At 43.8% G+C, this 144,179-nt stretch overlaps 3 protein-coding genes across 3 annotated transcripts in view; all 3 read left to right on the top strand.

The window, feature by feature from the left end:
- The first annotated feature begins 1,649 nt into the window (after positions 1–1,649).
- Positions 1,650–73,798, top strand: LOC120061351 (FYVE, RhoGEF and PH domain-containing protein 5-like). Its single transcript, XM_039011105.1, has 21 exons — positions 1,650–1,833; positions 14,201–16,925; positions 28,746–28,899; positions 28,985–29,043; positions 29,223–29,253; positions 37,241–37,392; positions 38,630–38,786; positions 50,295–50,385; positions 51,270–51,320; positions 55,253–55,311; positions 55,586–55,657; positions 56,226–56,294; positions 63,410–63,493; positions 63,775–63,854; positions 64,256–64,352; positions 64,592–64,729; positions 64,904–65,006; positions 65,274–65,413; positions 65,778–65,903; positions 72,575–72,729; positions 72,858–73,798. The coding sequence occupies exons 1-21, from the start codon at positions 1,824–1,826 to the stop codon at positions 72,892–72,894; spliced, it is 4,590 nt and encodes a 1,529-aa protein (XP_038867033.1). The 5' UTR covers positions 1,650–1,823; the 3' UTR covers positions 72,895–73,798.
- A 20,387-nt stretch (positions 73,799–94,185) lies between these two features.
- On the top strand, positions 94,186–122,136 carry prkcda (protein kinase C, delta a). Its single transcript, XM_038969808.1, has 18 exons — positions 94,186–94,298; positions 103,619–103,754; positions 103,988–104,187; positions 104,266–104,335; positions 104,735–104,894; positions 106,994–107,025; positions 107,224–107,309; positions 109,935–110,064; positions 110,160–110,260; positions 113,757–113,850; positions 114,128–114,258; positions 114,481–114,654; positions 114,951–115,042; positions 119,759–119,821; positions 120,090–120,228; positions 120,409–120,597; positions 120,712–120,840; positions 121,103–122,136. Exons 2-18 carry the CDS (start codon positions 103,640–103,642, stop codon positions 121,259–121,261), a joined length of 2,064 nt encoding a protein of 687 aa, XP_038825736.1. The 5' UTR covers positions 94,186–94,298; positions 103,619–103,639; the 3' UTR covers positions 121,262–122,136.
- Positions 122,137–136,112: 13,976 nt separating this feature from the next.
- The window catches only part of LOC120061355 (scm-like with four MBT domains protein 1), a 19,010-nt gene continuing 10,943 nt past the window's right edge, over positions 136,113–144,179 (top strand). Inside the window, exons 1-9 of the mRNA XM_039011119.1 lie at positions 136,113–136,191; positions 139,621–139,716; positions 139,789–139,880; positions 140,027–140,270; positions 142,052–142,140; positions 142,294–142,546; positions 142,739–142,833; positions 142,902–143,003; positions 143,733–143,892. Coding sequence (XP_038867047.1) covers positions 139,692–139,716; positions 139,789–139,880; positions 140,027–140,270; positions 142,052–142,140; positions 142,294–142,546; positions 142,739–142,833; positions 142,902–143,003; positions 143,733–143,892 — 1,060 coding nt within the window. The 5' untranslated portion in view covers positions 136,113–136,191; positions 139,621–139,691. The remainder of the gene's footprint in view (positions 136,192–139,620; positions 139,717–139,788; positions 139,881–140,026; positions 140,271–142,051; positions 142,141–142,293; positions 142,547–142,738; positions 142,834–142,901; positions 143,004–143,732; positions 143,893–144,179) is intronic.

The raw sequence follows: 144,179 nt of genomic DNA on the forward strand, positions 1-144,179 counted from the left end.
TTCATTGTTGTAATGGAAAATAAAGTATTTTTGGTGTATCCTATCATCAGGTGACTACTTTAGGAGACAAAATATGTTACCTCATCATGTTTTTAAGTTTCAACTCTCCAATGGGTTAAAATGTGCCAGTTTTGTCCATCAGTTGCTAAGGAAGTGGAGCCTCGTTGTGCAGGAAACAGGGAGTGCAATTTCCTGTTATGCAGAAATGTTTTAAGGGACTTCTGTCCTCCAATCAGACTTCAGTTGTATGGGCAGGAAATCATGTCCAAATAGCAGCAGTCTCTGGGATCCCACACATTCTGTTTTTAGCTGGATGTCTCTGAGCTGCCAGGATTCAAGAAATACTTTATAATTGTTAGCTTACAGTCACACTAGTCTGGCTAACACATAACTCAAAGTCCTCCTGACTTCAGAGTCTGGAAAGAATATCTATATGTTGTCTGCATGATGAGTCGATAATGAAGGGATGTGCTTTTTTACTGATTGGTTCGGCTCTGTGTCTTTCTCACTCAATCACCCACATAGACAACCACACACAGCCCTCGATTGCCACCCACTTCCAATACAACTGTTGCATTTCAAAATCCAAATAATGTGAGGCCTTAACCCCCCAGAAAACAAAAAAACTTTGAGATAACCAATCAAAGCTCAGCACATTCACACATGGACAGTGTGGTGAAGAAGGCACGACAGCGACTATTCAACCTCAGGATGCTGAAGAAATTCAGCCTGTCACCGAGGGCCCTCACAGTGTTCTACAGGAGCACCATCGAGAGCATACTGTCGGGCTGCATCACAACCTGGTACAGCAACTCCACTGCTGCAGACCGCAAGGTGCTACAGAGGGTGGTACGCTCAGCCAAATGCACCATTGGATGCACACTGCCTGCCCTCCAGGACAAATACAATACCAGGTGTTGCAGGAAAGCCAAGAAGATCATCAGAGACCCCAGCCATCCAAGCCATGGCCTGTTTTCCTTGTTTCCATCAATCAGATGCGGGCAGTATAGGAGCATCATGGCAAAAAAAACGTAAGACTGGCCAATAGATTATAGATTAGATTCTACTCCCAGACCACCAGGCTGCTGAATACACCACTAGTCAGCTACCTGCTGACTATCTCCCCAAGACTGGTGGAGAACTCTCAACAATAAGTTTTATGATATCACATTGGTAATATCATAGCTAAGCAGGGCTTGGTTAAAACCCTGGATGGGAGACCAAAGTGGAGCTGTAGATGGATAAATTCTCCAGTCGGAGGTGCTGCCCAACTTATTGTTTATTTTTCTGATTGTGGATATAATGTTGAAGATTTGATGTTGTTTTAAAGGTACAAATTCAACAATTTATACAAGGTTAGTCTATGTTAAAATGTGGTTACCATGATGAAATTTCACCCTCAAAACAACAGTTGCCATTAAAATCCAATGCATTTTCCACGTAGATTCCATGTCACAATACGTTGACAAATTACGTTGAAACAACGTTGATTCAACCGGTTTGTGACCAGTGGGTTCCTCCTCAGGAAACGCCAGGGAACACCTCCTGCGCTCAGCTCCCAGTCTCCTGCATCTGTTCAGTCGCGACTCTCACCACATATGCACGCGCCACCAGTCAAGGACCGCTACAGCTGGAAAGTAACTTGACACAATAAAAATGACATAAAACTGAGGTTATTGTTTTACCTTTCTGGTCTTTGAATAGCTTTCCTTTCTGTTTCTCGGAATACGTTTGGTTTGGAATATAGCCTACGGGATGTTGCTTTCTCACAAGGATTAATGAACGATAAATGGTTCGGATGCTAGCGCGGATGGTTCCTGAAAATGGATACAGGTATGAGAGCACTTTGATTTGAACACATGTAGCCTACTAATCAAATAGGCCCTAGGTCTTGACAACATTTGTTCATTTCATAATAAAACGCTGCATTGTCTGAGTTGTTTTATCCCGACAAAAAGGGACTGTAAGAATGTGTCTTACCCATAACAAAACGGGAAAGGGACTCTGTGTGAAGGGAGGGGGACAGACTTGTGCTACCTACAGTTTGTGGAAGTTGACAAGACCTGGGATCATAATGCCACAGACTGGGATAGCCTATAGGCGTGGTTGGCTAGCCAAATAGAGGTCAAATTGTTGTTTAGATATAGAATTGGTAATGCAATTCCAATCTTATTATTTCAATCATTGAAATTCCAAGTGTGAAAAGAGTCACTAGGTCTTTAGTCTATATCTGAAACTGTGAACAACTACAGTGGAGTAGTTAGGCATTCTATGATGTAGTGTTAAGGGAAAGGACTGTTGGTGGTGTAAAAATATATTTAATATATAGGATAACCGATTTATCTAATATCGAAACACATGAGTGATTATGAATTTATAGACACCAGATATTATTTTGATAATGCACATGATAGATTTTTGACAAGTTTGTCAGTGGCATTGTTCTGTTGTAACTATGGGGACATTATACAAGGAGTAAGCCTGTATGATGCTGGTTCTCCAAGGTACAGCCAGGGGTGCTGTTTTCCTCAGGTTATGTTGAGGAGATCTTATCACAGGAGGCTGGTGACACCTGAATTGGGGAGGACGGGCTCATGGTAATGGCTGGTGCGGAGTTGGTGGAATGGTTTCAAATACATCAAACACATGGTTTCCATGTGTTTGATGCCATTCCATTTACTTCTTTTCAGCCATTATGAGCCGTCCTTCCCTCAGCAGCCTCCACTGGATCATATGTAATGTCCTTATGTAATGTCCTTCTGTGTCCTGTTTGACCAGTTATGCTGTCATGTTTTATTTTGTCTTTAGTTTTTTTGTCCCTTGAAACTCACAACTTCAAAGGAGCAAAAACAGTCTATGAGAGGGGCTTCTCTCCAGTGAATTGCAGAAAGTGACTTGGGGAAATCCTTTAGTGTTAACTTGAGTCCCGCTAAGCAAAGTGTCCACTGTCAATATGCCTCCCAGGTGCCCTAGTCCAGCGGATAGTGGAAATAATCGTGCATTTTATGATAAAATTATCAAACTTGGTACACTAAATCTAGATACCTTAAAGGGACAATCCGCAGTTGAAATGATAACGCAGGGTCCTCTCTGCCCCTGTTTCGGTGAAATGCTGAGGGATGGGGCTGGAGAAATGTAACCACTCTCAAATTCATAGACTGAGCTATGGATGAAAGGGCTGACCATACATGAGATGAAAATGATAGTTTTAACTAGGTTTGAGCCCATACAGTGTTTGTTTACATTTACTTTGTGTTACAAACATTGGAGTAAAACAAGTGTATATTTTGGGTTCTGATGGGGTACGACTGTTGAACTTAGCTCATGGGGCATTTATTAATTCATTTAGAAAACCAAAAATGGATGTAGCAACTGCAGATTGCACCTTTAAGTAAGGAACATTTTAATGATTGGAAGCAGTCTGGGAAGCGAAATTTACATTCGTAGGAGTGTCAAGTGTCAGTTGTGCAGAGGTGAGGAATCAGGCGCAGGACACAGAACTGAGTAAATAACGTACTTTACTCTGAAAAATAATCAGCCAATAAATCCACGCAGGGATAACAAACCCTAACACAAAAGACTAACACAAAACCAGGAACTATCACGCACAAAACATAATGAGCACCAGAGGGTTAAATAGGGAAATAATAATAACGTAATGGGAACCAGGTGTGTACAATCAAGACATAACAAATGGAAAAAGAAAACGTGGATCGGTGGCAGCTAGAAAGCCGGTGACGACGAGCGCCGAACGATGCCCGAACAAGGAGAGGCACCAACTTCGGCGGAAGTCGTGACAGTACCCCCCCTCCCCATGACGCGCGGCTCCAGCAGCGCGCCGACAACGGCCTCGGGGATGACCCGGAGGATGAGGCGCAGGGCGATCTGGGTGGAGACAGTGAAATTCCTGCAGTAAGGAAGGGTCCAGTATGTCCTCCACCGCCACCCAGCATCTCTCCTCCGGACCAGACCCCTCCCACTCCACGAGGTACTGAAGGCCCCTCGCCCGACGTCTTGAGTCCATGATGGCTCGCACAGTATACGCCGGGGCCCCCTCGATGTCCAGAGGGGACGGAGGAACCTCCCGCACCTCAGACTGCTGGAGCGGACAAGCCACCAACGGCCTGAGGAGAGACACATGGAACGAGGGGTTAATACGATAATCAGGGGGAAGCTGTAACCTATAACATACCTCGTTCAGTCTCCTCAGGACTTTAAATGGCCCCACAAACCGCGGACCCAGCTTCCGGCAGGGCAGGCGAAGGGGCAGGTTTCGGGTTGAGAGCCAGATCCGGTCTCCCGGTGCATACACCAGGGCCTCACTACGGTGGCGGTCGGCTCTTGCCTTCTGTCGCCTGATGGCCCGTTGCAGGCGTACATGGGCAGCGTCCCCGGTTTCCACCGAGCGCCGAAACCATTAATCCACCGCAGGTGGCTCGATCTGGCTCTGATGCCACGGTGCCAGAACCGGCTGATAACCTAGTACACACTGAAACGGAGACAGGTTAGTGGAGGAGTGGCGTAGGGAGTTTTGGGCCATCTCTGCCCAGGGTATGAAAGCCGACCACTCCCCCGGCCGGTCCTGGCAATGAGACCGCAGAAACCTACCCACATCCTGGTTAACTCTCTCCACCTGCCCATTACTTTCGTGGTGAAACCCTGAGGTCAGGCTGACCGAGACCCCCAGACGTTCCATGAACACCCTCCAGACCCTTGATGTGAACTGGGGACCCAGATCAGACACTATATCCTCAGGCACCCCGTAGTGCCGGAAGACGTGTGTAAACAGGGCCTCCGTAGTCTGTAGGGCCGTAGGGAGACCGGGCAAAGGAATGAGATGGCAGGACTTAGAAAACCGATCCACAACAACCAGAATCATTGTGTTTCCTTGTGATGGAGGGAGATCCGTCACGAAATCCACCGATAGGTGTGACCACGGTCGTTGTGGAACGGGTAGGGGTTGTAATTTCACTCTGGGTAGGTGTCTAGGTGCCTTGCACTGGGCGCACACCGAGCAGGAGGAAACATACACCCTCACGTCCTTAGCTAAAGTGGGCCACCAGTACTTCCCACTAAGATAGCGCACTGTCCGCCCGATGCCAGGATGACCAGAGGAAGGTGACGTATGAGCCCAACAGATCAATCGATCACGAACATCAGACGGAACGTTCTTACGTTCAACTGGACACTGGGTGGGAGTGGGCTCCCCACGTAACGCCCGCTCGATGTCCGTGTCAACCTCCCATACCACCGGTGCCACCAGGCAAGAAGCCGGAAGTATGGGAGTGGGATCCGTGGACCGCTCCTCTGTGTCATACATCCGAGACAGTGCGTCTGCCTTAGCGTTCTGGGAACCTGGTCTGTAGGATAGAGTGAACACAAAACGGGTGAAAAACATGGCCCACCTTGCCTGGCGAGGATTCATTCTCCTCGCCGCCCGGATGTACTCCAGATTGCGGTGGTCAGTCAATGCCTCCACGCTTTCAGAGCCCCGACAACAGCCAACAGCTACCGGTCCCCCACATCATAGTTTCGCTCCGCCGGGCTGATCTTCTTCGAAAAGAACGCACAGGGGCGGGGTTTTTGTGGCGTACCCGAGCGCTGAGACAGCACAGCTCCTATCCCAGCCTCGGACGCGTCCACCTCTACTAGGAACGCTAAGGATGGATCAGGATGAGCCAACACAGGAGCCGAGGTAAACAAAGCCTTCAGGTAACCAAAAGCCCTGTCCGCCCCAGCTGACCACTGCAGTCGCACCTGTCCCCCGCAAAGAGGTAATGGGAGCCGCTACCTGACCAAAGCCCCACATAAACCTCCGGTAGTAGTTGGCAAACCCTAAGAACCGCTGCACCTCCTTTACCGTGGTTGGAGTCGGCCAATTACGCACGGCTGAAATGCGGCCATTCTCCATCTCCACCCCTGACTCGGACAGGCAGTACCCTAGGAAGGAGACGGACTGTTGGAAGAACAGACATTTCTCAGCCTTAACGTACAGGTCATGCTCAAACAGTAAACCAAGCACCTTGCGCACCAGAGACACATACTCAGCGCGTGTAGCGGAGTATATTAGAATGTCATCTATATACACCACTACACCCTGTCCGTGCAGGTCCCTGAAAATCTCGTCTACAAAGGATTGGAAGACCAATGGAGCATTCATTAACCCGTACGGCATTACGAGGTACTCATAGTGCCCAGAGGTGGTACTAAATTCCGTCTTCCACTCATCCCCTTCCCGGATACGCACCAGATTGTAAGCACTCCTGAGATCCAATTTGGTGAATAAGCGCGCCCCATGCAATGACTTGGTCACACTGGCTATGAGAGGCAGAGGGTAACTATACTTCACCGTGATCTGATTTAAACCTCTATAGTCAATGCACGGGCGTAAACCTCCATCCTTCTTCTTCACAAAAAAGAAACTTGAGGAGGCAGGTGAAGTGGAAGGCCGAATGCATCCCTGTCCCAGAGATTCGGTGACATATGTTTCCATAGCCGCCGTCTCCTCCTGTGACAGAGGATACACGTGACTCCTGGGAAGTGCTGCGTCTACCAGGAGATTTATCGCACAATCCCCCGGTCGATGGGGTGGTAGTTGAGTCGCCTTCTTTTTACAGAAGGCGAGAGCCAAATCGGCATATTCAGGGGGGATGTGCATGGTGGAGACCTGGTTTGGACTCTCCCCCGTAGTTGCCCCTATGGAAACACCTATACACCTCCCTGAAAACTGACGTGACCATCCCTTGAGAGCCCTCTGTTGCCACGAAATAGTGGGGTCATGATAAACCAACCAGGGAAGCCCCAACACCACAGGAAACGCAGGAGAATCGATCAGGAAGAGACTAATTCTCTCCTCATGACCCTCCTACGTTATCATACATAATGGAGCTGTGACCTCCCTAATCAGGCCCGACCCTAAAGGACGACTATCTAAGGAATGTACAGTGAAGGGAACATCAACAGGGACAATAGGGATCCCTAAACTAAGAGCAAACGAACGGTCAATAAAATTCCCAGCTGCGCCAGAATCTAGTAGCACCTTATGCTGGGAATGCGGGGAAAACTCTATAGATATACACATGTGCGCAACAGGAAGCTCTGGGTGAGTTGGGTGCATATTCACCTGGGATGATCCACCAGTGCCCTGCCTGCTGCCTCGACTTCCTGGGGGACCTCTCCAGCACCGACCAGCAGTGTGTCCTCTGCGGCCACAGGTAGTGCAAGAAACAGCCCCCCCTCCGGTCACCCTTAGAGCAGCACCTCCGAGCTCCATAGGTGTAGGATCGGAGGTGCTGGGAGATGGAATGGACGGACCCCGATCTGGACGTCCACGGGTGGCCAACAGGTTATCCAGCCGGATGGATAAATCCACCAGCTGGTCGAGGGTAAGGGTGGTGTCCCTGCAGGCCAGCTCCCGACGAACGTCCTCACGTAGACTACAACGGTAATGGTCGATCAGGGCCCTCTCATTCCATCCCGCGTTGGCAGCCAGGGTCCTGAAGTCCAGTGCGAATTCCTGTGCGCTCCTCATCCCCTGTCTGAGATGGAACAAGCGTTCCCCCGCCGCTCTCCCCTCAGGTGGACGATCGAAGACCGCTCGAAAGCGACGGGTGAAATCCTCATAGCGGACCGACGCTGCGTCTATACCTCCCCATTCAGCGTTGGCCCACTCAAGCGCTTTCCCCGACAGACAGGAGATGAGGGCGGACACACTCTCGTATCCCGAGGGAGTCGGGTGGATGGTCACCAGGTAGAGCTCCAACTGGAGCAGGAACCCCTGGCACCCGGCAGCCGTCCCATCATATGCGCTCGGGAGCAAGAGACGAATCCCACTGGGTCCAGGTGAAGGAGGGGTGGACCGCGGTGTGGGTTGTGGTGTTGGTTGGAGTGAAGTTGATGGGGTCATGGGAAAACCCCCTTTTTCCCATCGCTCCATGGTGAGCAGCATGCAATCCATGGCTGTGCCAAGATGTTGGAGCATCGTCGCGTGCTGCTGGACACATTCCTCTACTGGTACCGCAGGACTGGGTGCACCTGCTGACTCCATTAAAATGGTGCGTGATTCTGTCAGGTGTTAGTTGTGCAGAGGTGAGAACGGAATCAGGCGCAGGACACAGAACTGAGTAAAATAACGAACTTTACTCGGGAAAATAATCAGGAAAATAAATCCACGCAGGGATCACAAATCCTAACACAAAATCCTAACACAAACCATGAACAATCACACACAAAACATAATGGGAACCAGAGGGTTAAATAGGGAAATAATAATAACTTAATGGGAACCAGGTGTGTACACTCAAGACATAACAAATGGAAAACAGAAACATGGATCGGTGGCAGCTAGAAAGCCGGTGACGACGAGCGCCGAACGCCGCCCGAACAAGGAGAGGCACCAACTTCGGTGGAAGTCGTGACAGAGCTCCCAAGTCTAGACGCAGTCTAGCTAAGGTTAGCTAGCCAGCGTCAATAGCTGAACTGTTTCATAAGAAAACGGCTGAGGTAACTCAAACCCTGTAGCTAGCTAGCAAGCCCTCCATTGCGACAATGTTATTGGCATGCGGGAATATTAGATATGTATTTTCATTTTAAGATAACTGCCCTTAAAGCTGTTGGTTACTACTGGTTTTAGATTCGAGGCGAGATAAATTGTCCGCAATGTCTTTTGTGTTTTGGTAAGGGCTCGGAGTGATGTCACACACCCAAGAAGGCTCAGCCAATCACCTGGCAGATAATGACTTTGCCTCTGGCTATCCTACAAAAGTAGATTTGCGTCTGGGAAGCCAGTGTGGGGTGGTTAAGATTTTTGTTTTGTCGAACATGCTCTATTTTGGTGGTCTCTGGTACATTATAATGCTAGATTGTATTTTCAACCAGCAACTATCAGGAAATAACACTGATCACATTTTTTCATACTTTTACAGTGTTAGTTTCATCAGCTATTGTACAATTAAGCAATAAGGCCAGAGGTGTGGTATATGGCCAATATACCATGGCTAAAGGCTGTTCTTACGCGCAACGCGGAGTGCCTGGATTTAGCCCTTAGCCGTGGTATAATGGCCATATACCACCAAGCCCTGAGGTGCCTTATTGCTTTTATAAACGGTCCTGCAACAGTCTTCTCCTGGATATTCAGTTTTCCTCACCCTGGCTTGTCCTTTGTTGGTGCCATCTTGGTTTTTTGTTAAGAGAAAAAAAGTCCTTTAACCTCTACTCAGTGCCCTCTACTGGCCATCCCACCTCTGCCGCCATATGAAGGGGATGAACAAGGAGGCAACGAAAGACAACTATGTAGAGGTGAAAATATTAGGGGTTTTATTTTCCCAAACTTGAAGTTGTTTACAAAGTAAGAGAATTCAAAAACCATAATGCATAAAAAGAGTACTTTAAGGTATGTAAAATATAAATGTAAAACTGTTCTAACACCTCAAACATAGCTAAATGTATAACTGCGGTCTACATCGCTGAACAGGCGCAACTCTCAGGGTTAACTGAAGCCATAAGGTTAGCACATAGAATATAAAGTGAATGGCCAGTTCCAAATTTCTCAGGCAGGTAGGCTACAATGATACACGTAAATGATTAAGGATCTATTCCTTACATTTTTAGTATAACATGATTTTAAGCATGAACATGATTAGTTGTAAATACAGTATATAAATTTTAAATAGAAAATTCTAGCATATTTAAACTGGGGAAATCCGTTTTCCCTATGCTGGATGCAGGTGGAATCTCCCCGACACACCCTTCCATGTCAGGATAATTGAATGTGCCAATTAGCAGCACGCCCTCTAACAAGCACACCTGGCCACCAAGCTGTAGACAAGGCACCAGAAAAGAGCTGAAATTGTAAACATTTTAAAACAGATGGTTAATAAAGTTGCAAATATAAATCTATGAGCATGCACTCAACTTAGAATTAATATAACAGTAAGTAAAAATGCAACAATTCAAGGTGTATCTTTGATATTTGAAATTAAAACCATGTGTTGGGTCATTATTTGATTTAACACTAAATATTTGGTGCAAATTAATGTTACCATGCAAAGGATTGGGATATTTAGTTCCGCGGCTACATGTAGGCAACAGTTTCCATGTGTTTGATGCCATTCCATTTGCTCCGTTCCAGACATTTCTATGAGCCATCCTCCCCTCAGCAGCCTTCTGTGCCAATGCAGATTTAACCTATTATACTCTAAAGGACCAATTTTCCAAAATGACCGCCAACCAGCTGCATTGGTTCTAATTGGACAGTATTCACATTGCCATATTGCCATAAATAACTGGTACATACAGCCCAATGATATCTTTAAATGTTTTAAGTGGTGAGGAGAGCACACTAAAATAACCCAACTATGCCATATACTGTATATCTGTCCTTAAATCTTTTGCAAAAATGTGGTAGAAATGTGCCCTCAAATTACTGTTCTGTAATTTGAATTGGCCATAACTTCATTAGTAAATGATATATTAAGCCTAATGATGGCTTAAAATGTTCCAGGTAGTGTGGAAAACACAATCAAATGGATCATGTATGTTTTTTAATGTTTAAAAATGCTGTCCAAATCACAGATTGTTGTTGATATTTTGATCCCTCTGTTGAGAGGATAACATTTCAGCATGCTCCTAATTCTTTCAAAATATTGTATGATATCTGTGGATTAGAATGATAGCAAGTATTAAAACAGTGCTTGCATAATAAGTAATCGTAGCCTAAGTATTATGTCCTATACATCCTATTCAAAATGGTAGAGTTCTATTGGAATGGATTCATGTCCATGGTTCCATTTTCAACATTCTAAGTACATGGAATTAAGTAAGGTTTCTTGTCACATTGCTTGAAATTGACAAAATACAGAATGTCATATTAAGTATCATTGTAATCAGTAGACTTTAGGGAACCCCCATTTGAAGCCCCTCTGGAAACTTCTTTCTCAAAGTTACGGATCCGGATTATGTTCTGCGCATATGTTATTTCATGCACAAACTTTTTATACCTACAGTTGATCTTTATGGGGCATTGTGTGTATTGTGCGCTTTGAAATATACAGTTGAAGTCGGAAGTTTACATACACTTAGGTTGGAGTCATTAAAACTTGTTTTCCACCACTCCACACATTTCTTGTTAACAACCTATAGTTTTGGCAAGTCGGTTAGGACATCTACTTGATGCATGACACAAGTAATTTTTCCAACAATTGTTTACAGACAGATTATTTCACTTATAATTCACTGTATCACAATTCCAGTGTGTCAGAAGTTTACATAGACTAAGTTGACTGTGCCTTTAAACAGCTTGGAAAATTCCAGAAAATGATGTCATGGCTTTGGAAGCTTCTGATAGGCTAATTGACATAATTTAAGTCAATTGGAGGTGTACCTGTGGATGTATTTCAAGGGCTACCTTCAAACTCAGTGCTTCTTTGCTTGACATCATGGGAATATCAAAAGAAATCAGCCAAGACCTCAGAAAAAAATGTGTTGACCTCCACAAGTCTGGTTCATCCTTGGGAGCAATTTCCAAACGCCTGAAGGTACCACGTTCATATGTATAAACAATAATACGCAAGTATAAACACCGTGGGAACACGCAGCCGTCATACCGCTCCGGAAGGAGACGCGTTCTGTCTCCTAGAGATGAACGTACTTTGGTGGAAAAGTGCAAATCAATCCCAGAGTAACAGCAAAGGACCTTGTGAAGATGCTGGAGGAAACCTGTACAAAAGTATCTATATCCACAGTAAAACGAGTCCTATATCGACATAACCTGAAAGGCCGCTCAGCAAGGAAGAAGCCACTGCTCCAAAACCGCCATAAAAAAGCCAGACTACGGTTTGCAACTGCACATGGGGACAAAGATCGTACTTTGGAGAAATGTTCTCTGGTCTGATGAAACAAAAATAGAACTGTTTGACCATAATGACCATCGTTATGTTTGGAGGAAAACGGGGAGGCTTGCAAGCCGAAGAACACCATCCCAACCAAATACATTTAAACTCAGTTTTTCACAATTCCAGACCTTTAATCCTTGTAAAAATGCCCTGTCTTCGGTCAGTTAGGATCACCACTTTATTTTAAGAATGTGAAATGTCAGAATAATAGTAGAGAATTATTTATTTCAGCTTTTATTTCTTTCATTACATTCCCAGCGGGTCAGAAGTTTACATACATTCAATTAGTATTTGGTAGCATTGCCTTTAAATTGTTTAACTTGGGTCTAACGTTTCAGGCAGCCTTCCACAAGCTCCCCACGATAAGTTGGGTGAATTTTGGCCCATTCCTCCTGACAGAGCTGGTGCAACTGAGTCAGGTTTGTAGGCCTCCTTGCTCGCACAGGCTTTTTTAGTTCAGTTCTGCCCACAAATTTTCTATGGGATTGAGGTCAGGGCTTTGGGGTGGCCACTCCAATACCTTGACTGTGTTGTCCTTAAGCCATTTTGCCACAACTTTGGAAGTTTGCTGGGGTCATTGTCCATTTGGAAGACCCATTTGCGACCAAGCTTTAACTTCCTGACTGATGTCCTGAGATGTTGCTTCAATATATCCACATAATTTTCCTACCTCATGATGCCATCTATTTTGTGAAGTGCACCAGTCCTTCCTGCTGCAAAGCACCCCCACAACATGATTCTGCCACCCCCCTGCTTCACGGTTGGGATGGTGTTCTTCGGCTTGCAAGCCTCCCCCCTTTTCCTCCAAACATAACGATGGTCATTTTGGCCGAACAGTTCTATTTTTGTTTCATCAGACCAGAGGACATTTCTCCAAAAAGTACGATCTTTGTCCCCATGAGCAGTTGCAAACCGTAGTCTGGCTTTTTTTTGTTGTGGTTTTGGAGCAGTGACTTCTTCCTTGCTGAGCGGCCTTTCAGGTTATGTCGATATAGGACTAGTTTTACTGTGGATATAGATACTTTTGTACCTGTTTCCTCCAGCATCTTCACAAGGTCCTTTGATGTTGTTCTGGGATTGACTTGCACTATTCGCACCAAAGTACGTTCATCTCTAGGAGACAGAACACGTCTCCTTCCGGAGCGGTATGACGGCTGCGTGGTCCCATGGTGTTTATACTTGCGTACTATTGTTTGTACATATGAACGCGGTACCTTCAGGCATTTGGAAATTGCTCCCAAGGATGAATCGGACTTGTGGAGGTCTACAATTTTTTTCTGAGGTCTTGGCTGATTTCTTTAGATTTTCCCATAATGTCAAGCAAAGAGGCACTGAGTTGGAAGGTAGGCCTTGAAATACATCCACAGGTACACCTCCGATTGACTCAAAATATGTCAATTAGCCCATCAAAAGCCTTTAAAGCCAGGAAATCTTTTTCTGGAATTTGCCAAGCTGTTTAAAGGCACAGTCAACTTAGTGTATGTAAACGTCTGACACCACTGGAATTGTGATGCAGTGAATTATAAGTGAAATAATCTGTCTGTAAACAATTGTTGGAAAATGACTAGTGTCCTGCACAAATAGATATACTAACCGACTTGCCAAAACTATAGGTTGTTAACAAGAAATGTGTGGAGTGGTTGAAAAACGAGTTTTAATGACTCCAACCTAAGTGTATGTAAACTTCCGACTTCAACTGAATATAGCATTCTGTTGGTGGCAAGATTTTTATATAATAATTTAAATTGAAAAACTGTAATTGTTGAATCAAGGGTAGTTTTTTGTACCGGTTCAAAACCATGTGCCATGGAATTGGTACATCAAAAATCTTCCATTTATTTTGCAACCTGTATGGCGCAGCTGTCAACATTTTTGTCCTCAGATGAAACTGGTATGTTTTTCTATTTATGCCAGTTCCTTTCAGCCAATTTGTATCTGTAATATATGGCAGGCAGACAAGTTCCCTACCTTCTCCCTTATCCACTTGCCTCCTCCATTTTTGTGGTAATGCTGCAATCAATTGGTTGTAAATTTGGATTGAGGAGATATTCCCATATATTTTCGCTAACTGCATATGTGACATATCCCCTCCATTTCTATTCATAATATCATTAATACATATAATATAATTTAAAACAAAATTTCCATAAAGAATGTTTTTTAATTCATCAATATATTTGAGTTTAACATTTGTTTTTTGTGCTGACCGCTAACCTCACGATTTTCCCCCTCTGTACGTTTTGAATAATCCATTATCTCGTTTGGCTATATCTAGTAGTAGCTCATGATGTCTTTTGTTTTGTTTTCAGATTTTAAGAAGCCTCCTCTTGCTCCTAAACCAAAACTTGTGAGTCACCTCACCTTCAAGCTTCCTTCCCCCCTCATGTCCCGGCCCTGCTCCAGGGGCCCCAAACCTCCCATCGCCCCCAAACCCACAGTACCACATGACCCTGAGGAGCGCGACTACTCCCTACTCTGCAACAATGCCCAGGAGGGGTGCACCATCGGGGACCTGCTGTCCTCAGACGAGGACCTGGACCAGGAGAACGAGCCAGAGGACTGTCTGAGTGGAGGGAAGGGGCTAGAGGAGGAGGAGCCAGTGGAACCTCAGTATGACTCATACTTTCTCAGTTCAGGGGTCAACGATCCTGAGAATGGTTATGAAGGGCAGATGGAACAGGAGGAGGAGATGGTACAGAAAGAGGAGGACTGGAGGTTAACTGACAGTGTTCAAGCAGAGGAGGTGGATTCTCTGGACACACTGGGGGTCAGTGATGCTGGATTCACAATTTACTCAGTGGAGATAATCGACACGGACATCACTGATGAGATTGACGCAGAGGGGTGCTACGCGGGCGAGGCGCTGGCCGACACAGATGGCGTCTCTATCACCAGCATTGAGGAGGAGGAGGCAGCATGCTACTTCTGTGAAACCTGGCCTGGGAAAGAAAAAAAGGAGAATGAGGAGGAAGAGCACCAAATAGAGGAAGAAGAAACAGAAGAAGAAGCAGCTGATACCACAGCAGATACAGTAACAGAATCTCTCTCTGAGGAACCCATAGATCTCCTCGTCAAAGACAACATAGAGGAGGATTCATCCTTCAAGGAGGAGGATGAAGGGGAAGTAGAGGAATCCTCAACTTACCCTGGTAGTCCTACCAATGTCCTACAGGAGGACTTTGGATATGATGTCATTGGTCCCTCAGAGGAGAGAGCACAAAGGTATCAACCATATTCTATAATTGATGAAGAGCCCATGACTATTCAGTACAGTATGGAAGAGGGTGAGAGCCAACACAGCAAACATAAAGCAAAGCAACTTTTCAACACAGAGGAGGAAGCAGTTGACCCTAGCCTGGAACCCTACTACATCTCAACTGAGGACATTGTGGATCCAGAGCAGAGCCCTGCAGAGGGCAAAGGTGACAGATCAGCAGAGAGTGAGAACACACCGGAAGAATCTTCACTGGTCACAACAGAGACCACGGAGCCCAGTGAGTATGCAGCCATAGGTGACGATGACTCGCTGTGTGAGGACATGGGGCATATTGAGTGTGTCTCTTCTGAGGACTACGTCGAGATAGGAGATGACGATGATGACGACAGGGAGAACATGACAGGTTCATGTCAGAGAAGGATGCCTGTAGTCCAGAGGGTGGAGGCTTTCTTGAACCAGAGTAACAACCAGCCCCGCTTCAGGCTGGTGTCCATCTCAGTGCCAGCGGACACGGACACCTCCCAGGCCTCATCGTTCTCTGACAGCAAGCTACTCTCCCCAGATGACTCTGATGTGTTCAGGGATGAGGAGGACCTTGAGGGCCTCATCATTCCCTACCTGGATGAGACAACCGACATAGAAGGTAACCTTAGTGATGAGCATGTCTACGAAGAGGCAGGCCTGGACTCAGAGGGGGAGAATTTCCTGCCTTTTGACAGAAAATCCATTGTGACCAGGTCCCGGTCGTTGTCAGGGAAAGTGTCTGGTTACGTGCCTGATACGGTTCCTGAGGAGGCGGGCTCTGAGTTCCACCTTCAGAACTACTGCGAGGTGGAATTGGACCGGAGCGGACCCGCGCTGAGCAGCAGTCCTATGTTAAACTCAACCCGGGCCAAGAGCTCATCCAAACAACATCGCTTTCTCCTGTACCCCCGCTCCTTCTCCATGGAGGGACGGGACCTGCCCCTGTGTGTGTACAGGGAGGACCAGGGTTCCCCGGGGGAGAGGAGGGAGGACAGCCTATCCCTGCCCTGTGTCATGGGCTCTTCTGGAAGCTTCTCCCAACAAAGTCCCCTGCCCTCCAGCGGCCTGTCCACCCCTACTTCAATGGTGGACATCCCTCCTCCCTTTGAGCTAGCATACATCACCAAGAAGCCCATCACCAAGAGCTCTCCATCCCTGTTCATCGAGGGGGACTCCCCAGACAGGCAGAAGAAGAAGTCCTCCTTCAAGCGCTTCCTGATGCTGAAGTTCAGGAGGAAGACGGAGAGCAAGCTGCTGGTGGACGTCAGTGTGTCCTCCTCCAGGTCCTCCCCTGAGTCCAGCCACCACGGCCCCGCCAGGGTCCTTGATTTAGACAGGCGCAGCACAGGCAGCTCCCCGCAACTCAAGTCCCGGATGGTCAGTAAGCCTCAGCGCTCTCCGGACTCCCCCTCCACCTTCCTGTTCTATAAGGATGGGAAGAGAAAAGGGGGTTCCGTGGCCTTCCTCAACCGCAGTGTGGCCCGGGTGGAGTCCTTTGAGGACCGCTCCCGCGCCCCCTACACCCCCCTCCCCCTGACCAAGCCCCGCTCCATTTCCTTTCCCAACACTGACATGTCAGACTACGAGAATATCCCTGCCCAGACCCTCAGCTCCGACTATGAGAACATCCAGATCCCTTCCCGGAGGCCTGTACGACCTGGGACCTTTGCAGAGTTCTTTGACCATACGAGTCGGGTGCTGTCCTCTGCCAATGACACTGACGGTTACGTGGATATGAGTAGCTTCCCTGGGTTTGAGAGAAAAGCTCAGTCGCCTGAGCAAGAGCCTGAAAGGTATGGGTAAATTTGAGTTAACTTTTACATCTAACTTAGATCTCAAGGTGTATAGTTTACACTGGTAACACACTTGTAACATTCATGTGTGTGTGCGTGCGTGTACTTTTTTTAATGTGTGGTGTGTTATGTGTGTACTGTATGAGAGTGAACCACTGAAGTAGATAGATGCTCCCGGTTGTAATATTAGTGATCCCTGCCACCTCTTATACAGAGCACTAGTCTTTTTGATTACTGTGTCCCCGTTGTGTGTTTACTGCTGCCTAGGGATAAGGGATTTATAACTGTTTCTAAGGGAGGGTCCCTTGCTGCCAGTGGTCAGTCACACACACACACACACACACACACACACACACACACACACACACACACACACACACACACACACACACACACACACACACACACACACACACACACACACACACACACTATCCCTATAATCATCATTAAGCATTATAGTCATCATATTGCACATGACATAAAGGAGACCGTGGGGCCGCAGGACTGGTGGAGACTGCTTGGAAGTTGTGCTTACATGTTCAGTCACATACAGTAGGAGTTAGTTCATTATTGAGGAATGCACATATCAATTAATTTTGGCAGGTCATAGTTTGCTTTGGATGGCTACCTAAGGTATTATACAGACCTCCCCGGATGATTAATTTTCAGAACATTTTGGACTCATCACTCCACCTTCCAGCCAGGTAATCAGAGAGAAGATTGGGAGATGCAATCTCAGTGTTCCGTTAGCTCTATGATGTGTTGCCCTCAGCAATGCAGTATAGTAGCCATGTTTACTATTCTGGAGGTGTATGGGAGTTAAACACAAGGGTGTTTTGATACACAGGACTCTGGGAATCCTCTGAATTGGTGATGCTGTTGCATGTTGTTGCATCACAAGCATCCAAAAGATGTTCAGTTCACATTAACGCAGGGGTGTCAAACATACGATCCGGCCCTCAAGGGGGTCCAACCCGGCCTGCAGGTGGTTTGAGTAAAAACCTAAATATACTTTAAAATTACTAAAACCAAATGGAAACTGTGTAGAAATGATAATGGACCTATATTCATACAGTTTCTTGACTGTGTCCAGCTCGCTAATAATTACCCAAATGAAAGCTAGACAGTCAGGGTGCATAGAAAATTAAAAAAATGACGGATAGAGGACTATTTTTGCAAATTTGTACGGCAAGGAAATATTCAAAAAATCAGTGTGGCCCTCTGGACCTCGTTGAAGACCGAATGCGGCCCCTGGTGCAACATTTGTTTGACACCCCAGCATTAAGGTGACATATTGGTGCACTGCAAATTTTAGATTACATTTTTAACACCCACATTGTTCAATTGAACACTTTCTTAGTGTGTATAATATGACCCACCGAAATAGTGTTAAACTAACACTTTCAGTGTTGATAAACTAACACCCCAAGAGTGTTGAGTCCCTAACACCATGGGTGTTGCAAATTCTGACTTAAATTAACACTTTCTTAGAGCTGATGCTGTTCATAGTGTTAGGGAATTAACACCTGTGGTCTTACAGTAACTCGTTTTGGGGTGTTGTTTTAACACTGTAGGACAGGGATCATCAAATAGATTCAGCCACAGGCCGATTTTTTTCTTGAGTGGATGGTCGGGGGGCCGGACCATAATGACAAATAATTTGTAGACTGCAAATTGACCGCAAGAAGCCGAATATAATGTTTGACTAAAACATAATCATTTCAAACCTTACATTTGTATACGATCACCTCGTGCCCCTTTATTATGCGTGGGAATACTTTGGAACAGATTTCTTATATTAAAATCACTTGGAGTTGATTTCCTCTTTTAAAAAAACGGTTTTTTAATGTCCTTCGGAAAGTACTTTTTCCACATTTTGTTACATGACAGCCTTATTCTAAAATGGATGAAGTTTGTTTTTTTCCCTTCAGCAATCTACACACAATTCCCCATAATAACAAGGCGAAAACAGTAACTTTTTTATTTTAGCAAATGTATTAAATATAAAAAACAGAAATAACTTATTTACATATGTATTCAGACCCTTTGCTATGAGACTCAAAATTGAGCTCAGGTGCACCCTGTTTCCATTGATCATCATTGAGATGTTTCTACAACTTGATTGGAGTAAATTCAATTGATTGGACATGATTTGGAAAGGCACACACCTGTCTATATAAGGTCCCACAGTTGACAGGCCATGTCAGAGCAAAAACAAAGCCATGAGGTCGAAGGAATTGTCCGTAGAACTCAGAGACAGGATTGTGTCGAGGCACAGCTCTGTGGAAGGGCACCAAAACATTTCTGCAGCATTGAAGGTCCCCAACAACACAGTGGCCTCCATCATTCTTAAATGAAAGAAGTTTGGAACCACCAAGACTCTTCCTACAGCTGGTCGCCCAGCCAAACTGAGCAATCGGGGGAGAAGGACCTTGGTCAGGGAGGTGACCAAGAACCCGATGGTCACTGACAGAGCTCCTCTGTGGAGATGGGAGAAACTTCCAGAAGGACAACCATCTCTGCAGCACTCCACCAATCAGTTCTTTATGGTTGACTGGCCAGACGGAAGCCACTCCTCAGTAAAAGGCAAATGACAGCCAGCTTGGAGTTTGCCAAAAGGCACCTTAAGACTCTCAGACCATGAAAAACAATATTCTCTGGTCTGATGAATCCAAGATTGAACTCTTTGGCCTGAATGCCAAGCATCACGTCTGGAGGAAACCTGGCACAATCTCTACGGTGAAACATGGTGGTGGCAGCATCATGCTGTGGGGATTTTTTTCAGCGGCAGTGACTGGGAGACTAGTCAGGATCGAGGCAAAGAAGAACAGAGCAAAGTACAGAGAGATCCTTGATGAAAACCTGCTCCATTGCGCTCAGGACCTCAGACCTGGGCGAAGGTTCACCTTCCAACAAGAGAGCGATCCTAAGCACACAGCCAAGACAATGCAGGAGTGGCTTTGGGGCAAGTCTCTGAATGTCCTTGAGTGGCCCAGCAAGAGCCCGGACTTGAACCCGATCGAACAGCTCTGTAGAAACCTGAAAATAGCTGTGCAGCAACGCTCCCCATCCAACATGACAGAGCTTGAGAGGATCTGCAGAGAGGAATGGGAGAAACTCCCCAAATACAGGTGTGCCAAGCTTGTAGCATCATACCCAAGAAGACGCGATGCTGTAATCTCTGCCAAATGTATTTACTCAGTACTTTGTTGAAGCACGTGTGAATACGTAAATGTTTAAATTAGGTAAATGTGATATTTCCATTTTTTATTTGTAATACATTTCTATAAAATGTATAATTTATAAAATCCTGTTTTTGCTTTGTCATTATGGGGTATTGGGTGTAGATTGATGAGGGAAAAACAATTTCATAAATCTTAGAATAAGGCTCTAACGTAACAAAATGTGGAAAAAGTCAAGGGGTCTGAGTACTTTCCAAAGGCACTGTGTGTATATATATATATACACAGTATATATAAATATATATATAATTTTAAAAAAATCCCAGAAAACTTGGGGGGGGGGAAATAAAATCACCCATGGGTTCACCAGTTGGGGAATCCTGCTGTAGTGTCACGCCCTGGCCTTAGTTATCTTTGTTTTCTTTATTATTTTAGTTAGGTCAGGGTGTGACATGGGGAATGTATGTGTTTTTGGGTTGTCTAGGGGTTTTGTATGTTTAATGGGTCAGTGTCTTGTCTAGGTGTTTGTATGTCTATGGCTGCCTAGATTGGTTCTCAATTAGAGGCAGCTGTGGTTCATTGTCTCTGATTGAGAGCCATATTTAAGGCAGCCATAGGCATTGGGGTTTTGTGGGTAATTGTCTATGTCTATGTTGCATGTTTGCACTTAGTCGTTAATAGCTTCACGTTCGTCTATTTGTTGTTTTGTTTCGTTGGTTCTTCTTCTAAATAAAGAGAAGATGTATTTTTCACACGCTGCGCCTTGGTCCTCTCTCTCACCGCAAGACGATCGTGACAGAATTACCCACCATAACGGGACCAAGCAGCGTGTCAAGCAGCAACAGGAGCAATACACAAAGGATTCATGGACATGGGAGGAGATACTGGATGGAAAGGGTCCTTGGGCACAACCGGGAGAATATCGCCTCCCTCGTGAAGAGCTGGAGGCAGCTAAAGCCGAGAGGAGGCGATATGAGGAGGCAGCACAGAGGCAAGGCTGGAAGCCCGCGAGTAAAACCCAAAAATGTCTTTGGGGGGGGGGGGCTTAAAGGGAGTGTGGCGAAGTCAGGTAGGAGACCTGCGCCTACTCCCTGTACTTACCGTGGAGAGCGAGAGTACGGGCAGACACCGTGTTACGCAGTAGAGCGCATGGTGTCTCCTGTACGTGTGCATAGCTCGGTGCGGTACATACCAGTTCCTCGTATCGGCCGGGCTAGATTGAGTATTGAGCCGGATGTCATGAAGCCGGCCCAACGCATCTGGCCACCAGTGCGTCTCCTCGGGCCGGCTTACATGGCACCAGCCTTACGCATGGTGTCCCCGGTTCGCCTACATAGCCCGGTGCGGGTTATTCCACCTCCCCGCACTGGTCGGGCGAAGGGGAGCATACAACCAGGTAAGGTTGGGCAGGCTCAGTGCTCAAGGGAGCCAGTACGCCTGCACGGTCCGGTATTTCCGGCGCCACCTCCCCGCCCCAGCCCAGTTCCACCAGTGCCTACACCACGCACCAGGCTTCCAGTGTGTCTCCAGAGCCCTGTTCCTCCTCCACGCACTCGCCCTATGGTGCGTGTCTCCAGCCCGGTACCACCAGTTCCGGCACCACGCACCAAGCCTCCTGTGCGTCTCCAGAGTCCTGTGCGTCCTGTTGCTGCTCCCCGCACTAGCCCTGAGATGCGTGTCCCCAGCCCGGTACCACCAGTTCCGGCACCACGCACTAGGCCTAATGTGCGTCTCCAGGGTCCAGTATGCCCTGTTCCTTCTCCCCGCACTAGCCTTCAGGTGCGTGTCCCCAGCCCGGTACCACCAGTTCCGGCACCACGCACCAGGCCTACAGTGCGCCTCAGCCGGCCAGAGTCTGCCGTCTGCCCAGCGGCGCCTGAACTGCCCGTCTGCCCAGCCCCATCTGAGCCATCCATCTGCCCAGCGCCATCTGAGCCATCCGTCTGCCCAGCGCCATCTGAGCCATCCGTCTGCCCAGCGCCATCTGAGCCATCCGTCTGCCCAGCGCCATCTGAGCCATCCGTCTGCCCAGCGCCATCTGAGCCATCCGTCTGCCCAGCGCCATCTGAGCCATCCGTCTGCCCAGCGCCATCTGAGCCATCCGTCTGCCCAGCGCTATCTGAGCCATCCGTCTGTCCCGAGCCATTAGAGCCGCCCGTCTGTTCCGAGCCGTCAGAGCCGCTCGTCAGTCAGGAGCCGCTAGAGCCGCCAGTCAGCCAGGATCTGCCAGAGCCGCCAACCAGCCAGGATCTGCCAGAGCCGCCAACCAGCCAGGATCTGCCAGAGCCGCCAACCAGCCAGGATCTGCCAGAGCCGCCAACCAGCCAGGATCTGCCAGAGCCGCCAGTCAGCCAGGATCTGCCAGAGCCGCCAGTCAGCCAGGATCTGCCAGAGCCGCCAGTCAGCCAGGATCTGCCAGAGCCGCCAGTCAGCCAGGATCTGCCAGAGCCGCCAGTCAGCCAGGATCTGCCAGAGCCGCCAGTCAGCCAGGATCTGCCAGAGCCGCCAGTCAGCCAGGATCTGCCAGAGTCGCCAGCCAGCCATGAGCAGCCAGAGTCGCCAGCCAGCGATGAGCAGCCAGAGTCGCCAGCCAGCGATGAGCAGCCAGAGTCGCCAGCCAGCCATGAGCAGCCAGAGTCGCCCGCCAGCCATGAGCAGCCAGAGTCGCCCGCCAGCCATGAGCAGCCAGAGTCGCCCGCCAGCCATGAGCAGCCAGAGTCGCCCGCCAGCCATGAGCAGCCAGAGTCGCCCGCCAGCCATGAGCAGCCAGAGTCGCCCGCCAGCCATGAGCAGCCAGAGTCGCCCGCCAGCCAGGATCTACCAGAGACACCAAAGCGGGTATTGACAATGGTGGAGTGGGGACCACGTCCCGCACCCGAGCCGCCGCCATGAGAAGGCCCACCCCGGACCCTCCCTTTCTGTGTCAGGTTTTGCGGCCGGAGTCCGCACCTTTGGGGGGGGGGGGGGTACTGTCACGCCCTGGCCTTAGTTATCTTTGTTTTCTTTATTTTAGTTAGGTCAGGGTGTGACATGGGGAATGTATGTGTTTTTGGGTTGTCTAGGGGTTTTGTATGTTTAATGGGTCAGTGTCTTGTCTAGGTGTTTGTATGTCTATGGCTGCCTAGATTGGTTCTCAATTAGAGGCAGCTGTGGTTCATTGTCTCTGATTGAGAGACATATTTAAGGCAGCCATAGGCATTGGGGTTTTGTGGGTAATTGTCTATGTCTATGTTGCATGTTTGCACTTAGTCGTTAATAGCGTCACGTTCGTCTATTTGTTGTTTTGTTTCGTTGGTTCTTCTTCTAAATAAAGAGAAGATGTATTTTTCACACGCTGCGCCTTGGTCCTCTCTCTCACCGCAAGACGATCGTGACATGTAGGGATTAAAGCATTATTTTCATATTTATTTCCAAGGGTGCCTTTTGAATGAATTTTAGAAGTAACAGTACCACCCATGACTGTGTTTGCTAGTGACAGAGACATGATTGTTAAAATACTTTGACAGCCTTATTTTACCTTAACACAGTGGTCTGAAACTCCTGGTTTGCAAGCCATATTATGATGGCTTGCAAATTGTATAATTCCTATTGGAATCCAGCCAGTATTAGAATATCCAACAATTGAAACTTTTTATCACTGCAGTTAGAATGACTGCCAAGGTAGGGAAGAATGATAAATGAGACTACTTAAACCGTCTAAACTGGTACAACCATCTCAATAACGGGAAAATGTTATTTATCTTTGTGTAGTATAAGATCAATTACTCAATCAATGTGCATGCAGAACCATAGATATTAAAACAAGCTATTTCTAAAAAGCAACCTGCAACAAATCATGCTGAGAAATCTGATACTATGGCCCCTCCCATGTCTTTTTCACTCTGAGAGAGCTAGCGGAAATTAACTCAACGCAGTCGAGTAACAACTGGTTAACACTTCATTTATTCACCTCAGGTGGCGTCAATTTCAATCCCACTGGTGTTAACCCCACTAGAATCAACACTCAGATATAACACTCACAACACTTGTTACCTCAACACAGAGATTTTAATACCTACACATTTGTTGTGTGCTTTTAAGGAATTTCTAATGAAATTGTTTGCAAATAAAGGGTCAGAGATCCACTGCCTGTACCAAACACATAGGGTCTTACTGTTTTCTACTCTCACATATGAACTGATATGGTTTTAGACTGCACATATTGACTGTCTTTACTTTCCATAGCAGTCTTTTGGCTATTAATCAGTTTGTCATGGTCAGGAGAATTACACTGTATGTTGTAGCTGAAGGCTGGTGAGCAGCGGTCAGGGGATCTGCCTGTAGGTGTTGGCTAAAGACAATACAGACTCAAACTTGAATTGATGTTCGACAACTCAGACTCGCGACGCATTTGGCAAGGACTACAGACTATCTGGACACCACCCTGGGTCTGGGCACCCTCGATCCCGGACTTCTTGACGGGCAGTCCACAGGTTGTGAAGATTGGCATCAACACCTCCTTCACACTGATTCTTAACACAGTGGCACCCAGGGATGTGTCCTCAGCCCTCTGCTGTACTCCATGTTCACCCACGACTGCGTGACTTTGCACGACACCAACTCCATCATCAGGTTTGCTGACAACACCACGGTTGTAGGCCTGATAATCAACAACAATGAGTCAGCTTGTAGGGAGGAGGTAAGTGAACTGGCATTGTGGTGCCAGGACAACAATCTCTCCCTCAACGTCAGGAAAACAAAGGAGTTGATGGTTGATTTCAGAAAGCAGAGGAGGGAACATGCCCCAATCCACATCAACAGGACTGCAGTAGAGCAGTTTTAAGTTTCTCGGCGTCCAGCCCTATCGTTTCGTTCTGAACAGAACCATAATTTTTTTCATTGCATTCCACTGTTCCGACCAGCAAAATAATGTTCTACACAGGTTTGAATAAACATATATATTTTTTTTGTGGGACTACAAAAAAATGCCTGGAACGTGAAAGTACGTTAATAATCGGTTCCCATGCTTTAAAAAAAATAATCGGTTCCCGAAACAGTACATAATATTTCAATTTTTGGTTCGGGTTCTGTTCCTCAAATAATTTGTTATTTTACAGTTTTCTGTTCTGTTCCCCGAGGACTTGACATGGACCAACAACACCACCACTCTTGTCAAGAGGGTGCAACAGCATCTCTACTTCCTAAGGTGGCTGAAGAATTCCTCCTCAAATACTACTGCTGCACCATTGAGAGCGTCCTCCTGACCAGTTGCATCACGGCCTGGTCAGGAATTGCTCCGTCCACGACAGCAAGGGCCTCTAGCGAGTGGTGAAGACAGCCCAGTACATGGACCGTGCTCCCACCCATCCAGGACATCTACTCCAAACAGTGCCTGAGGAAGGCCCACAGCATCGTCAAGTACACCACACACCCCAGCCAGGAGCTGTTCACTCCCTTACCATCGGGCTGATGATATCAGAGCATGAGGTCTGATACCAACAGGCTCTGAGACACTTTCTATCTACAAGCCATCAGACTGCTGAACACTTGAACTGGGCTGACCACACATGTACTCACTCACTCACTCACTCACTCACTCACTCACTCACTCACTCACTCACTCACTCACTCACTCACTCACTCACTCACTCACTCACTCACACACACACACACACACACACACACACACACACACACACACACACACACACACACATTCATGCTACATACACATCACAACTGCTGCTACCAGAATCTTATTATGATTGCTAAATACTGCACAATTGAAACATTTGCTCCCCCAATTTCTCCTTACCCAAAACATGTGTAAATGTTCCTATATTATACGTATGCTAAAATGTTTATTATATTCTACTGAGCCATTTACTGTATTTTCGTATTCTTATCTTTTAGTATTTCTTATTGTTGCATTTATCGAGAAGGAACCAGCAAGTAAGCATTTCTTTGGACGGTGTATACCATGTGTATCCCGTACATACCACTAATATAACTTGAATTTGAAACTTGAGGTTGGTCAACAGTGGTCAGGGGCTCTGCCTGTAGGTGTTGGCTAGAGGTTGGTCAGCAGTGGTCAGGAGCCCTGCCCATAGGCTAGGTGTTGGCTACAGGAAGGCCTGGGTGTGGGGCCTGTGAGGTCATTGTCAGGTCATCCCTGGGGAGGAAGTGTCCTGCCTTTGAGCGTCCACTTCTCTGTTTACGGGAAATGCCGGAGAAGGGGTGGAGGACTTTAAAGGGCTTACAGTACATACAGGTCTTGACTTGTTTGTGGTGTTGAACGCAGAAACAGTCAAGCACCGGGTTACACTAATGATAGCATTAGCAGCACAGCACTGAACATACTGAGGCACAGTTATTTGTTACCCCAGTCTTCTTTACAGGTATCTTTACTAATTTCACCACTAGAATAATTACTATCCGAGAAACCAAGTCCTTCAGTATATTATATATATCACCCTTCCACTATCAGCAGGACAAACAAATAAGCTCACAAAGAGCCTGGGGAAGCGGGGAAGTATAATTTGTTATCCCCTTTTGTAATTCACCACTGTAGATTTGTTCTTTGGCTGTAATAAAACATTATAGCACAGAGGCTGCAGAGACCAGATGCTATTGCCATGGTTAAGGGACAAAGTTGTAACATGCAGAGATTATGATGTGTTTTTGGTTGGAAATTATTTGGAAGCTGAAAACTGGGAACTGACTCAATCGGTTCCTTTGTTCCGATTTAGTCGAGTGCACCACTATTAACTGCATCCCATCCCATTGATGCTGGTCCATGGCCTGGGTATGGCTGTGTCGCTGGAGGCACTCCAGGTTTATCTTTCCCCACACTAAAAAGACCTCTCATCTCTTCTCATAATTTCACGTTGTCGCTCTCCATATGTCTGATGTTCCTCCATATAACCTGCTATTATTACAGCAGTATTGAGGCATATAAAGTCAACTCAGTTGAGTGTTATTCTTCTGCATCATATATCTCACAGATAAAGGTTTATGGAGAGAGGAGAGGGGGACTGCTCTCACTAAGAGCCAAATTATGCAGAGAAAACTGAAATATTGATACAACTTTATAGACTTTGTATACACTGAGAGTACAGAACATTAAGAACACCTTCCTGATATTGAGTTGCACCCCCTTTTGCCCTCAGAACAGCCTCAATTCGTCAAAACATGGATGCTAAAAGGTGTCGAAAGCATTCCACAGGGATGCTGGCCCATGTTGACACCAATGCTTCCCACAGTTGTGTCACGTTGGCTAGATGTCCTTTGAGCGGTGGACCATTCTTGATACACACGGGAAACTGTTGAGCGTGAAAAACCCAGCAGCGTTATAATTCTTGACACACTCAACCCGGTGTGCCTGGCACCTACTACCATACCCGTTTCAAAGGCACTTAAATATTTTGTCTTGCCCATTCACCCTCTGAATGGCACACATACACAATCCATGTCTCAATTGTGTCAAGGCTTAAAAATCCTTCTTTAACCTGTCTGATCCCTTCATCTACACTGATTGAAGTGGATTTAACAAGTGACATCAATAAGGGATCATAGCTTTCACCTGGATTCACCTGGTCAGTCTATGTAATGGAAATAGCAGGGAGTCCTTATGTTTTGTACACTCAGTGTAAATGTACTGTAAATGCTGTATAAAGATAATACTTCATGGTGTGGTCTGTAGATAAAGACATTCATGATGGAAATGCCATACTGTACATTGGAATGGGCAGATAGAATCTTGAAAAATGTCTCTAACAATGTCATTGTTCTCTTCCTGAACAAATGGTTTTTAATTTGTTTCCCTGAGAGACTTTCTAGTTTTATTAGCCATTCATCATGGGAGATTGCCTGACACCGTGACCTATGAGAGATCACTCTGGGGTTGATTAATCCTCCTTTCCATTGATCCAACATGTTCCTCTTCATTTCCTATAAAGAAGAGTTACCAGCCCTCTCTGTGTTGGTTTGGAAATGGACCCTAGCTGGAGACAAGCTGTCTCACTCTGTCTCCCCCTTCATATTAATCTCAAGGATGGTTTTATGTTTAATTTTTTTTTTTATCTTGCTAATGATCAGAGTTTGGGATTTTATGAATTTGATCCACTGCACATCAGTTGAGTTACAGCTTCATAATGCCTCTCTGTAAATGTCCTTTGGTTTAGTAATATCTTTGATGGGTTTATTGTCTCTCCTCTCTCTCCTCTCCTTCCTTCCTTCACTGGCTCACCCTCATCATCTGCCAGATTTCAGAAAACTGCACTGACTAAACTGTCACGGTATGGTGTGTGTGGTTGTTAACATACATATGTTGATGTTTGAATGTGTATTTGTCGACATGTATGTGTGAACTACACTACAGTAGGATCTTAATTTGAGCCAGATTGCTACAGCAGGAAAATGATCCTGCAGCAACAGGAAATGTGGATTATTATAACTGATGATACATTTTTTGTAAGAGAAAATCAAGTCTGAAATTTCTAAGTGGAAATTACAATCTTCAGAAGCATTTTTTAACCTCAAATACACTAGATGTTTTACATTTCCTGCACAGCAGGAAAGTTCACCTGCAACAGGGTGATCAAATTAAGATCCTACACCTCTATACTGATGCTCTTATCTGGGCCTGTCCTCTCAGTGCCTATACAGAAGCCTACACCGTGTGCGCCATAGCTGTTGGTTCACCTGGCGGGTCAGGGGTTGAGGCGGGGGACGGAACAGCGGAGGAGGAGGACCAAGAACAAACCTCTGAGGAGGAGGAGGGAGGAGCAGATAACACATATGACAGACGGGTAAGTTTTCAAAACCAAGATATTGTTATTGTATTATGTTTGCTATTCCATAGAGATTTGTTACTGATAATGTTGTTCTTTACAGACCGACGGTCGATCCAGAGCCTTCTACATTGCCAAAGAGCTGGTGGACACTGAGAGATTGTGAGTGACCTGAGTATCACATATAACACTACTTGTCAGCATCATTGTAACTCTTTAACTCTGTAACATTGTTCTGTCCTTTTCACCCTGTTGTTTCACCCTAATAACCTGTAAATTAATGCATTTTTACATTCATCTGCACATGTAAACCTGACAGTGCCTCAATTCTCTCTCTGCAGACATGTGAAAGCCCTCAAGCTTCTCCAGGAGGTAGGTATGAAGAAGTCTCTGAACCAGACATGTATTTTTAGATGGATTGGATTTCCTCTCACCTTCATGTAGCAAACTCTGCTCTAGGAAAGCTCTCTGTCATTGGGCGTTTAGTGCCCCCATGAGTTGGTAGTAGAAAGATACAGAAGATGGATCGGAGAGGCAGACAACAAGGTTTATACAAATCCCCTCTGTTGCAATCCCAATGCTAGGCTATAAGCAAGGGGAAATAATGTCTAGATGCTTTTTACAGTGGAGATCAAGTTTATGAATTGCTGGCTGGGCTGATGGGACAGTGGATGTGCAGTGATTTCTCAGATAGAACAGTAAACAGGCATTTCACCGTCATAGACTTGGGATGTTGTGTATAGATAACAGTCGGAAACTTGGCTTGGGAGAGAGGGAAGGAAGGATGTATCTATAATACAATGTAATTGTATTTATTTTTGTGACTTGCAAACCTGCTGTAAAATGAATAAGAGTTCTGGACAAATTAGGAGAGGATGTCGCGTCATTATTATTCCTTGTTTGCCATTATATCCAATGGTGGTTATTGGTGAGAGAGTGGAGATGGGCTCAATCTGAGGGCCAAGGTGGCTGGGAGGGCATCAGACAATTCCCTGAAGTATGTGTGGTGCCTCCACTCATCTCACTTTTGTCTCTCTGTGAACCACTTTCCCCAAGTAGAGCCTCACCAACCACTGTACTTTAATTCAATTTTGAAGGTATTACAAACTAATGTTGTGACTTTACTTTCATTAATCTGATTACTTTTATTTATCGAATCAACTAACTATGTTTAATTGTTACCCGATTAAACTAATAATGTAACAATTAACTCATTAGGAATTTGGGGCACCATGAGAGCAGTTGTTTAAAGAGTTACCATCTCCCAAATTAAACTCTAAAGGTCTTTACCTATCACATCCATAAAACAGTCAACGTATTAATGATAACCTCTTATCATATCGTCATTCTGAACAGTCATAACCGTCTTCGATCTGCAAAAACCCCAGCCTTACTTATGATTCAATACTACACAAATTGGTGTCATTATTTATTTTATAGCTAACTAAATAATAACACAGAATAAACTTACACACTCAATACAGGTCCCTACCGGACTGACACAATATGGTGGCTTTTTACAAAACGACATGGAGAGGGAGAGAGAGACAAAAAGAAAGCGAGACACATCGTTTATACATTTTAGAAACTATTCTCACAGTAATCATGTACTTTGCACAAGAACCGCCACCCCTTTAGAATTAGAAATCATGAATGTATTTACGTGTGTATGCCTTCACTCGCCGTTTATCACTGTCAGAACCAGCCCTCCTTAGCAAAGTTGTTGGCCTTTCAGCGGCACGCTTGTATAGCTCTGATTGTCCGAAAGTGGTCTCCCCTTTCCCGTCTTCTACTGTTGTTCACTCTGGAAGATGCTCCATGGAAGATAGGGTAGCCAGCCGTGTCGACAGTTCCCATTGGTGATGAGAGTAGTAGGATACGGTGATTTGAGAAGAGTAGTAGGATGGTCCCACTTAAATTCGCTTTTCTAGATATTTGACTTAGAACAGCTGATCAGCCGTACCAGTGAGGTGAGCTTCTCGCCGCTTCCGGGTGTTGATATTCAAACCACCCTGGATGTGAGCTGCAGCTCTACACACCTCTCTGGTCTGGGAGGTGAGTTTATTTTCTTCACCTCGTGTTGAGGTTCAAAGTTCCAACCATTTCGAAAGTGTAACTACCACTTCACATGTTCTGGTCTACTGTTAATTTCTCCACCAATCCTTTTATGCACTCTGGCCGAAGGGGATGGCTCCGTCTGGCTGACACGCTCTCTGACCTCACTCGGGGTGTGGCTACATACTATTCAAAGATTTTAGGAGACAAATGATCTTATGGCTCCTAAAATCACATTCCTATCTTAACAAAAGTATTTCAATAATTTTTCATATTTCCTATACAACGTTAAGTATGGAGACTTCATACATGTAGTGTTTATACTTTTCAAGTTACAGTATTTCCTTTATAACCTTTTTAATAACATCACAAAATAAATAACAATTTGACAATAGTTTTCTATAGATCATCTCTGACCATTCCCTATGTTCTTTTGTTAGAAATATTGTTTAGTGGGAAAAAGTCTGTTAACAAAGTACATTCCTTGGTGGATTTTGGAGAGGGAGATCTCTCTGGATGACAGGGTGTGAGCTGTCAAACTGGCTCAGTTCCCTCCTCCCGTCTTCTGTGGGTGAGAGAAGGACTAGTTAGTGTCATCCATTGCCAAGCTGATCTGACCCATTTGAATCCTCACTGGACAGTCATGACACTGAACACAGTGTTTAAGTGGCAGTCTTTCTCCAATGTATTTACAATGACATAACCCACAGACTTTTGGTACATTAGGAGAGGAGTTGGAGCTTAAAAGCCCTAAAAAGGCATAACGCCTCAAAGTACAAAGTACTTGCTTTATGTTTTTTGTGTGTTCATCTATTAAATGTTTTCTCAGCCTACATGTTCACACATTCTATATATGTAATGTATACAATAACTATGTATTCATACTATGACTCTCCCATATCCATGAGATGTCCACCACCCTCATATGACATGTTTGCTAAAATGTTTTATCTGGTTCTTCAATGATAGTCAGAACATACAAGCTTAATGTTGATTAAGGCCAAAAATAATCCAATTTATTACATGGAATGTGCACGGTCTCCATTATGGCAAAACGCATAAGGCTCTTAAACATTTAAAGAGATTGTCAGCAGATGAGGCTTTCCTGCAAGAGATCAAAAAAGTATAAATTGAATATTTAAAGAGGAGCTGGGTTGGAGAGGCATATGCTGCCACCTACTGTAGTAACAGCAGAGGTGTAGGCATCCTGATAAATAAGAATACACCCTTTTCCCTTATATCCCAGCACACGGACCAAGAATGCCATTTTCTCATTAAGAAATATACCTTACATGGTGAAATATACACATTGATTTCATCGTATGTGATTTGATTTGATATCCCCCCAGGGGCAATTCTCGTGTTTTTGATAGAATTCAAGCTATATTAGATCAAACCCAGCAAGGAAATATTAATTTCGCAGGCGACTTAAATCACACATTCGGCAAGTTAGACAGACATAAAAATATAAAAGGCAAATTCAATGAGCCTCTTAACCTGTTTGGGCTGCAGGGGCAGTATTGAGTAACCAGATAAAAGGTGCCCATTTCAAACGGCCTCGTACTCAATTCTTGCTCGTACAATATGCATATTATTATTACTATTGGATAGAAAACACTCTCTAGTTTCTAAAACCGTTTGAATTATATCTGTGAGTCAAACAGAACTCATTTGGCACAAACTTCCTGACCAGGAAGTGGAAAGTCTGAAATCGAGGCTCTGTTCTTCTTCCTGCCTATAAATGGGCATGATACGTATGAGTATACATGCACGTCATACACCTTCCCCTGGATGTCAAGAGGCGGTGAGAGAAGAAATTTAGTGTTTATCTTGGTCTGAAGTGGAATACAAGCTCTTTGTATGACGTGTCCCCCATTTCCAGTACTCTGGAGAGCGCGAGGTGGTACCTGGATTTGCCTTCTGTTTAGCTGCCGTTATAGGCGACTACTATCTCTGGCTTTGATTTTATTTGATACATGTGACCATATCATCGTAAAGTATGTTTTTTCAATATAGTTTAATCAGATTATTGAAAATTTTTCGGGAGTTTTGCCGTGTTCCGTTCTCTGACTTTGTTGACGATGGAGAGATCCGTGCCACTTGGCTAGTGTGCTTGCTAATTCAAGAGGGAAAGTGGCCGTTCTAAATCCAAACAACGATTGTTCTGGACAAAGGACACCTTGTCCAACATTCTGATGGAAGATCAGCAAAAGTAAGAAACATTTTATGATGCTATTTCATATATCTGTCGTAGATGTGAACTAGTCGTTGGCGCCCAAGTTTTGGGTACTCTAGCTATACCGAAGCTGGATGTCGTAATGAAGTTATTTTTTAGAATTCTAACACTGCGATTTCATTAAGAACTAATGGATCTATCATTTGCTATACAACATGTATTTTTTAGTTATGTTTATGAATAGCTATTTGGTCAGAATATGTGTGTCAGAAAAAGTGTCAGGAAAATATCCGAACGTTGTGGGAAATAGTAGCTACGTTAGCAGAATGTATAACCACTGATTTCAGCTCTAAATATGCACATTTTCGAACAAAACATAAGTGTATGTATAACCTGATGTTATAGGACTGTCATCTGATGAAGAATATCAAGGTTAGTCAAAAATTATATATCTTTTGCTTGTTTGTTACGATCGCTAACCTTTTGCTACTGGGAAATGGCATGTGTTTCTGGCTATTGTGGTAAGCTAATATAACGCTATATTGTGTTTTCGCTGTAAAACACTTAATAAATCGGAAATATTGGCTGGAATCACAAGATGCCTGTCTTTCATTTGCTGTACACTATGTATTTTTCAGAAATGTTTTATGATGAGTAATTAGGTATTTGACGTTGGTGTCTGTAATTATTATGGCTGCTTTCGGTGCAATTTCTGATTGTAGCTGCAATGTAAACTATGATTTATACCTGAAATATGCAAATTTTTCGAACAAAACATAGATTTATTGTATAACATGTTATAAGACTGTCATCTGATGAAGTTGTTTGTTGGTTAGTTTGGTTGGTTCTTGGTTAGTTAGGTTGGCTTTGTGCATGCTACCTGTGCTGTGAAAAATGTCTGTCCTTTTTTGTATTTGGTGGTGAGCTAACATAAATATACGTGCTGTTTTCGCTGTAAAACATTTTAAAAATCGGACATGTTGGCTGGATTCACAAGATGTGTACCTTTCATTTGCTGTATTGGACTTGTTAATGTGTGAAAGTTAAATATTTAAAAAATATATATTTTGAATTTCGCGCCCTGCACTTGAAGTGGCTGTTGTCATAAGTGTACCGACGCCGGGCTGCAGCCATAAGAAGCTGAGAAATGTAATATCTACAAATAATTTACAGTACACCTAGATATTACTATTCCCAACTTCAAAAGACTACTCCTTTTTTCTCACAGTAAGAAAAGTTATTCAAGAATTTACTATATTTTTATTTTCCAAAAATGAACTGAGCACATCTTCAAGACCCAAAATGTATTAAATACAAAAATAAAGACCTTTACCATTACACATGTTGACATATAAGATAGAGAAAAGCCCACCCCCAACATCATTTGGGATGCTTTTAAGGTGATACATATCAATCAAACAGGATTTATTAAAAAGACACTTACAAACAAATAAAATAATATGTTTCAGTATAGTACAATATAGTAAAATACAAGATGTAGATTTGTCAATAATGGCTATTGATGCCGAAAAGGCTATCGACTGTCTTTGGAAGCTTTCAACTTTCCAGCTGAAATAATACATTTCATATAAAATATTATATAAATATCCTAAAGCAAAAATATTCACAAATAATACATTATCTGATGAAATTGCTTTAGAAAGGGGCTAGAGACAGGGAGGTCCTCTCTCCCCCCTCTTGTTTGCACTGGCAATTGAACCGCTTGCAGAAAGAATTTGACAGGATCCAAACCATTAATGGTAAACATGAATATAAGATAAACTTATTTGCAGACGATCTTCTGATATACCTGACTAATATTGAAAACTCAATGCCCCCCTTCTTAAAAATATTTTCAGAATACTCTCAAATCTCAGGATATAAAATGAATGTGGAAAAACTGAAATATTGGCAATAGGAAAAAAAATAAAAAAATAACTCATGATCTACAGCAATCCTTTAAGTGGACCATAAAAAATATGAAATATTTAGGATGCTTAATAAGTGACAATAAACAACAAATATATAAAGATAACTTCATGGAATAATCTTCCCATAAATCTTACAGGTAGAATAAACCTAGTTGAAATGGCATGGTTCCCAAAGTTTTTATATTTATTTTTGGTAATACCAAAGCCAAAGAAGACATTCTTTAAAAACTATACTTGGCCATAACAGACGTTATATGGACAAATATAACTCATAGAATAAATAGGAAAGTTTTACAAATCCCTAAGTCTGAGGATGGTTTTAAGCTTCCAGACTTGGAATTCTATCAACTCGCCACCCAACGCTTTTATTTGCAACGTATTGTTAAATGCACTAAAGAGGAACAATGGGTGCATATTGAAGATGCGCATGCTCATCCCCAGAATATTTTCCCATGTCTGTTTTCATGAACAACTTCATAGGTAGCTATTTCCTGCTATTTCCTAAACTATTGGAACCGATACTTAAAAATAACTGATATTGGCACTAGATGGAGGGAGTGTTGGAAAATAACTAACAAAATTACAGTTCATGAAAATGTATGCTTAATCCAGTATAAACTAATGTATTATACAAAATAACAAAATTCACAAATTCTACAGCACAACAGCAGAGTCATGTCTTAAGTGTAAAACTAACAGTGACTCAATGATTTATGCCTTTTGGGAGTGCTATAAAGTCCAAAAGTTATGAGCGGAGGTAGAACGTTGGCTGTTTTACAATATAAATGTACTTTTAATCCGTATATCTGCATATTTTAAGACATGGCATATGATGGTGGGGTGAGATACCCATTGGGTTGGACCATACTTTTCATGTCAATCATTTTGAAAAAATAATTGCTTTAAAACTGGAAATCAAATGACCCTCCATCATTAAGACAGTGGATAAATAAAATGCATTATAATTAAATATTGAAAACAAATGGGCTAGAGACAAACAAAATAGTTCAATTTGAAGCCATAAAATATTACAAGCACTGGAGATATTTAAAGAATGAGTAAGGAGAGAAAATGAACGCGTAGGTCTGAGCGGGTGTGATGTTATTAATGTTTGTAGAAATCAATGTACATAAATGTTAAGTTTTCTATTGTCTTTGTCCATGTATAGTTTAAGTATTGTAAGAAAAATAAAATAGTAAAAAAAATAACACTGTTTTAACCAATCAGCATCCAGGATTAGACCCACCCATTGTATAAAGTGATATGGTTGGTACAGTAATAGGTACACAGGCAAAAGCATGTTCAGATCTTGGCAGACATAATTTTTTTTGTCTGTGGTGAAGTCAAATCGTGTGAATCACTCAGACAAGATAGAATCATTGGGATGGCTTTGAATTATGTAATGGAGGGTTACCTACAGACTGGAGAACCGCACTGTCTGCATTAGCTGTGTGGAAGTGTTTTCAGCAGCAGAGAAGCCTATCCTATTTTGGGGGAGAGTAAGTGGTTCATTGCACATTTCAGAGAGAAGGCAAGGGATTTGGAATGCAACCCTTCTGTGGTCAAAGTTAATCTCGGTTCACTTCTCGCTGCATTACATCACAAGGCCTTGTCTGTCACCTCTTTCCTGAGAAACCAGGCTTGGATTGGTATGGCGCTTTAAAAAGTGGGTCAGCTCTTCCCTTGGGACTGATTCAACATTCCAACGTGGTTAATGGAATGACACAGCAATTTTACACTGTATTATTTCTAAAATACTGGTTGAGAACAATTGTTGTGATCAATGAGACGTAATCGTAAGATGTAATGAGAATTCCATCACAGAATGTGGTAATGCCCCTCTCCCAGTCATTGACAGGGTGCTGTACTATACTGTACATAGGGAAGCTGGTAAACATACCGTAGAAATCCTACGTAGTTCTCATGGCGTATGGAGATAATCTAATGTTCTGTGCTCTGTACATTATATGTTAACTGCCTACTTCATGCAGTCATTTACAGTCAGTCTAAAAATAGACATCATAACACAGATAGACAGACAGAATGCTCACTGAATTGGAAGTTATAATGTTAGTTATGTGAATGGAGGAGTCGTCCAGCCGTAGGACTGGAAGCACTTTTCGAATTCATACGATGATGTATCATGTACAGTTTATTAATAACCCATATGATGAAATCATCTTTGTCTCTGTGTCAGGACTTCAGGGAGGCGGTGGGGGCAGCAGTAGGGGATGAGGGGGATCCTGTGCTGGAGGAGGAGAGGCTGAGAGAGATCCTCAACGAGCTGCCCGATGTTTACACTCTGCACCGCAGAATCCTCACCGAGTTAGAGAATCGCATCCGACAGTGGTGAGACATTGACTGCACACCATACACACAAATCAAATCAAATTGTATTGGTCACATACACGTGTTCAGCAGATGTTATTGCGGATGTAGCAAAATGCTTTGGCTTTTAGTTCCGACAGTGCAGCAATATCTAACAAGTAATATCTAACAATTTTGCAACAAATACCTAATACACACAAATCTAAGTAAAGTAATGGAATTAAGAGTATATAAATATATGGATGAGCAATGTCAGAGCGGCATAGATGAAGATACAGTAGATAATATAGAATACAGTATATATATATATATATATGAGATGAGTAATGCAAGATATGTAAATATTATTAAAGTGACTGTCACGCCCTGACCATAGAGAGCTTTTTATTCTCTATGTTGGTTGGGTCGGGGTGTGACTAGGGTGGGTCATCTAGGTGTTTGTGTGTCAATGTTGGCCTGTTATGGTTCCCAATCAGAGGCAGCTGTTTATCGTTGTCTCTAATTGGGGATCATATTTAGGCAGCCATTTCCCCTTTGTGCGATCTTGTCTATGGATAGCTGCATGTCAGCACTATTATTAGCTTCACGTTTAGTTTGGTAGTTTGTTGATTTTGTTCGGTGTTCATTTATTAAAGGAAAATGTACGCCTATCACGCTGCACCTTGGTCCATTCATAATGACGATCGTGACAGTGACATTATTAAAGTGACTAGTGTTATATTTATTTAAGTAGTATGCTGGCTACTTTAGTCCACCTCCACTAGAGGAGCCTCAGCTGACATATACACAACTCAGGGGCTGACAAATCAAATGTTATATGTCACATGCGTAAACTAACAGTGAAATGCTTACTTATGGGCCTTCGCAACAATGCAGAGACAAAAATATAGAAAAATATTAGCACAAGGAATAAATACACAGTGAGTAACGATAACTTGGCTATATACACAGGATACCAGTACAGAGTCGATTTGCGTGGGTACAAGGTAATTGAGGTAGATATGTAAACTGTACATGTAGGTAGGGGTAAAGTGACTAGGCAACAGGATAGATAATAAACAGTAGCAGCAGCATATGTGATGAGTCAAAAGAGTTATGGCAAAGAGGGTCAATGCAGATCGTCCAGGTAGCTATTTGGTTAACAATGTATTAACAATTTAGTAATGTGTCTGCTGCATACTGAGCACAGTGTCTAGTGTGCACTCCATCATTTCACTCCCTGTTTTTTGTCTTCATCCCATTCTTTCTCTTCCTTCAGGGAGGAGAGTCAGAGGATTGCGGATGTCATCCTATCCAGGAAGTCAGAGTTTGTGGTCTTTACGACTTACATCGGTCACTACGACCGCAGCATGAGCCTGCTGGACGAAAGCTGCCGGACCTCGCCCGCCTTCTCAGCAATCGTCCGCCAGTATGAGGTCAGATGTCAAAGTCAAGTCAAAACTGTTTATAGAAGATAGATTGTGTTGAATAAGATCATAGGTGACAAGAGTGCGTTTCTCCAAGTCTGGCTGTATGTATAGTGGGGTTTGAAATTATTGACACCCTTGATAAAGATGAGCAATAATTACTGTATAAAATAAATAATTGAAATTCAAGATCATATCCCCAAGACATGCTAACCTCTCAACATCACCAATAACAAGGAAGGTAGCATGTTTTGACCCTCTGTAACTTTCTCACTCGTCATTATTCACTATTCAACCAGGATTATCCATAATCATGGTAGCATCCACATTAATATAGAAGTGTTTAGAAACATATTCTATTTTTATTTACAATAAAAGTGACTCCAAAATGACATAATACATTATTTATCATTCATTTTTGAGAAAAAAGGTATTACTTGTTAAACAAAATCTCTTTCTCTGAGCAATTGTATTAGTATAAAATAATATAATTTCCTAATTTTTTGAGCATACAATATACACTACCATTCAAAAGTTTGGGGTCACTTAGAAATGTCCTTGTTTTTGAAAGAAAAGCAAACTTTTTGTCCATTAAAATAACATCAAATTGATCAGAAATACAGTGTAGACATTGTTAATGTTGTAAATGACTATTGTAGCTGGAAACGGCAGATTTTTGTTGGAATATCTACATAGGCGTACAGAGGCCCATTATCAGCAACCATCACTCCTGTGTTCCAATGGCACGTTGTGTTAGCTGATCCAAGTTTATAATTTTAAAAGGCTAATTGATCATTAGAAAACCCTTTTGCAATTATGTTAGCACAGCTGAAAAAATGTTGTTCTGATTAAAGAAGCAATAAAACTGGCCTTCTTTAGACTAGTTGAGTATCATGCACCAGAGAGAGAGAGAGAGAGATAGAGAGAGATATACTTTTTGTCTTTCTTTAATGAAACATTCTCATTTCATTAAAAATAAAACACCAACATATATCCTGTACTGCATACATGTACCATACTCACCTTTCCCTCTACCACACGATACAAAACAACACCAAACATCACAATAACCAAAAAACCTTACCACTTCTACAACCGTATATCCAAAACATCTCCCCCAGCTATACAAACAGCCTCCCCAAACACACCATATCTCCTGAAACATCTCCACACTTTTATCATTCTATAGAACTCAAATTCTACCCTAAGGCGCACAGAGACCATCCCATTAAATAATAGTAAAGGGTCTGTTATTCCCCACCTTTGACCCTGTTCCTCCTTGATAGCCAAATAGCCAACTTCGCCTGAGCAAACAGAAAATTCAACAAAACACATTTGGCCTTCTCCTTATTCGAATACCTGTACCCCATTATAAACATCCCAACAGTAAAAACCACCCCAACCTCTCACACAGACATTCCAACAGAGACATTAATGGCATCAACCTGGCACACACAGAAAACACATGAATCACAGTTTCTTTCATAATACAGAAAGGACACCCCTGCCCGATTCCCGGTTCAACCCGTACCAACCAGCTGTTAGTGGCCAGGGCTCCATGAAGAACCCTCCACTGGAGGTCCCCTAACCTCTTTGGTACTGGGGGTTTGTAAATCCCCCTTCATCTAAAACCCACCATAGTCTCCGCCCCACATACCCCCTGCCACTGATGTGCCTTCACTCCTGTTAGGCTTCTAATGCTCCTTACCTTGACGCAGAGGTTGTAGAGGGCTTTACCTCCCACACCTTCAAACTCCCCCAGGCTTGGAGTGTTAAAATCGAACAAGTCCTCCAGACCCCCTTGCCAGTCTCCAGTCTCTGCCGTCACCTGCAGTGGCGGAAACATTGGTGGCCCCTCCCTCTTTGGCCGCTCAAACACCCCACTTACCGGCTCAGACAGTGCCTCCTGGACCTCCTCCTCCGGCCTAAGAGACGTTATTCCTGTTTGTTGTGCCAGGACTTCCGGGGTTTTCCACCCTTCCTCTCCCAGCAGTCGCAGGTCACCCAGCCTTTGTAAACCCGCTGCCATCAGTTGCCTCTGCAGGGTGGCCGACTGAACCGATCTTAAAGGGATGGCTGGGTTGTGGAAGATAGGCTCCTCCCACACCCACAGCCCAGGCCAGGCTCCACACATCCTTCTCGTGTGGGCCTTAGCAGCTGCCAGGCCCTCAGCACTGCAGAGTAAAAATCTGAGAGACCTGCTGTACTCAGCCTCTCCAGCTTCATGAGGAACAGCTGCCGGTCCAACCCTAATACGCCAGCTCTCCTCAGCAGTGCGCATGCTGGTTCCCTCCTGCCGACATCAGTATGGTACAGCAGTCTCTGTGCCGCCTTTAGTCGGAAAGCAGCCACCCTGCTCTCCAGTTCCACCAGGCCCTGTCCTCCTCATGAACTGTCATGTACAACACTGCCGCCCTCAGCCAGTGATGGCCCAACCAGAAGAAGTCCACCAGCTTGCGTTGCAGGTCTGCGAGCAGACCAGCGCGGGGGGGGGGGGGGGGGGGGGGGGTTGAGGACAGCCAGTTAATGCCACAGGGAAGATGCCACCAGGTTGTTGATTATCAGCACCCTCCCTCTATATGACACTTGAGACAGGAGCCACCTCCACCTGGCCAGTCTTGACACCACTGCCTGTGACAGCCCCTCCCAGTTCTTCCTGACCCACCTCTCCGAGCCCAGGTACACCCCCAACACTTTAAGCTCTTCACAACCCCACTGCAAACCCCCTGGAAGCAGAGGAAGGGCCCTATCCCCCCATGCCCCACATAACAGAGCTTTGCTCTTGCCCCAGTTTACCTTAGCTGACGAAGCTCCCTCGTACCTCTTCATACTGGTCTCTAGTGCCTGCATATCCTGACCATCACAGAAACATCATCTGCATATGCTGACACTGCTATGCCTGTCACCACACCCATGCCTGTCCAGCACACTCCCTGCAGTCTCCTGCGTAGCAGGCCGAAAAAAGGCTCAATGGCTAGTGTATATAACTGCCCCGATAGAGGGCATCCTAGTATAATTCCCCGTCTGCCCAGACTGGCCTACTGAGCACCCCTCCCACCTTGACCATACATGACGCCCCAGCATACAACAGCTTCACACAGGTCAAAAAACTCTTCCCAAACCCAAACACAGACATCACATTAACAGATACTCATGGTCCACTCTATCAAAAGCCTTTTGTTGATCTAAACAGACCAGTCCAAAGTTCCCATTAGAACCTCTCGACAAGTCCAACATGTCCCTGATTAAGAACAAGTTGTCTGTGATTGAGTGTCCCGTTACACAACATGTTTGGTCCTTATGTACTATCGAGTCCAGATGGGATTTCAGTCTGTTAGAGAGGACCTTGGCAAATATCTTGTAGTCCGCACAGAGTAATGCAACAGGCCTCCAGTTCTTAAGTTCACACAAGTCCCCTTTTTTGGGCAGGATAGTCAGAGCCGCTCGACGGCAGCTCATTGGCAGCTCTCCTACCCCAACGCATCCACGCAACACACAAAATAAGTCCTGTCCAATTATTCCCCAGAATTTTTTATAAAACTCCACTGGGAGTCCATCGACTCCCTGTGCACGACCAGGGGACATCTGGGTTAAGGCCTCTGCCATTTCATGGGACAACAGAGGAATGTCCATTTCATCCCTCTGTGCCAGAGATAGCTTAGGGAGTCTTGCGAACAAGACCTGAGCACACATAGGATCACACAATTCTGCCCTATACAACTCAGTATAAAACTTCACAGTCCGCTCCCGCATCTCCCTCACCACAGAGGTCACCCGCCCATCAGACAGCCGTAGACAATGCATACCCTTGGCTTCAACGCTCTGTCTTTCCAAACCAAAGAAGGAGGAGCTGGGAGCATCCATCTCCTTGAACATGGAGAACCTAGCTCTTACAAGTGTTCCATTTGCTTTAACCTGGAAAAAACTACCCAGGTCCCTACGTAATTCAGCTAAATTAGCCTGGAGGCCTACATTGCCTTGCCCCACCATCTCTACCTCCATCTCACTTATACAACGCTCTAGTTCCCCCAATACTCTCCTAGCGTCTGAGGATGAGAGAGCTGTATACTGTTGACAGAAAAGCCGAATTTGGACTTTCCCCACATCCCACCATTGAATCAGAGACTCATACTCCTCTCTTCGCTGCCCCCACCTTTCCCAAAAGGTCTGGGAACCTGAGCAAAACGTGGCATCTTGTAAGAGCTTTACATTAAACTTCCAATAGGATGCCTGCCGGGGCCTTGGTGAAATAGACAGCCGAGCGATGGTTATGTGGTGATCCGAAAACCCCACCGGGAGAATGGTAGCGCCCAACAGCCTATTGCTCCGATTCCTGGACATGTAAAACCGATCAAGTCGAGCTGCACTCACCCTAGCCCCAAAAACCTTCACCCATGTATACTGTATTGTGTTGGGATGTTTAGTTCTCCAAACATCCACTAGGTCGAACTGATTAATGATGTCCCTTAACACTCCCACTGACACTGAATGAGGCTCTTCCCCATTTCTGTCTTTCGTAAAATCCATTGTACAGTTCCAGTCCCCTCCGACCACCAGCGTCTCCTCAGGCACTACCTGTGAGAGTTCCTGTCTAAGACCCAAATAGAACCCCCCTCTCTCTCCCTGTGTTAGGCGCATACACATTTATAAAGACAAAACCCATGTTGTTAATTTCTGCGTTTTCAACAAGCAGCCTACCCCTACACACCTCCGAGGAGCAAATTTTTACAGACAGACGCAGTACAAAAAGGACTGCCACCCCTGCACTAAGATTTGTCCCATGGCTCAACACACTTGCCCCTTTCCACCAGAGCCCCCAGTCGACTTCATTCACCACATCACTATGCGTCTCCTGCAGAAACAACACCTGTACTTTTTTTTGTTTTACATATTCACCCAACACACTCCTCTTTCCCGCATCTCTGGCGCCATTTATATTGAGCGAGCCTACCCGAAGAGTCTCCATAAGAAGTGGGGGAAAAGCCAGCAAAGAAAGAAACCAATAGCAAAGCTCAAAAAGCCCCAGTCCCCGAAAGAAACTATACATCTAAACAGTGTCTGAAGGTAGACCCCTACGCACTGTTGTGACCCACTTCCTCAAACTAAATCGTTTCCTGGGTGAGAGGACACCATGCTACTCATTTTTCATAGCATGTTGTGCTGATCTTACAAACTTTCTCGGATCAGAAAAAAAAGCCTCAAGATTAACTTTTTTCCCCTTGGTCTCATTCAGGAACCTTGTCAGTTCCCTCAACGTGAACTTTGACCCTTCTGCTTGACTGGCTGTCAGCTCCGGACCTATTGAAGAGGAGTCTGAAAAAAATAACTCCTCATCGTCCTCTTCCTCAGATTCACTTTCCTCCTCATCTCCATCTCCCATCCTGACCACCTGCCCTTCCTCTCTGGTCAGCCCCCCCCGAGGGGCAGTTCTGGACAAATAGCCGCTCTGGGCTGAGGGACAGCTCATGACTGGCTGACGGCTCTGGACGCTCATGGCTGGCTGACGGCTCTGGACGCTCATGGCTGGCTGACGGCTCTGGACGCTCATGGCTGGCTGACGGCTCTGGACGCTCATGGCTGGCTGACGGCTCTGGACGCTCATGGCTCACTGGCGGCTCTGGACGCTCATGGCTCACTGGCGGCTCTGGCAGATCCTGTCTGGTTGGCGGCTCTGGCAGATCCTGTCTGGTTGGCGGCTCTGGCAGATCCTGTCTGGTTGGCGGCCCTGACAGATCCTGACTGACGAATGGCTCTAGCGGCTCCTGACTGACTAACGGCTCTGACGGCTCGGGACAGACGGGCGGCTCTAATGGCTCGGGACAGACGAATGGCTCAGACGGCGCTGGGGAGACGGATGGCTCAGATGGCGCTGGGGAGACGGATGGCTCAGATTGCGCTGCGGAGACGGATGGCTCAGATGGCGCTGCGGAGACGGATGGCTCAGATGGCGCTGCGGAGACGGATGGCTCAGACTGATCCTGTCTGGCGGAAGGCTTTGGCTGCTCCTGTCTGGCGGAAGGCTCTGTAGGCTCATGGCAGACGGGCAGTTCATGCGGCGCTTGGCAGACGGACAGTTCAGGCGCCGTTGGGCAGACGGCAGACTCTGGCCGGCTGAGACGCACTGTAGGCCTGGTGCGTGGTGCCGGAACTGGAGGCACCGGACTGGAGACACGCACTTCAAGCCTAGTGCGGGAAGCAGGGACAGGGCACACTGGACTCTCAAAACGTACTATATGCCTGGTGCGTGGTACCGGCACTGGTGGCACCGGGCTGAGTGCACGCACCTCAGGACGAGTACGGGGAGAAGGAACAGTGTGTACAGGGCTCTGGAGACGCACAGGTGGCTTAGTGCGTGGTGCCGGAACTGGAGGCACCGGGCTGGAGACACGCACCATAGAGAGAGTGCGTGGAGGAGGAACAGGGCTCTGGAAACGCACTGGAAGCCTGGTGCGTGGTGTAGGCACTAGTGGTACTGGGCTGGGGCGGGGAGGTAGCGCCGGAAATCGGACCGTGCAGGCGTATTGGCTCCCTTGAGCACTGAGCCTGCCCAACCTTACCTGGCTGAGTGCTCCCCGTCGCCCGACCAGTGCGGGGAGGTGGAATAACCCGCACCGGGCTATGTAGGCGAACCGGGGACACCATGCGTAAGGCTGGTGCCATGTAAGCCGGCCCAAGGAGACGTACTGGTGGCCAGATATGTAGAGCCGGCTTCATGGCGCTTGGCTCAATGCTCCATCTAGCCCTACCAGTGCGGGGAGGTGGAATAACCCGCACTGGGCTATGCACACGTACAGGAGACACCGTGCGCTCTACTGCGTAACACGGTGTCTGCCCGTACTCCCGCTCTCCACGGTTAGCCTGGGAAGTGGGCGCAGGTCTCCTACCTGCCCTTGGCCCACTACCTCTTAGCCCCCCCCCCAAGAAATTTTTGGGTAGTACTCACGGGCTTTTCGGGCTTCAGTGCAAGACGCGTCCCCTCATAACGCCGGTTCCCTTCTCCGATTGCCTCTGCTCTCCTCAGTGCCTCCAGCTGTTCCCATGGGAGGCGATCCCTTCCAGCCAGGATCTCCTCCCATGTGTAGCAACCTTTACCGTCTAATACATCCTCCCAAGTCCATTCCTCCTTCTTGCGCTGTCCCTTCCTCTGATTACACCGCTGCTTGATTCTGGATTGGTGGGTGGTTCTGTAACGGTAGTCCTCCTCCTCTTCAACCGAAAAGGAGGAGTAGTGAGGGAACCAAGGCGCAGCGGGTTGTGAACACATAATTTATTTAAAGACAAGACGAAAAAACACGAACTGCAATATAACTAACAAAACAACAAACGGAGTAGACAGACCTGGACGACGAACTTACATTAAACACGAAGAACGCACGAACAGGGAAAATAGACTACACAAAATGACGATGTACAAAAACCAACCGAACAGTCCCGTATGGTGCGACAAACACTGACACAGGAGACAACCACCCACAACGAACACTGTGAAACAACCTACCTAAATATGACTCTCAATTAGAGGAACGCCAAACACCTGCCTCTAATTAAGAGCCATACCAGGCAACCCTTAAACCAACATAGAAACAGAAAACATAGAATGCCCACCCAAACTCACGTCCTGACCAACTAACACATACAACAAACTAACAGAAATAGGTCAGGAACGTGACACTTCCACCCTAACTTTGAAAAAAACTGTGGATACCGCTAAAACAAATAATGCATTAGCCCTCCACCATAGAAAATAAAATGCACAGAAAGAAAGAAAGAGAGAGAGAGAGAGAGAGAGAGAGAGAGAGAGAGAGAGAGAGAGAGAGAGAGAGAGAGAGAGAGAGAGAGAGAGAGAGAGAGAGAGAGGATAAGGTCTATGTTATTGTACAGTAGGCTATGACTGTGTGTGTGTTTGTCTTTGGTTGCATTGCTGTTGTCTAGCTGCTGGTGAAGAAGATAAGAAAAGCTAATTAGCAGATGGTCAGTCTTTACAACTCCCCTATCAAATCAACATATTGCTCTGCCAGGACTTTGGCATTGATTTGTGACCTATGCTGTATGTGTAGGGAAGTGTGATCGTGGATGTGTGTATGTGTGTGTGTGTACATGTGCACTTGTGTGTTTGCGCTTGCATGCATGTGAGTGTGTGCGTGTGTGTTTGTGTACATGCTTGTTTGTGTGTGTAAAAGTGAAAGTGTATAGGGATGTTTCTGGAGGGCACTGTAGGGACTATAAGTGCTGACCAGCACTATGTTGAGATATTGGCCCTGGCTCGTCACATAAGTGACTTGTAATTCTTCTGAAACTCTTAGAGTTAGTAGTGACTGGAGGAAACCTGGAGATCCTCAAGGAATCCCTAGAGTTCCTCAATGAACTATTGCTAGTAGCTTCAATGAAGGTATCAGAGGCGTATGAGTTCTTAAAGAGCCTCATCAAATCCCAAAGTTGGAATAGTTAACACTTTATTACTGTATGTAGGCAGCAATGTCAATATTATATTAGAATGTTTAATATGCATAAATATTCAAGGAACGTTTTAATTTGCAGTGTACCAACTCAACATGATAAACAGGAATGACCAAAAATAACTCTGCCACACCTCCAATCTGATAGGCTGCCACCTCTACAATATATTATTAAATGTCCCGAACAGTCATTCCGATTCCCATGCACAGTTGAAGTCGGAAGTTTACATACACTTAGGTTGGAGTCATTAAAACTTGTTTTTCAACCACTCCACAAATTTCTTGTAAACAAACTATAGTTTTGGCAAGTTGGTTAGGACATCTACTTTGTGCATGACACAAGTAATTTTTCCAACAATTGTTTACAGACAGATTATTTCACTTATAATTCACTGTATCACAATTCCAGTGGGTCAGAAGATTACATACACTAAGTTGACTGTGCCTTTAAACAGCTTGGAAAATTCCAGAAAATTATGTCATGGCTTTAGAAGCTTCTGATAGGCTAATTGACATAATTGTAGTCAATTGGAGCTGTACCTGTGGATGTATTTCAAGGCATACCTTCAAACTCAGTGCCTCTTTGCTTGACATCATGGGAAAATCTAAAGAAATCAGCCAAGACCTCAGAAAAAAATTGTAGACCTCCACAAGTCTGGTTCATCCTTGGGAGCAATTTCCAAATGCCTGAAGGTACCATGTTCATCTGTACAAGCTATAGTACGCAAGTATAAACACCATGGGACCACGCAACCGTCATACCGCTCAGGAAGGAGACACGTTCTGTGTCCTAGAGATGAACGTACTTTGGTGCGAAAAGTGCAAATCAATCCCAGAACAACAGCAAAGTACCATGTGAAGATGCTGGAGGAAACAGGTACAAAAGTATCTATATCCACAGTAATACGAGTCCTATATCGACATAACCTTAAAGACCACTCAGCAAGGAAGAAGCCACTGCTCCAAAACCGCCATAAAAAAGCCAGACTACGGTTTGCAACTGCACATGGGGACAAAGATTGTACTTTTTGGAGAAATGTTCTCTGGTCTGATGAAACAAAAATGGAACTGTTTGGCCATAATGACCATCGTTATGTTTGGAGGAAAAGGGGGACGCTTGCAAGCTGAAGAACACCATCCCAACCGTGAAGCACGGGGGTGGCAGCATCATGTTGTGGGGGTGCTTTGCTGCAGGAGGGACTGGTGCACTTTACAAAGTAGATGGCATCATGAGGCAGGAAAATTATGTGGATATATTGAAGCAACATCTCAAGACATCATCAGGAAGTTAAAGCTTGGTCGCAAATGGGTCTTCCAAATGGACAATGACCCCAAGCATACTTCCAAAGTTGTGGTAAAATGGCTTAAGGACCACAAAGTCAAGGTATTGGAGTGGCCATCACAAAGCCCTGACCTCATCCTATAAAAAAATTTGTGGGCAGAACTGAAAAAGCGTGTGCGAGCAAGGAGGCCTACAAACCTGACTCAGTTACACCAGCTCTGTCAGGAGGAATGGGCCAAACTTCACCCAACATATTGTCGGAAGCTTGTGGAAGGCTACCCAAAATGTTTGACCCATGTTAAACAATTTAAAGGCAATGCTACCAAATACTAATTGAGTTTATGTAAACTTCTGACCCACTGGGAATGGGATTAAAGATATAAAAGCTGAAATCATTCTCTCTACTATTATTTTGACATTTCACATTCTTAAAATAAAGTGGTGATCCTAAGTGACCTAAGACAGGGGATTTTTACTAGGATTAAATGTCAGGAATTGTGAAAAACTGAGTTTAAATATATTTGGCTAAGGTGTATGTAAACTTCCGACTTCAACTGTAAATAGCCTTTTGACTGACTAAAATATCACCCATTATGTTTTTGTGAAAAAGTATTTTTTCTCTCATTGCTAAGTACCAGGAAGTTTGAAAAGACAGCGTTAGTGGGCGGGGAGCTTTTATTCATGAGCTCACCTTGACTCACAGCTCTTTGAGATGCCTGTATCAAGAAACTTGGATGCAGTGAGCAGTGTTGCAGTAAAATAATCTCAAGCAAGTTTGGCAATACACAAAGCAATTTTTTTAATATATATATATCTCCTGTTTGGTATGTGTTTTTGGATGTGGTTCACATCACTGACGGATGTGTTGACATGACAACCCCGTCAGAGTTTTGAATGACCCTCCTCCCCTTTTGTTCCATGCTGGCTGGAGACCTAGCTAGCCAGTAACTAGCTAACACCAAACACAGATGAAAGGGGAAACATATGTATCTTTGCCGTATATGAATAGGGTAAACTTTTAATTATATTTTCTGACACCCTACAGACATTTTTTTGGCACCAGTAGAGTAGCGATCTAGCTATATAAGCCCCACCCCTCTGCAAACACGCCTTCTCTGATGTTGGTTACAAGGTGGTACTTATTTGAATTGGGTAAGAGAATATCATGTTACCATTGGTGTTTTCACATTTTTGAGTTAGGGTTACATCACCCTATCCCCTTAACAATCCCGCCTCCTGAATCCATGTGTTTGACATGTGGAAGGGGACCAGAAACATTATGTAGAAGCAACAGTCAGTCATTTTTCATACTTTGGTCATCATACTTTGATCTGGTTTCATCCAAATATCATTACATTTCATGATTTTGACTGTTCATGGCCTGTAAAAAGGTTCAACATTGAACACCTCCCATCACAGAAAGGTTCGAACCTTTACACAGGGGTTCCTCGAGGATCCTTTTCAGAGGGGTTGTACAAGGAACCTTTGTAAAATGGAAAGGTTCCGCCGGTATGGCAACCCAAAAGGTTCTTCAAGGCACCTTTACTTTTAAGAGTGTGGAGTGCAATTTACACAGCTCTGTCCTCCTCCCACCTGCTAATTTTCTCCCTTGCTTTTTATTTTCTCTGTCTGTCTACTCATCTGTCGGTGCAAAAGCTTATAATTTGGTCAACCTTTCTCTTACTGTAACAGTGAAGACTTTTTGGAAAGATATGGATTTAGGAAATAGCTTTGTGTTAAGTGTAGGCTATCAGTAACATGTCTGTCTGTTTTTCCCAGCAGCAGAGTCCGGCAGGAGACAATGTCTCTCTCAAACACCAGCTTCTGCAGGTCATCGTACGGGTGGCTCAATACTGCATGCTCCTCAACGGTAAGCGTGTGCGTGTAAATCATTTTTGATTATGTACAGTACCAGTCAAAAGTTTGTACACACCTACTCATTCCAGGGTTTTTCTTTATTTTGACTATTTTCTACATTGTAGAATAATAGTGAAGACATCAAAACTATAAAATAACACATATGGAATTATGTAGTAACCAAAAAACTGTTAAACAAATCAAAGTAAATGTTATAATTGAGATTAAATATGCAAAGAGAAATGACAGTCCATCATTACTTTAAGACGTGAAGGTCAGTCAATCCGGAAAATTTCAAGAACTTTTCAAGTTTCTTCAAGTGCATTCGCAAAAACCATCAAGCGCTATGATGAAACTGGCTCTCAGGAGGACCACCAAAGGAAAAGAAGACCCAGAGTTACCTCTGCTGCAGAGGATAAGGTCATTAGAGTTAACTGCACCTCAGATTGCAGCCCAAATAAATGCTTCACAGAGTTCAAGTAACAGACACATCTCAACATCAACTGTTCAGAGGAGACTGTGTGAATCAGGCCTTCATGGTCTAATTGCTGCATAGAAACCACTACTAAAGGACACCAATAATATTATTGTGCCAAGAAACACGAGCAATGGACATTAGACTGGTGGAAATCTGGTGGAGTCCAAATTTGAGATTTTTGGTTCCAAACGCCATGTCTTTGTGAGACGCAGAGTAGGTTAAATATATTTTAAAAAAAAAGAAAAACCCTTGAATGAGTAGGTGTGTCCAAACCTTTGACTGGTACTGTATATCAAAACATTTATACATAAAAATTGTATATGATGAAAATGATCTCATTCTGTCTCATCTTCCTGTGGTTCAATCAATGGCCATGTATCTTTTCTCAATTGCTGCTGTTTGTTTTCCTCATCCTCCAGATTACCTGAACAACCTCTCCCCAGACTCCAAAGAATACGAAGATACACAAGGTACAGTGGAGCTCTGCTATAAGCACTAGCCATGGTATAGTTAAGCAATACGTCCCGAGGAGGTGTGGTATATGGCCAATATACCATGGCTAAGGGCTGTTCTTATACATGACGCAACGCAGAGTACATGGATACAGCCCTTAGCCGTGGTAAAGTGGCCATAAACCACAAACCCTGAGGTGCCTTATTGCTATTATAAACTGGTTACAAAAGTAATTAGAGTAGTAAAAATACATGTTTTTTCATACCCGTGGTATACGGTCTGATATACCACTGCTGTCAGCCAATCACCATCCAGGGCTTGAACCACCCAGTTTATAATACCTCCTTAGTCTGTATTGCATTATTCACAGAGGGCCATGTCGGTTCTGTTTGTATGTGTTTATAAGGGATTTATTTGGGCTCCTTTGGCATTTTGAGTAACTCACAGGGGAGCCATTTTACCCTATGTTTTTCTTTGTGTGTGGGTAAATCACTAGGGAGACATTTTGGCTGTCTTGTCTCTGTGTACTGTATATGTAATTCACGAGTGGGTAGCTACTGTGCTATCTTTGGCCCCTCTGGTCTGTGTGTGTCTGTGCACAGCAAATTCTCCAGTGTTAAATCAGGTCCACACTTTTAAGTGTTAAATAACACTGTGCTTAGTGCTGATGCTGTTACACTTTATCAGTGTTAGGGAATTAACACTTTCAGTGTTGTGCAATAACGTCTCATATAGTATTTTTTATTATTACACCCCAAGGTTTGTATTTCAGTGTTGGAATAAGGACAACACAACAATATTTAGTTTGCTTTTATGAAAGCATTTACAAAGTCATCATAATTAGCAGCAGACATAGTCAATCTTTAGTTAACACAACCATAGACCACATAAACTGCTACAACACTTCCACTCACGGGTAGCCAAAAATAACTAGTTGAAAGCCACGCCCCCAGTAAGCCACGCCTCCAATCTAATTGCCTTTTAGAGTGAATTGTAAAGTTACCACCCATGACTGTATTTGTTAGTGACAGAGACATGGTTGTTGAATTCATTACTTTTCAATTCTGTGGACTTCACCAAGTGTGTTACTACCGTTGGTGAATGTTATCAGTAAAATGTTTATAGAGTTTTATGTTCCTTGTTGTCCACATCACCAACAAATTATCATGGTCCAAACACACCAAGCCAGTTGTGAAGAGGGCACAACAACACCTTTTTCCCCTGAGGAGACTGAAAAGATTTGCCATGGGTCCCCAGATCCTCAAAAAGTTCTACAGCTGCACCATCGAGATCATCCTGACCGGTTGTATTACTGCCTGGTATGGCAACTGCTCAGCATCTGACCGGAAGGCGCTACAGAGGGTAGTGCATATGGCCCAGTACATCACTAGGGCCAAGCTTCCTGACATCCAGGACCTATATAAGTTGGTGTCAGAGGAAGGCCCAAAAAATTGTCAGAGACTCCAGTCACCTAAGTCATAGACTGTTCTCTCTGCTACTGCATGGCAAGCAGTACTGGAGCGCCAAGTCTAGGACCAAAAGGCTCCTTAACAGCTTCTACCCCCAAGCCATAAGACTGCTGAATAACTAAACTAATCAAATGGCCACCTGGACTATTTACATTGAACCCCCCTCCTTTTGTTTTTACACTGCTCCTACTCACTTTTTATTATCTATGCATAGTCACTTTACAAATTACCTCGATTAACCTGTACCCCCGCACATTGACTCGGTACCGGTACCCCCTGTATATAGCCTTGTTATTGTTATGTACATTTCTTTTGTTACCTTGTGATTTTTATTTTTTACTATAGTTTATTTAGTAAATATTGTATTAACTCTATTGCTTGAACTGCATTGTTAAGGGCTTGTAAGTAAGCATTTCACATGTGAAGGTCTACACCTGTTATATTCGGCGCATGTGACAAATTACATTTGATTTGATTTGAAATTTGTTTATGACAATACAGATATCAGGTGTTTAGGTTGTTTTTTTATTTATTTTTTATTTTACTGGTATATCGTTATCATTCTGGTGTCATTCTGGTCATGCGCACCACGACCGACGTAGCTAGTTTGTTAACTAAACTAGCCACTTGTAGCTAGCCAGTAACTCCTGCAGTATGTGTTGACGTCATTTCACATGATTTGTTTTTGTACAGAAGCTGTAGAGATTGGTAAGAAATTGTACTTCTGTAGTCAAATATCTTATTCATAATTTCTTTTAAACATTAAATGACCTGATATGATGGTGCATTGATCAGTTATACAGTTGAAAGTTATTTTTGCGTTTTTGGCCAAAATTTATCTTTAAAGTATGTGTCCAATGCCTCCCGAGTGGCGCAGCCACATAAATATCAAGCATTTGAGGCATTTGAGGCGTCACTAGACAACCGGGTTCGATCCCTGGCTCTGTCGCTGCTGTCCGCGACCAGGAGACCCATGAGGCGGCGCACAATTGGCCCAGCATCGTCCGGGTTAGGGGAGGGTTTGGCCGGCCGGGATGTCCTTATCCCATCGTGCTCTAGCAACTCCTGTGGCGGGCCGGACGCCTGCATGCTGACATGGTCGCCAGTTGTACGGTGTTTCCTCCGACACATTGGTGCGGCTGGCTTCCAGGTTAAGCGAGCAGGGTGTCAAGAAGCAGTGCAGCGTGGCAGGGTCGTGTTTCGGAGGACACATGTCTCTCAACCTTCACCTCTCCCGAGTCCATACGGGAGTTGCAGCGAGGGGACAAGACTGTAACTACCAATTGGATATCATGAAAAAGGGGTAAAAAATATATAAAAAATGTATTAAGTGTCCAGTGTTTCTAGATTTCTATTAAATATGCCCGATAATTAATTACAACATCAGAATGGTGTGGGCATATACAGGTCATAAAAAATATGAATGCGAGTAGAACACTGATTGGCCAGCTCATCCTCCTCAGGAGGACGACATCATCCTCTATGAGGAAATATCAAGCATTTTTTAAATGGTCTGTTTGTGATACAAGTTTGAGGTGATTTTTTTTTCTTTTTTTTTCTCCAATTTATGCTTTGGCCACAAATACCAGTATAGGATGAGTCAACAACATTATTTGGATGAGTTAACAGAATATGAACTTTTAAAAGTGAGCTTTTCACTGGACAGTTACTTTAAAACAAAATGTTCTCTCAGCCTCATGGAAAAATGTGTAGAGTAACAGGAAATTAGCTTTGAAACTGCAAAATGTTCTCTCATCCTCATGGCAAAATATGAAGAATAGCATGACATGAATTGCATATTTTTCTCTCTGCCCCATGGCAAAATGTGTAGAATTGCAGAAAATAAATTCTGACTCATTTTTTTTATATAGCAAATGTTGTGAAATCAAGGAAGTTAGCTGCCCCCCCCCAAAAAAGAATATGTTTTCCCTAATAATAATAATACAAATTTTTTTTTTTCAAAATACCCCTCCATATACCCCTGAAAACACCCCTCGTCCCCCCAAATCTCTACATCACAATTTCCCCCTTGATGTACTGACACTGTTGAATAGTACACTGCCTGCAAATACACTGTATCAGCCAGAACAACTTTGTCTTCACCCAGCTCTCCTACAAAATATGGTCTTGTGTGTCAGTGGATTCGTCCGTTATTATGGAGATTCTTTCAGTTTTTTTTACCAGGCTACACCTCCGTTCTATAGGCTACATTTGTGTTAATGAACGAGTGCATTTTGTCAACGTTTTCGAAAGGGATGTTGGCGCTTGAAAAATAAATGTACGTTTTTATGTATTTCTATAGCGAATGAAAATGGCTACTTTGTTCCGAAATAGGCTACATTTTCTTAGATAAAAGGGTGGAACATGTACACGTCATGAAAGATGAGAATGGTCTCTGTCCCTCTCTGGTTCTCTGTACGTTTTGATTTTTGTTTTAACACCCCTTTACTTCTCTGTTTTCACTGTCTCTTCTCTCTCAGCCGCACTGGTGATAGTATCAGATGTTGCGGATCAAGCCAATGACAGTTTGAAACATGGGGTGAGTTTCAAGTACGAAGACGAGTGTTTGTGACAGTTCCTCCAACATGGTGTGTGCACAGTATGTGTGCGTGAGTGCTTGCATACATTCCTGCCTGTCTATCTGCCTATTTGCCTGCCTGTCTGCCTGTGTGTGTGTTAGCGTGTACAGTCAGTGTTGTGGGATGCACGTTTTATCTTTTAGTTATTGTTATTGTTTAACATGGAATGTTGGCATAATCTCTCATAAAAGCTCTCTCTCCCTTCCTCCCCCCCTCTCTCCCTCTCTCTCTCAGGAGAACCTGCTGCGTCTGGTCAACATAGAGTACAGTGTTCGAGGCCAGAGGGATCTGCTCCAGCCTGGCAGGGTGAGCTCCGTCCTGCCTGATAACACCATTGTTTCTACCCAGGGCTCCAGGCACCCTCCACCTCTCCATCCCACCCGTGTCGCCCTTTATATAACCAGTCAGCTGGGAATCCCCTGGCCCTCTCTTTGTGTCTAGGTGGGGTGGAGTAGAGCAGGCACACACTCTTAAAGGACTCTTTAAAAGCCCTCTCTCCAACTTTCTTGATTCAATGTTAAAACTGCCGAATACTTCCCATACGTGGAACACTGACTGCCCCAATTGCTATTTAATCTACTTTGTCGAATTAGGGTTATAAAATTCTCAAAAAATAAATAAATAAATGTTTAATAAATTCCCTGGTTTTCCAGAAATCCTGGTTGGAGGATTCTGGATTTCCTGCTTTTTTTCTATGAATTCCGGGATTCCTTCGACCAGGAATTTTGCAACCCTATGTCTGACCCTGTGTGTGTGTGTGTGTGTGTGTGTGTGTGTGTGTGTGTGTGTGTGTGTGTGTGTGTGTGTGTGTGTGTGTGTGTGTGTGTGTGTGTGTGTGTGTGTGTGTGTGTGTGTGTGTGTGTGTTGTTCTCAGGTGTTTGTGAAGGAGGGCACTCTGATGAAGGTCAGCAGGAAGTTCAGACAGCCACGCCACCTGTTTCTGGTAAATGTCACTTCCTGTTTGTTGGGAGGGTAGGACACTCACCAGCACAAACCTATAAATATACAACTGACAGAACAAGCAATGGGGTTTTTAGGCAAAAAATACCATTGTTTAACAGAATTTTCAATCACAATTTGCTCTAATTTGAACATGATCACCGCACTTGTCATTATGACTACACAACTATGCACCATCTTCTGCCATGTAAATGTGAAAAGGAGAAGCAGCAGTTCTGTTCTGTTTGCGCTATATCGATGGCCTGGTCCTCCCAGACCCTGCTATTGAGAGAGCAGTTTCCTGGCAGGATGTTTCTGAATGGGCGCTTCCTGAGCTGCTCTTTACTGACGGGACAGGGAACCTCAGGAACACTCCTCATACACCCACACACACACATACCCCCTAGACCAGATACTCGTTCTTTTGAACAATGCTGATACAGCCATACACACTAAACCTGGTAGTTTTTCTGTTCAACACTGCTGATACAGCCACACACACTAGACCTGGAGAAAACTTTATTTGAACTTCTTATGTTAGTTCGTCCAATCATAACTGTCTTTAAGAAATAGAGCAAGATAGAAATGTGTAATACTTAGTATGTAGATCAGTAGATGTTCACATGGATGTCCTACTATTGTTTTACCACACCATGTTAATCAAAAATTGTATCATTACTCATTACCGCCCCCAACTAGATACTGTCATCTTTCTAAAAAAGAACACGCACGTCCTAAGCAACCCTACATCTGCACTCATGATATGGTAGTATGGGTCACCTATCTGGGGTAGGAGAGGAGGATGAGGAGGGAGAGGAGGAGGAGGATAGGGAGGGTGTAATTTATAAAGACATAACTCTAAATAGAGTAACGACTTCAGACAGGCCATTCTTTAGCAGCCTGGCAGCACAAGCCCCCTCTGTAACCATGCCAACAGAACACAGACTGTGCCATCTCAAAGTGAGAGAGAGGGATGTGAGCAGAAGAGAAAGAGCATAAAACAAGGAATGGTTTTACTATGACATATAATTACAGGATAAAAGGGGATTTCGATCTTTTTTCAAATGTCCAGCCCTCTCAGTGGCGGTAAACAAAGATAGAAAGAAGAGTTACAGAGTTAAAGGGTCAATCTGCAGTTGCTACATCCATTTTGGACATATAAATTAATGTTATATACCTATTGATTCTTGAAGAATATATCACTTATATATAAATGCCTCGTGAGCTTAGTTCAACTGTCAATGCCACCAGAACCCAAAATATACGCTGGTTTTACTCCAATGTTTGTAAACAAAGTAAATGTAAACAAACACTATATCCTCAAATAATTTTGATATCATGGATGGTCAGTCCTTGCATCCATAGCTCTGTCTATGAATTTGAGAGTGGGTACATTTCCCCAGACCGATTGCCTTTTACCAACAGAGACGTGGTGTTGTCTTTGTTATTGTTTAAACTGCGGATTCTAGTTTTAAAGAAAGACAAATATAATCTGAAAATGAAAAGCTAATGCCAAATTATGCCTATCCTCGAATGACCAATGACCTTTATTTACATCTACTTATAACCCAGTATTAGTCAACTTTTATGTTTTAGAAGTCACTGTTGTCAAACTAGAGGGATTCAAGACGATTTACTCAATCATATTTGGAAATATTATCCAACAGGATAAAACTTAATTTCAAATCTTATAGGAAAAGCTGTAGGATCTGCTTGTGGGAAATCCCTTAAACATGTAAGAATAAACACTGAAGCTATAGGCTGTCAATCCACTCATGATGACACACACAACTATAATCGTCCATTTAGTGTTTTTCTACAACATAGTACTCTCGCTTTGTCAAGGAAGTGGAGTTGTGGTGTGCTCGGGGTCTTGGTGGAATGATGAGTAGAGCACATGTCATGCGATCAGAAAACGTACAGTTATGAATATAACTACAGTTCTCTGAAGGAGGCAATGAGGTATAACATACTATGGGGAGTCAACTGCCAATCATATTCACCTGAAGTGTCCAGGTCGGTGCCATAGGCTTAGACACTGTTCTGAGCTGACTCACGCCTTTCAGGAGCCGCACCAACAGAGGATGACACCTCTGGGTAGAGCCATCAATCCCTACATGACACCTACCCCCCCACCCCACCCCGCTTTGCCCTCAGAGCAGCCTCAATTCATCGGGGCATGGACTCCACAAGGTGTCGAAAGCATTCTACAGGGATGCTGGCCCATGTTGACTCCAATGCTTCACATAGTTGTGTCAGGTTGGCTGGATGTCCTTTGGGTGGAGGACCATTCTTGATACAAACAGGAAACTGTTGAGTGTGAAAAACCCAGCAGTGTTGCAGTTCTTGATACAAACTGGAGCAACTGGCACTTACTACCATACCCCATTCGGAGGCTCTTACATTTCTGGTCCTGCCCATTCACCCTCTGGATGTCACATATACACAATCCATGTCTCAATTTCCTCAAGGCTTGAAAATACTTATTTAACCTGTCTCCTCCCCTTCATCTACACTGATTGAAGTGGATTTCACAAGTGACATCAATAAGGGATCATAGCTTTCACCTGGATTCACCTTGTCAATCTATATTATGGAAAGAGAAGGTGTTCTTATGTTTTGTATAGCCTCTTGTAGAGGGTGCACGTGACGACTGTATAGTTGTATTCACGTTCGAAGGTAAACCCCTAGCCGTCAAATTCAACCTTCAGGGGCCTAAAACCACAAATCCCATATCTGCGTTCGTGGGGACCAAACTTTCCCGTGCACCTGGGACAACAGATTCCGATGACACGGAACCCTCCATGGGTTCTCGCCCAACAGACGTATGATCTCTGGGAACCAGGGTTGTCTGGGCCAACGAAGTGCCACCAGAATCAACAACAGACCTTCCTAACGGACCCTCTCCCTGCAATAGCAGTCGATGGTCCGTCCAAGGAGTCAACGAGGAGGATACCTTGAGCAACCAATGGCAGTGGCGAGATGCGTCCAGATGTGTAGCAATCACCCAGAGCTGAAACAGACTCATCAACAGAAGTCCAAGAGGCACCACAGGAGGCACCACAGAGGCATCATAGGGGCCATCAGACCCAATAAACACAGGCACAAGCGAAACGGCACTGAGTGCCCCAATTGAAACTGTGGCAGACGGAGCCGGATGCATGATTCAGAACCGAGTCCACAACAAGACTCAGAAACTGAATGCACTGAGCCGGAGTCAAACTCATTTTCTTTTGGCTCACTATGAACCCCAGAATATGAGAAACCAGCGTGGCAGTGTGGAGCTCCACCTGTTCCCTCGACTCCGCTACGACCAGCCAATCATCCAGAAAGGTCAATACTCTGATCTGGCACTGCATCGGTGCCAAAGTCACCTCCACCACCATACAAAATGTGCGGGGCAATAGGGAGAGCCTGAAAAGCAGGAGCAGAAACGCATAGGCCACACCCTCGAAATGAAACCTCCGAAACCTTCTGTGGGGAGGATGTATAGCCACATGACAATACGCATCCTTCAGATCTATGGATGTGAACCAATCACTGGGATGCACCGACTGCAATAGCCGGTGAAGTGTGAACATTTTGAACTTGCAAACTTTGAGGTGCTTGTTTAAAACAAAAACAAAACAATGTGATTTCGTGGTACCGCTGTTCTGATACCCAACCCACACCAGGTTTGGGGACTTCCGCAACCAGTAACTTTTCCCGAAACCCAGGACAGTACAGCGGGACAGACGCAGCACAAAATCAACCATAGCATGGATTTTCTCGAGAAGCAATGAAACCGGCTTCGCCACCTCCACAGTCCTATTCAGCTTCAGCAGCAAATCGATATGATACATCTGCATCATTGTGACCACATTCAACAACCGGGCTGCCACACCCTCAGCCTGGTACACTTGTCCAGCTGATCGGCCGGCACACCATGCTAGGATTGGCCCCCTTGTTAGCCTCTGGAGCTAAGTAACTCGCCAGCTTTCCATCCATCGGTGGTGTGCAAACAAGCCCTGCCTCCTTCATACCTTCTACGTTCATGAACTTGCCATAACCTGGTAGCACCAGCCTGGCTGAATGAGGGGAATCCCAGGTTACCTTTAGCTCATCAGCAAAATCTTTAAACAGGGGTAAGCAACGCTTCACCGTTGCACTGCCAGAGAAACTGGAATGAGCCTCACTCGGCTGGGATGACATCCCTATCAACACTGACCACCGCTGTTGCTCTCTCCCAGCCTCAGACAACCCCTTCCCGAGGTCGCTTCACTGGAAGAGCCTTCGCCAGCAGCCCCAATCTTTCTCACAAAGTCAGCTTGACCCCCAATGGAAGTTGAACCCAGCCAGAGACAATAGTCACACAAACTGCTCTGAGCCTTCCACCCGAGGCAAACAGGACATCACTCGTGAGTATGTTTCATTTTCATTGTGAAACCACATGCCCTTGGGCACGGTTGGAGGTTCAAACTCAGCTGGTTAACCTTTTTGAACTTACTCTTACCACTGACCATCCTACCCAAGCAAGGAAGCATTAGCTACACAAGCAGAGCAGAAAGTAGTTGGCTTTTAGCAAACTCAAAAACTGATACCAAGACCCAAAACTCGCAACATCTAGGGCTCTCAAACTCGACTCTGGACCTGAAAGCCATTTCTACTGCATTTTCCCATTGTTCCCCTCTAATCAGGAAATGATTTAAACTTGGGACACCCAGGCATGTGCAATTCATTATCAGGTAGAACAGAAAACCAGAAGGCCCCGGACCTAGTTGAATATCCCTGATCTAGAGGGACGAGTACTCTCTCCCCACTAACAGACACCTAAGTCAGAGCCGAATCTTGTAGTCTTTGCGTGCTTGAAAAGTTTGTAAACTTCGTGACACGTTCTTCCTCCAGGCGAGCTGAAGAATTGAGGAAATGAATGCGAGCCCCGGTATTATAGCCAGGAAGGCGGGGCTTCCGACGGCAGGCTCGACATCCATTGGCCTGTTGGGCGTGATTTCATTTTTCTTAAGGTGAATGTGATTGGTCGCTTACTCCCCAGAGTATGTTATACCAAGTGACTGACTGAAAGGGAACAGGGAAACATCTTGAGTTGTGACATTGGGCGCGTTTGAGTGGTAAGCCCAAAGTAGCCGACTGTAGACGGAAGTCGACATGTAATGTTGGGGGAGGTACATATGCACAGACAACAAGTCGGACAACTTCTGCTGTTTCTATGAAATGGCAGACATGGCATTCGCTTTTGTTATTGCCTATGAAGTGGATGCTATTGATATTCCACTTCTCCTACGCGAAGCTCAACATGATCAATATGGTTCAATAAATGAATATCCTGATAAGGAAATTAGATATCAGCCCAAGCTCTTTCTAACATTCACAAGACTTGTTTTGTATTTTTGTGATGGTTTTCTCAAAATATAACCAGCTAGTGAGTGCATAGGCTACTAGAATGAGAACATATAGGTGTTTTTGCAGCATATGGAATATGCTCTGTTGTTTGCCATTACTTCATTCCCTTGTACCTTCCTCATTATTGTTTGTGATTGTGCAACATGGAATTGTAACAGATGTGATTAAATGGAGTCCACCAAGATTCTTACTGTATGGTAAATGTTTGCATGTCAGCATCACATTATCCATATGCTGCAACAGCCTTTTGGCAGGTAGCCTAGTGGTTAGAGCATTGGGCCTGTAACCAAAAGGTTGCTGGATCGAATCCCTGAGCTGATAATGTACAAATCTGTCATTCTGCCCCTGAGCAAGGCAGTTAACCCTATGTTCCCCAGGCACAGAAGACGTGGATGTTGATTAAGGCAGCCCCCCACACCTCTCTGATTCAGAGGGGTTGGGTTAAATGTGGAAGACACATTTCAGTTGAAGGCATGCATGTTGCAACCTGTATGTTGCTTTTGTCATTAAGCATGTAAAGAACAGAATTGGATTAAATCACATGAAGGACAAAACACTCACTGTACAGAAAAAGATAACACAATACATATATACCAGTTCATATAAATTACTGGGTAAACAATATGAAAAGGATTAGACTACATGTACATCAGTTCACATAAGTTACTGGGTAAACACTATGAAAAGGATTAGACTACATGTACATCAGTTCACATACTGGGTAAACACTATGAAAAGGATTAGACTACATGTACATCAGTTCACATAAATTACTGGGTAAACCATATGAAAAGGATTAGACTACATGTACATCAGTTCACATAAATTACTGGGTAAACAATTTGAAAAGGATTAGACTACATGTACATCAGTTCGCATAAATGACTGGTTAAACAATATGCCAAGCGATCAAATGCACTTGGTATTAACGTCACGACTGGTGTCTGGGCTACTTGCTCATTAATATTTCATTTATTTATGTTAGAAATGTGGATCACATGTAGGCCTATGTATATAGATTGTAAGAAGATGTATTTAAGCTCTAAATAGTCATCCAACCAAAACCGTAAACATGCATTGCTAATAACCAATGACAGGTGGCGACATCAACCATTTATGAGCATGTAGTGCCTTTTGAGTCCAAAAAAACAGAAGAAGGTTGTGTCCCACAATGCTTCAGTTCCTACTTGAAGTTGCAGTTGGTGAGGAGAAACTACAGAAATTTCCAGTTGACTGCAGTTGAAAGTTTATGACCTTTGATCACATGGTTGTTGTGAAAGTCATGCAGTCGACATGTAGTCGCAAGTGGAAAAATGTGTATACCCATAATGCAACACATTTTGAAAGGCAGTAACCAACATTGGTCAACGTCTTGACAAAAGTGATCCGCTCGAACTCGCTCAAATCTGATGAAATGATGATCACTTAAGCAGCCCAATTCCTCCTTAAGGAACTGATAGTTTCCTCTTAGTTTAGACCGCCATCATGTGGTCAGTTAGCATGCAGGCATAATGTCAAAAGGATTTTAGTACTGAGAATAAGTCCATGTACGCATTTCACATTGTTTAATTTCTCCATGCACTTGTTCTATCCAACAGCTGAATCAGTGGAATGTTTGTAACAGTATTATCTTGTTCATTGGCTTTGAGGATAAAGAATGAAAGTATGTTTGATTCTGAGTCTTGTCAGTGAATAATGAGTGTGTTTGTGTGTTAACAGATGAATGATGTGCTGCTGTACACCTACCCTCAGCAGGACGGGAAATACAGACTGAAGAACACCCTCCTACTGCCTGGGATGAAGGTCAGAGTCCTCCTCCCCATCACTCATTCCCCTCTAACACATTTTTTCCCCTCTCGCCCCCTCTCTCGAACTTTGTCTCTGTCTTTTTCACTCCCTCTCACTTATTTTTGGTCCCTCCCTAACATCTCACTTTGCCACTCACCCTCCCCTCTCTCCCTCTCTCTCTCTCTCTCTCTCTCTCCATCCTCTCATTCTCTCTTCCCTTTTTAAACCTAGCTGTCCTCTCTCTCACTGATTCCTCATCAGTCTATGTCATGTGCTTTTGATGATTGATGTTCCAGGTCAGTAAACCCATCATAGAGGATGTGCAGAACGCTCTGAGGATCGAGGGAGCAGACATCTCCATCACCTTGGCAGCCAGGTGCGTCACACTAATACATACACCTTGGTCGGTATAATGATTGGGGTTCATAGTTCTCGTGGTCACCAATTTTACTGTCTCAACAGTGAATGAAGTATAGTGACACCTCTTGTGCCAGGCTTCTAGGCTCTTTTACAAGTAGTGTCAGTGTTATTTTCCTGACCACGTATCTAGACCACTCCGGGCCATTTATACCTCTAAAAGTAACATAGTCAAACACCCCACTGGACACACACTGGTTGAATCAAAGTTTCCACGTCATTTCAATGACATTACGTTGAACCAACGTACTGTAGAATAGATGTTGAATTGACATCTGTGCCCAGTGGGACATTACTGATAAATGAGACTATGTACAGTAAGAGGGCTTAATGACCTGTGCTCTGTGTGTCCCTGTGCAGCTCCTGTAGTGAGAGAGAGGACTGGTTCCACACTCTGAGTCGGACAGTGTCTGACCACGCCAGAGGACCTGGAACTTTCAGCAGCTGCTCTGGAGAGGTGAGGAGGACTTTGACTGGGAGACGGTGCCTACATAAAAGTCATGTTAGCAATTTTAGCAATAACATAGTTATGCTCCCCACTCAATGACCATAGCAAACCAATACTCATACATTTACTAAAGTTACATAGCATTGCAGGTGTCTGTTGCCTACATTGCAGCCTGTCTCCTCAGTGTGACTGTGAAGTCTAGTGTGGTAGCCGCATGTTGAAACTATATTGTCCTTTCTCTTTCCCAGGCCAGAGAGCGTCTGTGGCTGTCCCTGGGGGAGAAGGCTCCTACTCTGGTGCCTGTATCCCATGTGGTGATGTGTATGAACTGCACCTCAGACTTCAGCCTCACACTGCGCAGACACCACTGCCATGCCTGCGGGAGGGTGAGTCTCTCTCACACACACACATGGAATGAAAATGTTTTAAAGGAATGGCTATGTTACCTAGAAGCATAGTTTTGTGCAGTAGGATGTGGCTGGAGTGTATGGTAGTCTATGGTCTGACCTGTGTGTGTTTAGTGTTCTGACGTGTCCTGGTCTTGGTCTTGCTCTACTCAGATTGTGTGTCGGAGCTGCTCCAGGAACAGATACCCTCTGAAGTACCTGAAGGACCACATGGCCAAAGTGTGTGACCACTGTTACAGCGAGCTCAAGAAGAGAGGTACACTACGCCTCCTGCTTTTTACTGTTTTGTATTGTACTAAACTGTACTGTACTATACTGTACTGTACTATACTATAATGTGTTGTACTATACTGTACTATACCATACTGTATTGTACTATACCATACTGTACAATACTGTACCATACCATACTGTAATGTACTGTACTGCACTGTACTGTACTATACTGTACATGCCCCCCTTGACTACTGGAGCACATTGAATGTGTGTGAGTCCAGTATTAAGGTGTTCTCTGTCGCCATAGGAGGAGATGTGTCTGGGGCGAGTGGTACTGACAGTCCTCGTTCTAACCGCCGCTCCAGCCGCCCACTCTCTGCCGTCTTCCAGAACATTCACCCTCCCAGCCTGTGGAGACACCGCAAGGGCACCGCATCTCTGAGCCAGGTATCCACACACACACACACACACACCACTCCTATTCTACCAAATGAACAGGGAATTGGTTGAGGTTGACATTGACATTGCGAAAGCCATTGTCCACATCCTGCTGTAGCTACATTACTCAGTCCTGTACTGTTATCCATTTGAAAAGTACTCCGTTATTATTGGACCCAAATTATGATGTTAGAATTATAAGATAATTGTAAGAATCTATCATTGTAGAAAATTATTATAGAAAATTCAACAAAAATATCAATAATTTTGGTCTTCAATTCATGCACCTTGGTTGTACTGAATAAGTGGCAGTATACTTTTCGCTGTGCACTGTTATGTATCTAACTAATGGCTGTTCCTGTGTTGTCTCCAGGTAAGTGTGTCAGAGGAGGGCTCTATGAGTGGGACTCTACAGCGCAGTAAGAGGAGCAAGAGGAACTGGAAGAGGCTGTGGTTCCAACTCAAAGACAAGGTGCTTTACACCTACCAGGCCCGAGAGGTGAGGGGGAACACACGCTCCCCTTAAACCTGAACCCTCACACACACCTCACCCCTACAACACTTCTCCCTGTAAATCTGTAACTTACACATACCAAACTCAGATGGAGAAAGAGCATTGAGTTTCTCTAGTATAGCTCTACTTTCTTAGTTTGTGAATGCCCACAAAACTAGGGGACTATGGTACATGTATTCACAAAACTAGGGGTGTAACTGTACTTGTATTCACAAAACTAGGGGTGTAACTGTACTTGTATTCACAAAACTAGGGGTGTAACTGTACTTGTATTCACACAACTAGGGGTGTAACTGTACTTGTATTCACAAAACTAGGGGTGTAACTGTACTTGTATTGACACAACTAGGGGTGTAACTGTACTTGTATTCACACAACTAGGGGTGTAACTCTACTTGTATTCACACAACTAGGGGTGTAACTGTACTTGTATTCACAAAACTAGGGGTGTAACTCTACTTGTATTCACACAACTAGGGGTGTAACTACTTGTATTCACAAAACTAGGGGTGTAACTGTACTTGTATTCACAAAACTAGGGGTGTAACTCTACTTGTATTCACACAACTAGGGGTGTAACTGTACTTGTATTCACAAAACTAGGGGTGTAACTCTACTTGTATTCACACAACTAGGGGTGTAACTGTACTTGTATTCACAAAACTAGGGGTGTAACTGTACTTGTATTCACAAAACTAGGGGTGTAACTCTACTTGTATTCACACAACTAGGGGTGTAACTGTACTTGTATTCACAAAACTAGGGGTGTAACTGTACTTGTATTCACAAAACTAGGGGTGTAACTCTACTTGTATTCACACAACTAGGGGTGTAACTGTAACGGCTATCGTCATATTCTTCCTCCTCCTCGGACGAGGAGAGGCGAGACGGATCGGACCAATACGCAGAGTGGTTAGTGTTCATGATGATTTATTATAACGAAACTTGAACACTGAATTACAAAAACAAATAAACGAAGTGCAGAAACCTATACAGTACCGTGTGGTGAAAACACAAACACGGAAACAAACACCCACAAAACACACGTGAAACCCAGGCTGCCTAAGTATGATTCTCAATCAGGGACAACGATTGACAGCTGCCTCTGATTGAGAATCATACCAGGCCGAACACAAAAATCCCAACATAGAAAATCAACCATAGACAAACCCACCCAACTCACGCCCTGACCAACTAAAATAAATACAAGACAAAGGAAAACAGGTCAGGAACGTGACAGAACCCCCCCCCTTAAGGTGCGAACTCCGGGCGCACCACCATAAACTCTAGGGGAGGGTCTGGGTGGGCGTCTGTCCACGGTGGCGGCTCTGGCGCTGAGGGGCAGCACCGGACTGAGGGGCGGATCCTGGCTGGCTGGCTCTGGCGGATCCTGGCTGGCTGGCTCTGGCGGATCCTGGCTGGCTGGCTCTGGCGGATCCTGGCTGGCTGACGGCTCTGGCGGATCCTGGCTGGCTGACGGCTCTGTCTGCTTATGGCTGGCGGAAGGCTCTGTCTGCTCCTGTCTGGCGGAAGGCTCTGGCTGCTCCTGTCTGGCGGAAGGCTCTGGCTGCTCCTGTCTGGCGGAAGGCTCTGGCTGCTCCTGTCTGGCGGACGGCTCTGACGGCTCGGGACAGACGGGCAGCTCTGACGGCTCGGGACAGACGGGCAGCTCTGACGGCTCGGGACAGACGGGCAGCTCTGACGGCTCGGGACAGACGGGCAGCTCTGACGGCTCGGGACAGACGGACAGCTCTGACGGTGCTGTGCAGGCAGGCAGCTCAGACAGTGCTGGGCAGATGAGAGACTCTGGCTGCGCTGGAGAAGAGGAATGCTCTGACAGCGCTGGACAGGTGGGAGCAACTGGGGAGAGAACCCGGAGAGACAGCCTGGTGCGGGGGGCTGCCACCGGAGGACTGGTACGTGGAGGTGGCACCGGGTATACCGGACCGTGAAGGAGGACACGCGCTCTTGAGCACCGAGCCTGCCCAACCTTACCAGGTTGAATGATCCCCGTAGCCCTGCCAGTGCGGTGAGGTGGAATAGCCCGCACTGAGCTATGCTGGCAAACCGGGGACACCATTTGTAAGGCTGGTGCCATGTACGCCGGCCCGAGGAGACGCACTGGAGGCCAGATGCGTTGGGCTGGCTTCATGACACCCGGCTCGATGCCCAACCTAGCCCTACCAGTGCGGCGAGGTGGAATAGCCCGCACTGGACTAAGCACGCGTACTGGGGACACCGTGCGCTTTACCGCATAACACGGTGTCTGACCAGTACGACGCCCTCTCACTCCACGGTAAGCACGGGGAGTTGGCTCAGGTATCCTACCCGGCTTTGCCACACTCCGCGTGTGCCCCCCCCCCCCCCAAGAATTTTTTGGGTCTGACTCTCGGGCTCCCAACCGCGTCGCCGCGCTGCCTCCTCATACCAGCGCCTCTCTGCCTTCGCTGCCTCCAACTCCACCTTGGGACGGCGATATTCCCCTGGCTGAACCCAGGGTCCTTTGCCGTCCAGGATCTCTTCCCAAGTCCACGAGTCCTGTGTCTTCTGTTGCTGCTGTCGCTGCCCTTTTCCACTCCGCTTGGTCCTTTGTTGGTTGGTGTTTCTGTAACGGCTATCGTCATATTCTTCCTCCTCCTCGGACGAGGAGAGGCGAGACGGATCGGACCAATAGGCAGAGTGGTTAGTGTTCATGATGATTTATTATAACGAAACTTGAACACTGAATTACAAAAACAAATAAACGAAGTGCAGAAACCTATACAGTACCGTGTGGTGAAAACACAAACACGGAAACAAACACCCACAAAACACACGTGAAACCCAGGCTGCCTAAGTATGATTCTCAATCAGGGACAACGATTGACAGCTGCCTCTGATTGAGAATCATACCAGGCCGAACACAAAAATCCCAACATAGAAAATCAACCATAGACAAACCCACCCAACTCACGCCCTGACCAACTAAAATAAATACAAGACAAAGGAAAACAGGTCAGGAACGTGACAGTAACTGTACTTGTATTCACAAAACTAGGGGTGTAACTCTACTTGTAATCGTAACGAACTGTTCGGTATGGGGACGTCAGTTCGGTCAGTTCCGCACTGTGAACCCGAATGAATACATAAAACAAACATTTTAAAAATAAAACCCTAGGACTATAGGCTATGGCTAAACTGCTGTAAATCTGATCTGAAAAAAATAATTAGAGCCTAAGCGCACTTTGTAATCAAAATTCTAATATTAATTGACGGATTTCAAATGATCCTTTTGCGAGGTGGAGCCGGGAACTAGTTGTGTACGATGGAGAGTGGTGTGGTTAATAAACCAGGAGCATCCTCCATCATCGTTTAAATCTCCAGTTTGGGAACATTTTGGCCTCCCAGTAAATTACAACAGCGATGAACAGAGAGATTATGTCGCCACTGCTCAACGAGAATAGCCTATGCAGCTACCAACACCTGAAAGATGTTGACACATTTATGCTGACATCCCCCCCAGTATTCCTACCACCGGATCCAGACGGAAACGCAAAAAAACCATCAACATAACATTTTCTCTCCACTCTGCATTCAAGCAGCCCTTCTCAACTGATTCTGACCAGGCCAAAGAAATTACAAGGGAGATAGGTATGTTTATAGCCGCAGATATGCGCCCATTCTCTTTGGTTAAGAATCGGGGGTTTCAGCACTACTGGCACACTGGACGCAAGGGAGGGGCGGGGGCTGCCCCCCACCCCTGAGGGGCCCATGCGCCTATCATTGGTCATAATGCTTCTTAGGTAGTTCTTTATTAGTTTAAGTTCTGCAATATCTTTAACTGAGCCTCTCATTCTCCTTAATTGCCGGCCTCAACATGTTACGGAAAGAGATGAACTGTATAAGAAGCTCTGGGGACATGTCGTCTGGCTACTGGACTGCCAATACATTGGCAGATGCAAACAGATGATCATCTTTAGCTGGAAACAGTTCTTGAGGGCTCAAAAAAATTAATAATTGTTCATACTGGTGAACCAGCGTTTGAGTTGTGTGGTTGCAATATCAGCAGTCCCTTATCTCTGGTATAGTTTAAATTGTGTGAAGCACAATGGACATTTAATACACAATGTCTCAGGTGTTAAGTGTCAATGTGCAGCAGGGAGGACATAGTCAGGCGCAGGACACAGAACTGAATAACAAACAAACTTTACTCGTAGAGAATAAACTAATTCCACGCAGGGAAAAATACATTGACCGCCGAACGCCGCCCGAACAAGGAGAGGCACCAACTTCGGCGGAAGTCGTGACATCAGGAAAGACTGTCTGGGTTGTCAATACTTAGTATAGAAAACAGTCGGGCCGCAACCTACGCCTACAGGCCGTGGTTTGCACACAAAAGTTCAAGACAATGCAGTAGCATACTGTAGCTACTATAGCCCTCTACATAGAAAAAAAACAGAGAGACACAAGCACAGAAACTGATCAACTTTTTCTTTCTTCAAGAAAGAAAGAGAAAAAGAGACACAGAGAGAGGCAGCTAGGAATACTTCAGGAGAATTGTTAGGCTATTTGTATTTTTTTATAAAAAGTGTATAAATAGCAGCTAAATACTGTATAGCTATAGGATACACTGCATAATGAAACAATCCCTAGTAAGCTAGTGTTTTGAGGGTGGACTGACTGTACTATTTGGCATTAATAGACTGGTTTTATTCACAACAACTTTCTATCCAAGCTGGGAGAGAGGACGAGGTGGACTCATGTCATGCAGGTTTAGGTAGCCTATATAGGACAGTTGTGTATATATAATTTTTAAAAATCGATTGGTAGCTGATTAGTATGCTGTTGCATCGAAAATACATTTTGCAATCTGCATTGTTTGAATTTCCTACTTTAATTACTAAACAAGTAATTACATTGTTACCGCCAGCCAGCAGACTAAATGTCAGCATTGCGACACCGTGTATAGCTTCGTGAAATGTTAGGCTTAACATGAGAAAATGTGGCTATAAATATTTATCTATTAGCAAAAGCAAAGCTATAGGCTATATGCCCTGGCACAACAGAAAGCCTATCGTCGATTCGATAGGCAGCTACATAGACATGTCGCAATTTCAGCACCATGGACAGCGATCGGTAGTCTATACTTTGTGAGTAGCTGTCTGGCTGACACATTCGATTTTGTATTTTAGGAAAGGGGTAGTAGGGTCCAGAGAAATTGCGTTACGCCAGTGTTCAGCGCCTCATGAAAGTGCTCGAGCCACGTTCCGAATTAGCTCTCTCGCACCAATTTCAGCAAACAGGTAGTCCCCGCTCTATATAAGCAAGCTAAAGCTGAAGTTGGCAATGAATTGGCCAATGCACCATGTGTTGCGCTTGCTACAGATGGATGAACCTCCAGGGCTATAGAGAGCTACTTAATTAAAACCTCTTAAGGATCGGCCCCTTTTTTTTCAATTTTCGCCTAAAATGACATACCCAAATCTAACTGGCTGTAGCTCAGGCCCCGAAGCAAGGAATGCATATTCTTGGTACCATTTGAAAGGAAACACTTTGAATTTTGTGGAAATGTGAAAGGAATGTAGGAGAATATAACACATTAGATCTGGTAAAAGATAATACAAAGAGAAAAACAACCGTAAAAAAAAAAATGGTACCATCATCTTTGAAATGCAAGAGAAAGGCCATTATGTATTATTCCAGCCCAGGTGCAATTTATGTTTTGGCCACTAGATGGCAGCAGGGTATGTGCAACGTTTCAGACTGATCCAATGAACCATTGCATTTCTGTTCAAAATGTTGTATCAAGACTGCCCAAATGTGCCTAATTTGTGTATTATTAACTTTTCATGTTCAACACTGTGCACTCTCCTCAAACAATAGCATGGTATTATGTCACTGTAATAGCTACTGTAAATTGGACAGTGCAGTTAGATTAACAATAATTTAAGCTTTCTGCCAATATCAGATATGTCTATGTCCTGGGAAATGTTCTTGTTACTTACAACCTCATGCTAATCGCATTAACCTACGTTAGCTCAACCGTCCTGCAGGGGACCCACCAAGTTTTAACAGTGACAGCCCATCACATTACCCTGGAGTGGTAAATGAGAATTACCGCGCTAGAGACACGCCCCCTTTATGAGAGTCACACAAGTGGCAGTCTTTTTCTCATTGTAAGAAAACGTTATAGCATAGGCCTATACAATGTCTGAGCCATGTTTACATATTAATTTCACATGCATATTGTTTTTTATTTTTGTGTTGTTGAGTAATCTTGTGTTTTCATTTAAGAAAATACAAAGTGTTGATGTTCCTGATTGTGCTCTCATCAGGCATTATATGACTCATGATCATATATGGAATCAGGAATACCAACACTTTGTATTTGATTAAATAAACAACAATTAACTACACTAACTGTTGGCATTTCATTTTGTACCGAAACCGTGACCCCAAAACCGCAATAGGTACCGAACCATGGATTTGGCGAACTGTTACACCCCTACACAAAACCCCCACAAACTACACCCTGAAGACTATGCGGGTCTCTTTCTCTCTCTCTCTCTCTCTCTCTCTCTCTCTCTCTCTCTCTCTCTCTCTCTCTCTCTCTCTCTCTCTCTCTCTCTCTCTCTCTCTCTCGCGCTCTCGCTCTCGCTCTCGCTCTCTCTCTCTAGGAGAAGGTGGCGTCTGAGAGTTTGCCTCTGTTGGGCTTCACAGTGAAGCTGCCTGACAGGCCAGGTGGAGAGGAGACAACCAACGTCTTTGAGCTGTACCACAAGAAGACCCTGTACTACACCTTTAAGGCCGAGAACAACCACACTGCTGAGAGGTGAGCTCTGCACTGCACCTTTTATGACCACATGATCTGACCAGGAGAAACTATGGGCAGCAGCATCAACACAACAATCATATTGTTATTACAATGTTATTACAGTCAGCACTTTCTTCTCTGTCCAGATGGGTGAATGCCATGGAGGAAGCCACAGTTTTATAGCAGTGGCCATCTTGGGTGGTTTGTTGAGACTGTGGTTGCGTTCCCCTGCTCAGACGTTGCATGTATCAACCAATGATTGCGTGCCACGTCATCGACTGTGTCATCGACTGACAGATTACTATAACATATGATGTGGTTAGCTGATACGTAAAATACCTATCCAGGCGTTATAAGATCTGGCAGGCATCAGCAACGCCTGGACAGAGGAACGCGCCCTATATCTCACCTTTCAGACTTACCCTGGAGTCCTCGCTGCCACTCTCCTACTACACATAGCCGTCCCTCAGAATGCCTGAATGTAAAACAAAAAGGGAAGAGGAGGAAGAAGGATGAATATGTTCATTTTGCCTTTAGTCAGCTGTGACGGTTGTGTCTTACTGTGTGGATTGGGAGAGGAGAGAACAAGACATGGTGTTCTTAAAGGAGAGGACACGCTCACCTACTTTGTCATCTTCCAACGTCCCCATCCCGCTGCTACAGCAGGTGTGATGCCTAGAGCCAAGAGAGAAGCTGTCCCAGATACGTACCCTTCTGGAAAATTCCACCAAGGCTACCTATGACTCTCCCTCCAGTTTTTCATGGCATTAACCACTCTGGATTACTTATACAAATGGAATGAAAATGACATTCACATTTTTGGGGGATATTTTATTTTATTTTAAGAACACTGTAAAAACAATGTAGTTGTTTCAACTAGTTATTATTAAATAACAGTTTCCACAGACATTTCGGGCAGAGTGTTACCTGAACCCACATTTTTTGGGGGTGCAAACTTGATTACATTTTGCATGTTCATTTATACAGGAATTCATATCAAATAAAATTCAATTTTATTGGTCACATACACATGGTTAGCAGATGTTAATGCGAGTGTAGTGAAATGCTTGTGCTTCTAGTTCCAACAGTGCAGTAATATCTAACAAGTAATCTAACAATTCCCAACAACTACCTAATACACACAAATCTAACAAGTAATCTAACAATTCCCCAACTACCTAATACACACAAATCTAAAGGGGTGAATGAGAATATGTACATATAAGTATATGGATGAGCGATGGCCGAGCGGCATAGGCAAGTTGCAGTAGATGGTATAAAATACAGTATATACATGTGATATGAGTCATGTAAGATATGTAAACATTATTAAAGTGGCATTGTTTAAAGTGACTAGTGATACATTTATTAAAGTGTCCAGTGATTGGGTCTCAATGTGGGCAGCAGCCTCTCTGAGTTAGTGATTGCTGTTTAACAGTCTGATGGCCTTGAGATAGAAGCTGTTTCTCAGTCTCTCGGTCCCAGCTTTGATGCAGCTGTACTGACCTCGCCTTCTGGATGGTAGCGATGGGAACAGGCAGTGTCTCGGGTGGTTGATGTCCTTGATGATCTTGTTGGCCTTGTTGTGACATCGGGTGCTGTAGGTGTCATGGAGGACAGGTACTTTGCCCCCGGTGATGCGTTGTGCAGACCGCACCACCCTCTGGAGAGCCCTTGTGGTATTGAAAATGTCCTCACCTGCGATTTGAAGTCACAACCTCTTAGTGCAAGCTAAGCCACCATGTCTGTGTCAATGACTGATTTCACCTGCATTGCTACACTTTGCACCTCAAAGTATATCTCAGCTCTATTAAAAGAACACTCAATAAAAAATATTTTATTTATCATAGTGATTAAGTCAGGGTTTCCCAAACTCACTCCTCGGGACCCCAAGGGGTGAACATTTTGGCTTTCACCCTAGCACTACACAGCTGATTCAAGTAATCAACTAATCATCAAGCTTTGATCATTTGAATCAGCTGTGTAGTGTTAGGAAAACAAAAACAAAAAAACATTAACATTATAACAGAGTAATATACCCCACCAACATTAAACAACCAGACAAAAAACCCTCAAATGGTTGAAACAAGTAAGTCAAATCAATGATGAGAGAATAGTCTGATTAAATGATAATGGACACAGACATGGTGGTGTAGCAGGACGATTAGAATGCCGTGAACCCAGAGGTTGTGAGTTCAAATCCCAGGTGAGCACATGTTGAATAATGGGGACGTGGGGGTGGCAGGTAGCCTAGCAGTTGAGAGCGTTGGGCCAGTAACCGAAAGGTCACTGGTTTAAATCACCGAGCCTACTAGTTGAGAAATCGGTCAATGTGCCCTAAAGCAAGGCACTTAACCATAATTGCTCTGGATAAGAGCATCTGCTATATGAATAATTTCTGTATAAATGAACATGCACAAGGTAATCATGTCAACATGTGTCAAATATGTAAGTTGAACACATTGAAGTTGAAAGCACTGTGTGTGTGTGTAACCAGTTGCCCAGCTTTTTGCCCACCAGTTGCCCAAATCATTTTTGCCTAAGTTTTCACAAGTTGCAGCTAAGTTTGGGCCAACAATTTTTGTTGTTGTTCAGATAACACGAAAAGTTGAGTAAACAGAAAAAAAGGCTGTGGAACTAGTCACTTAATAATAATTAGTTGAAACAACTAGATTTATTTCAGTGAACAATAACAGTAAATGTTATTAAACTGCATGTACTACTAGGGTGTAGCCTATATCCAGAGGTTATGAAAATGCTGAATCTGTTATTAATACACGTTGACCACATGCCAACGTGACCGTTGTTTTAATGTGATGTCAGAAGCATAAGAGTGGATCTCCATGTATTATTACGTCATCCACCAAGGTTTGAGATGGTGGGTTCATTCACCCCCCTCCCATTAGACCCAATATGTGCTGTCATGTTCTCAGTGCAAGACAGCCTTTCTAAACCAATATGGCAGTACTTACTGAATTCATTCTCTATTTCTTTATTTTATCAGAACACTTTCCTGCACTCGACTTAGCCAGCTTCACGTACCTTAATGCCTGACATTTTAAAGCACAGGTTCTGCTCAAAGTATGACTATTCATGGATTGCACCTCATTCGGTCGTTGCCATTATTATCAACGTTGTTAGATCTCACAGCGTATTGATGTCCGACTGATGGTTAATGGTCAGTCTTTCTGAACAAGGGCTAATACTGTTTCATGAAAATTACGCTATAGAAGCCTGGAAATACGATGACATTGCTAAAGTATACAAATAATTAGTAGAAAACAACTTTGCCATCATTATGATGTCGTCAAGTTAACTTTAGAGAGATGGCAATGTTGCCTTAAGCTAGAAAAGTTTGTTCCCTCCGCCCTATGTTCTCTGGGCCCTATGATTCCTCTATCTATGTTCCCAGAGCCCTATTTTCCCTCAGCCCTATGTTCCCTGGGCCCTGTGTTCCTGACTGAGGTCCTATGTTCCCTCAGTACCCACTGAACCAATTTCAATCAAAATTGGCATAAATGCTTATTGTCCAAATAATTTGTATTGTAATCAAATACCCAGTGTGCTTTGTAAGTGTTCATTTTCACATAACATTTTGGTCATTTAGCAGACGTTTTTATCACACCATAGTGCCATCACACTTCTGATACAAATGCAGTACATTTGGGGTGATAGGAGCCCACAAAAGTGTGAGTCGCTATAACAAATGGTATAGAAAAGTATTTTGTATTTTGAAATTGTGTAACTTATTGCAAAATACATTTCTTTGTAGTTAAGGCCAGTGGAATACAAATTACACTAAATACTCAAAAGTAACTGAAATACACTACCGTTCAAAAGTTTGGGGTCACTTAGAAATGTCCTTTTTAAAGAAAAGCACAGTTTTTGTCCATTAAAATAACATCAAATTGATCAGAAATAGAGTGTAGACATTGCTAATGTTGTAAATAACTATTGTAGCTAGAAACGGCTGATTTTTTAATGGAATATCTACATAGGCGTACAGAGGCCCATTATCAGCAACCATCACTCCTGTGTTCCAATGGCACGTTGTGTTAGCTAATCCAAGTTTATCATTTTTAAAGGCCAATTGATCATTAGAAAACCATTTTTCAATTATATTAGCACAGCTGAAAACTGTTGTTCTGATTAAAGAAGCAATAAAACTGGCCTTTAGACTAGTTGAGTATCTGGAGCATTAGCATTTGTGGGTTCGATTACAGGCTCAAAATGGCCAAAAACAAAGCACTTTCTTCTGAAACTCGTCATTTTATTCTTGTTCTGAGAAATTAAGGTTATTCAGACATTGTCCCTCATGCTAATGTTAGCTAGCACAAATGTCGGTGCTCTCCCCTCAATATTAGCCAGCTAGCTAAAGTTATACTACATCTCAAGTCAATCTGGTGACATCACAATGATGACAAAAGCTTATCCGACTAATTATTTGCCTCCTTTTGAAATGTCATCATGTTTCCAAGCCACAGTAATGCACTTTAGACAAAATCTTAATCAGCACCTACACTCTTAGAAAAAAGGGTTCTAAAAGGGTTCTTTGGCTGTCCCTTTAGGAAACCCCTTTTTGGTTCCAGGTTTAACCTTTTTGGGCTTCAGGTAGAACCCTTTTGGGTTACATGAAGAACTCTCTGTGGAACGGGTCCTTCATGGAACCCAAAAGGGTTCTACCTGGAACCAAAAAGGGTTCTTCAAAGGGTTCTCCTATGGGGACAGCCGAAGAACCCTTTTAGGTTCTAGATAGCACCTTTTTTTATAAGTGTGTATTGAGACTGCATTGCATAGAATGCTCAGCTGGGCTTCAGTCCTGAAACAAACAGTCCTGAAACGAACAGTCCTGAAACAAATGTTAAATACAATATTGTAACTAAATGTGCAACCCATGATTTGTCTTGTTTGTTTTTTTTGCATTTAATGTGGTTCTTTGCTATGCATTTTTGTCATGTACTGTATTTTCTGAAATTACCTTGCATACAGCAACTAGTTAATGTAAATACATATAGATTTTGATAGTCAAATATTGTTTTGCTGTATTTGCACTGATAAAATGAGAATGGAACTGAAAGTGAGTTCACTCTTCTCCTAAATGTTATTCTTTAATCCTGTGTCTTGGTCGACCTGTGCCAAACTCACTAAGCCCAGTGCCCGGAGTTAGCTAACCATGGATATATCAGTTATATCAGATCAATGACAAAAAAGAGACTTCAACATTAAGTTACATAACATGTCAAATTCCTATTTGTATCAAGCCACAGCTCAGCCTTATAATGAGAGTGGTTTCCCTGATGTGAAACCCTGCTATTAGCCATAACTACATTAGTGGACTTTGTACTGGATGAGTTATTTATTTCCAACCGTGGGGGTTTCTCAGACAAGTAAAGTGACTAAGGTCGGATATCCTTTGCATGTGTCAGTTTGTGTGATTTCTTCTAATTACCCTGTGCTAGGGTTGCAAAGCTACCGGTAATTTACCAAAGTTCCCAAAATCTTCAGTAATTTAGGTAATTAACAGGTAATCTATGGCAATCTATGGTAACTTTGGTAATTTGTACTTGAATAACTTTTTAAAAAATGTATTCATAGATAGTATTCATTTTTTTATATCTGTGTCCATATGGCCCATGAGTTTCTAGTGGATAGACCATAAGGTCCATGAGTTTCTAGTGGATTGACCATATGGTTCAAGAGAAAATTGCCTAATTAATTTTAAAAAGCATCTAATCAACAATGGCATTATTTTCAAATAACTCTGCAACTCCCACCAGTTTGGCACCAAAACATTTGCAACAAAGACATATTGACATACAGTAGTAAAATAACTAAAAGTGTGTAAAAAAAAAAGAAATATACAAATATTTCTCTCTGTGTGCATTCTGACTTTGAACTTAGGCATGAGAATAGTGTGCTGTTCACCTGAATGTACTGTACATGTGCTCAGGGAGACCGCAACCTTACCGTGGTCCAGGACCAGCTCTGTCTCTCTTAAACTCTTGGTCGGCCAGTCCAAGTGGATTATTATTTGTTCAGATGATGCTGAGAACATAAATATGTACAAAAAGGAAAAACACAAAAGGCATGCCCAAACAAAAGGCTCAAAAATAATCTAAAGTCTCTGTGGGCTATTTATACTCCCACACGTATTTCAACTGTGTCTGTGTATAACTGTAACTGCACTAATAAAGCAGAAGTGCAATGTATCTGGTTTCAGATCACTGTGAGGGCTTCAGCAGAGCGAGCAGCAGGGCCTGGGTGATACAGACAGACAGACAGCAGTATGCAGTATAGGAGAGTAGGGCAGGAGAAATGGCAGCACTGCTCTGTTCCTTACCTCTCCCTTGAGGCTTCCTGACCCAGAATAGTGGGGGGGAAAGTTTGTTTTCTGGGGTAACTGAAAGTTGCAGATACCTTGTACTATATAGGCTGGATCCTTCAACATCCAGTGCTCTCCTTCTTTCCCTCTCCCAGGGTCCCTCTCTTTCTCGTTACTTTCTTCAACAGTATCCCCCATTATTTCAACTCTTCCTCATTCTTTTTGTCTAGCTCTCTTTCTGTTTCACAACGTATCCTGTTTCTCAGTTGTAAGGCTGTTGGTTAGGTCCTCTTTACTTCATGCAGGTCTCATCATACTTACTCATACCTATTGCATAGGGCCAGGGGTTTTTCCAGATCTGAGCAAGAAAAACTCCATGCTCTACTCATACTGCATACCACTCCAGTGATTCCTACTCTTTTTGACTAATGACCATTCATTTGCTCCAGTTCTTCCCCCTCTAGATACAAACCCCTCCCCTGGTACCTGCTGCTCCTGTTCCTATTATCCAGCTTGGGGGTTTTGTAAACACTTCATTAGCAACTAGGTTGTGCTAATAGCTACTGTTGATGCTGTTACTGTACTTCAGTTATTATTCACAGTACTAATCATTTGCTCAGCAGATGTATCAATCATGATGCAGGCATGTACATGATCGAAGAGGGAAGTGCCAGGTAATAATATGACACTTATCTGACTATCCTTGACTGTTTTTATTTTCTTTATCAGCCTATAATACCTTCAGTATTCTAATTCTCAGATAATGAATTTCCCCTATTGGTTATCTGTTCTTTTGTCTATATTGTATCAATACCAAAAATGCTATTTTTGTATTCCATACGCCCAAACTGTCTCAAAGAAAACACTGAATGTGAGAGATTAGTGATCATCACAATAGAGACGGGACAGGACAATAACAAACAAGGAGATATAACAATTGTGGTGTCAGTACAAGTAAGAAGTAGTGGGGTGGAGAAGTGAGACCTAAAAAGAGAGAAGAGGGAGGTCAGTTCTAGTACAGATGTAGGCTCTTAATTTGACTTGTATTGTCGCAGCAAAATAATATAAAATATTGCTTGCAGAAACAGGATTTGAACATTTAGTCCATAATGTTGCTTGATTGGTGGTTAGGCTATTAGCTGGCCAAAATTAGGCTACATGAAAAGTGCAATATTGTTAATATAACCAGGAGTTAGTGAGGGCTTTTTGTGAATTTATGTAAGGCGCAGGAAAATTCTCAGTAACAAAAGAGTGATCAAATGAAGATTCTACGTCTGTAGTCATCTTAGTTATTCTCGATGTCCTCATTACTGACACTGACTGAGTGTTGAGTACACTGCTTGCTTTAGGATGGAGGTCGAGGGTGGGAGGATACGCTGTTATAGTGGGATGGTACTGTAGCAGCGTCATAACCCAAACACACACACATGCCCCAGGCATGAGGCACAGAGAGCGAAGCATGCGACTCATCAATCCCACAGAACAGAACAGCTCAATAAGGTCAGCTGCCCTCAGTTCTTTCTAATTGTCTCTCAGGCTATTGTCTCTCAAATGCACAGCAAACTGTTAAAGATTGCTCAAATATCTATAAGGAAGTAAACATATTCAACTATTCCTTCTGACCTTAGAGAATGACAAAGTGAGAGCTGGCTTGATAGCAAGGATAAGCTTTCTAAGGCACTCACCAGAGAGGGGACACCAGAGAGGGGAAAGAGCCGTGTGTGGCTGTGCACTAGCTTCAAATGCAGTTCTGAAACTCATATTGCCATTGGTTACCATATACACCCTCATTTTCCTGTGTGTTAAGTATTACCCAAATGTGTTTTTTCTGCTGCTTTATGTTCAGAAAGAGAAAGCATCATCAGTAGGGATGTAGGAGGTGGTTTAACCCATTTACAGAGACTTAAAGAGTCATAGAACTGGAGCTGTGAAAGAGAAAGAGAGGAAAGAAAGAGATTGAGAAAAAAATAGCAAATACATCCTCATGACATTAGCTTGACATTTCTGGGTCTGCACCTTGTCCCGTGTTCCTCCGCAATGCAGTGGAGGGAGAGAGGAGAACAGGAGAGGAGAGGTAGAGGAGGGTGGAAGAAGAGAGGGACAAGCTGTATGTCCCACTTTAGCGACTCTACATGCAGCCCACACTGACAAGTCACTGTTACACCTCTTCCTCTCCCTCCATTCCGCCATCCTTTCACCAGTCCACTTTTAGAATCCTCCCTCCCTCTCTCCCTCCCTGAACCAAACAGACAAATAGGAAGAAAATAAGCCCCTCAACCCCCCAACCCTGTGTTATCTATACATGGAGTGTGTCATGGTTTCCATACTCTGTTTCAGCAATGTTGGTCTGCAGAGAGAGAAACCTAAACATGCGAGCAGCGCTGATGGACGCCACTAAAGATCAGACAAGTTAGATAAAATATACTTGTCTTCAGCTTTCATCTAACACCCCCAATATACACACAAACACACATTAAGTTCAAAGCCCATCTCTGAGGACAGGCGCCTGTGTCTATGGTTGTGACCCAGATGGCACCCTATTCCCGAGTGCACTACTTTTGACCAGGGCCCATAGGGATCTGTTCAAAAGTAGTGCACTATATAGAGAATAGATTGTCATTTGAGACTCATGCTATGTCTGTCTGTAGTGGTGCTGGGTGGTATTAACTGTCCCTGCAGGGATTTACGTAAGTATCCTATTGGCTGGGGGTCATTAGCATTAGGAATTGAATGGCTGGGCTTTCATAACAAGGCAAAGGGTCATTACGCGCACCATTATGACAGGGTTTCCTCTCCAGTCAATTTAATCAAACAATGAATCACTGATCACATTACCACAGAGCGACTCTCATTAAGTTACCTAAGAGACTCGGTGTAAATACTATAGAAGAGATAGTAGTGCCACGAGTCAGAGGAGTCAGAAAGTACATCATGAACCCTCTGGGTGTGATTGTTCCCAGTAACCATGCTTATGTCCCAAATGGCACCCTAGTCCCTATATAGTGCACTACCTTTGACCAGAGCTCTATGGGCTCTGGTCAAAAGAAGTGCACTAAAAAGGAATATGGTGCCATTTACCTCCGCCTCTGTGACCTCGAGCTAGCTGTGACCTATTAGAGCATTAGAGCCATGTATGTCAGTGCAGAGCTGGGGGAGTCAGCTGTGTGGAGCCAGATCCATCAGGAAGCCAGCTCTCAATGTAATCTCCACATGCTAAATTTACCTCCATGTTCTGCACCCCAGAGTCAGAGTCAGAAGCTGAGTTCGACACACCCACAGAGTTGTGTAAGGTGAGGAATTCCCCAGTTCTGTCACGAGTCAGGATCTCCCTGTTATGTAATCATGATTAGAGTAGAGCAGTGACACATACCTGTACCTCCCTGTCCCATAGAGGTCTCATCTTACAGCAGGGGACCCCCCCCCCCCCCCCCCCCCACACACACACACACACATACACACAGTTTAATTAATCCATCTATAATTAAGCCTCTATGTAGGGCTAATAGACACATTTATACTGCCGAAATACTGTGCGCTAAACTCTGTGATGGTCTTTAGTAGTTAATGATGTGTGTGTGTGTGTGTGTGTGTGTGTGTGTGTGTGTGTGTGTGTGTGTGTGTGTGTGTGTGTGTGTGTGTGTGTGTGTGTGTGTGTGTGTGTGTGTGTGTGTGTGTGTGTGTGTGTGTGTGTGTGTGTGTGTGTGTGTGTGTGTGTGTGTGTGTGCGTGTGTGTTTGTGTGTGTGTGTCTACGTGCATGCGTCTGTGTGTGCACTTGCTACTGCATTGCGTGTGCGCACATGAGTGTGGGGAGTATCTGCACTTGAAGCCTAAACATTGGATGATGTTCAACAATTTACAGTTTTGGTGCCAGTTTAGCCTGAGGTACAGTGGTAGCCTCAGCAGCAGCCAAATCTACCACCTCCACATCCTCAGAGTTCTGCCCAAACCAGACTACCCCCGCAGCCGAGCCACGTGATCCAAACCCACACACACCAGGACTTTATGTAAAACTCAGCCCAGGTCTTTTTCCCACACAGAAAAAACACACAGATTTCAGATTGTCTACACGTGATCTTGTGTGATCTCATGTGATTTAATGTGAAGTAAATGTGATAACATGTGAAGCAACATGTGATAACATAACACTACACATGTGACAACATGTTAGCACATGTAAGAACATGATCTCATGTGAAATTAATGTGAAATACATGTGACAACATGGGGATGCAAAATCTCAACATGTGATACCGTGAAACTACATGTGACAACAGGTGTACACGTGAAAACACGATCTCATGTGAAATAAATGTGACAACATGGGGATGCAAAATTTCAACATGTGATACCATGACACTGTATTTTTACAACTAAATGAAGGTGTTAATGTGAAAGGACAGTATGATGCTGTATGTTGATTACTTGGGACTCAACCTCACTTGGGATTTGAACTCACAACCTCTTGGTTGCTAGCTACCTGAAGTTCCTGCCACCAGTGCATTTGGAAAGTATTCAGACACCTTCACTTTTTCCACATTTTGTTACTTTACAGTCTTACTATAAAATTGATTAAATCGTTTTTTTCTCCCCTCATCAATCTACACATAATACCCCATTGAGACAAAGCAAAAACAGTTTTTTTTTTATGTTTGCAAATGTATTAAAAATAACAAACATAAATACCTTATTTACGTACAGTAAGTTTTCAGACCCTTTGCTATGAGACTCAAAATTGAGCTCAGGTGCATCCTGTTTCCATTGATCATCATTGAGATGTTTCTGCAACTTGATTGGAGTCCACCTGTGGTAAATTCAATTGATTGGACATGATTTGGAAAGGCACACACCTGTCTATATAACATCCCACAGTTGACAGTGCATGTCAGAGCAAAAACCAAGCCATGAGGTTGAAGGAATTGTCCATAGAGCTCCGACACAGGATTGTGTCGAGGGACATGTTTGCAGCATTGAAAGTCCTCAAGAATGCAGTGGCCTCCATCATTCTTATATGGAAGAAGTTTGGAACCACCAAGACTCTTCCTAGAGCTGGCCGTCCAGCCAAACTGAGCAAATGGGTGAGAAGGGCCTTGGTCAGGGAGGTAACCAAGAACCGGATGGTCACTCTGACAGAGCACCAGAGTTTCTCTGTGGACAACCATCAGATGGAAGCCAGATGGAAGCCACTCCTCAGTAAAAGGCACATGACAGCCAGCTTGGAGTTTGCAAAAAGGCACCTATAGGACTCTCAGACCATAAAAAACAAGATTCTCTGGTCTGATGAAATCAACATTGAACTCTTTGGACTGAATGCCAAGCGTCATGTCTGGAGGAAACCTGGCACCATCCCTACAGTGAAGCATGGGGGTGGCAGCATCACGCTTTGGGGATGTTTTTCAGTGACAGGGACACGGCAAAGACAACACAGGAGTGGCTTCGGGAAAAGTCTCAATGTCCTTAAGTGGCCCAGCCAGAGCCTGGACTTGAACCCGATCTCTGGAGAGATCTGAAAATAGCTGTGCAGCAATGCTCCCCATCCAAAATGACAGAGCTTAAGAGGATCTGCAGAGAATAATGGGATAAACTCCCCAAATAGAGGTGTGCCAAGCTTGTAGCGTCATACCCAATAAGGCTTGAGGCTGTAATCGCTGCCAAAGGGGCTTCAACAAAGGGTCTGAATACTTATGTAAATGTGATATATATATTTTTTTTTTTATACATTGCAAAAATTGAAGAAAAAATGGTTTTGCTTTATCTTTATGGGGCATTGTGTGTATAGTGCGGTTTGAAATATACATTTGAAGTCGAAAGTTTACATAAACAATTTTTAATGACTCCAACCTAAGTGTTTCAACCACTTCACCACTTCACAAAACTATAGTTCTGGCAAGTCAGTTAGGGCATCTACTTTGTGCATGACAAAAGTAATTTTTCCAACAGTTGTTTACAGACAGATTATTTCACTTATAGATCACTGTATCACAATTCCAGTGGGTCAGAAGTTTACATACACTAAGTTGACTGTACCTTTAAACAGCTTGGAAAATTCCCAAAAATTATGTCATGGCTTTAGAAGCTTCTGATAGGCTAATTGACATAATTTGAGTCAATTGGAGGTGTGCTTGTGGATGTATTTCAAGGCCTACTGTCAAACTCAGTGCCTCTTTGCTTGACATCATGGGAAAATCAAAATAAATCAAACAAGACCTCAGAAAAAAATTGTAGACCTCCACAAGTCTGGTTCATCCTTGGGAGCAATTTCCAAACGCCTGAAGGTACCACATTCATCTGTACAAACAATAGTACGCAAGTATAAACACCATATAGGACCACGCAGCCGTCATACCACTCAGGAAGGAGACGCGTTCTGTCTCCTAGAGATGAATGTACTTTGGTGCGAAAACTGCAAATCAATCCCAGAACAACAGCAAATGACCTTGTGAAGATGTTGGAGGAAACAGCGACAAAAGTATCTATATCCACAGTAAAACAAGTTATCGACATAACCTGAAAGGCCGCTCAGCAAGGAAGAATCCACTGCTCCAAAACCGCCATAAAAAAAGCCAGACTACGGTTTGCAACTGCATATGGGGACAAAGAGCATACTTTTTGGAGAAATGTCCTCTGGTCTGATGAAACAAAAATAGAACTGTTTGGCCATAATGACCATCGTTATGTTAAGAGGAAAAAGGGGGAGGCTTGCAAGCTGAAGATCACCATCCCATTCGTGAAGCACGTGGGTGGCAGCATCATGTTGTGGGGGTGCTTTGCTGCAGGAGGGACAGGTGCACTTCACAAAATAGATGGCATCATGAGGCAGGAAAATTATGTGGATATATTGAAGCAACATCTCAAGACATCAGTCAGGAAGTTAAAGCTTGGTCGCAAATGGGTCTTGCAAATGGACAATGACCCCAAGCATACTTCCAAAGTTGTGGCAAAATGGCTTAAGGACAGCAAAGTCAAGGTATTGGTGTGGCCATCACAAAGCCCTGACCTCAATCCTATAGAAAATTTGTGGGCAGAACTGAAAAAGCATGTGCGAGCAAGGAGGCCTACAAAGCTGACTCAGTTACACCAGCTCTGTCAGGAGGAATGGGCCAAAATTATTCACCCAACATATTGTTGGAAGCTTGTGGAATGCTTCCCAAAACGTTTGACCCAAGTTAAACAATTTAAAAGCAATGCTACCAAATACTAATTGAGTGTATGTGTCACGGCTGTCTTCGTCCTCCTCATCTGACGAGGAGATTCGAGAAGGATCGGAGGACCAATACGCAGCGTGGTATGTGTTCATCTTGATTTTAATAGACAGAGAACACTTAACGAAACTAATACAAAAACAATAAACGACGACCGTGAAGCTAAATAACAAATAGTGCTGACACTAGACACTACACATAGACAATCACCCACAACCCACAATGACAAAACAGGCTACCTAAATATGGTTCCCAATCAGAGACAACGACTAACACCTACCTCTGATTGAGAACCATATCAGGCCAAACACAGAAACAGACAAACTAGACGTACAACATAGAATGCCCACTCAGATCACACCCTGATCAAACAAAACATATAAACATACAAAGCAAACTATGGTCAGGGCGTGACAGTATGTAAACTTCTGACCCACTGGGAATGTGATGAAAGAAATAAAAGCTGAAATAAATCATTCTCTCGACTATTATTCTGACATTTCACATTCTTAAAATAAAGTGGTGATCCTAACTGACCTAAAACAGGGAATTTTTACTAGGATTAAATGTCAGGATTTGGGAAAAACTGAGTTTAAATGTATTTGGCTAAGGTGTATGTAAACTTCCGACTTCAACTGTAAGTGGGGGCAATGTACTAGTAGGGAACATTAGCATATTTCGGGGCATGGTCAAATAAATGTGTATTTGTGCCAACCGTCAGTGGAAGTGTTGTAGCAGTTGGTTATGGCGATGCAAATTATGCATTTCTTTTGATACTGCCTCTTCTGCAAACTTTGTAAGTAAATTAATGGCAATTCTTTTCTGTGAATTTGTCATTTCTTACCTAGTAAGTCATTGTAAAATTCACATTAATACTGGCAAAACATTGCCAGTAACCTACAAGACACACACCGCTACTAACAATCCTTGCCAGTAACCTACTATACCTTCACTGACTCTTCTGTTGACAACATGTACATCACCTGCTGATTGGTAGCATACTGTAGCAGCGGCAGAAGATTGCAGGTGTAGCTTATTGGAGATGTAGCTTTTAGCTAACACTTTTTGGTCTCCCATTAAAAAGGTGTGTCATCCAAGTTAATGTACTCTGCTGCATTATTTTCATAAACACAAAACTGTCAGTTCTGCAGCCTTGTTAAAGGCTGACATAAGTACTACAAAACAGCCATACAATATTTAATTTGTCATTGTAATACCCAGCAATTCATTGTTGTCCTCTCTAGTGGACATCAGTTCTTGGTCCGTATCTCAGAGGCCATACAAGCCACTGTATTAAGTCATGTTGTCCCTTTGAGAGACATTCTGGGCTTTTCAATGATATCACATGTGTGGGGGAGAGACCTTGGCCACTTTATCTTCCTGGTTCTTAACGAAATGACTGTCAAACTCACATTCTATGGAAATTTGAAAAGAAGTGTGTGTACAGTAATTATTATAATGTTTGTGATTTTGGTATTCAAATTGTTTCTCGTAAGTGAAAATCTCATGAATAGTTACGTGAGTTGTCAGGACCGTGCAATACTTTTTTCACATTAAATAAGACACCTGGTGTAGCGGGGTGCGTAATTGGCGGCAGAGAAGTCAGGCGCAGGAGAGCAGAACTGGGTGATAACCGGAGATTTATTTAGCAAAACCAACGGCATCCAGAACAACAAGATACATGGGCACAAAAATAACCCGTCGTGCGCTCAAGGGGAACGTGCACAAGCACTACAATAAACGATCCCACACAAAGACATGGGGGGAACAGAGGGTTAAGTACACAACAAGTAATTGAGGGAATTGAAACCAGGTGTGAGGAAAAACAAGACAAAACACATGGAAAATGAAAAGTGGATCGATGATGGCTAGAAGACCGGCGACGCCGACCGCCAAGCGCCGCCTGAACAAGGAGAGGACCCGACTTCGGCGGAAGTCGTGACACTTAGATTCGGCAACTATGTTTTTCACCTACTGTACCCATTGACGTTAATGTAAAAATTTTCATATTTACGTCTTAATGACTACTACGGAGGACAATTTTGCACATAAAATAAAATCTTGGTCACATGTTTTTTCACCCCAAATAATTGCAGGTCTCAGGAGTATACTCACTTGCCTACCAGACCCTCAGGTCAGTGAGTGTAATGGGTTAGCTACAGGTGAATTTTACAAGAACCCGCTTGCAACTTGTTTACAGTAAGTTATTGAAAATTAACTTCTTGTCAACCAGCTGCCATTAAACTACTGGAAAATGCACAGCAACCTTGTCACACTGCAGCTCTTTATTGTCACAAGTTCTTACAACAATTGCAGAACTGACAGCGTATGACTGAAAGTTTATAACATAGGTGCACACAGGTCGAGAGACAAATTTGAGTGTGAAATTCCATACCGCCTTGCACACTCTTGCCTGCATCTTGCTGATATAGGATGTAATCATTAGTCCAACAGTTGCAAACAAGAGTTTCTATTGGAGAAATTCGAGTATGTTTATCGCCGTTTTGTTCCGATTGCTTCCATTTAAGAAAAGTTTTTTTTACCTCTGACGTGCGCTCTCCTCCTCTCACCTCTTCCCTTCCCTTGTGGACTTCAATGCACAACACACAGCCTACATTGTTGTCACCATATTAGCTAAAGTAACATCATAGTCAGCATAGCTAATAGAACTAATGCGTTAGTAAACGCGCTACAATCATGAAGTAACATTACAGTGTAAGCAGTTGCACCGGTGGGCCTGGTGGCAATACATTTGTAAAACCAAAAGCTTACCTTGACTTGGCAGTGTTCCAGTGTTGTGTTTGATAGTCTTAGCCAGCTAGCTAACATAGCATCCCTCTGTTTGAGCAGGGCGTTTCAGTAGGCTAAACTCGCAAGCTGTATTTGCTAGCTAAGTAAGTGAAACTGAAAGTGAAAAAAAATACAATTTCTCTCTATATATATTTCTCTCTTGCTTCTCCTTAATTTTGGACTAAATGTATTTGTTCAAAACTGATCAACTTTTGTCTTTCTCTCTCTTTGAGTCAAATACTCACCACATTTTATGCACTGCAGTGCTAGCTAGCTGTAGCTTATGCTGTCAGTACTAGATTCATTTTCTGATCCTTTGATTGGGTGGACAATATGTCAGTTCCTGCTGCAAGAGCTCTGATAGATTGGAGGACGTCCTCCGGAAGTTGTCATAATTACTGTGTAAGTCTATGGAAGGGGCTGAGAACCATGAGCCTCCTAGGTTTTGTATTGAAGTCAATGTACCCAGAGGAGGACTGACGCCAACTGTCCTCCGGCTACACCATGGTGCTACTCAACAGTGTGCTGTTGAGGCTACTTGTTGACCTTCTTTGCAAAATAGTGTGTTTTAATCAATTATTTGGTGATGTTTAGTATAGTTTTATCTGAAAAGGATAACTTTTTTAAAGTTTTACCATTTTTTTTTTTTTAAATAAAATTCACTGAGGAAGATGGTCCTACCCTTCCTCCTCTGAGGAGCATCTACTGACGTGAACGCAGCGTGTGTTCTTAACCAAGTGGGAAGTGGGAATTTATACCCTGATGAAGACAGCTTGTCTGTCGAAACGTTGGTTATTAGTTTATAAAATTATTGCATCTGGGTGTGCGGCTCTCCTTGTCACGATCGTTATAAGGAGTGGACCAAGATGCAGCGTGATATGTTTCCATCCTCTTTATTTGGAAGAGAAACTCAAAGAAAAAACAATACAGCGTAAAACAAAACGTGACGCTCAATGTAGTGCACGCAGGCAACTATACCTAGACAAGATCCCACAAAGCACAATGGGGAAATGGCTGCCTCAATATGATCCCCAATCAGAGACAACGATAAACAGCTGCCTCTGATTGGGAACCATACCAGGCCAACATAGATACAGTGGGCTCCAAAGTTACTGGCACCCCTGACTGGCAATGCACAAACAATACTTTAAAAAATATAAACAATATAATTATAGAGATAAACTCAAAATACCAACATGTGAGAAATACTGTACTTTATTAATGTTTCAATGGAACCCACCAAAATCATACAATTATTTAATTCAAAATACATTTCACCAAAATCAAGGTTTCATAATTATTGGCACTCCTCATTTAGTACTTAGTGCAACCATCTCTGGCAAGGAAAACAGCATGGAGTCTTTTCCTGTAATGTTTGACAAGGTTAAGGAACAGATTTGGAGGGATTTTGGACCATTCCTCTATGCAGATCCTTTCAAGATCCTTCACATTCTTGAGTTTGCACTTGTCAACTGCCCTCTTCAACTCAGCCCACAGGTTTTCGATTGGATTGAGGTCCGGCGACTGAGATGGCCATGGCAGAACATTGATTTTGTTGTCACAGAACCATTTCTGTGTGGATCTTGAGGTATGTTTTGCGTCATTGTCTTGTTGGAAAGTCCACATACGGCCAAGTCCCAGCTTTCTGGCAGAGGCAACCAGATTGTCAGCCAACATTGCCTTGTACTAGGTGGAATTCATTATGCCATCAGTCTTAACCAGTGCCTCTGGACCTCTGGAATTAAAACAGCCCCAAAACATCCCTGACCCACCACCATAATTCACTGTGAGTATGAGGTGCCTCTCCTTGTATGCATCTCTGTTTCGATGCCAAACATGCCGATGCTGTATCTGACCAAAACGTTACATTTTGGTCTCATCTGACCAGAGCATCTTCTTCCAATCATAATTTAAATGACGTTTCGCAAACTCCAAGCACTTGCATCTGTGTCTTGGGGTCATTAAGGGCTTTCTTCTGGCAACCCTTCCAAAGAGCCTGTGGTTGTGGAGGTGGCGTCTGATGGTGCTTTTTGAAACCTGGTGACCCCAAGCCGCCACCAAGGCCTGCAATTCTTTCACAGTGATTCTGGGGTTTTTGTTGCTTCTCTCACGATCCTCCTCCCTATCCTGGGGGGCAAAATGCATTTGCGTCCTCTACACGTGAGGTTTTCAACTGTTCCATGTATTTTGATTTTTAAAATAATTGCCCTGACAGTGCTCAGTGGTATATTCAATCATTTGTGGATCTTCTTGTAGCCATTACCAGATTTATGAAGGTCTATGACCATCTGACTCTTTTGAACTTTGAGAAACTCAAAGAAAAAACAATAAAGCGTAAAACGAAACGTGAAGCTTAATATAGTGCACGCAGGCAACTATACCTAGACAAGATCCCACAAAGCACAATGGGGAAATGGCTGCCTCAATATGATCCCCAATCAGAGACAACGATAAACAGCTGCCTCTGATTGGGAACCATACCAGGCCAACATAGATACAGTGGGCTCCAAAATTACTGGCACCCCTGACTGGCAATGCACAAACAATACTTAAAAAAATATAAACAATATAATTATAGAGATAAACTCAAAATACCAACATGTGAGAAATACTGTACTTTATTAATGTTTCAATGGAACCCACCAAAATCATACAATTATTTAATACAAAATACATTTCACCAAAAGCAAGGTTTCATAATTATTGGCACTCCTCATTTAGTACTTAGTGCAACCATCTCTGGCAAGGAAAACAGCATGGAGTCTTTTCCTGTAATGTTTGACAAGGTTAAGGAACAGATTTGGAGGGATTTTGGACCATTCCTCTATGCAGATCCTTTCAAGATCCTTCACATTCTTGAGTTTGCACTTGTCAACTGCCCTCTTCAACTCAGCCCACAGGTTTTCGATATGATTGAGGTCCGGCGACTGAGATGGCCATGGCAGAACATTGATTTTGTTGACACAGAAAATATGAGCCATACCAAGCCAACATAGATATATAATCACCTAGATGACCCACCCTAGTCACACCCTGACCTAATCAACATAAAATAAAGAATAATAATAATAATAACAAGAATAAAAAGCTCTCTATGATCAGGGCATGACACTCCTTTTCTTTTGAAAGTGGGAATTAACACATACAACTGGATGAAATCCACTTGAACAGCCCTCCAACTGGTAATTACTAGTGGCAAACTTGTCTATCATCCTGAGCTCCCACTTCTCCCACATGCTGACCTCTGACGTCAGCTACTAAGGAAATTACCTTTATAACATAATTTTCGGCAGGTAAAATGCAACAACATAACATTATTAATAAAAAGCAATATATTAATATGTTTTTTGAACACTGTAATTTGTTTACAAGCATGATAGCTGTACTTTTAGTTTATGGTTTATGCAGCTTGTTGGCCATTAGCCAATCAGCATTTCTCAACAAGTTCAAAGCACATGAATGCATCCAACTGGTATTGACGACTTCACAACTGGTAAATTCCCACCTCCCAAATTGTTACGAATGCAGCATTCAATTGACTATATTGGGTAGAAGAATGTACATGCACATGTACAGTACCAGTTAAAAGTTTGGAGACACCTACTCATTCCAGGGTTTTTCTTTATTTTCACTATTTTCTACATTGTAGAATAATAGTGAAGACATCAAAACTATGAAATAACACATATGGAATAACGTAGTAACCAAAAAAGGGTTAAACAAATCAAATAAAAATCATATTTCAGATTCTTTGAAGTAGCTACCCTTTGCCTTGATGACAGCTTTTGGCTTTCTCTCAACCAGCTTCACCTGGAATGCTTTTCCAACAGTCTTGAAGGAGTTCCCATATATGCCGAGCACTTGGCTGCTTTTATTTCACTCTGCGGTCCCACTCATCCCAAACCATCTGAATTGGGTTGAGGTTGGGTGATTGTGGAGGCCAAGTCATCTGATGCACCACTCCATCACTCTCCTTCTTGGTCAAATAGCCCTTACACAGCCTGGGGGTTACTTTTTTTACATGTGCAATTTTATGTGCTATCGCTATTCAGCTAAAGTATGACCCCACCTGGAATTTGAACTCACATCCTCTGGATTTGAGGTACACTGACCTTTCTGCTTTGCCACAAAGTCTGTATACACATTCAATACATCTCTGCACTTACATTTATTTATTTCCTCAATTTGAGGGTTTTCTGTGTAGCTGTATAATGTTGGTGGTGCATATTAATCTGTTTCAATGTTACACCTGAATCACTATGATAAATAATAATTTGTCTTTAGTGTATTTTTATCAAAGCTGGGATGTACTTTGAAGTCCAAAAGTGTAGGAATAAAGGTGAAATCAGTTATAGACATGGTGGGATAGCAGGACGGTTGAAATGCACTGTTCCAAGCATTTGTGAGTTCAAATCCCAAGTAAGGACATGTTAAATAGTTATTCCTGTAAACATATTCAAAGTGTGTCAAATTTGTTTTAAAAAAAGCACTGTGTGTGTATCATAACAACTATATTTGATTGCATGGCATCACCTGTGAAATTGCATGTGAACATTTTTAATTCACTTGTGAAAGGTTATGCGATCACATGTGAAACTTCATGTGAAATATCATCACATGTGAAGTGTTCCAAAAACACATTGTTTTAGATGATTTCACCTGTGCAAAACATGTGGAAATGTCACATGTGAAAAGTGTTTTTTCCCATAACGATCCCCCATACAGCGATCTGGAACAGACATACTCATCCCACATACAGCAATCTAGGACAGACATACTCACAGCGCTGCCAGTATTGAGAAAGGCTTAAAAAAGTCACGGTAAAAAACTGTAGATTCAATAGGGGAGTGGAGGCAGACTTGACTAAGCACTGTTGTAAAGCCAAGAGTTGAAGAACTTGGAGTTAAAAGAGGGCAATTCATTATTATCACCAATTGGCATAAATGTTTTATGATGCCTTTACAATTGATCCTTCAATGTCACACAGGAGTCAGGAGATGACCAATAATCAGTGAAACCAAAAGAGGACATGGACCCGTGTATTCTGGGTTGCCGCAAAGACTTCTGCATCCGCAGTGCAGTGCAGTACGTGCGTGCGTGCGTGTGTGTGTGTGTATGGTCGACGTCACTTCGCTACAGTCTGCGGAGAAGCCTGAGAGCAAGCGAGCAGTGGCTTACTTCCTCGATCGACGGAATCACAGACGAGAAACTGAAGGGAAGACAAGAACAAGAAAACTCACGAAACAAGAAATAATCCACACGTTTGCAAGACGAGGTAAGTCAACGGAAAATGACTTTCGGTCATTCGGCCAATTGAGAAAATATATTTTTGTAACTTTTTTCGGTTTTGTTGCGTTTTGCAACCTAGTTTGAGAAGTTTTTCAGGGTTGATTATTGAATGCTTAAATAGCCTTTATACTCTTTACTAGTAGTTGCGCTTGCGCGAATAGAGTACTAGTATTTCGGGTACTAGCCTACAACTGTAATGTTATCTGTTGATTATGGCGGGCACTGACATGCGCCACATTCCAGATAAAAAAATTGCACAGTAGCCTACAGTTCCATGACGTGCAAGAGACGAATGAATCCTTCAAGAGAACGTTGGCCTTGACAAATACTTCAAATGTTTCTAAACTGTAAACGCCGGGGTCTTTTTATGAACAGACTGTCATATAAATCCAGACTTTTCTCAATTATGAGACATCAAGAAACTATTATTTTATATTTGTAGAAAAGAGTGATGATACTGTACATAATAGGGGTTTCTCAAGATCACGACACGTTGAATTGACGTCTGTGCCCAGTGGGAAGGCATTGATGGAGAAACCGTTTTAAAGGCTTCCACTTATCAACACTGTTCAGTTCATTTCCCAATTACTTTACATTTCATGACCAATTCTGCATGTTTGTTGTTGGCTAATAACTGTGTTGAAAACAACAAAGGTACTTGACTGAAACTTTGGTCCCCAGGGCCCTTTTGTATGCACGTTTGCTTGCTAAGGGAATCCCCCTTTCATGTTGCATTGCATTGTGAGTCACCACTGTGCCTAATCATAATGCCAACTGAATTTGGTGAAGCACATTCACATCCAACTAACAGTGCAAAGATGAAGCAAACAGACATGATCACTGCACACCCAGCTGTTGACCAACTTGAACTGATCAGATGATGATGTTGAAGACACTGATCTCATTCTTCTCAAAAGGAAGTGTGTGTGTGTGTGTGTGTGTGTGTGTGTGTGTGTGTGTGTGTGTGTGTGTGTGTGTGTGTGTGTGTGTGTGTGTGTGTGTGTGTGTGTGTGTGTGTGTGTGTGCCGGCGCATGGAGTAAAGTGACCCTTTAATATCCTATTCTGTTGTGTCCCCCTATAAAGACTGGACTGATCATTGTGTTGCATCCTCCATCACAGAGAGTGATCAGCTTTATCCATACGCTTTGGCTTTCATTGCCTGGAGTGTAGCCCATTGTGTGAGTGTGCATGCATGTTTATTTGCGCTGCTCAGCGATCAGAAGATCATACCCCCACTGGAACATTGTTCAGCTCACTAGCTGCATGGCTTCGGCTGTGACTACACTGGAGATGTTATGTCATAGAGTAACAGGCTCAATAGTGGTCACTTTGAATGGCCCCATTAGAGTTTGAGTTATGAGTCTGTGTAAGAAGGCTTGTAGTCATTACCGCTCGCTCTCCGTTCATCCATCTCTCCCTCTCTCCCTTCATCTCGGTCTCTCTGTTAGATCATAAGTATTTGTTCTCGCCCGTTGGTTTGGTAACAGACTTCAACTTTATAGGATAAATTGCACTATAGATAGTAACAAAAAAAGTGGACGGGGACATATATTTTTTTTTATCAGGTCAGATGAACACTCCAAACAGCCTACCAGACTGCTCTGAGGTGCCCGCATGGTCCTAAAGCACACCCGTGCCTCGTTTTGTATCACATTTTAATGATAAAACTGGGGGGACAAAAATGCAATTTCAGAATTTGGGGGGGACATGTCCCAAGTGAAAGTTGCACCCCTGAATTGTACAGTACACTACTGGCCCAGTAGCCTTGAGTTACGAAGGAGGAGATTAGAGTCCAGGTCGTCTACAGTCTACTACAGGTCATGTCTCCTGCAGGGTCTACTAGAAGTGGTCTGCTGTGAAAGAAATAACCATGACTGCCATAGATAGTCGGGGCTTGTTCCAGGACTGCTGTCTCACTAGTGTGTGTCAGAGGGGTTGTATGTGCTTCTTTAAGCTTTAAGTGTGATGGTCTCAGCTATTATAAGTGTTTGTCTCTGTGTATGGTGTGTGTGCTTGCATGTCTACTAGCATGAGTCTACCGTTGTTGCGTTGTTTGATCTCCACAGGGTGATGATGCAAGGATGCTTCACTTCCCTATCCAGATCTCTATTCTCTACATAAAAGTTTGGACTAACACACAGTTTCACACTCCACCCACACACGCGCGCACGCACACACACTATTAGTGTTCGGTTTGAAGCTGGAATCCGCATTAGGTGAAACAGCGCCAATGGTCGCCCCAGGCGCATTTGTTACTGTTTTTGTTTTGTTTATGGAAGGAGGCGAGGAGCATCCAGCATATTGGTAAAACAAAAACGGAATATAAACTCTGCTGTTTTACCACATGTGCAATGATGTCCAACGGGGAAAAACTGTCTTTGTTGTGATATTGCAAATGGACATGGCAGTTTCACTGCTAATGATTCCAGCTTTAAGACCCACGTGATTTGATAGGATATGTGATGCTTATTTATCTCAGTTTCGTTGAGTGCTGTAATAGAATCATCTACAGCCTTGTAAATACACCTGGCTACCATGGCTGACTAGTAACTAACACGTTTCCAGTCTGCGCTCGTCATTTACTAAAAAGCTCTGCCACAGTTTGCCAGGCTAAAGATGGCCAGTGTACTGTAGCACAGCTGTGTGATGTCATGGTCTGAGGTGCTGTCAGTCAGCTGTCTGTGAGTCAGAAGGGAATGATGTGTGAATGCATGACTGCATTGGGACAATATGCTGACGTTTATTCAACACAGTTGCTGTGATTCACTAGATTGTCATACTATCAACAAACAAAGTGTTTGGAGAGGGAGGTGGACGGTGGACACAGGCGATGGGAGAGGAGGAAGAAAGAAAGCGATATGGAAAGGAGTATGAGCTCACAGCCATAACCTCGTCCCCAGGCTCATTGCTACCACATACAGAGAGAGAGAGAACCGACTGGTGGACAAGATTATAGTGCTGAGCGATTAACCGAAATGTCAGTTCTTTTTAGTTAAAAAAAAAACGAATTGACCAACCTATTTGAATTCCATTTCGTTCGTTTTTTTTTATGTGCGCTCAATGTGCACACTGCACTGCACTTTCTCTGGAGATAAATTAGATCATGCCAGAACTCTGTGATATAGTAGTGAGTTGTAGTTTCCAACAGGCCAATGTTTTACATAGTTAGCGCAGAAAACATGATAATTAACTACAATGACCATAATCCATTTCGCGTCTACTTGTACGGTCTGTGTTTATTTTACTCCTGCTACGTAAGAGACAGAAGAATGTGCGATTAAGAGGATACATACCAGAGCAGTATACACACGCTCACCCATCACTCACATGCTACTAATGTACAGAGCAGTTTACACACGCTCACCCATCACTCACATGCTACTAATGTACAGAGCAGTTTACACGCGCTCACCCATCACTCACATGCTACTAATGTACAGAGCAGTTTACACACGCTCACCCATCACTCACATGCTACTAATGTACAGAGCAGTTTCTTCGTGAGGTATCTCTACCTGAAAATACATGATCTAAGTGATTGCTAGTAGGTATTCAGCAGTCATAAAAGTATGCTTTATTTACTTTGAAGAACTAATAAAATACTGATTTTGTCAGACCGCATAGACAGCAGCTCTATAGAGATGAGATGATGACTTGGAATGAAATAATAAAGTCAGCAAATAAAACAAATGTAATATACAGTGGGGGAAAAAAGTATTTAGTCAGCCATCAATTGTGCAAGTTCTCCCACTTAAAAAGATGAGAGAGGCCTGTAATTTTCATCATAGGTACAGTTCAACTATGACAGACAAAATGAGAAAAAAAAATCCAGAAAATCATATTGTAGGATTTTTAATTAATTAATTTGCAAATTATGGTGGAAAATAAGTATTTGGTCACCGACAAACAAGCAAGATTTCTGGCTCTCACAGATCTGCAACTTCTTCTTTAAGAGGCTCCTCTGTCCTCCACTCGTTACCTGTATTAATGGCACCTGTTTGAACTTGTTATCAGTATAAAAGACACCTGTCCACAACCTCAAACAGTCACACTCCAAACTCCACTATGGCCAAGACCAAAGAGCTGTCAAAGGACACCAGAAACAAAATTGTAGACCTGCACCAGGCTGGGAAGACTGAATCTGCAATAGGTAAGCAGCTTGGTTTGAAGAAATCAACTGTGGGAGCAATTATTAGGAAATGGAAGACACACAAGACCACTGATAATCTCCCTCGATCTGGGGCTCCACGCAAGATCTCACCCCGTGGGGTCAAAATTATCACAAGAACGGTGAGCAAAAATCCCAGAACCACACGGGGGGACCTAGTGAATGACCTGCAGAGAGCTGGGACCAAAGTAACAAAGCCTACCATCAGTAACACACTACGCCGCCAGGGACTCAAATCCTGCAGTGCCAGACGTGTCCTCCTGCTTAAGCCAGTACATGTCCAGGCCCGTCTGAAGTTTGCTAGAGAGCATTTGGATGATCCAGAAGAAGATTGGGAGAATGTCATATGGTCAGATGAAACCAAAATATAACTTTTTGGTAAAAACTCAACTCGTCGTGTTTGGAGGACAAAGAATGCTGAGTTGCATCCAAAGAACACCATACCTACTGTGAAGCATGGGGGTGGAAACATCATGCTTTGGGGCTGTTTTTCTGCAAAGGGACCAGGACGACTGATCTGTGTAAAGGACAGAATGAATGGGGCCATGTATCGTGAGATTTTAAGTGAAAACCTCCTTCCATCAGCAAGGGCATTGAAGATGAAACGTGGCTGGGTCTTTCAGCATGACAATGATCCCAAACACACCGCCCGGGCAACGAAGGAGCGGCTTCGTAAGAAGCATTTCAAGGTCCTGGAGTGGCCTAGCCAGTCTCCAGATCTCAACCCCATAGAAAATCTTTGGAGGGAGTTGAAAGTCCGTGTTGCCCAGCAACAGCCCCAAAACATCACTGCTCTAGAGGAGATCTGCATGGAGGAATGGGCCAAAATACCAGCAACAGTGTGTGAACCTTGTGAAGACTTACAGAAAACGTTTGACCTCTGTCATTGCCAACAAAGGGTATATAACAAAGTATTGAGATAAACTTTTGTTATTGACCAAATACTTATTTTCCACCATAATTTGCAAATAAATTAATAAAAAATCCTACAATGTGATTTTCTGGATTTTCTTTCCTAATTTTGTCTGTCATAGTTGAAGTGTACCTATGATGAAAATTACAGGCCTCTCTCATCTTTTTAAGTGGGAGAACTTGCACAATTGGTTGCTGACTAAATACTTTTTTGCCCCACTGTATACAACAACTGAAATATTTTATTAAAATAAAGTAATGTCAATAACTGATGGTTAATAAGTGATAAGCAGTAATGGGCAATCACTACCATCATGGGACTTTTATTAATTGTTTTATAATGTGTTGTTATAGCATTCAACCCACATAATGCATTTCACATAGAGCATTTCATGTTTAAAAAAATGATCGGGCCTTCTGAGTGGCTGCATCACAGTGCTAGAGGTGTCACTACAGACCTGGGTTCGATCCCAGGCTGTATCATAACTGGCCGTGATCGGGAGTCCTATAGGGCGGTGCACAATTGGCCCAGTGTCGTCCAGGTTAGGGGAGGGTTTGGCCGGGGAGGGGGGGCTTTACTTGGCTCATCGCGCTCTAGTGACTCCTTGTGGCAGGCCGGGCACCTGCAGGTTGACCTTGGTCGTCAGTTGAACGGTGTTTCCTTCCGATACATTGGTGCGGCTGGCACCAATCTCTGTGATTTGCCTGGTAACACAGGCACACACACACACACACACACACACACACACACACACACACACACACACATACACACACACACACACACACACAGTTTATTATTGATCAACACCCGGAATCATCACAGCTCAAAGCTTGAACACATCGACTCCTGCTTTAATACATGCTGAATGTCATTCCTCTGTCTGTCATTTTTCTGTCCTCTTTTACTTTTTCTCTATTTTCTTTCCTTGTTTTTGCCATCATTTCTTTGTTTCCTGACATATTTCTGACGTGTATGGGTGGTGGTGTAAAGCTGGGGAACAGAAACACAGGAATGTTGTTGAGGAGCCCTCTTTAGACTTTGGACTTGTTGAGACTTGCTCCCTCCCAGGATGCAGGGAAATACCTTCACCACCAGAGCTACAGTACACGCAGAGAGAATCACAGAGATCACACACACACGTTCTTCAACACCTGCTACTATAATTTCACACCATACACACATTCTCACTGACAAAATTATAAATGAAGCTGTTAAGTGCTTAAATGCCATGTTTTCTGTGTTCCTATTGTAGGCTGTGTGTGTGTTGGTTTGGATTAGGGTCCTTCTAATGTGAGATTGAACCATCAGAGTTTGGTTTACAGTGTCAGTAAAGTTAAAGTCACATGTGGATGTGAGATATGTGAGAAGGGCGTTGTGTCTCAGCTCTGTTTCTCATTAGTAGGTTTAGGCCTATATCACAAATAGTTCCTGTTTGTTAAGGTGACTCAGAATATCTTTATTTCTCATACACACCCATACTCTCACTCGCTAACTAGAGTCACTCACTCACACACGCACACTCACTGACACACACACTCACACTCACACTCACACTCACACTCACACATACGCACTCACACACACACACACGAATATACTCACTCACATAAATAGTGGCTGGTTGCACCACGGGTGGCTGGTTGCACCTTAATTGGGGAGGACGGGCTCATAGTAATGGCTGGAATGGAATTAATGGAATGGTATCAAACACATAAGAGTAAATACATAGTTTTACCTTCGCCAAGAACACAAAATCTACTTAAGATTTTCCCATCCTAGATCAAGCAAATACATTTTCTTTCCATAGTTGAGTTAAATGAACTGTTATTCACTATTAACCAGTTATAACTTGTTAACTGTTATAACATAGAACCATTATTGTAAAATTAATAGCTCTATGTGTTTGATACCATTCCATTGACTCCATTCCAGACATTATTATGTGCCGTCCTTCCCTCAGCAGCCTCCTGTAATATACACACATGTGGATACATACAGTACCAGTCAAAAGTTTGGACACACCTACTCATTCAAGGGTTGTTCTTTATTTTTGTATTATTTTCTACGATGTAGAATAATAGTGAAGACATTCAACTTTGAAATATCACATATGGAATCATGTAGTAACCAAAAAAGTGTTCAACAAATCAAAATATATTTTATATTTGAGATTCTTCAAAGTAGCCACCCTTTGCCTTGATGACAGCTTTGCACACTCTTGGCATTCTTTCAACCAGCTTCACCTGCAATGCTTTTCCAACTGTCTTGAAGGAGTTCCCACATATCCTCAGCACTTGTTGGCTACTTTTCTTTCACTCTGCGGTCCAACTCATCCCAAACCATCTCAATTTGGTTGAGGTCAGATGATTGTGGAGGCCAGGTCATCTGATGCAGCACTCCATCACTCTCCTTTGTCAAATAGCCCTTACACAGCCTGGAGGTGTGTTTTGGGTCATTGTCCTGTTGAAAAACAAATGATAGTCCCACTATGCGCAAACCAGATGGGATGGCGTATCGCTGTAGAATGCTCTGATAGCCATGCTGGTTAAGTGTGCCGTGAATTCTAAATAAATCACTGTCAGTGTCACCAGCAAAGCACCCGCACACCATCACACCTCCTCCTCCATGCTTCACAGTGGGAACCACACATGAGGCGATCATCCGTTCACCTACTCTTGGTTGGAACAAAAAATCTCCAATTTGGTCTCATCAGACCAAAGGACAGATTTCCACCGGTCTAATGTCCATTGCTCGTGTTTCTTGGCCCAAGCAAGTCTCTTCTTCTTATTGGTGTCCTTTAGTAGTGGTTTCTATGCAGCAATTTTACCATGAAGGCCTGATTCACGCAGTCTCCTTTGAACAGTTGATGTTGAGATGTGTCTGTTACTTGAACTCTGTGACGCATTTATTTGGGCTGCAATTTCTGAGGCTGGTAACTCTAGTGACTTATCCTCTGCAGCAGAGGTAACTCTGGGTCTTCCTTTCCTGTGGCGGTCCTCATGAGAGCCAGTTTCACCATAGCGCTTGATGGTTTTTGCAACTGCACTTGAAGAAACTTTCAAAGTTCTTGAAATTTTCCGGATTTTCTGACTTTCATGTCTTAAAGTAATGATGGACTGTCATTTTCCTTTGCCTATTTGAGCTGTTCTTGCCATCATATGGACTTGGTCTTTTATAACGACACAAGGCGAGACCCAGATGTAGACACGGGAGGCAGATGGTCTGAGCTCTGATACTTATTATAATCCAAGGAGTAGGCAAAAGGCAGGTCGGGGACAGGCAAGAGTTCATAACCAGGTCAGAGTCCAAAACAGTACAGGGCAGCAGGCAGGCTCGAGGTCAAGGGCAGGCAGAATGGTCAGGCAGGCGAGCTCAGAGTCAGGACAGGCAAGGGTCAGAACCAGGAGGATGAGAAAAACAGACTGGGAAAAAACAGGAGCTAGGAGAAAAAACACTGGTTGACTTGACAAACAAGACAAACTGGCACAGACAGACAGAAAACACAGGTATAAATACAGGGAATAATGGGGAAGATGGGCGACACCTGGGAGGGGGGGTGGAGACAAGCACAAGGACGGTTGAAACAGATCAGGTTGTGACACTTTTACCAAATAGGGCTATATTCTGTATACCACCCCTACCTTGTCAAATCACAACTGATTAGCTCAAACGCATTAAGAAGGAAAGAAATTCCACAAATGAACGTTTATCAAAGCACACCTTTTATCAAAGCACACCACATGAAGCTGGTTGAGAGAATGCCAAGAGTCTGCAAAGCTCTCATAAGGCAAAGGGTGGCTACTTTGAAGAATCTCAAATCTCAAATATATTTTGATTTGTTTAACACTTTTTTGGTTACTACATGATTCCATATGTGTTATTTCATAGTTTTGATGTCTTCACTATTATTCTACAATGTAGAAAATTGTAAAATAAAGAAAAACCCTAAAATGAGTAGGTGTGTCCAAACTTTGACTCATGAAACAATGAATGAAACAATGATCCACATTAGTAGCATGTGACTGATGCTGGTGGATGTGTGTGTGTGCATGCGCGTGCCTGCGTGCGTGCGTGTGGTCATGTGTGCAAACCCCTCATAACAGATGGTGATGTTACTGAATCACGGCTGTCATGTGCGTATGAACAGGAGGCTGAGTGACGGACATGTCACTGCAAATATGTTGCCGTGGTTACATTCTGCTTGGCCATGTCTTTGAACAGGTGGCCCAGTGACACATCACCATGGCGCCCTTCTTGCGGATCGCCTTCAACTCCTACGACCTGGGTGTGCTGTCTCCGCTGACCCCTTCTGATCCCCCCTTCTGTGCCATCAAGATGAAGGAGGCCCTCACCACCGGTGATAATCTGACTATTACTGTAGTTATTACTGTGTTATAGTAGGACTATTTTAGTCCCATTGTCCCATAGAATCACATTGTAACCTGTAACCAGTGTGGTACAGATATGCACATTTTTTGATTGTTACACAAGAGTATGAAAAACCAGTCTCTATCTAACTTATCTTTTTAACCTCTATCTAACCTGTCTCTCTCCTTCCCCCTCTTTCCCTCTCTCCCTCCTTCTCTCCAGAGCGTGGTAAGACCCTGGTTCAGAGGAAGCCCACCATGTTCCCAGCCTGGAAGGCCAGCTTCGACGCCCACATCTACGAGGGGCGTGTCCTGCAGGTGCTGCTGATGAAGACTGCCGAGGAGCCATTGGCCGAGGTCACAGTGGGCGTGTCCGTCCTTGCCGAGCGCTGCAAAAAGGGCAACGGCCGTGCTGAATTTTGGGTAAGAGGGCTGCAGTCGGATTCTCTACCGTCCTGCCTGAATTATGTGTCTAATTTACAGATGATTGTTTGTGTTCAGGTGGACCTGCAGCCCTCAGGGAAGGTGATGATGGCAGTGCAGTTCTTCTTGGAGGGAGCAACTGATACAGGTGAGAGTCAGGAGACAAAGCCCACTTCTCTTCTTCTCATCCTCTACTTTTCCCTTCCTACCTGGCCTGTTTTGAATGTATCTTTTATGTCATGTTTGTCACACTGAACGCCTTCTGTCTGTTCCCTTGGTTCTCATCTGTTCTCACTGCACTTACTTCTTGAATACAGACAGAGCAGACAGCACACACATTCTTGCAGTCATGTACAGGTCTTGTATATGAATCCCGGTTTTCTAAACATAGTTCTCGTTACTTGGCTTTCCTATATAAGGTTTTGCCTGTTTTCTCATACCAACAGTGGACCAAGCACTCCAAATGTTGTCCCTACTGTTCCTAACGCTACATTCATGTTTCTAAACTGTAGCGCTCCACTGATGCTTCTCTCCCTGTCACCCATAGAGGGCAAGCTGCCCATGAAGGAGGAGGAAGGGGGGCCCACCATAAACCGCAGGCGAGGAGCCATCAAACAGGCCAAGATCCACGAGGTCAAATGTCACGAGTTCATCGCCACCTTCTTCAGACAGCCCACCTTCTGCTCCGTCTGCAGAGAGTTTGTCTGGTCAGTTATTCAGTCTGTCCAGCCATCTGGCTCTTTACTCCTAGATCTAATATCTGTTAGCTTTATGCTAACAGAAGTGATTCAATATTTACAAGTTTTATTATCAGTTCCATTCACCTAATTTAAGTGGCAACATCTTGGTCGGTCTACTTTATGCTGAGAGACTGAGTGGGGAGATAAGATTAGACAATGTCTTAGTAATCTCCTTCTATCTATCTACCTTTAGACCTAGGGTTGGTGGCTCATTAAGCGGGTCAGAAATCCTGCATTGTGTGGAAATACCTGCACAACATTTAGCAGTGTATTTGCAAAATTAGTACAGCTTCCACTGCTAGTCATTTATTTTCAAGTGCTGTAGTGTGTTGTGTTCTACTAGAATAGGTGGTGTCTGTAGAGACGGTGACAGAGTCTCCGTTTGCTGCTGTATAAACAGTGCTCACCTGTCAGCTACAGTCACAACCACAATTATTGGCAACCTTGATAAAGATTAGCAAAAAAGACTGTAAACTCTTAGAAAAAAGGGTTCCAAAAGAGTTCTTGTTTCCATAGGAGAACCCTTTTTGGTTCCAAGTAGAACCCTTTTGGGTTTCATGTGGAACCCTATGTGGTAAGGGTTCTATGTGCAAACCAAAAGGGCACTTCAAAGGGTTCACCCTTTTACGGTAGGTTGTAGACAGCACCTTTTTTCTAAGAGTGTATAAAATAAACAGTATACAAATACTGAGCTATATTGTATGCTCAAAAAAAAAACCGAATACAACTGCTCTGAGAAAAAGATGGGTATCAAAATTATTGGCACCCTTGTTTTCAATACTTTGTGCACCCTCCCCTAGCAAAAATAACGGCACTTAGCCTTGATCTATAATGTTTTATGAGATTGAAGAACACATTGGGAGGGATCTTAGACCATTCCTCCATACAGCATCTTTCCAGATCCTTGATATTCTTCGGTCTGCGCATATGGACTGCCCAACAAGGTCCCATGACCAGTTGAAGCAAAACAACTTCATTTGGAAGCAAAACAGCCTCATGTGGAAGCAAAACAGCCCCATAACATCAATATACCATATTTTACAGTAGGCATGAGGTTATTTTCTGCATATGCATCCTTCCTTCAAGGCCAAACCCACCACTGGTGTGTGTGGCCAAAGAGCCCTATTTGTGTCTCATCTGACCATAGCACCCGGTTCGAATCCAAGTGCCAATGCCGTTTAACAAACTCTGGGCGTTTACATTTGTTGGTTGCTCTCAATAAAGGCTTTTCTATGGCAACCCTTCCAAATAGTCTATTGGCATGGAGGTGGCGTCTAATTCTAGATTTGGAGACTTGGCAACCCCAGGATGCGACCTGTAATTCTCCAAGTGTTGCCATTGGTCTTTTCTTTGACTCCCAAACCATCTTCCTCACTGTGCGTGGGGACAAGATACACGTGGGTCCTCTTCCAGGCAAGTTTACCACTGTTCCAGGGGTTATAAACTTCTTCATTGTTTCCCTAATAGTGGTAAGCAGTATATTAGTTTTTTCAGTATGTTTTTTGTACACATTGCCTGATTTATGAAAGTCAAAAAACATTTGTCTCTTTTCATTAGCGAGTTCTTTGCCTAGCCCCATGGTGATGGATGACAAATGGACCAACTTCTTTAACCCCAGTGAAACAGGAAGCCCTGAAAGGCCACAATACAGTTCCTTAAGCAGAAATGAACTTAAAACAAAGATGAATGTTAATGCAGATTCAATTTTGTTAGATTTTATTCATAAGAATCGTTAGGGTGCCAATAATTCTGCCAAGTATCTTTTTTATATTTTATTTTATGTCTAAAAAAAAGGTTTTCTCTGAGCAATTGTATTAGTATGAAATAATATAATTTCCCCATATTTTTTGCATACAAAATAGCTCAGTATTTATGTTCTTTATTTTATACAGTCTTCTTTGCTCGTCTTTATCAAGGGTGCCAATAATTTTGGTCGTGACTGTACAGTATGTACTCTGTTCTCACTTTATCTCCTTTCATCATCAGCACAGCACCTAATCATTAGGTGATCATCATCTTCACTGGCCCTCCATAATCTCTCACTCCTATACCTTTGTATTCTACAGGGGCCTCAACAAGCAAGGCTACAAGTGCAGACGTAAGTGTACAATAACATGGACAACCTACTGCTATACAAACCCATGCACACAACATCATAGATACACATTATAAACACTGTAGTTATGAACACTCCCACAACGCAGAGCAGACTACAGCACTACCAGTGACTTTCATACCTGCCTGAATGAATGGTGCTCACCTGCCAGCAATGTACTCCATATCCCTTCTCTCCCAGAATGCAATGCAGCCATCCATAAGAAATGCATCGACAAGATCATTGGCAGGTGTACTGGCACGGCCGCCAACAGCCGGGACACTGTGGTACGTTGGGACTACTTATTCATTCATTAATTAGGACATTTATTAATTTCCTTATTTACTTGTCCTGTGTCAGTCCAAAGTGGAGTTTTCTCCCTCTCCCTGCAACCGTGAGTGTGAATGTCATTCCAATTTATCTAATCTGTTTAGTTAGACTATTACATGTTATACACTGATTATACAAAACATGAACTACACCTGCTCTTTCCGTGACATAGACTGACCAGGTGAAAGCTATGATCCCTTATTGATGTAACTTGGTAAATCTATTTCAGTGTAGATGAAAGGGAGAAGACAGGTTAAAGATGGATTTTTAAGCCTTGAGACAGTTGAGACATTGATTGTGTATGTGTGCCATTCAGAGAGTGAATTGGAAAAACAAATACATGTAAGTGCCTTTGAACGGGGTATGGTAGTAATCAAATTTTAATCAATCAAATGTATTTATGAAGCCCTTTTTACATCAGCCGATGTCACAACGTGCTGTACAGAAACCCAGCCTAAAACCCCAAGCAGCAAGCAATGCAGATGTAGAAGCACAGTGGCAAGGAACAACTCCCTAGAAAGGCCAGAACCTAGGAAGAAACCTAGAGAGGAACCAGGCTCTGAGGGGTGGCCAGTCCTCTTCTGGCTGTGCCGGGTGGAGATTATAACAGAACATGGCCAAGATGTTCATATGTTCATAGATGACCAGCAGGGTCAGATAATAATAATCACAGTGGTTGGAGAGTGCAACAGGTCAGCACCTCAGGAGTAAATGTCAGTTGGCTTTTCATAGTCGATAATTCAGAGTTAGAGACAGCAGGTGCGGTAGAGAGAGAGAGTCCAAAACAGCAGGTCGGGGACAAGGTAGCACGTCCAGTGAACAGGTCAGGGTTCCATAGCTGCAGGCAGAACAGTTGAAACTGGAGCAGCAGCATGACCAGGTGGACTGGGGACAGCAAGGAGTCATCAGGCCAGGTAGTCCTGAGGCATGGTCCTAGGGCTCAGGTCCTCCGAGAGAAGAGAGAGAGAAAGAGAGAGAGAGAGAGAGAGAATTAGAGGGAGCATACTTAAATTCACATAGGACACCGGATAAGACATGAGAAATACTCAAGATATAACAGACTAATCCTAGCCCCCGACACATACACTATTGCAGCATAAATACTGAAAGCTGAGACAGGAGGGGTTGGTGTCAGGTGCACAGGTTTGTGTCAAGAACTGCAACGCGGCTGGGGTTTTCATGCTCAACATTTTCCTGTGTGTATCAAGAATGGTCCACCACCCAAAGGACATCCAGCCAACATCCCTTTGGAATGCTTTCGACACCTTGAGGGTGTACAGAGGGCAAAAGGGGGGATGCAACTCAATATTAGGGAGGTGTTCCTAATGTTTGGTATACTCAGTGTATATGACTATGGCCAGTTACTGTGTCTTGTAAAAGACTCACGTATGGCCTTGTGTCAATTGAGAAGTCAGTAGTTCTCAATGATCTCCTCAGGGACCCCAAGCCGTTCCAGAGCTAGCACACCTGATTCAATTTGTTAATAAACACAATAATAAAACCTATGGATTTTTTACAATATGATATGGCTATTACACCAAAATAAATTAAAAACTCCCTGGTTCTACAAAGAATCTTTGAGTTTGAGAAAGGTTCTTTGTAGAACCATTCTCCATAAAAAATAGGGTTCTATATAGCTCCAAAAAGAGTTGTAACCATAGCGGGGTTTCACAATCTCGGTCCTGCCCCCCCCCCCCCTCCCCCCGGTGCACTTTTAGTTTCTTGCCCTCGTATTACACAGCTGATTCAATTAATCAAAGCTTGATGATTAGTTAATTATTTGAATCAGCTGTGTAGTGCACAGGCAAAAACAAAGATGTGCACCCAGGACCGAGTTTAGGAAACCCTGCTTTATAGAACGTTAGGAAAGGGTTCTTTATAGCACCATACAGATTATATTTAAAACCTTAAACATGGTTCTTTATAGAGCCTTCAACAAAAGGTTCCATATAGCACCAAAAAGTGTTCCGCTATGGTTACAGCCAAATAACCCTTATTTGGAACTATATAGAACCATTTGTTTTTAGTGTGTAGCTGTGATGCCATTAGCTGTCGAAGTGTCATAGGGTCAGAGTCCAAACTAGCAGGCATCAATCAGGCCTGCAACCAATCGGATGAGGTCCCCTCACATTCCAGTCAATATTAATCAATAGAGTGGACAAAAGAGCACAGATAACTGAACTTAGTTACATTCAAAAGTGAGGGATTCTGCATTCACTCACACCTGAGGAGTGGTGAGAAGGGGCATGTTCTGAGTGAGAGAGGGGCTTAAATAAGGCCATCTGTAGACTGGAGATAGAGCAGGAGAGGAGACCAAGAGAAAGTGTGTCTGTCAGTCTGTGGCCTTCTAAGGAACCCCACTAACACTACTACAGGAAGCATCACACCACGGGATACAAAACAAAAGGAGAGGGGGAGAGAGCATGGAAGGAGAGAGAGAGACAGAGAGAGAGAGAGGAAGAGAAATGGGGATGATGAGACGGGTGCGCAGGGCCATGAGGTACCCTCCCAGGCGGGTGTTTTTCCCCCAATTGGTACCAATGGATCTGGGTGTTGATGAATTGTGTGTGTGTCCATCACAGTTCCAGAAGGAGCGTTTTAAGATTGACATGCCACACCGCTTCAAGAACCACAACTACATGAGTCCTACCTTCTGTGACCACTGTGGCAGTCTGCTGTGGGGCCTGGTCAAACAGGGCCTCAAGTGTGAAGGTAGGGAGCTGTGTGTGTGTGCTGTGTCTGATGTGTTTGTGTTGTCATTGTATTTACCTATACAGTATACTGTAACTCTTTCTATTCTCTTGTAGATTGTGCCATGAATGTGCATCATAAGTGTCAGGATAAAGTGGCCAACCTTTGTGGAATCAACCAGAAACTACTAGCTGAAGCACTTACTCAAGTCAGCCAGGTAAGTGAAAGAGTTTGTTGTGTGTATGTGCAAGCGAGCAGGCATATATGTATCTGTGCAAGAGTGCAGGCATGTGGTCTGTGTGTGCCGTGTATGTGGACGTATGTTCTTGCAAGCGATTGCAGCAAAAGCAGTCATCTCGCTGTGATGTTCTCAGATGGATTTAGAGCTCTCAACATGTAAAAATACATAATCATTTCGTGGAATTGAACAAGACCACTTTCTCTTGGTTACAGACAGCCAAAATCAATGTGTGCTTAAAGCTGAAGTTGCAACGAGTCAGCAGGCATTTCAATGGCGTCTCTGCGTCGCTCAGAGGACACTGGACAGAAAATGCTCTGTCGTCAGTTATATGAAATGGTGCCAATTTTGTACTGTCACTAAGTATGATCATATTTATTATACAGTTATAAGACAGGTGAAATATTATAGTAAGTAATTTAGAATTAGATTGTTAGTATATTTAGAAAGAATTTCAATCATTTCAAGCCCTATTCCCCTACTTTTGTTCAATAGGGAAAAAATCGTACATGATTTTTTATATTTTCATATTTTTATCATATTTGTACTGTGAACTTGAGCTTGTGTCCTCAAAAGTGACTACACATCACCGATGTATACATTTTCTTTACCAGAAAGGTGAGATTTTAATATTTCTGGCAGTATAAGAATTGTTTGTATTTATTATCAATACCCATTAGCTGCTGCCAAGGCAGTAGCTACTCTTCCTGGGGTCCAGCAACATTAGGGCAGTTATACATTTGAAAAACATTACAATAAATTCATAACAGATTTCACAACATATTAAGTGTGTGCCCTCAGGCCTCTACTCTACTACCACTTATCTACAACACAAAATCTATGTGTAAGTGTGTGTATAGTGCGTATGTTATCATGTGTGTATGCATGTGTCTGTGCCTATGTTTGTGTTGCTTCAGAGTCCCCGCTGCTCCATAAGGTGTACTTTTAAATCACATTTTACTGCTTGCATGAGTTACTTGATGTGGAATAGAGTTCCATGTAGTCATGGCTCTATGTAGTACTGTGTGCCTCCCGTAGTCTGTTCTGGACTTGGGGACTGTGAAGATACCTCTGGTGGCATGTCTTGTGGGGTATGCATGGGTGTCCGAGCTGTGTGCCAGTAGTTTAAACAGATAGCTCGGTGCAGTCAACATGTCAATACCACTCACAAATACAAGTAGTAATGAAGTCATTCTTTCCTCCACTTTGAGCCAGGAGAGATTGACATGCATATTATTAATGTTAGCTCTCTGTGTACGTCCAAAGGCCAGCAATGCTGCCCTGTTCTGAGCCAATTGCAATTTACCTAAGTCACTCTTTGTGGCACCTGACCACACGACTGAACAGTAGTCCAGGTTTGACAAAACTAGGGCCTGTAGGACCTGCCTTGCTGATAGTGCTGTTAAGAAGGCACAGCAGCGCTTTATTATGGACAGACTTCTCCCCATCTTAGCTACTGTTGTATCAATATGTTTTGACCATGACAGTTTACAATCCAGGGTTACTCCAAGCAGTTTAGTCACCTCAACTTGTTCAATTTCCACATGATTCATTACAATATTTAGTTGAGGTTTAGGGTTTAGTGAATGATTTGTCCCAAATACAATGCCTTTAGTTAGTACAGATTGAAAAAGTAACGGGCCTAGACAGCTGCCCTGGGGAATTCCTGATTCCCCTGGATTATGTTGGAGAGGCTTCCATTAAAGGACACCCTCTGTGTTCAGTTAGACAGGTAACTCTTTATCCACAATATAGCAGGGGGTGTAAAGCCATAACATATACGTTATGGCTTCCTTAAAGGGGTCCCCCCCCTTTAAGGAACTCAGTCCGGCTTAAAACGTACTCTTGTTGAAATAGTAGAACTCTTGAGTAGAACTCTTGAGTTGAAATAGTAGAATGCACAAGGTGCAATTTTGAAATTGGTTAGCGCATCATCAGTTCCTCTTGTCATGTTAGTCATTGCATACCATAAGAGCGCTATTACTTGTCAGAAATGTCCAGATCAAGTTTGGTACAGCAAATTGGCCAGTGTTACCTAGTGTTGATTTTTCAGTGTAACATTTCTAGTGTTGATTCAGGAGTTGTTGTCTAGTGGACGGGTGGGGTGTTGGGGTTGAGATTTGGGTTAGTGGGGTTGGGGTTGGTGGTGATGGCCCTTGCCCTGCCGGTGTAGGAAGTGGCCCCTTTTCCAGCACAGGTTGCAGCGGCGTGTAGAGATACAGTCTGAGGTGGGATGGATGTCTTTACAGATCTTACAGATGATGGCTGTGCAGGTTGCGGCCAGATGGCCCAGTTGGCCGCAGTTCCTGCATAGTTTGGGCATGCCGTAGTAGTGGACGGAGCACCTGTTGGTCCCAAGCGTGATGGTGCTGGGGAGGTTTTGGACTCCGCCCACTCCATTTGATCCGGTCTTAACTGGACCAGCCATTTTTGTGCCCCAGTCCAGACATTGTTACCTTTCCTTCATCCATAAGCCCTTCAGGTGTCGGGTGGACCGTGGACTGGGGAGTCAGGTCGGGCCGCGGTCAAGCCACTGTTACCTTTCCTTCTTCCCCAGTCCTTCCGGGGTGTCGAGTGGTCATGGACTAGGGGAACAGCACCAGCCGCGGTAAAGCCACCAAATCAAATACAAGAGAGATAGATAGAAAAAGATGGTAGAGAGAGGGATACAACCCCAGGACATCCCCACCACACAGGGTTGGGCATAATAAAGAGAAACCAGAGCTGTAAATAGTTACATTTTAGGTCCATTTATTTGGTTATTTCAAAATTCATTACATGTTAAAATTTCAAATCAAATTCCAATTAATAAACAATTCAAACAACAATCTGAGGAGCAAGCAGCCATGGAAGGGTGCTCGAGACCCAGAGGTCAATTGTGTCAATCCCCTGTGGTCCGCTCGCTCCTGGTGAAGGTCTGGTGTTTGGTCCCTCCTCGTCTGGTGGTGGGACTGGCCAATTGGTTCTGGATTGGTGCTGGGAATGGTGCTGGATCTGCAGAGGGGAGGAATGACAACCTGAGGAGCAAGCAGGCACACAAGGGAGCCCTAGATCCAGGGGCCAGTGATGGCATTCCCCTGTTGTCCGATCGCTCTGGGTGAAGGTCTGATGTTTAGCTCCCCCTCCTCCCTCTTGTGGTGGTGGCTGGTTCCTGGTTGGTGCCGGTTCTGTGAGAGCGATAGTGGGAGGTAGGGGTAGAGAGAAATGGAGAGAGAGAAAGGGGGGGTTGGGAGTAGAGATTGTGTCCATCGGCCCTGGCTGGTTTGGAAAGTTTACCGACAAATTTGTTGTTTCCATCAGACTTCACTCGCATAGAAAAGTTGGATGGAAACGTGGTTAGTGTTGATTTAAGACTGAAGAATTTGCTGTGTGGATATGTCAGTGGTGAAAAGGAAAGTGTTTTTATTTTCTTCTCCCTCTCATCACCCTTTTGTAAACGTATTCTCTCTCCCTCTGTCGCCTGTATGTCTTTCAGAAATCCTCCTCTCGGCGCTCAGACCCAACCCTACCTGACCCAGATATAGGGGTCTATGAGGAAGTCATTAGGAACTCCATTGGTGGTCTGGATGGTCAGTGTGTGTTTGATTTTATGAACATATTTGATGATGATGTTAAATTCACTGAAATCAAGTTGGTGTAAATTGTTTGAAGACAAATATGTTTTTACATATACCTTTACAGAAAAAACACGATTTAACATGTGAAAACATGTGTTTTTGGAACACGTCACATGATCACTTGTGAAATTCGTGTGGTTTTTCCGTAAGGGTAATGTTAATTATAGTAATGATGATGATAATGACGATTGGGATGATGACTTTATAATGACCTGTGTGGGTTCCCCAGATGGCCCCTCCTATGCCAGGCTGTGGGAGGGCTCAAGCCCTCACCCCCCATCTCGCCTCACCCACCTGACACGCATCAACGTAGACAACTTTGTCTTTCACAAGGTCCTGGGCAAGGGCAGCTTTGGCAAGGTAAGCCTGGTACAGCAGACAGTCAGGATCCTAAAGCACCACAGTTCACATACTGGACACCAGTAGACACAACAGACTTTATGGGAGAATATTACCACCAATATAATATTTAAATCAGGTTCACACCTCTTCTTTTGTTTTCTCTTGTCTTCTTCTTTCCTTTATTCTGTTCTTATCCTCTCATTTTATTCCCCCTACTGTCCCCCACCCTTCTCTCCCCAGGTCCTGCTGGCAGAGTTGAAAGGTCAGGGGGAGTGGTTTGCGGTGAAGGCTCTGAAGAAAGACGTAGTGCTGATGGATGATGATGTGGAGTGTACCATGGTGGAGAAGAGAGTCCTGGCCCTGGCCTGGGACAACCCCTTCCTCACACACCTCTACTCCACCTTCCAGTCCAAGGTACGGACTGTAGCCCTACACACACTCCTTGGTCCTCTTACTGTGTGTCATTCAGGCGATTTCAGCAACATATAGCAATGTGATGTGCTGAAGAGAAGCAAAAACACAACAGAAAGATTAGCCGTTGTTTTTTTCTGATTAGCATTAGCAAAAGATAAGTGTCTACAAAAGCTGTCTCCAATAAGAAGTGATTTATACGCATAACAAACTCGCTTTCATAGCTTATTACACTACTACTGTACTAGGTACTATACATTATGTGTTATGATGCCTGACGTTGACTGTGTTGTCCACAGGAACACTTGTTCTTTGTCATGGAGTATCTGAATGGAGGAGACCTAATGTTCCATATTCAGGAGAAGGGACGCTTTGACCTCTACAGAGCAACGTGAGTTTCACCTGTCAGAAAGACTGATAGTGTATAGATTCAGATAGTTTGAGTGAGGTCAAATACAGAGTAGGTACAGAGTCTCGTGGCTGTTGAGCACTTCTGAGTGTGTATCTGAAACTGGATGTTAAACTAACTGGTGCTCAGCTTGGGATTATGAAGATGTTCAGTCCTCGGGAGCCTGTATAGCCTCTGTGCTCAGGACAGGTGAGATGAGGAGACATTCACTTCGACACGGTTGCCAACGATACCTGATCCAGCATGGGATAGACAGTTTCAGAGAGAGAGAGAGATATTCACCCTCTCGCTGTATTAATCATTAACCAATGTTTGCACACCACACAAGCCGGCATCGAAGAATGGAGTCTTGGTTTGGTTTCTTGGACAGATTGGTAAACTGCTGAGTTTCCAATGAGTTTCACTATCTCAGAACATAATGAACCTGTTTATCTATTCACTGACTGACCCTAACCTCTTAACCCAGTGGCACAGACACAGTGGGCCACGACCAAAACACACAACAGTAAATACACACTGTTTCTTACAGAGTTGCCTCTTCACCATTTGGCATGTATTGTACGGTTCCATCAGACACACTGTGTGTTTGTGTGTGTGTGCATGTGCGTGTGTGTCTACATGCATATGTGTGTGCGTGCGTGCCCACATGAAAAATTGCTGCCTACAGTGAGACCCAATCACTGGCCACTTTAATAAATGGATCACTAGTCACTTTATACAATGCACTCTAAATAATGCCACTTTAATAATGTTTACATATCTTACGTGACTAATATCACATGTAAACTCAGCAAAAAAAGAAACGTCCTCTCACTGTCAACTGCGTTTATTTTCAGCAAACTTAACGTAAATATTTGTATGAACATAACAACATTCAACAACTGAGACAAACTGAACAAGTTCCACAGACATGTGACTAACAGAAATGGAATAATGTGTCCCTGAACAAAGGGGGGGTCAAAATCAAAAGTAAGTCAGTATCTGGTGTGGCCACCAGCTGCATTAAGTACTGCAGTGCATCTCCTCCTCATGGACTGCACCAGATTTGCCAGTTCTTGCTGTGAGATGTTACCCCGCTGTTCCACCAAGGCACCTGCAAGTTCCCAGACATTTCTGGGGGGATGGCCCTAGCCCTCACCCTCCGATCCAACAGGTCCCAGACGTGCTCAATGGGATTGAGATCCGGGCTCTTCACTGGCCATGGCAGAACACTGACATTCCTGTCTTGCAGGAAATCACGCACAGAACAAGCAGTATGGCTGGTGGCATTGTCATGCTGGAGGGTCATGTCAGGATGAGCCTGCAGGAAGGGTACCACATGAGGGAGGAGGATGTCTTCCCTGTAACGCACAGCATTGAGATGCCTGCAATGATAAAAAGCTCAGTCCGATGATGCTGTGACACACCGCCCCAGACCATGATGGACCCTCCACCTCGATCCCGCTCCAGAGTACATGCCTCGGTGTAACGCTCATTCCTTCGACGATAAACGCGAATCCGACCATCCCCCCTGGTGAGACAAAACCGCGACTCGTCAGTGAAGAGCACTTTTTGCCAGTCCTGTCTGGTCCAGCGACGGTGAGTTTGTGCCCATAGGCGACATTGTTGCCGATGATGTCTGGTGAGGACCTGCCTTACAACAGGCCTACAAGCCGTCAGTCCAGCCTCTCTCAGCCTATTGCGGACAGTCTGAGCACTGATGGAGGGATTGTGCGTTCCTGGTGTAACTCGGGCAGTTGTTGTTGCCATCCTGTACATGTGGCGAAGACGTGCCCAACTCACTATAACGCAGCACAAAGAAATATCCGAAAATCGCAATATACTGATATAAACTGATATAACTCGGTTTAAAATAACTACATTATGATGTCTTTAACACCTATATCGAATAAAATCAGAGCCGGATATATCTAAGGCCTATAACGAGAGCATTCCAGAACGCCATCCTGAGGTCTGTCTTGCGTCATGGCGAATGTTGAAAAGAGTGTACCCCACGTTCCAAAACCCTTTATATGGCCTCAGATCTGCCTAGCAACACCATTCCAATTCTCACCGCTTGCTGACATCTAGGGGAAGGCGTATGCAGTGCATGTCGACCAATAGAAGACATGCAAATTAATAAACTGACCCTAGAACAGACTGCCTGATTTCAGATTTCTCACTTCCTGACAGGAAGTTTGCTCCAACTTGAGTTCTGTTTTACTCACAGATATAATTCAAACGGTTTTAGAAACTAGAGAGTGTTTTCTATCCAATAGTAATAATAATATGCATATTGTACGAGCAAGAATTGAGTACGAGGCAGTTTAATTTGGGAACGAAATTTTTACAAAGTGAAAACAGCACCCCCTATTGAGAAAAGGTTAAACCCTTTACAATGAAGATCTGTGATGTTATTTGGATTTTTACAAATTATCTTTGAAAGACAGGGTCCTGAAAAAGGGACGTTTCTTTTTTTGCTGAGTTTATATACTGTATTTTATACCATCTACTGCACCTTGCCTATGACGCTTGGCCATCACTCATCCATATACATACAGTGGGGCAAAAAAGTATTTAGTCAGCCACCAATTGTGCAAGTTCTCCCACTTAAAAAGATGAGAGGCCTGTAATTTTCATCATAGGTACACTTCAACTATGACAGACAAAATGAGAAAAATAAATCCAGAAAATCACATTGTAGGATTTTTAATGAATTTATTTGCAAATTATGGTGGAAAATAAGTATTTGGTCAATAACAAAAGTTTCTCAATACTTTGTTATATACCCTTTGTTGGCAATGACAGAGGTCAAACGTTTTCTGTAAGTCTTCACAAGGTTTTCACACACTGTTGCTGGTATTTTGGCCCATTCCTCCATGCAGATCTCCTCTAGAGCAGTGATGTTTTGGGGCTGTTGCTGGGCAACACGGACTTTCAACTCCCTCCAAAAATTTTCTATGGGGTTGAGATCTGGAGACTGGCTAGGCCACTCCAGGACCTTGAAATGCTTCTTACGAAGCCACTCCTTCGTTGCCCGGGCGGTGTGTTTGGGATCATTGTCATGCTGAAAGACCCAGCCACGTTTCATCTTCAATGCCCTTGCTGATGGTAGGCTTTGTTACTTTGGTCCCAGCTCTCTGCAGGTCATTCACTAGGTCCCCCCGTGTGGTTCTGGGATTTTTGCTCACCGTTCTTGTGATCATTTTGACCCCACGGGGTGAGATCTTGAGTGGAGCCCCAGATCGAGGGAGATTATCAGTGGTCTTGTATGTCTTCCATTTCCTAATAATTGCTCCCACAGTTGATTTCTTCAAACCAAGCTGCTTACCTATTGCAGATTCAGTCTTCCCAGCCTGGTGCAGGTCTACAATTTTGTTTCTGGTGTCCTTTGACAGCTCTTTGGTCTTGGCCATAGTGGAGTTTGGAGTGTGACTGTTTGAGGTTGTGGACAGGTGTCTTTTATACTGATAACAAGTTCAAACAGGTGCCATTAATACAGGTAACGAGTGGAGGACAGAGGAGCCTCTTAAAGAAGAAGTTACAGGTCTGTGAGAGCCAGAAATCTTGCTTGTTTGTAGGGGACCAAATGCTTATTTTCCACCATAATTTGCAAATAAATTCATTCAAAATCCTACAATGTGATTTTCTGGATTTTTTTTTCTCATTTTGTCTGTCATAGTTGAAGTGTACCTATGATGAAAATTACAGGCCTCTCATCTTTTTAAGTGGGAGAACTTGCACAATTGGTGGTTGACTAAATACTTTTTTTGCCCCACTACATGTACATATTCTCATTCACCCCTTTAGATTTGTGTGTATTAGGTAGTTGTTGGGGGAATCGCTACAGTCACATTAATATCTGCTAACCATGATTTAGTATACAATGGAATAAATACTATAGTATTCACTGTTGTGTTTTTAAAGACTTTATTGTAGTATTCACTGTAATTTTTGTGGATATTAAAAACAATCTTTTAAAAATCTACCTGCAGTAGAGCATGCTGGGAAATCTGAAAATGATGAGCATGGTTTTGATGGGACTGTTTTACTCTCCACAGAGTAAAACGGACACAATCATAATCTCACACTCAACACTGCTTATTAACACCAACACTGTTTTTTTACACCACTAATGTTAATTTCACTCTTAGAGTTAATTTAACTCCTGAATCAACACTGGAATGTTACACTGAAAAATCAACACTAAGTAACACTGGCCAATTTGCTGTGTACTTGTTAGTGATTGTGAGTGTTGAGTGAGAGTCGAGGGAGAAACCTGTCTGCACAAAATCTACTTCCTGTCAATCAATCAGTCTCTTAATCCTAATCTCTCCATCCATATCAAGGCCCAATCAGTTCCCCTGCGCCAGAGGTGAAAGGAAAAGCAGGTCAGAGATAGGCCAATCCTTTAGCTGTGGCTAGGCTGGGGCCACTGGGCCAAGAGCATCTCTCCGGTTTCATTCATCCTTACAGTATGAAGCCATTGTTCAGCTGTCTCCTCTGTGTACCACTCTATACAAATGGCATCTTCAGTAATGCAGCTAGCTACACACTGGACTGGAGTCCTCAGGGACAGACAGCATTGTTCAGGGGCCAACTCAATAGGGAGATGGATAGATAGAGTAGTACTCTGCTGCCAGCTAGGTGGACCTCTAGACTGTGTAGTGATGTTTATCTTTCTTTTTCCTCCCTCCTTTCTTCTCTCCCTCCCTCCAGGTTCTACTCTGCTGAGATCATCTGTGGCCTTCAGTTTCTGCACTCCAAAGGGATCATTTACAGGTAAGTCACAAACACCATCATCGGCACTCTAATGTACACTCACTAACCTTCACTCACTCAATCACATTACCATACAGATAAAAGAGAATGGCCAGAGCGCCTCCACCAAGGATTGATATAGTGATAGTATCACATTGTGTGACAGTGAGTATGTGATTATTAGCTGTCATAACTCTAGTCACCCTCTCACCCTTTCCCCTCCACACCTTTCTTCCCATTCTATATTTCCTCCTACTCTCCCTTACTTGTTTTGTCTCTCTGCCCTCAGAGACCTGAAGTTGGACAATGTGATGTTGGATCATAGTGGTCACGTAAAGATAGCAGACTTTGGCATGTGTAAGGAGAACGTGTTTGGGGAGAACCAGGCTACAACCTTCTGTGGGACTCCTGACTACATCGCTCCAGAGGTATGGAACACAGACATATACAAGGCTGCATCATCTCGAACGACACCCTATTCCTTATTTAGTGCCCTGCTTTTGACCAGAGCCAAAGTAGTGCACTTAATAGGGAATTATTTGAAAAACAATCACTGTGAGGGTCTCACTATGATGATGTCACTCACCGTGTCTTCCTGTCACTTTTAGATCCTGCTGGGTCAGAAGTACTCCTTCTCTGTGGACTGGTGGTCGTTTGGAGTGCTGCTGTACGAGATGCTGATTGGCCAGTCCCCCTTCCATGGTGATGATGAGGACGAGCTGTTTGAGTCTATCCGTACAGACACGCCCCACTACCCTCGCTGGATCACCAAGGAGGCCAAGGACCTGATGGAGAGGGTCTGTATGCCCCCCCCCCATACAGTGTCCCAATTCTGCCTCTGAGTCTGTTTCTCTCCTCCTTCGTGTGTTTTTATCCCTTTCTCACTGTGTTTCTCTCCTCTGCCCCTGCAGCTGTTTGAGAGAGACTCCACTCGCAGGCTAGGCATCGTGGGTAACATCCGTGTTCACCCCTTCTTCAAAACCATCAGCTGGCCCGCCCTCGAGAAAAGGGAGGTGGAACCCCCCTTCAGACCCAAAGTGGTACGGTCTAGACATGAGGTTTTATAGTGATGATATAGGACAGTTGTAATAGGCCTACCATAATATAACATATTTGGGGTAGTTTCAAAGGGGAGAAGAGTGACAGCCATTCGTGTATCAAGTCAAAGATCTACAGTAATTCAACTACCGAATGCTCTGTAGAAATCAGGCATGTGCTGTATATTATTTGATTCATCACTTACTGTCTCCATCTATCATGTATCCTCTCTTCTGATTGGCATATCTCTTCTGCCAATCACAGAAAGCCCCAAATGACTGCAGCAACTTTGACAGGGAGTTCCTCAGTGAGAAGCCCCGCCTCTCCCATGGTGACAAGAACTTCATGGATTCCATGGACCAATCAGCTTTCGCCGGCTTCTCCTTCATCAACCCAGAGATGGAGCACCTCTTGGAAAAGTGACGGAGGGGCCTCTCAGCCAATCCCCATGCTCTTAGTTCTCAATGACATCACTGGGGTCATAGGGGAAAGGTGAAGCCAGGATTACATTACTACTGTTTTAGGGTCACTTTGTCAAGGTGTCCTCATTCATGTGATCAAACATTCAACTTGAGTGAGCTGTTCTACGTTCAGTATTTGTGACTGTAATAGAAACACAAGTTTCCTCTTCGGGTTCTTACTTAGTGAAACTATAAGAGTTAAACTTATGCAGGAATTGGCCTCTGTTGTATAGATAGGTGTTATTGTGTGCATGCTAGAGTGTCCCGGTGTACTAGGGGCCTTATATTTTAATGGTCAGACGTGTGTGTGTGTGTGTGTGTGTGTGTGGAAGGGAATGTAAATGCAGGGGGTTTGTGTGAATGAGCTGTTTGCATGCATAAAGACCTCATACCAACACCAACCACCTCTCAATCTCAACAACCTCTGAATGTGTCACGTACTCTTGAAAGATTAACTGAATCGAAGTTCAGTTTGTCACTGCATGGGGAGCCCTTGCATCTACTAGCCAAGTACGAGGGAGTTGTGGTCATTTGGACTGTTTGCCATAACAAGACCAAGTTCAGACTGAGCAACTACAGGTATCCCTGCCATTCCATGTAGCGTCATCTGGGACAGGGACAGATTTGGTGTAAGTGAATAAGTGCTTATTGTGTATGATGCTATATGAATGTCTTTATTTGAGTGGTACTTAGCGAGATTCTGTATATAGATCTATATGTATATTGTTGTTGCGTATATTATTGGTGCGCTAAGGATTAGCTTTTTTTACTGTCTCCATTTTACATCTTAATAAAAAATCATCAACTCCCAGTGTCTTTAGTCACTCACTTCACTCTGTGATGAACATACAAAACACAGTGATGTTTTATAAACCACTCTCAGTGAACTCATCAAGAAATTGCCTATTAGCAAGATTAACCAATCAAATATCTTTGCTTTCTGCAAATTGTGAACTTTTTTTATTGTATGTTTATTTGTATGTGATGTTGACTCTAAATTAAATTCCCATGAGAATTTACCTTAATTTCTGATTTAGTTCTTGTATCTAAAAATCAATATTGGAGGTACCATGCCTCCTAGCGGGTCACTTGCATAATGTACACATCGTTCTGGCGAGTAATGGGTCTTCACCATAGATATTGGTCGTTACTAGTTACCACAGCCACAAAGTCATACCCTATTTACCCTATCACAGAGAAATCTGAAAATAAAGTCAATCATTGGTTACAAAGGGATTTATCTCTGAATGGTAGAATATTGCTCACAAAGGCTGAGGGTATTTCCAGGCTCACTTATGCTGCATGCCGAAAATCAGATAAGCAAGAACATCGATAAGATGCTTTTTAATCTTGTATGGAAGAACAGGACACATTATATCAAGACATCTGTGATTATGAAGAGGATGGTCTCAATTTTCTTGATTTTCCCACTTTGAATAGCACTCAAGATTAATTGGATTAAGCAATTCCTGAAGAATCCTAGCTGTATATGGAATTGTATCTCTCTGTATGTTTTTTCTTATTTAGGTGGCCTCAAAATGTTCCTAATGTGTAATTACAATATTGAAAAAATCCCGACTAATTCATCTAATTTCCATAACAATCCCTTTTAGCATGGTCTTTGAGCTACAAGCACAATTTTTCTCCATATAGATATTTTATCTGGAACAATAGATTTAGGCATTTTATACAAAGGCAAGTCCTTGTTTTTTGAGAAATGGTTCCAAAACAATCTCCTATTGGTGAGTCAACTGTTTGTTCAATGATAAAGGTGTTTTCTTTTATTATGCCAAATTGTTTAGCTTTTCATAAGATACTGATAACTCCAAAGGAATTTACTGTAGTTTTTTATGCAATCCCCTCTGTAGTTATTGTACTTTTTAAGGATGTAGCCAAATCTATGCCCTCTTCTTTACCATCTCTTGATCGAGCTGACTCACCAGCAGGCAAGATATGTTTCTCTCCTACTGTTTTTAACAACGTTAGGAAAATACGCACCTTATTTTAATGTAATATTGTTTCAGTCCCATATGTCATGTCTTTCTGGAATGGGCTTTTAGGAAATATTCATAAAAAAAATGTTTGGTCTCTCTTTTAACTAATAAGATGACATACGTTTCATATAAATGAATCCACAAGTGCTACCCTACTAAACATGATCTTGAAAAGTTAGAAAAATACATGAATATTTATTATTATTATTTGGTTTTACAAAGTAAAGCAAAGTCTATGCAAAGCCTTTCTTTTTAATCCAAGTCATTGTTATTTTAGCTAAATTCCATATTCACAAATGTAAATGTATGCGTCAAAAGCCTCTGTTTGTTATTTCTGAGAATGAAATTGAACAATATATAAACACAATTTCTTCTTTCATAACATAAAAGAAATAAAAACTTTGAATGAAGGTTTTTATATAATGTATTGTCTTTATTCCCTTGACTGTTTGTAATGTGTGTATACTCTGTTGTAGACTCTGTTTGTTTTTCTATATTATATATTTGGAATTGCTTTACAATAAACAAAATAAAATAAACCTGCCTATTTCTAAGATGTATTTGATTTGATTTTGATTTGATTTGATATCTTCTTAAACTGTGATTTTAAACCTTAACCACACTTCTAACCCTATGCTTACCCCTATCCTTAAATGAAAAAATAATGTTTTCATAAATTTTTACGATATAAATTAACTGCGCTATGTAGTGAAATCGACGTAATGACGTTCCATGTATACGGAAGTTGGGTGCATGAAGCAGAAATCTCTCTAACTAGCTGTAGTCAGATATGTTCAAACCAGCCACCAGAAAAGACCAATGGCACTAAAATTGCTACAGATTTTAACTGTCCGTATCTTTGATTATGCCCCTTTTCACGGTGCACTTTCAGGAGAAACCTCATCATAGAGGTAAGGAGTAAGGAGGAGGACTAGTTAACTGTTAGCTGCAAGATGAGTTCCCAAGATGTGCTGAAGAATGCCTCTACTCTCGCATCATACAATGTCTTGCCTAAGGTAATGTAGTTATTATATTTAGATATGATGTCAAACAAATTGTTGCACTTGATGACAGCTAGCTAGTGTTCTTGCTGAAATTCCTTATATCCACTCGCTCAGAGTAATGTGTGGAGGACAGTTTTAAGTGCGTTGTAGAAGAAAGATCCGGGTGGTGTAGTTACTTTTTCTGAATGCATAGATTGTGTAGCAGTTGTTGATTTGATTCGTGTGTGTGTGAGTTGCCCTGAGGCATTGAGTCGTAAAATATTAAAGTGGCAGAAAGACATCTACAGAGCAATCTCGATTCCACAGTTCACTGATTACATTTGATATATTTTGTATATCTATCTGTGTGTGACTGAATATGCTCCTGATGATTTTTAGGTCATGTTTCGTGCACTCACCTTTCTGCTAAACATGTTCACGCTGCGCTTTGTGTCCAAAGAGCTGATTGGCGTGGTTAACGTCAGGTAAGGCTGGTTTACTACACCTGGGGTGTATTCATTACTCGGATTCCGTTGCAAAACTTTTGGCAAGGGAAACTGTTTATTCCAAACAGAAAACATTTTACAACGAAAGCGAGAGTTTCTATAGGACAAATTTCAGGTAGGTCCCTCCCCGTTTAGTTTGTTTGCTCTTTTTGCTTCCATTGGTTTCTTAAACAGTTACCATGATGAATACACTCCTGCTGCAGTATGAGCTGCTGTGAACCTGCAGTGAAACAAATACTAACACCACATACTGTGTGTGTGTGTGTGTGTGTGTGTGTGTGTGTGTGTGTGTGTGTGTGTGTGTGTGTGTGTGTGTGTGTGTGTGTGTGTGTGTGTGTGTGTGTGTGTGTGTGTGTGTGTGTGTGTGTGTGTGTGTGTGTGCGCTCGCACAGGTTGACACTGCAGTATTTCATGCTGGTCTTCTTGTCCAGAGAAGCCTTCAGGAGAGCCTGTTTGTGTGAGATTAGACCATGTTGAGAAAGTACCATCAACCATAAATGGGGGAAAAGCTGTGTTTGAGGCTACCGGAGCCAAAGAAGAGGTTGTTTGAAACCCAAAGTGGCGCCTAAATTGATTCCAGATCTTCAATGTTGTTTTGACACATATCTTTTTGGTGAAGGAGGAGTAAGGGCCTGTAACGGAGGAGTGAGCGAGGGAAGACAATGATGCCAGTATAGACGAGGCAGCCTCCATCTCTAGCCAAATTGGGGGTGTGAATATCTCTCTGCTCTGCAACCAGTAGTGAATGATCCTAAGGTTAGCGGCCCAATAATAGATTCTGAAATCCGGTAGAGCTAGACCGCCGTCTGGTTTGGGCCTCTGCAAAAGCTGTTTTCGCATCCTGGGGGGCTTTTTGTCCCATATAAAGGGTAGTATTAGGCCGTCGATCTTTTTGAAAAATGTATTGGGAAGAAAAATCGGAAGGCACTGATAGAGATATAAGAATTTTGGGAGAGTATTCATTTTAACATAATTAATTATTGCGACTAAGGAGAGTTGTAGCAAAGACCAGTGTTCCAAATCGTCCTTAGTACGGGTTAAAAGAGGAGCAAAGTTGGCTTGAAAAAGGTTTTCAAATCTGATTGTGACATGTACCCCGATATAAATAAAACTACTGTGAGCAATTTTAAATGGCAAGTTATGTAAAGGGTCATTTTTTGCGGCCATATTCAGCGGCATCAATTCGCTTTTACTGAGATTCAGTTTATACCCTGATAAGTGACCGAAGGATGTGAAAGTGGCAAGGGCAGCAGGAACAGAGACAGAAAGGTTGGATGTGTATAATAATAAATCATCTGCATATAAAGACAGTTTGTGTTCGTGTCCGTATCTGACTATACCTTTGATGAGGGGGTTGGAGCGAAGTGTTATTGCAAGTGGTTCTATGGCGAGGGCAAACAGTAATGGACTTAAAGGGCAACCCTGGAGTGTCGATCGTTGCAAAGGGAAGCAGTCTGACTGAGTGTTATTAGTCCTGACAGAGGCTTGAGGGGATAAGTACAGAAGTCTTATCCAAGCCATGAATTTAGAGCCAAAGCCGAATTTATTTAGAGTGTAAAAAGGTATTTCCATTCCACCCGATCAAACGCTTTCTCCGCATCCAGAGATATAATGGCTTCAGAGGTATTGACGACAGAAGGATTATATATAATATTAAATAATCTTCGAAGATTGAAGAATGAGTGTCTATTTTTAATAAAACCTGTTTGATCCGGTGAGATAATTGATGGGAGGACTGTTTCCAGAAGCGTTGCCAGAAGTTTGGCTAGAATTTTATAGTCAACATTTAGCAGGCTAATTGGACGGTATGATGCATATATGGGGCTTTGGTGAAAATACACACATCAATATAAATACAAGCAGAAAGAACAACATGGTCATAGAAAACAAGCACATTCATCAGTAATAAGGTCCTCAATTAGCCTTTTGAATTGTCCTAGAGGCACCAAAACATCACATTTAAGAACATTTTGAAGATTGATCCACAAATAATGTGCAAGAAAACTAAAAGGATAGGTGCAGAGGGTGTAGTCAGGGAAAGAGGATAGGTGCAGAGGGTGTAGTCAGGGAAAGAGGATAGGTGCAGAGGGTGTAGTCAGGGAAAGAGGATAGGTGCAGAGGGTGTAGTCAGGGAAAGAGGATAGGTGCAGAGGGTGTAGTCAGGGAAAGAGGATAGGTGCAGAGGGTGTAGTCAGGGAAAGAGGATAGGTGCATAGGGTGTAGTCAGGGAAAGAGGATAGGTGCAGAGGGTGTAGTCAGGGAAAGAGGATAGGTGCAGAGGGTGTAGTCAGGGAAAGAGGATAGGTGCAGAGGGTGTAGTCAGGGAAAGAGGATAGGTGCAGAGGGTGTAGTCAGGGAAAGAGGATAGGTGCAGAGGGTGTAGTCAGGGAAAGAGGATAGGTGCAGAGGGTGTAGTCAGGGAAAGAGGATAGGTGCAGAGGGTGATGTCAGGGAAAGAGGATAGGTGCAGAGGGTGATGTCAGGGAAAGAGGATAGGTGCAGAGGGTGTAGTCTGACTAAGCTGTATTCAGTAGGATGTGTTGGTTACAAGGGAGTATGGTTAGAGGGTTGTGTGTACATAGAGGGTATGGTCATGAAGTAATATTAACTTTATAATAAGTCATATTTTGAGTAAATATTAATCTGTATAGATGAAAATGGTATTTCATGATGCAACCCTCATAAGTAACTGTGGAAGAGTGTCTACTAAGCTAACTGTTATTAACTGTCCTGTCCTTCGTAGCTGGTGTACACTATGTCTTCTTCGTCAAAGTCCTTGAGAGGGGACGGGATGTCATGCAGCAGAAACAGGTCAGAAAGCAGAGTCGGCCAATGAAATACCTGTCACTCATTTCACCATTTATAAAGTTGGCTATTACACACCTAATAGCTCATGCATGTGCATTGATGCTTATTGCTGATTGGTCTGCAGGAGAAGGTTGCCATAGCAGCTGAGGTTCTGGAGTGTCTGCTGAAGCTGGTGCTTGTGATTGGTCTGATCATCACAGTGTTTGGTTACGCCTACTCTCACCTGGTTCTAGACCTCTATGGGGAATCAGCAATGATTTGAATGATCCAATTCCTCAAGCTACTGTTTTTTTGTGAGTGTTTGTGTGTAATAATATGTGTGTTTATATTGAAGGGCCCAGTCTATTGTGATGCTACATCTCCTATGTACTCCTGCTAGCAATTAATGGAGTGACTGAGTGCTTTGTCTTCACTGCCATGAGCAAAGAAGAGGTCGACAGGTGAGAACACGCACGCACGCACGCACGCACGCACGCACGCACGCACGCACGCACGCACGCACGCACGCACGCACACACACACACACACACACACACACACACACACACAGAGTGTATCAAGTTGCTTAAGCTGCCCTCTTGTCTGTCCCCAGGTATAACCTGGTGATGTTGCCTCTGTCCATCTCCTTCCTGCTCCTGTCCTACATGCTGACATGGTGGGCAGGGGGCATTTGCTTCACATTTTACATTTACATTTAAGTCATTTAGCAGACGCTCTTATCCAGAGCGACTTACAAATTGGTGCATTCACCTTATGATATCCAGTGGAACAGCCACTTTACAATAGTGCATCTAAATCTTTTAAGGGGGGGGGGGGGGGGGGGGGGCTTAGAAGGATTACTTTATCCTATCCTAGGTATTCCTTAAAGAGGTGGGGTTTCAGGTGTCTCCGGAAGGTGGTGATTGACTCCGCTGACCTGGCGTCGTGAGGGAGTTTGTTCCACCATTGGGGTGCCAGAGCAGCGAACAGTTTTGACTGGGCTGAGCGGGAACTGTACTTCCTCAGAGGTAGGGAGGCGAGCAGGCCAGAGGTGGATGAACGCAGTGCCCTTGTTTGGGTGTAGGGCCTGATCAGAGCCTGAAGGTACGGAGGTGCCGTTCCCCTCACAGCTCCGTAGGCAAGCACCATGGTCTTGTAGCGGATGCGAGCTTCAACTGGAAGCCAGTGGAGAGAGCGGAGGAGCGGGGTGACGTGAGAGAACTTGGGAAGGTTGAACACCAGACGGGCTGCGGCGTTCTGGATGAGTTGTAGGGGTTTAATGGCACAGGCAGGGAGCCCAGCCAACAGCGAGTTGCAGTAATCCAGACGGGAGATGACAAGTGCCTGGATTAGGACCTGCGCCGCTTCCTGTGTGAGGCAGGGTCGTACTCTGCGAATGTTGTAGAGCATGAACCTACAGGAACGGGCCACCGCCTTGATGTTAGTTGAGAACGACAGGGTGTTGTCCAGGATCACGCCAAGGTTCTTAGCGCTCTGGGAGGAGGACACAATGGAGTTGTCAACCGTGATGGCGAGATCATGGAACGGGCACTCCTTCCCCGGGAGGAAGAGCAGCTCCGTCTTGCCGAGGTTCAGCTTGAGGTGGTGATCCGTCATCCACACTGATATGTCTGCCAGACATGCAGAGATGCGATTCGCCACCTGGTTATCAGAAGGGGGAAAGGAGAAGATTAATTGTGTGTCGTCTGCATAGCAATGATAGGAGAGACCATGTGAGGATATGACAGAGCCAAGTGACTTGGTGTATAGCGAGAATAGGAGAGGGCCTAGAACAGAGCCCTGGGGGACACCAGTGGTGAGAGCACGTGGTGCGGAGACAGATTCTCGCCACGCCACCTGGTAGGAGCGACCTGTCAGGTAGGACGCAATCCAAGCGTGGGCCGCGCCGGAGATGCCCAACTCGGAGAGGGTGGAGAGGAGGATCTGATGGTTCACAGTATCAAAGGCAGCCGATAGGTCTAGAAGGATGAGAGCAGAGGAGAGAGAGTTAGCTTTAGCAGTGCGGAGCGCCTCCGTGACACAGAGAAGAGCAGTCTCAGTTGAATGACTAGTCTTGAAACCTGACTGATTTGGATCAAGAAGGTCATTCTGAGAGAGATAGCAGGAGAGCTGGCCAAGGACGGCACGTTCAAGAGTTTTGGAGAGAAAAGAAAGAAGGGATACTGGTCTGTAGTTGTTGACATCGGAGGGATCGAGTGTAGGTTTTTTCAGAAGGGGTGCAACTCTCGCTCTCTTGAAGACGGAAGGGACGTAGCCAGCGGTCAAGGATGAGTTGATGAGCAAGGTGAGGTAAGGGAGAAGGTCTCCGGAAATGGTCTGGAGAAGAGAGGAGGGGATAGGGTCAAGCGGGCAGGTTGTTGGGCGGCTGGCCGTCACAAGACGCGAGATTTCATCTGGGGAGAGAGGGGAGAAAGAGGTCAAAGCACAGGGTAGGGCAGTGTGAGCAGAACCAGCGGTGTCGTTTGACTTAGCAAACGAGGATCGGATGTCGTCAACCTTCTTTTCAAAATGGTTGACGAAGTCATCCGCAGAGAGGGAGGGGGGGGGGGAGGAGGATTCAGGAGGGAGGAGAAGGTGGCAAAGAGCTTCCTAGGGTTATAGGCAGATGCTTGGAATTTAGAGTGGTAGAAAGTGGCTTTAGCAGCAGAGACAGAAGAGGAAAATGTAGAGAGGAGGGAGTGAAAGGATGCCAGGTCCGCAGGGAGGCGAGTTCTCCTCCATTTCCGCTCGGCTGCCCGGAGCCCTGTTCTGTGAGCTCGCAATGAGTCGTCGAGCCACGGAGCAGGAGGGGAGGACCGAGCCGGCCTGGAGGATAGGGGACATAGAGAGTCAAAGGATGCAGAAAGGGAGGAGAGGAGGGTTGAGGAGGCAGAATCAGGAGATAGGTTGGAGAAGGTTTGAGCAGAGGGAAGAGATGATAGGATGGAAGAGGAGAGAGTAGCGGGGGAGAGAGAGCGAAGGTTGGGACGGCGCGATACCATCCGAGTAGGGGCAGAGTGGGAAGTGTTGGATGAGAGCGAGAGGGAAAAGGATACAAGGTAGTGGTCGGAGACTTGGAGGGGAGTTGCAATGAGATTAGTGGAAGAACAGCATCTAGTAAAGATGAGGTCAAGCGTATTGCCTGCCTTGTGAGTAGGGGGGGAAGGTGAGAGGGTGAGGTCAAAAGAGGAGAGGAGTGGAAAGAGGGAGGCAGAGAGGAATGAGTCAAAGGTAGACGTGGGGAGGTTAAAGTCACCCAGAACTGTGAGAGGTGAGCCATCCTCAGGGAAGGAACTTATCAAGGCGTCAAGCTCATTGATGAACTCTCCAAGGGAACCTGGAGGGCGATGATTCTATGGTAACCCTAGCTTCACCCTAGCTAATTGTCTGAACATGGGCCTGCGTATCATCCCCTGCGCGGCTTGAGGCCCTCCTCTTTCGTGCTACTGGCTCTTGCTCTAAGCGCAGTCTTCCCCGCCCTCTCTGAGGTACCACACTATAACTGCTCTCCTCACTGCTTTGCTGTACACACCACATCCTGTATAAACCAACCAATCACATATCAGCCAATCACACTTCTGTCTTTCACAGATAGTAAAATGGTTATTGTGTCTATCTTACCACCATAGAAATGGGAGTTAGAACATAAACTATATGTCTATGCTTACCACATACTCAGAGATTATAGTGAGCCAGATTCTTATTTTTGTGTATTTCTTTACCATAGAATCAGATTCCTCTCACTCCCATCTGTCTGTACTCTGTTGTTTCAGGGTGTGTTCTGTTGTGATGGAGGATGGTTACTAAGTCTGGTTCACATCGCCGTGGGGCCCGGGTGTCTACTGAGTGTATTTGTCACCGTTCTTCTTACGAAGACAAAACATGTTCAATTTGTTAAGAATGAACTGTTATCTCGCTATGGGAAGAAACACAGCTAAACCTGCCCAGCAGAGGAAAGATAAGGACCTATATTAACTTGCCAGCTATAATGGCAGAGAGGAAAGGCGAGAGAGACAGAATGGCAGAGGATGGATAGAGCAGAAGACAGTGACTTGGAAGGGAATGTGGAAACAGCTGCAATCCTAAGTAACCCTGTCATGGACTGAGGGTGAATTCAGAATGAGTGGCTCACTGGCCAAAAACTGTTTAATTGTTCCTGAGTGTGTGTGAGTGTGTGTATTTGTGCGTGTGTATAGGTAACTGCCAAAATAAAGGTACCTTGGCATATATTCTACAAGTGTCTGGAACTCTATTGGAGGGATGTGACAAATGTTCCCTCTAAACTCTACACGGGTGCACAGCTCCCCGGGACTGCCGTACAGAAGAAATATCAGTCCGCGCAGAGAAGCACAAGGTTGAACTTCACTCAACTTTCTACAGTTTTCCCCCTTAACACTATCAAAAGGCCCCTTTACTGTGGGAAGTGTGATCGAATCAACACAATATTAGTCACTTTCAGTGCAACATCGTGAAACAAAATGAACTATGTAAGAATTAGTATGCAAGGAGCCTCCCACAGTTGCTAGCTGTGCCACTAGAGATCCTGGCTCAAGTCCAGGCTCTGTTGCAGCCGGCCGGGAGACCAATGAGGCGACGCACAATTGTCTCAGCTTCGTCCGGTGTAGGGGAGGGTTTGGCCGGCAGGGATGTCCTTGTTACATTGTGCTCTAGCGACTCCTGTGGCAGGCTGGGCGCATGCACACTGACACGGTCGCCAGGTGTACGGTGTTTCCTCCGACACATTGGTGTGGCTGGCTTCCGGGTTAAGCGGACATTGTGTCAAGAAGCAGTTGGGTCATGTTTCGGAGGATGCACGGCTCTCGACCTTTTCCTCTCCCGAGTCCGTATGGGAGTTGCAGCGATGAGACAAGACTGTAACTACCAATTGGATACCACAAAAAAGGGGTAAAAGTTCAACAAAAAATAATAATTAAATAAATGAGTATGCAATACTTTTTCTCAACCAGGTAGGCTAGTTGAGAACAAGTTCTCATTTGCAACTGCGACCTGGCCAAGATAAAGCAAAGCAGTTCAACACATACAACAACACAGAGTTACACATGGAATAAACAAACATACAGTCAATAATACAGTAAAAAAAAGTATATACAGTATGTGCAAATGAGGTAGGATAAGGGAGGTAGGCAATAAATAGGCCATGGTGGCGAAGTAATTACAATATAGCAATTAAACACTGGAGTGATAGATGTGCAGAAGATGAATGTGCAAGTAGAGATACCGGGGTGCAAAGGAGCAAGATAAATAAATAAATACAGTATGGGGATGAGGTAGTTGGATGGGCTATTTACAGATGGGCTATGTACAGGTGCAGTGATCTGTGAGCTGCTCTGACAGCTGGTGCTTAAAGCTAGTGAGGGTGATGAGTCTCCAGCTTCAGTGATTTTTGCAGTTCGTTTCAGTCATTGGCAGCAGAGAACTGGAAGGAAAGGTGGCCAAAGGAAGAATTGGCTTTGGGGGAGACCAGTGAGTGTCACGGCCGATGAAAGAACTGGACCAAAGCGCAGCGTAGTGAGCGTTCATTTTCCCTTTATTTAAAATGATGCCAACAAAAGAATAAACCATACAAAACGACCGTGAAGCATAAGGGCTATAGTGCCACAAACAAAGACAACTACCCACAACGAAAGGAGGGAAAAAGGGATACCTAAGTATGGTTCCCAATCAGAGACAACGATAGACAGCTGTCCCTGATTGAGAACCATACCCGGCCAAAACATAGAAACACAAAATCATAGAAAACAAAACATATAATGCCCACCCCAAATCACACCTTGACCAAACCAAATAGAGACATAAAAAGGCTCTCTAAGGTCAGGGCGTGACAGTGAGATATTCCTGCTGGAGCGCGTGCTACGGGTGGGTGCTGCTATGGTGACCAGTGAGCTGAGATAAAGCGGGGCTTTACCCCAATTTTGGATTGGAGATACTTAATGTGAGTCTGGAAGGAGAGTTTACAGTCTATCCAGACACCTAGGTATTTGTAGTTGTCCACATATTCTAAGTCAGAACCGTCCAGAGTAGTGATGCTGGATGGGCGGCCAGGAGCGGGCAGCGATCGGTTGAAGAGCATGCATTTAGTTTTACTTGCATTTAATTGGAGGCCACGGAAGGAGAGTTGTATGGCATTGAAGCCCGTCTGGAGGTTAGTTAACACAGTGTCCAAAGAAGGGCCAGAGATATACAGAATGGTGTCGTCTGCGTAGAGGTGGATCAGAGAATCACCAGCAGCAAGAGCGACATCATTGATGTATACAGAGAAGAGAGTCATCCCGAGAATTGAACCCTGTGGCACCCCCATAGAGACTATGGAGTACGACTAAGCCCGTACTCTACACAGACCGGTGCGGCATAACCAATCGGAACTGTAGTCGGCCTATATGCTTATGGACCTGTGCCATTCACTTTGAACTGGACTATTTACAGCATGAGCGGTCGTGAGCAATGCACTTGTTTTGAGATCAAAGTGAGAACTCCATGTAGCCACGTGTGCATATTTGTTCATATCCTTTGCTATGTAAGTTATTAGCCCAGTTATAGATCATTTGTAGTGGGCAATGGGGGAGTGATTGCTTCCTACAAGAGCTGAAAACGTGTACATTGTTAGACATCTTTGAAAAGTGAGTCAGGCAAAGAGCTTTTTTTTGTCTTAGTGGCAGTGTTGTATTTTGAGACAGGGTTGAATAAGCTAAGTAGCCAATAGGCAGAGAGTAGCATCATTTGTCTGATTATCTGTAATAATGGTATGGGAATAATAATGCATTTTATTTTGTAATGGGGTTTCTTGCATCAAACAACACATTTTCAGTGACCTTGTCTGAAGGACAAGTGGATAGACAGGTTAATGTCAAGTCCTGCATGTTTTTAAAAGTCTTGTAGACTGAATGACAGAACAGCAATTTCCATGTTCAAATGTTATGGTATGCATTTTATCCATTGTTTTTGATGGAAGGCAACTCTGATAGGCCTACAGTATGATCAAGTAGCCTACTTCACCACTGTCTGACACTGTAACTTAAAGCTGGTACAGCCTGTGTTCACAGCAAACATGCACTGGAAGTTGCACAGACCTGACATTTGATCAGTGGTAAAAACAAAAAAGGAGGGAACATTGGATGTGACCATATACTTCCACAAGAAGGTGGAAAACGCTGTGTCAGGCGCCGCTCCAGAATCTCCCATAAGTGTTCAATTGGGTTGAGATCTCATATACACACCCCCTTTTGAGACCCCTCTTTCAAAGTCACTGAGATCTGCTCTTTCAGCCATGGTAGCCAAAATAATCGTTAACTGGGCATTTTTATACATGACCCTAAGCATGATGGGATTGCTTATTTAACTCAGGAACCACACCTGTGTGGAAGCACCTGCTTTCAATATAATTTGCATACCTCATTTACTCAAGTGTTTCCTTTATTTTGGCAGTTACCTGTGTGTGAGCAAGTCTACAGTCATTGGAGCAAGCACTATAAACACTGTTTCACCTGCACGTTTTGTAATGCTTGAGAGGTACTTTGTATTTATTTTATTTTTATTTAACTAGGCAAGTCAGTTAAGAACAAATTATTATTTGCAATGACGGCCTACAGGTGTATTTTGGCTGATTGTGTTGTTGTAGCCTAGGCCAGATTAGATACTAGTGCATAGAACGCGCATGTAATGTAATGTATCTACCAATTTACTCTGCATGATGGCAGCGAATATTGTCTAGTATAAATATCGGGAGTATTCAATGGAAGTATTTGCGTCGAGTTTCCCACCACCCAACATCTATCCTTTAGTGCGTCTCTTGGTGCTGTTGCCATGGAAACGAAGCAGACCTAATTACTGCTTGAGTCTCCACCCTGCGAGAGAAAAAAAGAAGTCTATAGTCATATGGAATCTAAGTCCTACCTGCCGAGTCTAAACCAACGTAGTCTTTTGGCCTACAGAAATATACTATACAAATGAAAAGTTGCCTTTAGTCTATAGAGAATTGGATGCAGACAAGTCAAAAGATAGGTTATTGAATTGCATTGTTTGTATTAACTAGGTAGCTAGTGTGCTGTATAATTTATTGCCCAGCACAGCCAGAAGAGGACTGGCCACCCCTCAGAGCCTGGTTCCTCTCTAAGTTTCTTCCTGGGTTCTGGCCTCTCTAGGGAGTTATTCCTAGCCACCGTGCTTCTACATCTGCATTGCTTGCTGTTTGGGGTTTTAGGCTGGGTTTCTGTACAGCACATTGTGACATCGGCTGATGTAGAAAGGGCTTTATAAATACATTTGATTGCATGGCTCACGACGACAGCCTGTGTAGGCCTATTTTCTTTTGCTTATACTTGACCCCGTGTCGTTGTTTTTGAATTGATTTAGATATGCTGTTGTAATTGAAACAAAGACAACACAAAGTTTGGGGCAGAGTATGTTCATATTTTTCCTCTAATCGCTGAAATATATGAACAAGTCCATCGGTGCGGGACGCCTTTTCCTCTTGACAGCCCCAGGTTGAGAAAGTGAATGATCGAGCATGCGCAGTTGAGGTTTGTGACATATTGCAAGGAAGCAGAGAACAAGAGAGGCAGGCGAGGGAGATGTTTTAAATTTACTTGGAAAAACTAGGAAAAGGTGAGATTCACGTAAGTTTATAAAATACTTAGCTAATATTTACAATATACTAATGGGCAAACGTATTTTCAACTGCCTTAGTGGCTCACGTGTGTTTTTTCCTGGTGTCAAAGAAGCTGTGTTGTGCTCGATTGAGTACGCAGCGCCATACTAATACTTGACATTTCAGCTGCAAACTTGCTCGTGGACAGTGGAAACGGTCTGCAAGCTTTGCGCACCCGATCATTTTCATTGCACAGATTGATATCCACGATCAACATTGCAAAACCGCCAGAGGCACGCCTGGTTGTGTTATTCTCTTTTCAATGTTGTGAATTCAATTTTGATCACGACCGCAATATAGAATTTAAAGTTGAGCTGGGCGCATGACGCCTTCGCCTGCAGTATTGTGTCAACAGATTGTCATATTGCTGATGCTGACACAACCTTTCCCTGAAAAGTCTGACTAGTTTTTTTGTAGTCAAGATGTGTTTTATTTCATGGTTGTTTAGCTTGCGATGTATCATTGCAAGCGTCTAATGTAACATTGTAAAATAATATACAGTGTAGCCTATTACACCGTTTCACGCTAGTCTGTGGCAAAATGTGACCTATACTGTTTCTTACAACCATTTTAGCAACCTAACATAAACAAAGTATTAACATCTGTGTAGGCAGGCTTTAGCATTTTTGTGCTGGTTTTGCCACGCCATGGTCAACCAACCCCTTTTCTGACATGGGACGTCGTTAACCTACTGGCGGGAACACCTGTCACTGCAAGCGGGAGCCAGAGTGTGCTTATATATATATATATAGTGCAGTTTATAACCTAAAAAGTGCACACTCATCGTTTGATATCACTGCTTTGTCACATTGACGTTATCGGAGGATATCAGGCAGGGATTTCTCAGGATGAGTTCAGTTAATGACTTCTTAAATTAATAAAGATGTCAACAACTCATAGGCTGATCGAAGGCTGTGTGTGGTAGGAATTGGTCTAGGCCAGATAGCCTGCTTTAAGCAGGGCTCTAATCCTTCCTGAGACTGATCACCCCTGACAGAGAAGGGAGAGAGATGGACAGTATTGAATTGAAAGAACGCTTAAGGCAGGGCAGGTCTTTGACGTTGAAAATACGTCTAAAGTATTTTCCAGTTTAGGTTCTGAATTATGGGGGAAAATAAGTATTTTCCAGGACGTTGAAAAGGCATGAAAGACATTGAAAAATACCTATATTCCGGATGTTGAAGTCAGGTTCATATTTGGTTATGAATGAAAGTTTAAAATACGTGTTTCCCGTATGTTGAAAATACCTATTTTCCAGACTTTTAAAATATGTATTTTCCGCACGTTGAAATTCGGACCGGACCAAAAATCAATGTCCGTGGATGTTGAAATCAAGGCTGGTCTGGACCGCACCAAATCTGAAGCAAACATAGACGTCTATGATTGGTTCATATTTGGTCCGGACCGAAAACCAATGTCCGTGGAAATCAAGGCCGGTCCAGACTGCAAAAAAATCAAAACGACCTCCAAAAGGCGACGGCTAAGTGGTAAGCCTACAGTTTGTAAAACACCAAAAAAAGAACATCGAACAGGACCAAAAAAGACTTCGGTTCCTGTTTACTTGGGTGTAGCCTACCATGTCTGCCCGCAATGGAATTTTATGAATGCCCATCCATGTGGTAGGCCCACCATTTGTAAAAACAGGCCATTGCATTGGCTTTATTAGTCCTTATTCCTGTGTTAAATCAATTTAAATAAATATCAGCTACCCAACCTTTTTAGGAGTTATGGTGAGCCTATTTGCAATGTGTTTACACAGCAGGAAATGCAGAAGTATTTTATTTTTTCGCATGATCAGCTTTTCAAAAATGTACAGATACAAACTTGAAACCATTGATCATGACAATGGGGTGAAACTCCTGGACAACAGTTGTGAATGGCCATTCCATATTGTCCGTTTTACTTTGACCTGGCCTGTTTTTAGGATATGTTTGTTAACATATTTTTTATTTGATTGGGCAGCATTTAGGTTAGGCTATTTGATTGGAGAAACCTGCATGATGTAAAAAGTGTCAGTCTCAATACATTCATACAGTCTATCTCCAGCCTGTAGGCTACAGAAAAGGCCATAAACTCTTTCAACCATATCCTGTATCTGCTACATGATTTATGTTAGACTGCATCCAATTTGCAGAGTAATCTATCACAGTGCCATCCGTTTTGTCACCAAAGCCCCATATACTACCCACCACTGCGACCTATATGCTCTCGTTGGCTGGCCCTCACTTCATATTCGTCGCCAAACCCACTGGCTCCAGGTCATCTATAAGTCTTGGCTAGGTAAAGCCCCGCCTTATCTCAGTTCACTGGTCACCATAGCAGCACCCACTCATTGCACGCGGTCCAGCAGGTATATTTCACTGGTCACCCCTAAAGCCAATTCCTCTTTGGCCGCCTTTCCTTCCAGTTCTCTGCTGCCAATGACTGGAACGAATTGCAAAAATCACTGAAGCTGGAGACTCATATCTCCCTCTCTAGCTTTAAGCACCAGCTGTCAGAACAGATCACTGCACCTGTACATAGCCCATCTGTAAATAGCCCATCCAACTACCTCATCCCCATACTGTTATTTTTTTTCTTCTCCTTTGCACCCCAGTATCTCTACTTGCACATTCATCTTCTGCACATCTATCACTCCAGTGTTTTAATTGCTAAATTGTAATTATTTTGCCACTATGGCCTATTTATTGCCTTACCTCCCTTATCTTACCTCATTTGCACACACTGTATATAGACTTTTCTATTGTGTTATTGACTGTACGTTTGTTTATTCCATGTGTAACTCTGTTGTTTGTGTCGCACTGCTTTGCTTTATCTTCGCCAGGTCGCAGTTGTAAATGAGAACTTGTTCTCAACTAGCCTACCTGGTTAAATAAAGGTGAAATACAATTTTGGGGTGGAGCGCCGCAGCGATGTCTCTCTCCAACAGCACCCTGGAGGTGCACGTTGGGAATGGACAAGCAACATATTTTGCACCCCTGCCTTTGACAAAGTGGGCACTGCTTGTCACAGGGTGGCATCAACGCTCACCTAAAAAGCCCATATGCCACTGGTTGAGAGAAATTGTCATTGTTTTGGGGCAGAATGAGGTTTGATGTTTTGTTGTTGGAGGTGCGTCTTGGTCAGTTTAGCTCAGAAAATGCCGCCCTTGTCAATCTGCCGCCATAGGCAGATGCCTAATGAGCAGGCCGGCCGTGCCTAAAGGTCCCACATTCAAAACGGACAGCTTTCCAAATGAAACTCTCCTCTGAACCTACCTAAATCTTCATGAGTGCTAACCTTTTTTTTGTCTTGGAAGTGGAGCTGTATAAGTGTGTTGTAGTCACTGAGTACCAGGCCCTAAACACAGACATGTTTATTTAATGTCGTCTTTGTATCTTTTTCAGTTGGATCAAAGTAGTTTTAGCTACTGCTAATACAGTGTTCTGGGTGGTGTTGGGAACACAGTGGGGGCATCATGAACTCCGAGACACAGGAATCTGGTGAGTCTCACAATGGTTCAATGGCAGTGGTGTATTTTTCTGTCTTTATAAATGAGTTTGTGTGTCTTTCAGCAGGGGGCTCTGACCTGGAGTCTGACTTCAACTGGGATGAATATCTGGAGGAGAATGGAGTATTGGCGGTTCCACATCACGCCTTCAAACATGTATGTCTTATTTCACTATATCAGGGCCCATGAGCAGATATGGTACTTATAGTTAGGGCCCAGAGTTTTTCCTGGTCAGGGCCCTCTTTATTGTATATCCACTCACACATTAATTATTGTTGTCTTTCCCCTTCCCTTCCTGTCAGGTGGACCGTAGCCTGCAGACAGGGCTGGCCCCAGGGATGATGCTGGAGGTGTCTGTGCGTTCGGAGCCTGACCAACCCTACTGGGTGGCTACCATCATCACTGCCTGTGGCCAACTGCTGCTGCTGCGCTATGAGGGTTACCACGACGACCGACGAGCAGACTTCTGGTCTGACATCATGACCTCTGACCTCCACCCTCTGGGGTGGGGTAGGCAGCAGGGGCGACCAATGAGACCACCCGATGGTGAGGGGGTGACATATACGTTTGTGTTGCTGTAGACCGGTTGGGCCCTGTGCTCAAATAAATGTATTGGAATACACCGTTTTTCATATACAGTTGAAGTCGGACGTTTACATACACTTTAGCCAAATGCATTTAAACTAAATTTTTCACAATTCCTGACATTTAATCCTAGTAAAAATTCCCTGTCTTAGGTCAGTTAGGATCACCACTTTATTTTAAGAATGTGAAATGTCAGAGTAATAGTAGAGAATGATTTATTTCAGCTTTTATTTCTTTCATCACATTCCCAGTGGGTCAGAAGTTTACATGCACTCAATTAGTATTTGGTAGCATTGCCTTTAAATTGTTTAACTTGGGTCAAACGTTTCAGGTAGCCTTCCACAAGCTTCCCACAATAAGTTGGGTGAATTTTGGCCCATTCCTCCTGACAGAGTTGATGTAACTGAGTCAGGTTTGTAGGCCTCCTTGCTCGCGCACGCTTTTTCAGTTCTGCCCACAAATCTTCTATAGGATCGAGGTCAGGGCTTTGTGATGGTCACTCCAATACCTTGACTTTGTTGTCCTTAATCCGTTTTGCCACAACTTTGGAAGTATGCTTGGGGTCATTGTCCATTTGGAAGACCCATTTGTGACCAAGCTTTAACTTCCTGACTGATGTCTTGAGATGTTGCTTCAATATATCCACATAATTTTCCTGCCTCATGATGCCATCTATTTTGTGAAGTGCACCAGTCCCTCCTTCAGCAAAGCACCCCCACAACATGATGCTGCCACCCCCGTGCTTCACGGTTGGGATGGTGTTCTTCGGCTTGCAATCCTCCCCATTTTTCCTCCAAACATAATGATGGTCATTATGGCCAAACAGTTCTATTTTTGTTTCATCAGACCAGAGGACATTTCTCCAAAAAGTACGACCTTTGTCCCCATGTGCAGTTGCAAACCGTAGTCTGGCTTTTTTATGGCGGTTTTGGAGCAGTGGCTTCTTCCATGCTGAGCGGCCTTTCAGGTTATGTCGATATAGGACTTGTTTTACTGTGGATGTAGATACTTTTGTACCTGTTTCATCCAGCATCTTCACAAGGTCCTTTGCTGTTCTGGGATTGATTTGCAGTTTTTGCACCAAAGTACGTTCATCTCTAGGAGACAACGTGTCTCCTTCCTGAGCGGTATGGCGGCTGCGTGGTCCTGTGATGTTTATAATAGCGTACTATTGTTTGTACAGATGAACGTCAGGGATTTGGAAATTGCTCCCAAGGATGAACCAGACTTGTGGAGGTCTACAATTTTTCTTCTGAGGTCTTGGCTGATTTCTTTTAATTTTCCAATGATGTCAAGCAAATAGGCGCACAGAGTTGGAAGGTAGGCCTTGAAATACATCCACAGGTACACCTCCAATTGACTCAAATGATGTCAATTAGCCTATCAGAAGCTTCTAAAGCCATGGCATCATTTTCTGGAATTTCCCAAGCTGTTTAAAGGCACAGTCAACTTAGTGTATGTTAACTTCTGACCCACTGGAATTGTGATACAGTGAATTATAAATAAAATAATCTGTCTGTAATCAATTGTTGGAAAAATGACTTGTGTTTCATGCACAAAGTTAATGTCCTAACCGACTTGCCAAAACTATAGTTTGTTAACATGAAATTTGTGGAGTGGTTGAAAAACAAGTTTTAATGACTCCAACCTAAGTGTACAGTATGTAAACTTCCGACTTCAACTGTATACAGGAATTAACAGCCTAAATATGTACACAATTTATGAATGTGATGTGGGTCCAGGTGTTTGTGAGAAACATGGTGACTGGGAGGCTGTCCTAGAGGAGGCTCTGGCTCAGGGAGGGAGTGCACCAGCACACCTACTGCAGGGGGTGAGTCTGGGGGAGGGAGGAGTGGGGACACCAGGACCATAACTATAGCTAGGACCAATTCAACATCACTACTCATGTCAGAAAATCTGGATTATTTGTAACATTTTTTTTCCTGCATTTTTTTTTTTATAAAAAAAATGTCAACATGTCCAGGCTCAGACAGGGGGAGACCCAGCAGACCTGTTTCCCATGGGGTGGTGTGTGGAGCTGCAGGACAGTGTGGACCCAGGGGTGGCCTGGGGGGCGCAGGTGGAGGACAACATAGGGGGCCGTCTGTGTCTGCGCTACGCTGGGACAGAGGGGCTCACCCAGTCACTGGCCAGGCGATGGGTATTCTACCTGGACCCCCTCCTGCACCCACCTGGCTGGGCTGAGGAGAACAGCTGCTCTCTCACCCCACCTGCTGGTAAGGAACATAACTGCCTCTGCACCTTGTGGTGCACCTTGTGATGCTGTTGACCAACCCTGGTCCTTGAATAAGGTGTATTAATGCTGGGCTGGTTGCCTGCTGACCACTGTTTGTGTTTGTTTGGATGCTTTGTGTGTGTGTAAGTATTAATGAGAGTTACTTAGTGATATTGTCAATGCTGTGTTTCAGTGCTTTGTGGTTTGCGCAGTGAAGCAGAGTGGGAGGAGGTGAGAAAGACCATCAGACAGCCTAAAGAAGAATCCTTCAATCAAGACTTCTTTAAGGTATGCTTTACATCTCCCTCTCTCTGCCCTCTCTGTCTCCCTCTGACATATCTTCTGTGTGTTTGTAGGACAGGCCAGTCCTCTCTCCTCACTGCTTCTCTGAGGGGATGAAGTTGGAGGCGGTGAACCCCGCTGCCCCCTTCAACATCAGCCCAGCTACTGTCACCAAGGTAACCCCCATGTCCCCATGTCACCAACAGACGTTAAACACTTTTTTGCATTGAAGTGTGTAGACTACCACTGTAAGCAGTAGGCCTACTGTAGACAATGTTTCAGAATTCGTGGGCAGTGCAACATATTTAGGTTTGGGAAAAGGTAAATACAAAATATTATTGATATATCAAACAATCTTTTTACAAGTCCTCAACAATTTGCAATTGGTTTTGTCTTTCTGACATGGTCAGACACAGCAAAAGTCACTGCAAAAGAAAACATTCTGCCAACCTCTCCAAAGACAATTGATTAAGTTCGCCTTGCATTGCTATTTCCTTAGAAACTGTCTTGGCCTAATTCCAATACTTCCAAAGTATACAGCAAATAAGGGCATTATTGTCACCATAGAAGGTGCATGATGGGGGGTTTTCAGGTGGAGTTATAATGCTCGTTCACGCGTGCACAGTTTCACGACAGGTCTGATTCATAACGGGAAACATGTATGGTGTGCTCCCAAGTTTATAAATCTCAGTATTTTTGTGTGCGCACAGTCTTTTCAGAAATGGGACACAGCTATTTATTGTTACATTTACACAATGGTTATAAATGAGGCCCCTGGTCACCACGGTAACACCCCCACCGCACCCACACAGCTTCTTCCGTGTTTATCAATTACATATAGTGTGTGATAGGTTGTACCTAGTTGTATGGGGCTGTAACAGTGATGTCATCATTGTGTTCCCCAGGTGTTGAGCGAACAGTACTTCCTGGTGCAGATGGACAGCCTACAGGGAGACAGTGAGGGGGCGGGGCCTGGCTCATCCTTCCTCTGTCACCATGGAAGCACTGAAATCTTCCCTGTCCAGTGGAGCCTTAAAAATGGGGTACCCCTCAGTCCCCCTCCAGGTAAGGCAGAGGTGTGGACGAGTCACATTACTTAAGAATCGATTTGATAGAAAATAAAATGACTTCAGACTTGGAGCATCAAGACTCGTGACTCGACTTTGACTTGAGGCTGAACTTATCTGGCCAGGGTTTTGTAACGTTTTGTCACTCATTTTGTGGCAGAGAGTCTCTGGATATTCAATGTCTGATTTTTAAAAAATTTACCCATCTAGCAATAGGTGCTCTTTGTTGCGAGGCATTGGAAAACCTTCCTGGTCTTTGTGGTTGAATATGTGTTTGAAAATCAT

The sequence above is a fragment of the Salvelinus namaycush genome, chromosome 2 (assembly GCF_016432855.1).
Source record: "Salvelinus namaycush isolate Seneca chromosome 2, SaNama_1.0, whole genome shotgun sequence".
Classification (NCBI taxonomy): Eukaryota; Metazoa; Chordata; class Actinopteri; order Salmoniformes; family Salmonidae; genus Salvelinus; species Salvelinus namaycush.

Bases quoted from the DNA above. Each gene is read 5' to 3' on its own strand.
- LOC120061351 (XM_039011105.1), top strand. The intron at 16,926-28,745 runs GTATGGGTAAAT...CTGTCCTCTCAG, and splicing joins CCTGAGCAAGAGCCTGAAAG to TGCCTATACAGAAGCCTACA. The intron at 29,044-29,222 runs GTGAGTGACCTG...CTCTCTCTGCAG, and splicing joins CTGGTGGACACTGAGAGATT to ACATGTGAAAGCCCTCAAGC.
- prkcda (XM_038969808.1), top strand. From the start codon at position 103,640: ATGGCGCCCTTCTTGCGGATCGCCTTCAACTCCTACGACCTGGGTGTG. The intron at 104,188-104,265 runs GTAAGAGGGCTG...GTTTGTGTTCAG, and splicing joins ACGGCCGTGCTGAATTTTGG to GTGGACCTGCAGCCCTCAGG. The intron at 107,310-109,934 runs GTACGTTGGGAC...TGTCCATCACAG, and splicing joins CCAACAGCCGGGACACTGTG to TTCCAGAAGGAGCGTTTTAA.